This window comes from Odocoileus virginianus, chromosome 1 (genome assembly GCF_023699985.2).
Source record: "Odocoileus virginianus isolate 20LAN1187 ecotype Illinois chromosome 1, Ovbor_1.2, whole genome shotgun sequence".
Taxonomy (NCBI): domain Eukaryota; kingdom Metazoa; phylum Chordata; class Mammalia; order Artiodactyla; family Cervidae; genus Odocoileus; species Odocoileus virginianus.
Genome location: NC_069674.1, coordinates 11,803,902 through 11,948,080, shown reverse-complemented (window position 1 = coordinate 11,948,080; position 144,179 = coordinate 11,803,902). Strand labels below are relative to the sequence as shown.

Here is a 144,179-nt window from a genome sequence, read left to right as displayed (position 1 = left end):
TGGAAACCACTATAGTATTTCCTTCTTTTAAGAGTTAGACTACTTTAGATTCCTCGTACATGTGTAAGTAGACTGATATTTCTCCCATCTTAAAGAAAATCTTTCTTGATCCCATTTTTCCATCTAGCCCTGATATTTTTGTACTTGGAGAAAATCCTCAGGAAAGTTGTGTCCTTGTTGTCTGTATTTTTCCTCCTCTTATTCTTTCTTTTAAAAAATAACACTTTATTGGAAAAAAAATTGCACTTTATTGAGGTATAATTGACATGTGAAATGCTGTTTGGAGATAAGATCTTACTTATGCAAACATTTTATCATTCCTAAAATACTCCATTAATGTCATTTATAATTATTATGATGTTGAAGAGCCGCAGTCAGCGTATTTCCCAGTAGAGACCTCGAGCCGACCTTTCCCTGGCACTGAGCTTCAGCATGCCAAGTGCCCCCCGCTTGCCATTCTTTGATGCGCATAGCCCCCTGTAAGGAGGGGCAGCCGGGAAGGGGCCCAGTCCGGGCAGGCCTCCTGGGCGTGGGGGTGGTGTTCATAAGCAGCAGTGTAGTCATGCTTCAGAATTTTGGAAACAGCGCCAAGAGGCTCTTGGACATAATTTACAGGGTGGAGAAGCCCTGACCTGAAGCAAAATTTACCGGTGACAGGGTTTTGGAGTTTTATACACAACATTTTCTTTGGCTGGAGTCTGGTTTTATTTGAAGGGTTGTGTCAGCACAGGGATTGTCTGCTTGGGCCCAGGGATTCCTCAGAGTGGTGGTGCCTCTGTCCCTGCTCGGAGGGCTGGGGTGAGTTTTCTCAGACTTGAAATCATGTGGGATCTGTGTTTGAACAGAGACTGGAAATACTTACATCATCTCCACATTCCACAGCCATTTGTCACCAGATTGCAAATTGACTGGAGGGATGCCTGTTTCTAGGGAGAAAAGACACTGCTGCTTTCTGGCTTCAGCAGAGAAGAGATCAGTTAGGTTACTGAGTTTGATGAATATCTATGGCCCTAGGGAGGAAAAGTTAATTTCCCTGGGGGCTTCGCAAAATTTGGGGGTAAATTTATAGAAATAAAAGTGAAAGGAAAAGAGTAATAGAGCAAACGTCAAGTATCAAAAATAAATGAAATAATGCTAAATTAAAAAATCAAAGGCACAAAAAAAGACCAGAGCAGATCATAAACAAAACCTCAAGTTGATTGAAGATTATAAGAAGATATAAATTTCTATAATTTTCACCTAGGAAAAGTGACAAAAGATACAAACGAATTAAAAAACGAAAAGGTAGAAGCTAAAATAGATGTAGTGGAGATTAAAAATAAGAAGAAAATATTACTGAAAAGTATTTATGGTTGTAGTTGACACACGTCTAAAAATAAAAGCCTAACTGGCCCAAGAAGAAATAATAATTTTATATACAATTATGATCATTAATAACATTGAATTGCTACTGAAAACATAAGCCCTCTGCCCTTCTCACTACTCCCATGGAAAATTCTTTTACTGGTGGATTTTACCAGAGTTTCAAGGGGATATAGATATAATAATAAAAGCAAACAAAATATACTATAAAGTATATACTCCACATTGGGCTTCCCAATGGCTCAGCAGTAAAGAATCCGCCTACAATGCAGGAGCTGCAGGAGATCTGAGTTCAATCCCTGGGTCGGAAAGATCCCTGGAGAAGGCAATGGCAATCCACTCCAGTATTCTTGCCTGGAAAATTCCATGGACAGAGGAGCCTGGAGGGTTACAGTTCATAGGGCTGCAAAGAGTTGCACACAGCTGAGCATGAACACATATAATCCACAGATGTTATGTTTTTCCAGAAAATGAAAAAAGAAAAATTGCCCAACTCATTTTATGATAGTTGTATAAACTAGATTAAAATGATTCTCATTAGTATATTATGTAAAACATATAGAGTAATTTTATAGATGAAAATATATTTAAATATTATCCAGGGAAATTTAACATTTTTTTAAAAAAAAGCAGCATATTTTTAACAAGGGGCAATTTTCTCAGGAATATACAAATGATTCAATTTCAGAAAAATCTGTAAGTTCACTCTCATGTTGGTTAAGTAAAGAAAAACAAAGTTATCTCAATACACTTGAAAAAAATGATGAGAATTCTTAGGAAGCTAGAACTAGAGAACTTTTACAACCTAATAAAAACTACATATAAAAATTCTACAACAAATGTATTTAATGGAATCTAAGGCACTTCTTGTAAAGTCAGGAATAAGACTTAGCAACACAGTACTTGTAATTCTAGCCAATACAAAAGGAAAGAAAATAGTAGTTGATAAAGAGGAGGATATATTATAATTATTTGCTGATGATGTGATCAGTTACATTTAAGGTCCAAGAAAATTAATGGGCAAATGAGTCACACCAGTAGGAAAGCTCAGCAAGATTTCCTAATAACTTAGGAAAATAAATAATTTATAAAATAACTTGTAAAAATAAATAAAGTTAATCTAACCCAGAAACAATCAATTAGAAAATATAATAAAAATAAGATACGAATATAGTAGCAACACAAGTCATAAAATATGTAGGAATTAATTTAATGAAACACACAAGAGATTTATAAATAAAAACTATTAAGACTTTAGTAAAGGACAAAAAAGGAAATCTAAATAAAAGTAAGCAATTACCAAACTCATGAATGGGTAAAAATGCCACCTTTTCCAAATTTAATATTATCAAATGCATTTCTGATAAAAATAATGATAGGAATCATGTGGCAAATTAGTACATTGGTTTGAATATATATAGAAAATAACATAACTAATAAAAATGTAAGATTTTGGACTAAAGAAAAGATTAAAGACAATGAGTACCCCTTCGAATATTAAGACACACTGCAAAGCAACAATTAGGAAAACACACTGATATACATTTGTATAAGAAAAAATAGGCATTTGGTGAAGGATTGACACCTCAGAAACAGACCCAAAAATTCACATGAACCTGGTAAAAAAAAACTGGTGGATTTGACTATAGTAAAAATAAATATTTTGGTTAACAAAGGACAACCAATATAAGTAGAAACAATAGTTCAGGTAATGATACTTGTACACTGATAATAAAAAATACCTTGAGTTGGACGTGGGTTTGGGTGGACTCCGGGACTTGGTGATGGACACAGGGGTCTGGCGTGCTGTGGTTCATGGAGTCACAAAGAGTCGGACGCGACGGAGCGACTGAACTGAACTGAGTTATATAAGGAAATATCACTAATTAATTTTTTAAAAGACAAGAAGAAAAATGCAGAAAGGATATGGTTAAGCTGTTCAAGAAGAGAAATTTGAATGAATAAAAATCACTGAAGAGATTGTCAGCATTGTCTTTAGCCAGAGATAGTAACATTTCAGGGGATTTCCTTGTAGCTCAGTTGGAAAAGAATCTGCCTGCAATACAGGAGGCCTGGGTTCCATCCCTGGATCGGGAAGATCACCTGGAAAAGGAAAAACCTACTCCAGTATTCTCACCCGAGGAACCCCATGGACAGAGGAGCCTGGCTGGCTAGAGTCCCTAGCGTCATGAGAATCAGACATGACTTAGTGACTAAGCCACCCCCAATAACATTTAAATAGCCATGCTGTCCCTCTTTCATCTTTCTCCATTGTCCCTGGGTGACTTGAATGCTTGGCCTTTATTTTGTCTTCACATCAGCCTCTTAGGATCCAGTTGTCTTTTGTTAAGAAACAAAAGCAAAATTGTCCTATATCTCAAGGAATTCATATGAAAATTACCAATCAGAGCAGGTACAATGCTGAGGTAAGACATGAAGAGTGAGGAAGCTGGGTTTACATGAAGACAGCATCTCACTTGTTTATATCCATTGATTCCATGTTCTTACTAGGAGACTCCAAGCCAAGGACCTTTCATGGTAACTAGTTACCATTTGGTGGAAAATGTAACCCACTGAAGTTTTTTCCCTTATTTTTTAATTTTTTTGAGACTTAAACATATGAGATACTTTTTGAACTATTTAAAAATAGTTTAAAATAATTTTCCCACAGTTTGTGAAATAATCTATTTACCAAATATGAGTTTGAAGCTAAATCCCCAACCTCAGCCAGATGGCTTAATATGTTGAACATCACACCTGCCACTTATTAAACAAACTATTAAATGAAACAAGCAAAAATAAATGAGAAACCTATTTATAGTCATCAGATTGGCAAAAATTAAAATGCCAGATAATATAAAATACTGGTAAATTTGTGGAGAAATAGGAGCCCTCCTGTGGTGAGGGTGGAGGTATAATTTGTGCAGTTTTTATAGCGAACAGCTTAATGATATTCGTGAAGTTGCCTCATGTTCATAGTCTATGTCTTTGCATTTTCACTCCTGAGAATTTATCCCACACATACTCTTCTATAAAGAGAGGAAAAAAGATAAGTTCTCAGATGTTTACTGTCGCATAGTTGGAACCAACAAAGAGCTGGTACATGAGTGTCCACTAGTAGAGAAAGAGATAGGAAAGTGTGCTATATGCAAATAATGGAATACCATCAGGGGACTGCGCTTTCCTGGTGATTCAGTGGTAAAGAATTCACCTCTTGCAGGAAACGCAAGAGACTCAAGTTTGATCCCTGGGTCAGGAAGATCCCCTGGAGAAGGAAATGGCAACCCACTTCAGTATTCTTGCCTGGCAAATCCCATGGACAGAGGAACCTAGTGGGCTACAGTCCATGGGATTGCAAAGAGTCATATGTGACTAAGTGAGTGAGCACAGAGGCATACGCAGAGGTTATGAAGTACCGTGGTATGAAGTACCATGCAGGGGGTCAGAAGTAATGAACTAGAATTAAATATGTCTACATTAATAAATCTTAAAATATAATGAGTTAAAAACAGTAAGAAACATAAGTGTAGCATAATGCCAGGTATCTTAATTAAACACACGAGTGAGTACCTGAATAGAATAAGAATCTTAAAGAAGAACTCTGTGTGATCGATGATGCCGTTGTGCCACTAAGTGATTATGGTCAAGTTAGTTTTTTGTCTAACTCCCTGAGAAGTAGTTTTTCCCTTGATCCTCTGAAATGAGTGGGAATGGGAAAGATATACTTGTGACAGCTAATTAATATCAAATAGTGATTGATCCTTCCCTTATTATCCAGTCTTCTCATTTGAGCTCTTTGGTATCACCAGTTCATATCAGAAATTAGTGTCAACATTGTTAAATTTCTAAGATTACTTTTACCATCTATGATGATTTCTCATAATAAAGACTATGTAGTGTGGGGATGAGGGCAATATTTTCAGCCTCCTTGCAGTCACATAATTCATTTTTTACATGAAGCAATAGCATCAAACCTCATCCCTCATTTTCCTGTTCATTCATCTTCTGCTGAATTTTCAGTGACTTCAGCCCTTAAGTTGTACTAACCATACTTCCTATCATTGATTATTTCCACCCCTTTGCTTAACTAGTAGTAAAGAGATGATTGCTTCATGAATATCACCAGCACTCCTCTAAGATAACATCTACTAAACTTTCTAACTACTGCACTTGTACCCTTGTTTGTGTAGTATGACTGCCTGTGGTGTGCTTAATCTCTCAGTCATGTCTGACTCTTTGCAACCCATGGATTTTAGCCCACCAGGGACCTTTGTCCATGGGGATTCTCCAGGCAAGAATACTGTAGTGGGTTGCCATGCCCTACTCAGTATGACTGCCTACTTATCCCAATTTCACCCAATCCACTAGCCTACTTTCTTTTTTTTTTTCAATTTATTTTTTTATTGAAGGATAATTGCTTTACAGAATTTTGTTCTTTTCTGTCAAACCTCAATATGGATCAGCCATAGGTATACATATGTCCCCTCCATCTGAATCTCCCTCCCATCTCCCTCCCCATCCCACCCCTCTGGGTGGATTCGGAGCCCCTGTTTGAGTTTCCTGAGCCATACAGCATATTCCCGTTGGTTACCTATGTTACATATGGTAATGTAAGTTTCCATGCTACTCTTTCCATATATCTCACCCTCTCCTCCCCTCTCCCCATGTCCATAAGTCTATTCTCTATGTCTGTTTCTCCATTGCTGCCCTGTAAATAAATTCTTCTGTACCATTCTTCTAGATTCCATATATTTGTGTTAGAACACGATATTTATCTTTCTCTTTCTGACTCACTTCACTCTGTATAATAGGTTCTAGGCTCATCCACCTCATCAGAACTGACTCAAATGTGTTCCCTTTTATGGCTGAGTAATATTCTATTGTATATATGTACCACAACTTTATCCATTCATCTGTCGATGGACATTTAGGTTGCTTCCATGTTCTAGCTATCGTAAATAGTGCTACAGTGAACAATGGGATATCTTTGTCTTTTTCAATCCTGGTTTCCTCAGGGTATTATGCCTAAGAGTGGGATTGCTGGGTCATATGGTGGTTTTATTCCTAGTTTTTTAAGGAATCTCCATCCCATCTTCCATACTGGCTGTATCAATTTACATTCCCACCAACAGTGCAAAAGCATTCCCTTTTCTCCACATCTTCTCCAGCATTTATTGTTTGTAGACTTTTTGATGATGACCATTCTGACAGGTGTGAAGTGATATCTCATTGTAGTTTTTATTTGCATTTATTTAATAATGAGTGATGTTGAGCATCTTTTCATGTGTTTGTTAGCCATCTGTATGTCTTTGGTAGAAATGTCTGGTTAGGTCTTTTTCCCACTTTTTGATTGGGTTGTTTGTTTTTCTGGCATTGAGTTGTATGAGCTGCTTATATATTTTGGAAGTTAATCCTTTGTCTGTTGTTTCATTTGTTATTATTTTCTCCCATTCTGAGGGTTGTCTTTTCATCTTGCTTACAGTTTCCTTTGCTGTGCAAAAACTTTTAAGTTTAATCAGGTCCCACTTGTTCACTTTTGTTTTTATTTTTGTTACTCTAGGAGATGGGTCATAGAGGATCTTGCTTTATGTCATCAAGTGTTCTGCCTATGTTTTCCTCTAAGAGTTTTATAGTTTCTGGTCTTATATTTAGGTCTTTAATCCATTTTGAGTTTAATCTTTGTGTATGGTGTTAGGAAGTGTTCTAATTTTATTCTTTTACATGTAGCTGTCCAGTTTCACCAGCACTATTTATTGAAGAGGCTGTCTTTGCCTCATTGTATATTCTTGCCTCCTTTGTCAAAAATAAGGTACCCATAGGTGCATGGGTTTATTTCTGGGCTTTCTATATTGTTCCATTGGCCTATATTTCTGTTTTTGTGCCAGTACCATACTGTCTTGATGACTGTAGCTTTGTAGTATAATTTGAAGTCAGGAAGGTTGATTCCTCCAGCTCAATTCATCTTTATCAAGACTGCTTTGGCTATTTGGGGTCTTTTGTGTTTCCATATGAATTGTGAAATTTTTTGTTCTAGTTCTGTGAAAAATGCCATTGGTAATTTGATAGAGATCCCATTGAATCTGTAGATTGTGTTTGGTAGTATAGTCATTTTCACAATATTGATTCTTCCTACTCAGGAAGATGGAATATCTCTCCATCTGTTTAGGTCATCTTTGATTTCTTTCATTAGTGTCTTATAATTTTCTGTATGCAGTTCTTCTGTCTCCTTAGGTAAGTTTATTCCTAGATAGTCAATTCTTTTTGTTGCAATGGTGAATGGGATTGATACCTTAATTTCTCTTTCTGATTTTTCATTGATATTATATAGAAATGCAAGTGACTTTTGTGTATTGATTTTGTATCCTGCGACTTTGCTAAATTCACTGATTAACTCTAGTAATTTTCTGATACTATCTTTAGGGTTTTCTATGTAAAGTATCATGTCATCTGCAAACAGTGAGAGCTTTCCTTCTTTTCTGATCTGGATTCCTTTTATTTCTTTTTCTTCTCTGATTGCTATAGCTTGGACTTCTAAAACTGTTAAATAATAGTGGTGAAAGTGGACACCCTTGTCTTGTTCCTGATCTTAGGGAGAATGTTTTCAGCTTTTCACCATTGAGAATAATGTTTGCTGTAGGCTTATCATATATGGCCTTTACTATGTTGAGGTAGGTTCCTTCTATGCCCATTTTTTGAAGAGTTTTAATCATAAGTGGGTGCTGAATTTTGTCAAAGGCTTTTTCTGCATCTATTGAGATTATCATATGGTTTTTATCTTTCAATTTGTTAATATGGTGTATCACATTGATTGATTTGCATATATTGAAGAATCCTTGCATTCCTGGAATAAACCCAACTTGATCATGGTGTATGAGCTTTTTGATGTGTTGCTGAATTCTGTTTGCTAAAATTCTGTTGAGGATTTTTGCATCTATGTTCATCAGTGTATCAGGCTATAGTTTTCTTTTTTTGTGTTGTCTTTGTCTGGTTTTGGTATCAGGGTGACGGTGGCCTCTTAGAATGAGTTTGGAAGTGTTCCTTCCTCTGCAATTTTTGGAAAGAATTTTAGAAGGATAGGCATTAGTTCTTCTCTAAATGTTTGATAGAATTCTCCTGTGAAGCCATCTGGTCCTGGGCTTTTGTTTTTTGAGAGACTTTTTTTTATCACAGCTTCAATTTCAGTGCTTGTAATTGGGTTGTTCATAATTTATATTTCTTCCTGGTTCAGTCTTGGAAGGTTGAACTTTTCTAAGAAACTGTTTATTTCTTCCAAGTTATCTACTTTATTGCCATATAGTTGTTCATAATATTCTCTTATAATTCTTTGTATTTTTGCATTGTCTGTTGTAACCACTCCTTTTTCATTTCTAATTTTGTTGATTTTGATTTTTCTCTCTTTTGTTCTTACTGAGTCTGGTTAAAGGTTTGTCAATTTTGTTTATCTTCTCAAAGAACCAGCTTTTAGTTTTAGTAATCTTTACTATTGTTTCTTTCATTTCTTTTTCATTTATTTCTGCTCAGATCTTTATGATTTATTTCCTTCTACTAATTTTGGGTTTTTTTTTTTTTTTTTTTTTTTTGGTTTGTTTGTATAGCCTACTTTCTGATCAGACACCTACCAAACTTTCCCAATACCAGTGCCTGGCTAAATTTCAAGTGAATTCCTATAGATGCTTAATAATAGTCTGTTTATTCAATGATGAAGTCTCCACAGCTTCCCTGTCAACCAACCCTCTTCTGTTTAGCTTAAGCTTACTTCTGCTCACTTTATTCTTAAACTGATATTTCTTGCTGATTACTGCCATTGCTTCTCCTTCTAATTCCACCACCACTGCTAAAACAATAGCTTAGAAAAGTTCCTGGAATATAGTAAACACTCAGTAAGTGTTTGCTGCTGTTCTTACTATCCCTGTTCCTACCAACTGCTGTTCTTACTATCACCACCCCTACCAACTTATTCAGTCTCCTAGGACAACCATATGTCAAACAATTATGTATTAAACCTAGTGCCAAGTATTCTACATATGTTATCTCACTTAATACATTTTTACTGAGAACATTGAAACCATTCAAGTAAAATCTTTAGGTGTTTCAAAATTAATCTCCTTAAAATTTGAGTCTTTCACTTATTCTATCTCAGAAAAGAGGTGTAGTCTTCCTGTCCAAAGCCAACACTTCAATATATATTTCATTCCCAATCCTTGTCTTCACTCCCAAGACCATGTTTTCTTGTTTCCTGACTCTCTAGATTCTTCAGTCTCTCCCTTTCCTGTGACACACTTCTCAGCCCTCAAATATGCTCAGGTCTGCCTGAGTTGTCCTGAAACGCCCCAGTTTGAATTGATTTCTATATAAGATTCTATCATATTTTTTTCCTCATCATTGTACATGTCCTTAGGTAAGTTTTCAGTTTTTGCATCTCTTCTTGCCTGAATTCTGTGTTCCTGGAACCCACCTCTATCATTTCTGAACTAATCACATTTGATTTCCATATTACCAAAACCCTCTTCTAACCTACTCATTCTCATAGATTCTTCCAGAGAATTTGCTCTTTTGACCTTTATATCCTTGACAATCTTTGGTTTGTATGACAGGGCAGGTTTCTGATTCTCACACACATTTCTATGCACATTCCTGACCTTTCCCTGCCTCTGTAAGGCCAGATGGTGAGCATGATGAGAGGGCATCATGATGCGAGCTGTGTTGGAAACAAAGCATGCACAGAAGGTTAGGGTCGGGGCAGCGGGAGAGTCATCATTCACCTTGTCAGAGGGAAGCCAAGAGGACTCAAGAAGGCAGAGAAAGCCGCAAGGTTCGTATTCCTGGCATCAATTGATAGCTGAGATAGCTAAAGCTGTAGGTGAAATATTTATGAATGTTTGGGCATGATTGGTCAAAGGGTTTATGAAAACTGATGGAGCTGGAGCAAGGAAGGGCAGAAGGATGCATGTGGTAGCTGGGTAGGTGACAGGGAAGTAGGTTGGTTGATGGGGAGAAGACAGATGGAGAGCAGGAAGAAAAAAAAGGAATAAAGAAAGAGCCTTGGCACCTCTTACTTACCTCCTCCGGGTGAAATTAATCCTGAATTGGCCTTGCTCAGAGACCTGGGGGTAAGGATAGCGTGAAGCAGCAGGCTGAGTGATTGTGAGAGCAAGGTGAAGACCTGGGTTGGTCTGATTATTGGCAGTGGAAAGAGTGGAACCTGGCAGACATACAGTAAGCAATGTACATGGACCATCACCATCCTTCCTCTTTAGTAAAAATAGAGTAGTATTTTACTCTATTAGATCCTTCTCATAGATCCTTTGTGTATTCATTATCCAGTTCAGCAGTTATCAACATTTTGCCATTTCAGTTGAATCTGTCTTTGACCCACAATCTTTGGATATTTGTTTTAAAGCAAATCCAGAACATCCTATTATTTCACCCATAAATAATTTAGTGTGCTGCTTTATTTTGTATCTAAGCACCTGCATACACTGGTGTATTTTCTGCTTCTGTAGCTATTCATGTAGTTTCTTCACTTATGATATTTGAGTACCAGGTGAATCTTAAAAATGAGTGTAGCCTAAAAGCCCAGTGGTGGTTTAGTTGCTAAGTCAGGTCTGACTTTCTGTGACACCGTGAACCTGCTATCCGCCAGGCTCCTCTCTCCTTGGGATCTCCCAGGCAAGAGTGGCAAGATCTCGCCATGGAGTGGGTTGCCATATCCTTCTCCAGGACATTTTTTGTGCCCCAGGGATCGAACCCACGTCTCATGCATTGCAGGCAGATTCCTTACCACTGAGCCACCAGGGAACTCTGCTCAGGGAACTCTGAACTCACCCAAAACCTGGTGAGTTCTGCTGATGGATGTAATAAGGACTCTAAAAGTAGTATCTTCTCTCTCCTTTAAATTTCGTGGCTTACAAGCTCCCACTAAAAACTAGAATCTACTCCTTAAAGCAAGTTCCAACTCAATGGACATGAGTTTGAGCAAACTCTGGGAGATAGTGAAGGACAGGGAAGCCTGCCATGCTACAGTCCATGGGGTCACAAAGAGTCGGACACGATTGACTGAATATCAACAATTTATTTCTTAAGCAATCAACTTGGTCTTGAAATTTGTATTTGGGGTAAAAAAAGAAACCTTGTTACTTAAAAGTCTCTGAGCTAGTCTTGTAGGCAACCTTAGAGTCACTTATAATCAGCCTAAGTTATAAAGCAACTAACTCTGGGAGATAAATAAGTGTTGGAGATAAATGAGCCAAACTCGCAGGAGCATGAAAGAATACAAGACATAACTAAAAATATAGTACTGCATACAGTGCCTCCAATAAGCAGTACAAAACGTAAGAGTGCTCAGTAGTTATAATGAGCCAACTATATAAACCATTACATCAGTGTATGTCATTTAATAAAGGATATTTTTTAATGCGTGAATTTACTTACAATAGGAATCCCTCCAAAAAAGTCGCATTTCATGCTATGTTTGAATCATCTTTATTAAGGAGAATAAATTGTATAAACCCAGGGTCATGTAGACAATCTGAGACACGAGAGCTGAGCACTCAACAGGCTTAAGGAAGTTAGAGAAAGGTAGTGTTGAACTCAAAGGTGGGACTTGATCTTGCTTGGTCAGGAGCCAATTTAAAGGCCAGGAGGGATTCGTATAGGATACTAATGGAAGGTAAGTTCAGAAAAAGACCTGGAGGTAAGGTGGTGGATGTCATAAACTGTGTTTTGTGGAGCATTAGTGCCGAGCAGATGTTCCTAAGTTTCCATCGAAAAAAGTGTTCTTTTCAAAAGTATATTTTAAAATGCTGATTAAAAAATAGTTTCCAGTCTTGATCACACATTCAGGTTTTTAGGTAATATGCATGTAAATGGAGAAGAGATGATAGAACAGGTAGATTTCTTTCTTTACTTTTAAAAAATAAAGCATATATTATTAACATCCAAAGAGCATGTATTTCTGAACACATGGTTTGGGAAGCATCAAGTTAAGGAATGGAGAGTTACAAAAAGTTTTTTAAGGAGACAAAGTGACATGTTACCAGGATTACTCTGGTGTGGTTTTAAGATGGAGTGAAAAGGAAGAAAATGGAAACAAGGAGAAGGCTATAGTAATTGCTGAAAGGTGAAATCCTGAGGGCCTGGATTTGAGCAGTGGTGTGCGATTAGAAAAAGAAAGTTCACCTATAGGAGATAACACAAAGAATGAACCTTCATTTTCAATAGATACCCAAAGAGACTGGTGAGGGTGAGGGATAAGTCAAGAGCTATTCTGGTTTCCAGGGCAGGCAAAATTTGCAACCATTGACAGAAATTTAGGTGTACACAGAGAGAGAGAGAGAGAGCTAGTGGACTGGAAAGGATGCTGAGGTCAGAACTGGGCTCACTGAGCTGCCCGTGGCCATTCAGGTGATGAGGCACAACAGCTGCTGATGTGGGTATAAAGTCCAGGAGAGGAAGGGCAGGGCAGGACAAGGAGGCTTGGAAATTTTTGTGACTGGGTTTTGAGTGGTGGAAGGCTGATATTAAGCGTCTAGGCAGACTTTACAGGAAGTGTGGTATACTGGAAAGAATATGATGTCTGGAGTCAGAAGTCTAGTTTCTAGTTCTATCTCTGTCACTAATTCTTTACAACTTTGGACAAATTATTTATCTTCTCTGAACCTCTCAGATAGATAGATAGACAATAAAAATGCCTATCCCAAAGGACTGTTGTGAAGGTTGAATTAGATCGTATTTGTGTGGTATAAACTGTAAAGAGCTGTACCAATATTAGTTACTACTATGAGTGATAGGTCCAGAGAGTTAAAAAGCTAGATTCAGAGATTAGTTCCAGAGTAAGTGGGTAGAGACCATTATAGTTCATGTCTATACAAGTGCCAGGATCTGAGAAACAACTGGTATGGGGAAGGTACAGTAGGGTAAAAGTGGGCAAATGGTTTGTAAGAAGGAATTCTGATAACGATTATTAGAGATCTACTCATCAGGAATCTGGGGGCATGAAGGGGCTGGTCCCTGGGTGCCCTACATGAAGGAAGGAATCTAAGCAGTCAGCCTGGGGCGGAAGACAAGGACACTCATTCCCTTGGAATGCCAAGAGCAATAGCAGGAGTAAGGCTGGTAACAGCCAGAGTTTCTCTGACAGTCAGGAGCAGAGCATACTTAAGGGGGGGTCCTTCAGTAGTAAAAGTAGAACAATAATAATTGACACTCCAGCACTTACTGTGCACCAGGCACTATTATAAGCTCTCCCTCATAGTGACTGAATCACCTGGTCCTCAGACAACCCTACTTCTTGTTGTTCAGTCATGTCTGACTCTTTGCGACCCCATGGACTGCAGCATGCCAGGCTCCTCTGTCCTCCACAATCTCAGAGTTTGCTCAGATTCATGTCCATCAAGTCTCATCAAAAAATTCAGCCTCGTCACATTAACTCCAAAATACTGAGAGAAACGCTTGTCATAGACTGCTGACTTTAGAGCAACATCTTCCAGCTCCTTTCTGTGAGCTTCCTGGGAGAGCTGTCCAGCCCACAGTAGCTCTCTGAAGGCTTTTCAGCAGGGCCTTCAGTTCAGTTAAATTTCTCAATCGTGTCTGACTCTTTGAGATCCCATGGACTACAGCACACCAGGCTTCCCTGTCCCTCACCAACTCCCAGAGCTTATTGAAACTCATGTCCATAGACTCGGTGATGCCATCCAACCATCTCATCTCATCTCTGTCGCCCCTTTTCCTCTTGCCTTCAGTATTTCCCAGCATCAGGGTCTTTTCCAATGAGTCAGTTCTTTGCATCAGATGGCCAAAGTATTGGAGCTTCAGTGTCAGTCTTTCCAGTGAATATTCAGGACTGATTTCCTTTACAATTAACTGGTTTAGTCTCCTTGCAGTCCAAGGGAGTCTCAAGAGTCTTCTCCAACACCACAGTTCAAAAGCATCAATTCTTGGGCACTCAGATTCCTTTATAGTCCAACTCTCACATCCATACGTGACCACTGGAAAAACCATAGCTTTGACTATACAGACCTTTGTCAGCCAGGTAATGTCTCTGTTTTTTAATAAGGTAGGGTCCTTGGTCCTCTAGAACAGCCCCATGGGGCACACACAGGCTTCACCAGTGGTGTCTGGCAAGTCAGTCTGCAGCCCCTTGACAGCCTGTTGCATCAATCTTACCACATACCCTCCTCATCCTCAAGCTCCTGGTTAGAAATGCACTTTTTTTTTTTCAGTTGGAGTCTTACTTTTTTTAATCAAAGTTAAAAAATAATTATGTAAGACTGAAAAAAATATGTCCCCTACTTTGTCCCTGCCTATCTCTGATTCCTGCTCCTCAATCCCAACTCTTTTTATTACTTCTTCTGACAGTGTACTTAAAAAGCAATCTTAATCTATTATTGGTTAATTTTTTTTTTTTTTTTTTTAGTTTTACATATTTCTCAACTTTCTACTGTGGAAGGTGGGAATCTGACTTTCTTATACTTTCCCCCAACACAAACACACACAAGACAAACACATATACTTCCTTTCCCATAGAATAATTATGTCATTATCTTGGTATAGAACAATATTCACTTGTACATTATTGTAATTACGTTGAGAGTATTCAAGGATAAGCCATAGATTAAACTGTTAGTACCAATTATTACATTTATTTTCTTGTAAAGCTTTCATTCTGCCTACAGTTAATGATCACCCCAGTTTTGTTTGCTTAGCTTTCTACATAGCTATCACTACTTCACCCCCAGAGGACTGAGCCAAAAGTGTAAATCTCTGAGTACACTTAAACATACCAGCGATATGTCAGTTTCATCATTGTCATGGAGACGTGACCCCACCGGAGCCCCAACTCTTATGCCAGCATGGCTAGTTGGTCTGTGCTCACTGTACATTTTCCTAACATTGACCACCCTTCATCCACGTCCTGGACATTACCTTCACTTCCTTTGGGTCCCTGTTTCCTCGATGCCCAGTTTTTCTCTGTCTCCTTTTTTCTCTTGTTTGCTGGAGAATGTTCCCCTAGGGACTTCCTTAAGAAAAGGAATATGAGAAAATAAAGTTGTTGATGTCTTTAATGTCTTGATAATGTCTATTTGTCCACAAAGTGGATTCACACTTTGGGTAAGTATAACATCCTGTGCTGAAAATCATTATTTCTCAGAATTGTGAAGGAGCGTTCTATTTTTACTGCCTTCCACTGTTGCTTCTGAGAAGTGCAATCTCATTCTGATTCTCAACCCTTTTCATACAACCTGTTTCCCTTTTTCTCTCTGAAAACATTTGGTATCTTCTCTTTACTCAGAATAATCTGACATATCATGGCACTGTGCCTTTGTGAGAGTCATTTTAAAAATGAATCATGAGCGCTTTGATGGGTTCATTCAACCTTGAAACAAAGCTTTCGTTTCCAGGAATACTCATTTCTTATGTTTTAGACAACATTCTTCCCTTCACTTTCTTTCTTTCTTTATTTTTTTTTTGGAACTTCTACTCAGGTATTGAACATTCTGGACCACTCCTCTTCCATTTTTCTTGTAAAGTATGATTTTTCTCTAGTTTTTCCTCTATGTCTTTTTCTTTACTATATAAGAGAGATTTTCTTGACTATCTTCCTACACTGTTATTGAAATTTTCATTTCTACTGTCAAAGCTCTGATATTAAAGAACAGTTTATTCTCAGATGTTTCTTGTGTGATGTTCCATTTTGTTTCATTTGATAGATGCAGTCTCATTGTAATTTCTTTGGGGAGATGCATTATATACATTTTGTAATGTTTTTCTTTCTCCTGAGATTCTTTTGTGTGTGTACTTTCTCTAATATTAGAGGTTTCTAAAATGACTAGTGCTTCCTAGCTTTTTGTCATATTTATGAGTCAATAAAACTGTTTAGAAGCACAGTATGTAGAAATCTTGCTGATGAGTGGGCTTCAACTATCGAGCTGTGCCTCAGCTACTCCAGCAGGGGACCTATAAATATTAGGATCTGTAAATTTCTTCTACTGACTTACTGGTATACTCAGAAAGAAATTCACTAGTCTCTTGTCGGTATCGCATCAGTCTGGCTGCCAGCATCTAGGTGAGAAGGATTTGAGGGTGAGATGGGGAAAAAGCCTCAGTCAATGTCCCTGTTTTCAGCAGACTACCCCTGTTCTTCCCTTGTAGTTCAGCTGGTAAAGAATCCATCTGCAAGGCAGGAGACCCCAGTTCCATTCCTGGGTTGGGAAAATCCCCTGGAGAAGGGAATGACTACCCACTCCAGTATTTCAGCCTGGAGAATTCCATGGACTACATAGTCCATGTCGGAAGGAGCAGCTCATTGACTGCACGGATCTGACTGCATGGACCTGACTGCAGACCTTATGTTCTTTAGCTTTCAACTCCCAACTCTTTCCCAGTTTCAGAGACTTTCTAGTTATCTGCAGTATAATTCTAGCTTTTAGAGCTACTATATTTTCAGCTTCAGTTTCCCTTGGTCTGCTAAGCTAGTTACCATCTGTTTTGCAGACTAACATTGTGTTGCTTGTGTTTTCACCCCTCTCTTCTTGATCCTTAAAGATTTACACCTTTTGTGATCCCTCCATCATCATTTTAGTGAGATATGGGGGGAAAAAGAGTTAAAACTCTTGCATAAATGGAAGTTTCTTGAGAAGCACTTCACCATCTTCTGAAGGGCATGTGTCGTTACCAAGTATAGAAGATAGGGAAGATAGGGTTTTTTTTTTTTTCTTTTCTTCTTTCACTTATTTTCTTCTCTGACAGTAGCCAGATCATCTTAGGATTTAACTCCTTCATAGTCACATGACACTGGTCCTGCTCTCTCCTACTCAGGGGACGGGCACTTGGCCCCTGCTGAGCCAGACTGATTCTTCCTATTGAGATTTCAGTCATCAGAAGATGTAAGAAAAGTCTGAAGACATTTGCCATCCACCCATCCCTTCCATGGCATCCTAACTAGATTTCTTCTTCTATTAGACAAGTTCTTGTTTTCTTGCCTTCTAGATTTCAGAAATGACCTTTATTCCTACTGATTTCAAATTTGGTTCTATGGGTTTCCTGTCAATTTAACTAGCTTCTGATAGTACTTTAATAGTTTTACCCTGGATTTTGTCTTTACTCTGAGCTGTAAATCACCATACCTTTGATTTGGTAAGAAACTGCTTTATTCCCCAATGGTACACATTCTCAACTCACTAAATTTTTCCTGAATTCTTACAAACTGAGCAGTTCTTTCCTTAGCTCAGCTCTTTCAGACAGCGCCTTAGTGTATCTAGTAGTAGTCAGCTCATCTTGCAGCATTCTTCTACAAAACATCATTGCTTAGTGCTATAGTTCTGTTAGTGACAGTTTCTGTCTTATAAGTTATCACAAGTATGGTTTATACCAAATGTCTTACTTATACATAAAACACAGCAGCAAATTTTCAGCATCCACCAACAGTCTCTTAATAGCCTAAAGCTAATGATGTATATCCCAAGTTTTTTATGGCAATACCCTACATCTGTGTTTCAGTCAGCTATAAACAACCACAAACCTCAGTGATATATGACAAAATTATGTATTCTTCATTGAATTCCCTTTTTTTACACCATATGAAAGATAAGTTAATTATCTATTATTTTACACTGATTTATGTGTGTATCCTTTCATCAACATTACATTGTCTTGATTAATGCAGTTTTATAGCAATCCTTGTTGTGAGGCAGTCCTCCAAGTTTGTCCTTTTCAAAATTGTTTCAGCTCTTGACTGTAGCCCACCATGCTCCTCTGTCCATGTGATTTCCCAGGCAAGAATACTAGAGTGGGTAGCCATTTCCTTCTCCAGGGGATCTTCCTGACCCAGGGATCAAACCCTCATCTCCTGCATCTCCTGCATTGGCGGGTGGATTCTTTACCACTGAGCCACCTGGGAAGCCCTATTATATTGCTACTGTGTGCAATTTTTCGTTTCCATGGGTCATATATAGAATATACACAGAAACATGATTGATTTTATAATTAAGTTGAACTCACATTGGCTTTCTATCCATTGACCTTGCTAAACGTATCTTCTAGTTCTATTAGCTTCCTGGTAAGTTCTTTGAGATTTTCTCAGTATATAATTGCATCGTCTATGAAGAGAAGCATTTTTATGTCTTCCATTCCAATCTGTTTGTCTTCATGTCTTTTATTTCTATTTCATCTCTTATTGCAATGAATAGAACTTCCAGTATTATGTCAAAGAAGAGTGGTGAGAGTGAACTTCCATATCCGTGTTCCTGATCTTAGGGGCAAAACATTTGATGTTCCACCATTAACTATGATGTTAGCAGACCATTTTGTAGATGCTCTTACTTAGTTTTAAGAATTTCCCTTCTATTATTAATTACCTGAAAGGTTTTTTTTTTTTTAATGAATAGATACTGAATTCTGTCATGATTTCCTGCATCTCTTGTGATGAGCATATGATTTTTTTTCTTCTTTTGTGTACTGATGTGGTTAATTAATTCAATTAACTTTAGAATGTTCAACTATCCTTGCAAGCAAGATAAACCTCACTGCATCATGATGTCTTTTTTTAAACATACTGTTGGTTTGCAATTTGCTAGTATTTTATTGAAGAGTTTTGGATCTATGTTCATGAGGGATATTTGGTCTGTAGTTTTCCAGCAATATGTTTTTAATATCAAGTAATGCCAGCCTCATAAAATGAGTTGGGTAGCATTCCCTCCTTCTTTATATCCTAGAAAAAAATTGTGTAGAATTAGCATTATTTTTTGAAATGTTTGAGAAAATTGATGGTACCTGAAGGTCTGACCTGAAGAGCTATTCTTGGAAGATTTTAAGCCACATATTCAAATTTTAAAATGTATGTTAAGGTATTGAATCTATATATTTCTTCTTACTATTTGTTCCATCTTTATGGTTATAAATGTCTGTAGGATCTGCAGTGATGTTCCTTTCTTTGTTCCTCTAATTGGTAATTTATATCTTTTCTCTTTTTAAAAGTCTTGGTCAATATAGCTAGACATTAATAATTTTTAATTTTTTCCCCAAAGGACCAGCTCTTTGGTTCATTGATTCTTTTTTTCTCTGTCCTTCTTTTAGTGCTTTTCCTTTTTTATTTTCTTTTCTGTTGCTATTTATATTATTTCCTTGGAATTCTGGATAAATTTCCAGGAATCAATACTCTAGGTCATTGTATTTAAAATTTAAAAAAAATTGTGACATAAGAAATAGTCTTTACATTTTATCTTGATATGTGTATAAACAGCCTACACACATATAATTAAAACACACTTCCTTGTATTACAGGTGACAAATTTCTTTTTCCTCTAATTTAATTCCATTCTGTTCTAGTCTAGTTATATTCTCTTTTATTAAGAAAAACCTGTTCACAGCTTGCTAACTGTACTCACTGACCACTAACAGTTAATGATATAAATTGAGAAACTTTGCTGAAAATAATTCTGATAACAGGTCATATATACAACACTTGGTGAAACTGGTTATCAATCTATGTCACAGTTAAATAAGATAGGATATACTATTTAGTACTACAGCATATCCCTAGAAATCTATTGCCAGGTTGAAACAGAGCCATTAATGAATATACCTGTCCATTATTATTGACCTGTTCATTCAACAAACACTGAACCCAGGTGTCAATTTGGGTAATGTGGATACAGCAGTGAATAAAGCAGTCCTTTATCTATGGCATTTCTATCTTAGTGGGTAAAGTAGTTAATAAACAGAATGTATATATATGTCAAGTCATCATAAGTACAATGATGGAAAGTAAAATAGGATAAAGGAGAAAGACACGGGTGCCATGCTATTTTATTTGGCTTGGTCAGTGATTGTTTCTCTTAAAAGAGAAATGAGGAAATGAGAAGTATCTGGAAAAATGAGTATTCCAAGCAGAGAAAAGAGCATGTGCAAAGGCCCTCGGGTAGGCTCATGCTTAGAACCGCAGGGGAGAACAGTGGGGGAAGAGAGTGGTAGAGATGGGAGCCAGAGAGGTCATAGTGTCCAGGCCTTGGACTGCTTTATAGGCCTTGGCAATGACTGAGTTTTTCTGAGAAAGGTGCTTTTGTAGATGAGCTATATGACCTTACAGTTCTATAGTACAGTATTAGTTGTTCCGTTGTGTTTGATTCTTTGCAACCCTATGGACTGTAGCCCCCCACACTTGTCCATGGAATTCTCCAAGCAAGAATACTGGAGTGAGTTGCTGTTTCCTTCTCCAGGAGATCTTCCAGACCCAGGGATTGATCCCCGGTCTGCTGCATTGGCAGGTTTATTCTTTACCATCTGAGACACCAGGGATGATCGTACAGACTTACACACTAGAAGACTCAGACTGCTGTGGGAGAGTAGAACACGGGGAGGTAAGATGGGGCAGAGGAAGGTACTGCAAAGGTCCAGGCAGACGGTGGTGGGGACTTGGATTATGAAGCTAGCAGCAGAGGTGGTGAGGAATCCACTTCTATTCTGCAGGTAATGCTCTTCACATCTGCTGATAAGAATTGTATGGGTGTTCAAAAGAAAGGAAGAGGCCAACCTTTACTCCCTATCATTCCATTTTAGGTATAGTTATAACATTAGTTACCATTTATAATTGCACTATAATTTTAAAAATATTTTTAAAAAATAATTTTATTTATTTATCTTGTGTTTTGGCTGCACTGGATCTTTGTTGTTCTGCACTGGCTTCTCTAGTTGTGGCGAGCAGGGCTTAGTCTCCATTCTGGTGCTAGGTTGTGTCTGACTCGCTTGTGACCCCACAGACTGTAGCCTGCCAAGCTCCTATCTCCGTGAGATTTCCCAGGCAAGAATACTGGAGTGGGTTGCCATTTCCTCCTGCGGGGGCTCTTTCTGATCCAGGGATAAAACCTGCGTCTCCTGCCTTGGCAGGCAGATTCTTTGCCACTTGAGCAATCTGAGTGCCTATTGCTAAAGACGCTCATTACCTATTTGCTTGTATGAATAAATGAAAGGAAGGAAATTTGACACCTGTATTGAGTCTTTAATATGTTTTTTGCCTTTTCACTCTCTAATTTCACATCTAGGAGTCTATTTTGAGGAAACCTTCATAAATACAAAAGCTTATCCCCATAGATACTCATCAGAGTGACTGACTCTAATAGTGAAAAATCAATCACATTCTAACTGTTCAACAGGAGGAAAATTTGGGGCACTTCTCAAGGGTTCCAGGAAGACTTTCCCACTTGCAGGACAAGGCAGTGGATGGCAGGAAATAGCTCTCTCTCCCCGGGTTTTTAGAGCCCCACAGACCTGTGGGCAGACGACCATGCCAGCTGGAAGGCAGAGTGATGTTAGTTCACTTCAAACCATGCATTCTGATTACGACTCCAATAAATCTCGAGGGTTTAATCTTAAAAGTTTTGCTGCAGGCTTGGAACCAGTTCTTGGAGCCTCATTATTGTCAGCTGTCTTCGCCATGGGCCTGTGCAGAGGGACTTAGGGGGAGGAGAGAAGTACCTAAGGGAGGAAGGAAAAGTGCACATGATGGGAAAACCCAAGGGAAAGCAGGGGCAGAACTTTAATTAAAACCCAGCTGGGCAATTTGCATCAGTGAGTCTAAGCCCGAGAAGGAGAAGGTAGTCTTCGGAAATGCTATGGGAATATGGGCTTGCTTGGCCTCTCCTCCGTAACACTTCCCATAAGCCCATAAACCTTGCAGTAACCGCTCATGGCAGGAACTCGGGGTGCTCCTGTGGGAACTCACGCTTGTATGCTCAGACGTGACACAAACCGGCACATACAATTTTACTAATTAATGAAGCTACATTTATTCTGAGTGCTGACTGCTGGGGGAAGGAAACGAGATGTATTTATTGTCTCATGTCTGTTTTTTCTCACCAAAGAAAGAATCCTTTAAAAAAAAAAAAAACTCTGAAAAAGAAAAAATAGTAGTCAGACACAACTGACTACTCTAGCTCCAGGGTTGAGGGGAAAATATACACACTTGGCTTTTTTAGTCCATGTGCTGTGAGGAAGGACCTTGTCTTCCACGGAGACTTGGACTACTTGATAAAGACCCCAAATAGAATGAGGATCCAAATGCTGAGCAGCTAGAAAAGGGAGAAAAACACAAGAAAATCCCCATGCCTGTTTGAAATTCAATACAATTGGGTTGAGAGCAAATAGACAATCTGGATAATCACTGCAGATGGCGACTGCAGCAATGCAATTTAAAGTGCTTGCTCCTTGTAAGAAAAGCTTAGTGTATTAAAAAGCAGAGACATCACTTTGCTGACAAAGGTCTGTATAGTCAAAGCCATGGTTTTTCCAGTGGTCATGTATGGATGTAAGAATTAGACTATAACGAAGGCTGAGGGCTGAAGAATTGATGCTTTTGAACTGTGTTGTTGGAGAAGACTCTTGAGAGTCCCTTGGACAGCAAAGAAATTACATCAGTCACGCCTAAAGGAAATCAACCCTGAATGTTCATTGGAAGGACTGATGCTGAAGCTGAAACTCCAATACTTTGGCCACCTGATTCGAAGACCTGACTCATTAGAAAAGACCCTGATGCTGGAAAAGATTGAGGGCAGGAAAAGAAGGGAGCGACAGAGGATGAGGTGGTTGGATGACATCACTGATTCAACAGACAAGAATTTGAACAAACTTTGGGAAATAGTGAAGACAGGGAAGCCTGGCTGCAGTCTGCGGGGTCGCAAGGAGTCAGGCATGACTGAGAGACTGAAGAAATACAATCTGGATAAAGACTGTCTAAGGACAAACTGGAAAAACTTAGATATCCATTCTTCATCCATAGATGGTTTTTAGGTATGAACTAATAAGTCTTTTATTAATATTGTGTTTATCTTCCATACCCAAAGCTATATTGTGAAATAAGGTGGTATTATTAGGAGGACTCCCAGGTATTTTATTATTATGAAAATAATCCCTGAGCTAATTAGATATGTTTAAAAGAAAAACGCCTTTTTACACATTAGTCTCTTAAATATCAAGCATATAATAAATTTCAAATCCAACTGCATTAATAGGTGTTTTGGGTGGACATGTACACACAGTCATATTTAAATATAATAACCTACAAGGGCTTGTGAAAAATAAATAAACAAGAATAAATGAAGTGGTTTTTTTTTTTACCTAAAAAGGAAACCAATCTGGCAGTGCCTTTTAAACTAAACATGCAATTGCCATACCATCGAGCAAGTGTGTTCTTGGGTATTTATCCCAGAGAAACGAAGACTTCCTGTACATAAATGTTTATAGCAGCTCCACCCATAATACCCCGAATAGGTGACTGGTTAAACAATCTGTGCTGCATTCACACCCTGGAATACTACTCAGCATTGGACAGGAGCCAACTATTGGCACATACCAACCTGATAAATCTGCAGGGTATTATGCTGAGTGAAAAAAGCCAATCCTAACAGTTGCATACTCTAGGATTCCTTTTATATGACATTTTTGAAATGGAAAAATTTTTTGAATTTATTTTTTAATTGAAGTATAATTGCCTTACAATGCTGTGTTAGTTTCTGCTGTTCAACAATGCAAATCAGCTATATATATGCATATATCCCCTCCCTCGAGTCTCCCTCCCTTCATCACCTATCCCACCCCTCTAGGTCGTCAGAGAGCAACGAGCTGAGCTCTCTTTGCTAGACAGCAGCTGCCCACTAGCTAGCTACTTCACACATGGTAGTGTAGACATGAAATGAGAAAATTTTAGAAATGGGGAGAAGATGAGTGGTGCTAGGGTTTTGGAAATAGGGTTACAGGTGAGAGGGAGGTGAACGTGGGTATAGAAGCGACCTTTGCAGTGACAAAACTATTCAGCATCTTAAGATAATATATAGTTTTGCAAAATGTCGATCATTGGAGGAAAGTGGGTAAAGTATACATAGCATTGTCTCAATATATGTTTTATTCAAATTGCAGGTGCATCTATGATTGTCTCAATAAAAATTTCAGTTCAGTTCAGTTCAGTCGCTCAGTCGTGTCCCACTCTTTGTGACCCCATGGACTGGAGCTCGCCAGGCTTCTCTGTCCATCACCAGTTCCTGGAGTTTACTCAAGCACTCATGTCCATTGTGTTGGTGATGCCATGCAACCATCTTATCCTCTGTCGTCCCCTTTTTCTCCTGCCTTCAATCTTTTCCAGCATCAGGGTCTTTTCTAATGAGTCAGCTCTTCAAATCAGGTGGCCAAAGTATTGGAGTTTCAGCTTCAGCATCAGTCCTTCCAGTGAATATTCAGGACTGATTTCCTTTAGGATGGGCCGGTTGGATCTCCATATTTAGTTGAAAATAAAAAAGAAAATCACTCTGGTTGACCTATGGATGATGTTCTATCTAATTTCTTTCCTTTAACTTGAAAACTGCTTCATAATTTCCAGTAAAACTAAGTTTAATTTTCATTCCTCTTTTTCAAGCACATGCCAGAATTTCTCACTCCATAGTGGATTGGTCACATCTTCATCATAGAAATATTCTCTCTCATTTCATTATCTTAAAAAACAACCCTTTCTCTTTGTTATTTATCCCTCCAGTTATCACCCTCTTTCTTTGCTCCCTTACCAAGAAAAGTGTGTCAAAGTGTTTAGATTCTGGATTGTCTCATCTCCCATTCTCCTCAACCTACCCCAACTGTTTTATGACCCAGCCACCAACTACCTTGACAAGATCACCAGCTGCGTCCATAAGGACTGACCCCAGTGTTGTGTCTCCACCCTCATTTTATGTGACTTTTTTCACAAGCATTCAGCAACTTGCCCGTTGACATCTCCCCCTTTCTTTGCTATAAAAAATATTTTCTTTTCCCCAGTTCTGTGATACTGTAATAAATTTGGACTTTCTCCTTATCTCACCAAACTAGTCTTTCTCAATCTCATTTGTTTGCCTCAAAATAGTGGCTTGGGCACACCAGTGTTCTTCTTCCAAAGGAATTCAGTGTGGCCTAAAGTGCTGAATAGCATCTATATTCTAACGAGTGCTAAATTTATATTTTCAGGCTCGCCCTCTGCTCTGAAGTCTAGACTCATCTATCATACTGCCTATCTAATATCTCCTCTTAATTCTGTACTCCGAACCTCTGAAGTCTAGACGCATATATCAAACTATCTCATGTTTTCTCTTAATCTCATGCTCTCATTTCCCAATATCTCAGTTAAAGATATTATTAAAAACACTGAGGGCTCATTTGCGGCAACAAGGATGGACCTGGACTTAGAGATTTCCATATTATGTGAAATAAGTCTGAGACACATATATCATATCGCCTGTACGTGGAACTTGAAAAAAAAAAAAAAGATACAGGGTGCTCAGGGCTGGTGCACTGGGATGACCTTGAGGGAGGGGATGGGGAGGGAGGTGGGAGGGGGGCTCAGGATAGGGGATACATATTCACCCATGGCTGATTCATGGCAATGTATGGCAAAAGCACTACAATATTGTGAAGTAATTAGCCTCCAATTAAAATAAATAAATTTAAAAAAAAAGATACAAACAAACTTATTTCCAAAACAGAAAGAGACTCACAGAGATAGAAAACAAAGTCCTGGTTACCAAAGCAAAAAAGTGGGAGGAATAAATTAGAAGGTTGGGATTAATATATACACTCTGCTGCTGTGGCTGCTAAGTCGCTCAGTCGTGTCCGACTCTTAGTGACCCCATGGACTGCAGCCTACCAGGCTCCTCCGTCCATGGGATGTTCCAGGCAAGAGTACTGGAGTGGGTTGCCATTGCCTTCTCCCATATACACACTACTATATATCAAAAAGATAACCAACAAGGACCTACAGCACCACTGTGCAGGGAACTATACTCAGTACTTTGGAATGACCTACAAGGGCAAAGAGGAGCTTCCCAAGTGGCGCTAGTGGTAAAGGACCCTCCTGCCAATGCAAGAGACTTAAGAGCTGCAGGTTCAATCCTGAGTTGGGAAGATCCCCTGGAGAAGGAAATGGCAACTCACTTCAGTATTCTTGCCTGGAGAATCCCATGGACAGAGGAGCCTGGTGGGCTACAGTCCATATGACTGAGCAAACACACATAAGGGAAAAGAAACCAAACAAGGACACCTATCTATATCTATACACACACACACGCACACACATATAAATTGCTATACTGTAAGCCTGAAACTATCATGATATTGTAAATCACTGTATTCCAGTAAAAATTAAAACAAACAGAAAAAAAAAAAACCCACCACTAAGGGTTCAAGCCAAGAGCCTAGATGTCATCCTTGATCTCTCTTTACCTGTCCCCACCACGTCCACTTCATCAGCTGTCTGTTAGGTCCACCCCCAAAATATAGAGGGTCATATTTTCTGAAAAGGAGTATTTTCCCCTTGCTTTCCAGTTTGTCTGTTTCTCTTATCCAAATGCATTAGTGAAGACCTCTAAGGATACGCTGAAGGTAGAACTCAGAGGGCACGTTCTTCTTCGGCTCTTGAGTTTCATGTGAATGCTTCTCCTCTTTTTTGGAGTATAATTGCTTTACAGTGCTGTGTTATCTCCTTTTTGCTACTCCTGTGACTACTGTTATCTCCTTTTTACTGAGTACAATGCTTAGGAAACGTTTCTGCTATGTACACAGTTTCTTATAGGAAGTTTCCACTTCATGGTGCTGCAAAATGTTTACTCATGGCTGGGTTTTGAATTTTCAAGCTATTTTCTGGCATGACCATAAGGTTCTTCTCTTATAATCTGTAAATGCAGTGAACATATTACATATAGTATAATTGCATCATCCTTGCATTCTTGGGATTATCTGTTCCCCCAAGCTTGTTTCTCTGGACTTGGAGAACTCCTGTGGTCTCTTCTGCTCTGTAAAGCACTTTGCCCTGGGCAGGTTCTTGATTTTTTTTTCCTTGTGATACCGGCTCCCCACTCTAGTATTCCTGCCTAGAGAATTCCATGGACAGAGGAGCCTGGTGGGCAATAGTCCATGGGGCTGCAGAGTCCGACCCAGCTGAGCGGCTAACACGCACACACACCATCTCGCTGGATCTTTTGGGGGGAGCCCGCCTCCTGGCTTTCCAGTGCAGCTTTACAGTTTTAGAACAGACCTGTCTTTCTAGTAATCCAGGTCCAGGGACTGAAGACACTGGAGCCTGTGCTTACTCTGCCCTCTTGTGGACAGATGGGAAACGACTGTGTTATTTTGGTTGATGGTATCAAGAGATTTGGGGATCATCCTGACTTAGAAGAACGCCCTTGATCCAGCTTTTAATGACATACAGCAGGACTAGTGGAAGCGCTTATTCAGAGAAAAGAACAACCTCTCCGAAATTAATGTTGGCTGAAGTTCAAGCGAGGAGAGAAAAGAAACAGGCGTGGGAAGAAGTGAAGACAGAGACCATAAAATGTCAAGACCTAAGGAATTTACTTAAAAACTGATTATATCCCTTGAAAGTTTCCACCATAATTCCCCACAAAAATTTTGCTGAAAACATTCTCATAAGTATAGCATCTTGAATATATAAGAGGGGTGGGGAGGAGACCAATGGAAAGTTCCCACACATCCAGTCTGACCACAAATATGACCAAAATCTATGTAGACAGCTATGAGGTATAAAAAAAAAAAATAGGGGAACAGCTTAAGTCATCTTGCAGCTTCTTTCTACAATAATGGAAGAATTTCTTTGAGTTTCAGTAAATATCATAGGGCTCTATGAGACATTCAGTGGGTACAGGTGTTGGGAGTCCTTAATCAATCTTGTATGCCTTCATTGAGCCAAGAAATACTTATTCATCAAAAACTTTTGATGCATTAGGAACTGCCCTATGCCCTAGTGGTAAAGCTCTGAGAAATACAGACGTCAGTCTTGCCTTCATGAAATGTGCAGTCAGATTAAGCATGTATTAGGTGTGAGTGTGATGAGAAGTGTTGGATGAAGCTTGGGTGGTGTGACTACAGGTAAACAGTGTGTGTGGTCAGGGCACAGCTGGGCAGAGCATTTCTTCCAAAAAATGACCTTTCAACTGATACCCAAAAGAGGAGCCAAAGAATCACTGGTCAGTCTTTCTTACCAGACTCCTGTCTTTCCAAAGCTGGAAAAAAGCAAATTCTTTGTCTATACTCTGTGTCTAAGTTCAGTCACACAATTGTGTCCACCTATTTGCGACCCCATGGACTGCAGCACCCCAGGCTTTGCTGTCCATCACCAACACCCAAAGCTTGCTCAAATCCATGTCCATTGAGTCGGGGATGTCATCCAACCATCTCATCCTCTGTCGTCCCCTTCTCCTCTTGCCTTCAATCTTTCCCAGCATCAGGGTTCTTTCCAGTGAGTCAGTTCTTTGCATCAGGTGGCCAAAGTATTGGAGCGTCAGCATCAGTCCTTCCAATAAATATTCAGGATTGATTTCCTTTAGGATTGACTGGTTTGATTTCCTTGCAATCAAGAGTCTTCTCTAGAACCACAGTTCAGAGGGATCAGTTCTTTGGTGCTCAGCTTTCTTCATGGTCCAACTCTCACACCCATGCATGACTACTGGAAAAACCATAGCTTTGACAATATGGACCTTTGTTGGCAAAGGTCTAAAAGGTGCTTTTCAAAGGTATTGTGTCCAAAGGTACTTTTAAAAACAAGAATTCCTTGGTGGGCCAATGGTCAGGACTCCATGCTTTCACTGCCACGGGCCTGGGTTTGATCCCTGGTCAGGGAACTAAGAATGCACAAACCAAGTGGTGTAGAAGAAAAAAAAGACTGGAGTATATGGTTTCAAAATCTTGCAATTCTAGAGGCAAAGGCCTTGGTGACTGTGGGTTATCTTCACCATCAGTGGAAAACTGGCTTGTGTTACCACTGTCTGGACTCAGGTTGTCCTGCAGCTCACCCACTGTGAGTAGAGGAGAGAGATGTCAAACCAGGAGCTTCTATTTCAGGCAAGTCCTGTGGGAAAAGACAGCAGTCACACTGCCCCAACAGCAAGCTGAAGAGGACTTAAGAAAGGGAGAATTTTTAGTTGGATGTTTCTGATGACAGCTAATAAGAACTCAGCTCAAACTGGTAGAAACACGAGGAGAAATTAATTGATTCAAGAAACAAAAAAGTCTGGGCATTGACATGGAGCTTACAGTGATACTAGATCTAGATTCTTGAACAATGTCCTTAGGGATATGGATGTTTGTCTTGATTATCATTGTTTTCCTTTGTTTCATTGTTCAAAAGGTTTCATTGTTCTACAGGCTCTCTTTATGCAAAGATGATATTGCAAGGCAGCTCCTGACTTAAATGGCTCATAAAAACCGTGATCTCGGGGAAAAAAATCGTTCTTCCAGTAACTTTATTACTTATCAAAAAAGAACCCTGCCTGGTTCTACTTAAGTCATATGAACACCCATGATCCAGTCAGCAGGTCCAGGAGATGGCGTACTCTGGCTGTCCATGGTCTTGTGCAAACTCTTTTGATGGAAATGCTGTGTTCCCTTGATGGGCAACCCCTTCCAATCACAGAGAAGGCAGAGGCGGCTCCCAAGAGGAAGCTTCATAGAACAGGTGAAAAAAGTAACCAAGTCCACTCCAGGCACATGTATGTATTGTATTTTTCCTCTTTGAGTTTATACTTGGCTCCTGTAATTAGCGGAGGAGTCACTATGACCATATGTTCTTTCAGTTAGTTCATTGATCTGTTTTAAAGTCTTGCTCTGATGTTTGTTAGTTTTTCACTTTGAAATCTGTTTCCTCGTGTGCCAGTGAAGATTATGTGTGCACACGGTTTAGCAGTACTCCGAAATCTAAGTTTCCTGGTGTGCCGGTGAAGATTATACATGCATACAGAGTTTAGCAGTACTCCATTCAGCATGGCTGTGCAACAATATTCATCTTCCAGCCCAGAAGATTCTGACCAAAACGCAGCTACGCATGCCATGCAATGCTTTCACCAGCATGCATGAAACAAGCCAGTATTTCTTTCGTTTCTTTTGGCTTGCCTTGGTCTATCTTTCAGACACTAACATCGAATTTTCTCAGCTAACAGACTTCCAATTGTCAGGAAATTGTTTGATTATTTCCTAAAGGAGCCAGATGGGGTGTTTGGTAGGCTGTGTGGCAGCTCCCATCTGTGGAGGTGACATGGACAGGTGTGGTCCTCTATGCTACAGCAGTAATTCTAAAGAATGCTGTGACGTATAAACCAGTACCTTCTTCCCCATGCATATGGATTATATCACATTAGAGCTTTAATTTTGGGGAGCACTTTCTCCTGCTTGGGACAGGGTCTGTGATAGTACCTAACTCATAGGGTCACTGCAATCAGGAAATGACCTGGTGCAGTTAAAGCACTTATTGGCTAGCACATAGTGAGTAGCTGTTATTATTCATTTTAACAAGTATCTGTTGACCAACCACCCTGTGTTCAAACCATGCAGATCAAAGATGTTTGTGAAATACATGAAAGGATTTTAGGATAAAGAGAAAGGTGCTCTAAAGGGATTCAGAGAAAGACATTCCTGGGGTTAGGTCTTTGGGACTGAGCAGCTCTGGTCATGCAATAAACCAAATGTAAAACACTCAAAAAATCAGGAAAAAAAATCTCTTACGATTAAAAAATAAAACTAGAGAAAACATTGTTGAGTTATACATAGTACTAATTTTGAAAACCACTGTCTAACTTAATCTCTATCTAGCAAAAGAATTAGGATAGTCTGAACAAGATTAAGAAAAAAAATAAAGCTGAAATTTGGGTGGATTACATGAGGATTAGGTTTGTTGCACCCAGTGATCTGTTTCACAGAGGGCATTTCTATAGTTCTCCACTCCTTTCTATAAGGTGTAGATTATTTCGTGGGGTTTTCTTCTCACTCAGGCAGACAGGCCAGGCTGGAAGCCACTTCCAGACAGGCCAGCCCCAGGCCTCAAAGGACGGAGCCAGATTCTTCTGCACCTTTTCAGAGAACTTCCTCACCCACAGGTTCATCTTGCCAAGGTTGTCACTGGGGATGTCAGAGAGGGTCTGATACTCAGCAAAGAGCTGGGTGAACGGCTGACACACAAAGGCCTCCTGGAGCTGGAAAAGGAGGAAGGGGCAGAATGAGATGTATAGTCTACAAAAGCCACCCTCTCACTTACACACATACAATTACATGTAATGCTTCTGTGTGTGTGTGTGTGTGTGTGTGTGTGTGTGCCTGCTCAATCCTTTCAGTTGTGTCAGACTCTTTGTGACCCTATAGACTGTAGCCCGCCAGGCTCCTCTGTCCGTGGGATTTCCCAGGCAAGAATAAGAACACTAGAGTGGGTTGTCATGCCTTCCTCCAGAGGATCTTCCCGACCCAGGGATTGATCTCAAGACTCCTGCATTGTAGGCAGATTCTTTACCACTGAGTCACCGGGAAAGCCATTAGTCTACAAAAGCACCCCCTCATATGCACACAGAAAGTTACATGTAGCGCTTAGTTATAAGCTACATTTTAACATTGATTTAGTTCTTATTAGCGGCTCTCTTCTTCTCCATTCCCTTGACAGGTGTCATAGCTCATTATGCCTAACTCCAGTCTGAGATGGAGTCTGTGCTTGCACTTTCGTTGGTCTATAATGGGTTCTCAGTAAGTGGTAGTTATTTCAGTATTATTATTTCTCTTACTCCTAAACTTAGTGGTAGATAAAGATGTTAATTTGACAAAAATGAGGATCGTCTTGTGTAGCTGAAAAATGAAAGCCTTCCCTTTGAAAACACACAACTGTCCAGACTTAATGATATTTTTATTCTGTATTGAAGATTCAACTGTTGGCAAATCTGCTACATCATCTTATGGACATGGGCAGGTGTGTAACAGGAATGCCTTCTTTCTGGGTAGAGTTAGGAAGAAGGGGCTTCCCAGTTGATGCTAGTGGTAAAGAACACATCTGCCAATGCAGAAGATGTAAGAGATGCAGGTTTGATCCCTGGGGTTCAGGAAGATCCCCTGGAGGAGGGCATGGCAACCCACTCCAGTATTTTTGCCTGGAGAATCCCATGGACAGAGGAGCCTGGCGGGCTACAGTTCATGGGGTCACAAAGAGTGATAACTAAGCAGAGCACAGAGCTAGGATGAACTCGGACACAGGGAGAAATGAGTGCTCAGAGACAGTTCCTGGAAGGCCCTTGAAATGGATACTCAAGACTGTGGAACTATAGAGCTAGAACGGATAGGATCTTGGTCCATCATTTAGGAATGTAAGACCCTGGAGGAACAGTGCCTTGAAGGCAAGTTAAAGGAGTATCTCAACCAGCACCACTATCATTCCTTCATTATTGCCCAGTTGCGATCACAGACTGAGGCATTAGGAGATATCACTAATTATCATCCGCTTATTAAATTAAATTCCGTTAAAACTGAAATTAGTTAAATTGACTTTAACTAACTGACAACCTGGGGTCATTCAAACACAAATACAACAGGCAGAGTGAATAAATAATATCTCAGAGGAATGTATCTGGGGAAGTCTTCCTGCAGAAGGTGACGACGATCTGATTTTGAAAGATGAACAGTTTTTCTGCTCTATAAAGAAGGCAAAACTATTTCAGGGAAAAGGAGCAATATTTGTAAATGTACAGAGATATATATCATGTATGCACAGTCTGGATTTGCTGGAGAATGAGTGAGAAGGCAAGAGCCTGGGCATTGAGGCAGGGGGAGAAGACACAGCCAGTTATGAAGAGTCTGGCATTCTCTGGGATCCCACCTATCATGGTCTTTCAGCTTTATCTTCCACTTTCCTCAGTGAGGACTCTGGTTTCCTTGGGAGATGTGAACACTGCCTGTGATTTTTTTGTCTCTTATTTGGTAGAATCCCATTTTCCTCTTCCCTTCCCTCTCTTTCACCAACTCCCATTACAAAAAATTTTAAATTACTCAAAGGCAGGTGAAAACGTGTGTTTATTCTGTGAATAGAGCCTTTTACAGAGAAGGCCCTGGCTGGCGGCAGGGCTAGAGAAGTGAAACATGGTTTTGGTGCATTTTGAAGTCTGTTTGTGAGCAGGGACTTGTTTGAGAGGCGTGCTCTACTGACTGCTCAGCCTAACTCAACACTATCTTCTTCCAGTTTCCAAGGATGCTGAAGTGAGGAGAAATCTTATCACTTTGAGAAGCCAGGAGGCTTGGCAAAATGTTTCCATTTTAGCACCAGCCCAGACTGTGGATTATTGCAGTTGATCGGTTTTCAAAGTTAAAAGGTCTCGTGTCCATCTGCAAGTCTGAGGAAAACCAGGAGCTCTCTGTGGGATCCATAAGTGCCTGGATCTCAGATGAGTGAATATCCTCCCCAGTAGGTGTGTCCTGTGGTCAGTTAGGAATGAGATGGCCACAGATAAATGCAGAAGTCCTTTTATATGGATGAAGCAATCAACTGTTTTTTAAATTGAAGTAATACTGTTCAGGTGGGCAACAAAGTGATCCAGTTATATATATATATAATATGCACATATTATATATATAATTTCAGGTCATTTTGCATTATCGGTTATTATAAGACATTGAATATAGTTCCATGTGTTATATAGTAAATCCTTGTTGCTTATTTATTGTATGTATAGTAGTTTGTGTGGATCACAACAAACTGTGGAAAATTCTTAAAGAGTTGGGAGTACCAGACCACCTTACCTGTGTCCTGAGACAGCTGTATGTGGATCAAGAAGCAACAGTTAGAATCGGACGTGGAACAACTGACCGGTTCACAGTTGAGAAAGGAGTATGTCAAGGCTGTCTATTGTCACCCTGCTTATTTAACTCACATGCAGAGGACATCACACAAAATGCCAGGCTGGATGAAGCGCAAGCTGGAATCAAGATTGCCGGGAGAAATACTAACAACCTCAGATATGCAGATGACACCACTCTAATGGCGGAAAGTGAAGAGGAAATAAAGAACTAATTGTTGAAAGTGAAAGAAGAGAGTGAAAAAACTGGCTTAAAACTCAACATTCAAAAAATGAAGATCATGGTATCTGGTCCCATCACTTCATGGCAAATAGAAGGGGGAAAAGTGAAAGCAGTGACAGAATTTATTTACCTGGGCTTCAAAACCACTGAGGATGGTGACTGCTGCCATAAAAATAAAAGACAGAAGAAAAGCTACGGCAAACCTAGACAGTGTACTAAAAAACAAAGACATCACTTTGTTGACAAAGGTCCATCTAGTCAAGGCTGTGGTTTTTCCAATAGTCATGTATGGATGTGAGAGCTGGACTATAAAGAAGGTTGAATGCCAAAGAATTGATGCTTCTGAACTGTTGTGTTGGAGAAGACTCTTGGAGAGTCCCTTGTACTGAAAGGTGATCAAATGAGTCAATCCTAAAGGAAAAGAAAAGAAAGTGAAAGTCGCTCAGTCATGTCCGACTCTTTGTGACTGCATGAACTATAATATATAGTCCATGGAATTCTCTAGGCCAGAATACTGGGGTGAGTAGCCTTTCCCATCCCCACGGGATCTTCCCAAACCAGGGATTGAATCCAGGTCTCCCGCATTGCAGGCAGATTGTCTACCACCTGGGCCACAGGGAAAGCCCATCTTAAAGGAAATCAACCCAGAATATCCACTGGAAGGACTGATGCAGAAGCTGAAGCTCCAATATTTTGGCCATATGATTGACTCACTGGAAAACATCTTGATGCTGGGAAGGATTGAGAGCATGAGGAGAAGGGGAAGGCAGAGGATGAGGTGGTTAGATGGCGTCACCAACTCAATGGACATGAGTTTGAGTGAACTCTAGGAGATCGTGAAGGACAGGGAAGCCTGACGTGCTTCAGTCCACGGGGTCGCAAAGAGTTTTGCACAACTTAGTGACTGAACAAAAACAAATCAAAAGATACCCTAAACCTATTGTGTAGCACAGGAAACTCTGTCCAATGTTCTGTGGCAGCCTGGATAGGAGGTGGGGTTTGGGGGAGAATGGGTAGATGTATATGTATGGCTGAGTCCATTCAGTGTTCACCTGAAGCTAACACAACACTGTTAATCAGCTATACCCCAGTACAAAATTAACAGTTTAAAGTTTGGAAAAAAAAAAAAAAGATACCCTAAGAAGGGCAACCTGGAGTGGGAGAAGCTATCAGCTACATAAATATTAATAGCTGACCAGAGTTATCCGACAGAAGAATGCATGAGAATAAAATGGGCACTTCAAAGCAAAAACAAAAAACCAAAATCTAAATGTCCAGTTAATACATGCCAAGCTGTTCAGCCTCACTGGAAACCTCTGTGCTGGATCTCTGAACATGTGAGATGTTGTACGAGCTTTTAAAGCAGCCCCTGTTTCCTACAGCCTTCTGGCTCTCCTGTACACAAGCCCTGCTGGCCTAAAAGCCAGTGGGAGGTCACTAATTTATGCAGGTCCCCAGGAATTAGGCTGGAGAAGCCTGACCAAATCTTGGATGGGCTACCTCTAGTTATAAGGCTACTAACCTTTGCATTATTATATATATTAATACTTCTTTCTTAGAAGAGAAAGTGTGATAGAAAGGTAATGTTTGCTTTCGGAGGATATTTCTCTGTGGTCTAGAATATCTAGATATCTCTAGGGCCCCAACGGTGGTGTTGGAGAAGACTCTTGAGAGTCCCTTGGGCAGCAAGGAGATCCAACCAGTCCATCCTAAAGGAAATCAGTCCCGAATATTCATTGGAAGGACTGATGCTGAAGCTGAAACTCCACCTGATTCGAAGAACTGACTCATTGGAAAAGACCCTGATGCTGGGAAAGAATGAAGGTGGGAGGAGAAGGGGATGACAGAGGGTGAGATGGTTGGATGGCATCACCGACTCTATGCACATGAGTTTGAGTAAGCTCCGGGAGTTGGTGATGGACAGGGAAGCCTGGTGTGCTGCAATCCATGGGGTCGCAAAGAGTCAGACATGACTGAGCAACTGAATTGGACTGAGTGACTGAATTGAACTAAGGGCCCCAAAGGTATATTTTGAGAAGGACCTTGGGCTTGCTCTAATAATCATTTATTTTATGAAAGTCACAAATTTAATGTGTTAACTAAAACTTCATATGTATAATTGATAAAGGCAATAACTCTTCTGTATGCCAAGAATCTAAATCAATTTTAATAACATTGTGAGCTAAACAGTAGATGAATTTGCTTCCATTCAAGCAACCTGACTTGGGTGAGTTTTTTTATGGGTATTAAAAGTGAAGACCATATTGATCAATCTGTCCCTACATGGGAAAAGTCACACAAATATGTGTCCTAAATTAAAACTAAGACAGAAACTGAGTTTGCCTCCATCGGAATAATTTCACTGTAATAGTTAATGGTCAGGAGGTGCATAGCTCAGTTGGTAAAGAATCCACCTGCAATGCAGGAGACCCCGGTTTGATCCCTGGGTCAGGAAGATCCCCTGGAGAAGGGATAGGCTACCCACTCCAGTATCCTTGGGCTTTCCTTGTGGCTCAACTGGTAAAGAATCCGCCTGCAATGTGGGAGACCTGGGTTCCATCCCTGGGTTGGGACGATCCCCTGGAGAAGGGAACGGCCACCCACTCCAGTATTCTGGCCTGAAGAATTCCATGGACTGTATAGTCCATGGGGTCAGAAATGGTCAGACAGGACTGAGCGGCTTTCACTTTCACAGGAGGTGCAAGGTTTTCTAGGTGGCCACAAGGGGGAGACAAAGAGTGAGCAGAGAATCAGATTTATTCAAGATAGGAATCACTTTAATTCCTGTTAGCATTTCTAATTATTTCATTTCAACAATATTCACCACAAGGATGAGGTTTTATGGTTCCATTTAGTGTGACCAATCACTAATTCTTTAAATTTTTGGGGGGAATTAACCACCCATCCTTCTAATCTGTTGGCCATATTATGCTTGTGGCGTAAGATAGAGGCATTGTCCTTTTTATCCTACTTTCTTTAATAATCCTACAGTGATCTGTTTCCTTTGTAAGTTATCCAATTTGCTAGAAATTTGGATATTTCAGATATTGGATCTAATAACCTATAGGACCTTGGGCTTTGTGCTTTGTCCAAGAACTCTCAGAAATGAGGATGGAAGTTCGGGTATCCTTAAGAGTGAGCAAAGGTCACTTCAATAAAAGCTCTGAGTTTAAGACAAGCCTCCTCCTAGGACACCACCAAGTTGTTACATGAAGCATGGCTCTTTAGAACCCTCCAGGCTAGGTAGGGCAGGGTCTTGATCTTGAGGGCGGTGTGGCTTGGATGAATGACCCTGTGTGCATGTGTGCTCAGTCGCTTCAGTCAGGTCCAACTCTGTGCAACCCTATGGGATGTAGCCTGCCAGGCTCCTCTGTCCATGGGATTCTCCAGGCAAGAATACTGGAATGGGTTGCCATGCCTACCTCCAGGGGATCTTCCCGATCCAGGGATCGAAACTATCTCTTATATCCCTGCATTGGCAAGCAGATTCTTTACCACTAGTGCCCCTTGGGAAGCCCCGGAATGACCCTTATGGGTAAACAATTCCTATTTGAGTAACTAGAAATAACCTGTTTGGATTTTGGTAGTGTTTTTTTTTTAAAAATTATTTTTCATTGGAAGATAATTGCTTTATAATATTGTGTTGGTTTCTGCCATTCATCAGCATGAATCACCCACAGGCATACATATGTTCCCTCCCTCTTGAACCTCCCTCCCACCCCATCCTGCCCCCCGAGATTGTCACAGCACCAGGCTGAGCTCCCGTGTTGTAGAGTAACTTCACATTAGCTATCTATTTCACACGTGGTGATGCATTTCATTGCTGCTCTCTCAGTTCGCCCCACCCTCTCCTGCCCCTGCTGTGGCCATGTGTCTGTTCTCTACGTCTGAGTTTAATTCCTGCCCAGCAAATAGGGAGTTTTGGTAGTTTTCATCTGGGCATGTGGGGATTCAGTAGCCATACAGATAGTTCCACGCAAGCAGAACTGGAGGTTGTGGCAGACCCAGTAATATCGTTCAGTATGCTTGCTAAAAACATGGGTCCTGAGTGCAACTTTCGGGGGGAAATGTGGTTTCTGTATCTCTGCTTCCTTCCCTGAAAAATGGAGACAGCCATAGTACTTATTCTGTTGGACTGTTGTGAGCATACACAAACAAAAAGTACTTAGAACAGTTCCCAGCAAATGGCATTTATCGGCAATTCACCAGAACTGCATTGACATCCTTGAGAGCAAGCGTGCTCTGGAGGACAGAATACTCGGAGTGTCGCAGTTACACACAATGAATTCTGAACTTAGAAACGGCAGCAGAGATACAGTCTTCCTGTAGGAAGGAGAAGGGTGCTAGATTCCACTCCAGAGAAGCTGGGGGAAAGTCAGATTTTATCTGTGTCTCTATGGCAGCCTCTTCAACCCAGCTTTATCCACTCCTTTACTCATCCTTAACGTCACGGCTAAGAACACCCATTCTGGAGTTGAATTGCCTGGGTTCAGATCCTTTCTCTCTCTATAGGGAGGCTAATCACATTCTGGGACAACTGGAAGATTAGGTAGCGACACATTTTTGGAGGCTAAATTTGATATTTAATAAAAATTCAATAGTGAGCATGGATAAGTCCAAACCTTGTTGAGCTTCCATTTTTCTAGGTGAATTTTTTTTCAAAATGGAAGATTATCCATGGAAAAAAGCTCCACTTGTTTGTCATTGCTATGGGCTTCAGTCAAGGCCTGACCCTTCCTCTTACTGGCTTTGTGACTTCAGAAGTTATTTAACATCCCTAACGGTTCCCTTTCTCATCTATGAAGTGGGGTAATGATATTACCAACCTAAAGAGGTCTGTGGTGAAAATTATACAAGATAACTCATAGGAAATGCCTCTCACCAAGCCTGGGGCATAAAGACTGTTCATTATGTATCAGATGCCATTACTGTTCCTTCAATGAACAAATATTTATTGATTTATTCTCCCATTTCATTTTTTAACTGGAGGAAAATTGCTTTATAGGGTTGTGCTGGTTTCGGAAATACAACAATGCAAATCAGCCATAATTATGCATGCATCACCTCCCCCATCTCCCTCCATCCTGCCCCTCTAGGTCATCACAGGGCGCTGAACTCAGCTCCTTGCGTTCTATAGGAACTTCTCCCCAGCTATCTATTTTACACCTGATAGTGTACATACGTGGGTGCTACTTTCTCCATTTGTTCACCTCTTTCCTTCCCCTAGTGTCCACAAATCCGTTCTCTAGTCTGTGTCAACATTGCCTCCCTGCAATAAGTTCACTAATACCATTTTCTAGATTCCACAAATATGTGTTAATATACAATATTGGTTTTATTCTCTTTCTGACTTCACTCTGTATGATAGAACAAATATTTATTGAGCCTTTTTTCTGTCAGAAATGCGCCTGACGGAGGACTCGAGTGAAATAAAAGGAAATTATCCTCGAACTGGGAGAAGGATGTGCTGAGGGGCTTCAGAGAAAGACATTCCCCAGGCCCGTTTGCCTGACGGGCCACTGTGTCCTCAGCAAAACTCAGGGAGTGATACCGAGAACAGAACTGCGGTTTAAAAACCAAGCTTGAGGAAAATGGCTCAGTGTACAAGCCGCTAATCCTGGAGGCGGATCTCTAACCGGAACTCCACCCAGCCAGAGAGCCGGGAGGGACTGGAATGAGACGATGAGAAGGCTCGGGGGACGCTGGCCTGCGGGGCGGTCAGTGAGTGTGGTTAACTCGGTCTGCACACTCGGGGTCCTGTTCCACTGGGGCCCTCTCAGCACTGCTGCTGAGGATTCTGCCTTGATTCCATGGTGACCAGAGGAGCCAGCTCCTGTTCTGTGCCAAGAACCAACAGGCTGGTGGACTTGGTAGGGCTGAATTTTTACCTTTGGCTGGAGCAAAAGGACTCGAAGATGAAACTAAGCAAGAAAACCAAACCCTAACAGTGTTGTAACCTCCAGCTTGAGTTCACACCATCTCATTTGAGTTTACACCATTCCTGGGGTGAAGTTACACCCCAGCATCCTTCCAGAGGCAGGAGAAAGGACATATAGGATGGGCTAGGATCTTGAAGACTATCACTGATACCACGTCTGGGCACAACACTCATGTTCACTAAATACTCTCACTCAAGGACGGAATGCAAATCTCAGGGAGGTAGACTCTGAAGGGAGATTCAGTTTGCAGGTTGTCCACTCCAAACTGGGCAGACAGGTCACTGTCAGGCCTGGTGATAGCTGAAGAACTCCCTTATGTGCACCCAGGTGGTGTTCAAACATGTTCAGTCAGTTCAGTTCAGTTCAGCCGCTCATTAATGTCCGACTCTTCGCGACCCCATGAACTGCAGCATGCCAGACCTCCCTGTCCATCACCAACTCCAGCAGTTAACCATCATCAAACAACAGATTTTTATCCCCATGTTGCGAATAAGAATCCACACGCACAGACTGTTGAGTGACTTTCCATAAAACCAAAGCTGGTTCATAGCCATCTCCATCAGAGCAGCCTGTCTCTCTTACAACCAGAAGGCCAGCTGGGGTGAGGGAGTGATATCAGATTATAATGCAATCCAGAGTCTTTAAAATTATTGGTCATAAACAGAAGCCAAGAGCTTGTGGAAACTCAAGGAAACATCCTCTGCAGGAGGGCGAGGATGGTGAAGCAAGTCTCTGGGTGGCAGCGAGCGTAACGGCAGAGATACAAGAAAAGAAGAACAGCGGTGTTTTCCTGAGAAAGCTGGTTTTGTTTTGTCTTAGCACCTTAAGGGACTTCCCGAGGACAGGCAGCAAAGGAGGATTCAGGCTCAGGGCACAAACACAGGCAAGAAACACAGGGCGGTGGAGTGGGCAAGTGATCACCCCCACCCTTTGTGGTCACCCCTGTTCCAAACACACACTGCTGGGTGCCCGCTGTTTACATCTCAGTCTAGATGTACGCCCTCATGGGGTTTCCTTCCCACTCAGGAAGACAGGCCAGGCTGGAAGCCACCTCCTTCTCAACAGGCCAGCCCCAGGCCTCGAAGAATGGAGCCAGATTCTTCTGCACCTTCTCAGAGAACTTCCTCACCCACAGGTTCATCTTGCCAGGGTTGTCACTGGGGATGTCAGAGAGGGTCTGGTACTCAGCAAAGAGCTGGGTGAACGGCTCCCACCCAAAGGCCTCCTGGAGCTGGAAAAGGAGGAAGGGGCAGAATGAGGTATAAGTCTGTGAAAGACTGCAGCATACATGTTCACGAGTGTATCTCATTTCCTATGATTTCTGTGTGTGTGCTAAGTCGCTTCAGTTGTGTCCAACTCCCTGCCATCCCATGGACTGTAGCCCACCAGCCTCCCCTGTCCCTGGGATTTTCCAGGCAACAATACTGGAGTGGGTTGCCATTTCCTTCTCCAGGGGATCTTCCTGAACCCAGGGATCGGACTCACATCTCTTACATCTCTCGCATTAGCAATGGGTTCTTTACCACCAGCGCCACCCTGTCTCCCGATCTTACTTCTGATCATAAACATGATCATGTGATCATGTTGGCTCATTCCACTTCTTGGTCACAAACCCTGTACTCTTTGAATCTAGTAGGGGGCTACACAAGGAACCTAATTGCTGAAAAGAGGTAAATCCTCAACAAATGAGTTATCTCCATTATCTGTAATTTCTTTAATTAAAAAAAAAAACAGTACTCTCAGTTCCTAAGTGTTTTCTTGATTTAGGCATCAGACAGGTTTGAGCTTGACTGAGATGGAAATCGGTCCCCAAATCTGGGAACTTACAACATTTTTCAGACATAATAAAATCTTTTTTTTTTTTTTCAGCCATCTCAGACCTGTGACTATTTTGAAAGCTACTGTTTTTCTCTATAGGACACTGCCTGTGGAGCAAAACAAGAAAGAAGCAGGTATGTCACAAGCGGTCCGACATGCAAGTGATTCGTACTTCATAGGGAAGAACCAACCTGAACGCCATGGGTGGGAAACTCTTATTTGCTAATATTATAGAAATTTTTGATTCCCTGGTGGCTCAGATGGTAGAGTCTGCCCTCAATGTGGGAGACCCGAGTTCGATCCCTGGGTTGGGAAGATCCCCTGGAGAAGGAAATGGCAACCCACTCCAGTACTCTTGTCTGGGAAATCCCATGGATGGAGGAGCCTGGTGGACTACAGTCCATGGGGTCGCAAAGAGTCAGACATGACTGAACGACTTCACTTTCACTTTTCATAGAAATTTAGATCTTGGGGTTTCCAAGATCTCCCTTTTTTGTGGAGGAGACTCCTCTGAGTCTGGGGTATGAACCCGCAAGGACAGGTGCACTTTGATCAGCTTCCCTGTGATCTCACGGCTGTGTCCTCACTGACGTGGCCTTGTGAGTCCTCCTGCTCATCTCTGTTAACATATCACCACATTGAACATATTATTACACATATAACATTATGAAACATCTGCAGTGTGTCGGGTACTGTGCTAGGCAAAAATGATTAAGGGCTCTTGTCCTTCTGGAGGTCACTGGTCAACCGGAGAGACAGATGTGTAAGCGAACGAATCACAAAAGAAGTGGGCTTGTCCAGATGATGTCAGGAGAAGAGGACAGGAGAGCTGAGCTGGGACAGGTGACGTGACAGGAAACAGACAAGATGTTCAGTCTCAGGAGAGGAAGCATGGGGAGACACAGAAGCGGAATTGGCAGATGCGTTCCTAGCGGGGAGCAGCTCCATAAACTGCAGGATAAACAAGGAGGTGGGAAACTGGGAGCTGGAGGTGTTGGTGAAAGTCTGATGATGAAGGGCCTGCGACACCCATCTAAGCATCCCCCTTTCTTCTGAATGTGAAGGAGCACACTTGAGGGACTTAAACATGGAATATTCAGATTATTCTGGAGCTGGTATGGAAGGTGGATTGAAGGTGCCTGAAGCAAGATGGGGGAAAAACTTAAGAGGCTTTCGGAGCAGAGAGGAGGATGCTGAGGATCTGTGCTAAGGCAGCAGCAGGAGGAAAGACGGGGAGAAGACCTCCCGCAGGTCGAGCAAACAGAAGGTGCCCATCTGTCCTGAGACCAAGTCTTGGACTTCAGGACGAGAGGTCTCCCCAGAGCTTTTGCAGAATGAGACTCATGGTGAGTGGGTCAGCAGGTAGAGCGGAATAAGGACTTTGCCTTACGCTTCAGCAGCAACTACCATGTGGGTTCTGTTTCCCTGCAACCCTCTGATTGGCTCTGGAAGACTCCAGATCTGATGCAATGCAGTTTTGTCATTGACTGGGGCTGTCTCTCACTCAGATCTTCAGAAAATGAATGAAAAAAGAAAAATCAAAGCGAGAGTTTGGAAGTGCAAAAGCCTGGGCTTGTCACTGACTCCTGACCGCAGGTTCTGGGCCCATCATTTAAATGTGTGATGTTGGTCAGGATGCTTAGACTCTAACTCAGCGTGGCTGTGAAATGTGAGCCATGACCATTATTTAGAGCGTCATGGTAGACAGAACAGGAGATCTGACTGGGGAGTGGCTTTCACAGCTTGAAAATAGTGAACTTCAAAGCAGTATGGGAGAGGGGAAAGGGATTTCTGCTTATTTCACAGGAAATCAACTCACTTCGAGACTTTGGTGTTCTTCTGTTGGGTTGGTTATTTGCTTATTCATTTCGAAGACACTATGGCTTCAAGTGGGTGGAGGAAACCTGACAATTTCGGGGACAGAGTTACCTCCTGAGAGGTCTTCTTGTGATGCAGTTGCCCCTAACACTATGAAGGGATGCAACACTCACTTGCTGAGGGAAAGCAAAGCAAGACAATCACCATTTACAAGGCACTCATTAGGGGACAAAGGACAAGCCAGTGAGTGGGAGAGACATGACTCAGTCTCAGGGGTGTCTTACTCAGAGCGTCTGCTCTTGACCAATATACCCACAGACTGTATGTCTAATTTTTTTTTTCTGATAATAGCTGTCATTTTCTCTTACATATACAAAAGCGCAGGAGGTGAGTGGGGGAGGTATCATTATCTGCATTTTAGATATTTGACCTGAGAGGCACCACCATGCAGCCAGGGGAGGTGGTGGGCAGGCTGGTGGGGGTGCAAAGGACTTGGCGAGCTCCTGGGATCTGGGATGCCCCATGATGGAGGGACTGGGGGCCCCAATCTCCCTGACTTTCTGCTCAGTACCTGCAGATATGTTTCCAGAGCTGTCCATACTTCCCAGCTGCACAGAGGGGCTCCGTTTTCCAGGTGTGTTTTGATCCTATTCTCCCGTTTTGGAGGGCTCAGCGCTGGGTGGGCCTGAGCCCTGGGGATGCCCAGGACCGTCTCGTGCACATAGACCGACCACAGGTTGCAGGTGGCCTCGGTGGTGTGGGGGGGGAGCTCCCACTCCTTCCGCTGCTGGTTGTGGCCCAGCTCATGCACGGGGCCCCAGAGCCCTTGGCTTCTCATGGCCTTCTCATTGATGAGCTCTGGCACGGACTCCAGGTGGCACATGATGGGGTAGCCCGAGTGCATCCAGCCTGGGAACGCAAAGGGAGAATGAAGCATGGGGGAGGGTCCACCCAAACCCATCTCCCTCCGTTCCTCTCCACTGGGTGACATTTCCTCACCATCCTGCCTGCACCTGATAATTTCAGAATCTCCCTGCTGACTTAGAAAGCTTGGTCCAAAGAGTGCCCAGCCTCCTTCCCAGACTTCCACTCTGGAGTTACGCCTCCCGCTTTCTCTGGCCCCGAAGAATATTAATTCTTTACATAGCCATTCTCATTACAATTCAGTGGTTCCTTTCATGTGAGTTTCCTTTGCATGCCAGTCTGCAACATTAGGTCTTGTGTCCGAATCTGAGATCCTTGAGGCTAGGCAGTGTTATTCCTTCTCTTGTAGAAACCACTGTTGTCCAAATTCATGCTTTTTAACAATGAAAATCTTGCCCTTTGTTCAAAGATTACAAAATAGGGCCAAATGAATTTTTTGCATCCCCCTCTTTTTTAAACAAGAGATGTTCTTCTTTTCTCTAAACCTAAATACTTAGTATAAATCTTTTTACCCCCTCTTCTCATTGCCAATCTGAATTATGGTTGAAGGAGATATCTCAGAGGTTTTAACCTCTCCTTGAAACAACCCTTACCAGCGTCTTGAAGTCTTAGTACCAGTTTTTCTGAGGCTGTTCCACCCTTCTATGAACTCTCACCCTGTAGGTGAACAGTATTTACCTTTTTTGCATGTAAACATCATTTCATCTCCATGTCTTCAATGTATTTTTCTCCCCTCACTTTACCGGTAAAATTCTGCCTTACACATATTGGATATTTGAAAAGGCAAAATAAAAGAAGGGAAGAAATAACAAGGACCAGGCAGAAAATAACTAAAATAGAGAGTCAAAAAACAATGTCAACAGAAGGGAAGAAATAACAAGGACCAGGCAGAAAATAACTAAAATAGAGAGTCAAAAAACAATGGAAAAGATCAATAAAGCCAAGAGCTGGTTTTTTCGAAAGGACAGTCAGACAAACTCTGGCCAGGCTCACAAGAAAAGCAAGTGGACCCAAGTCAACAAAGTAACAAATGAAAGAGGACAAATACCACAGAGATACAAAAAATCCTAAGAGAATACTATGAACAGTTACATGCCAACAAACTGGACAAGAAGAAATGGGTGAGTTTCTTGGAGGAGTTTCTAGAAACACACAGCCTGTGCAAACTGCATCAAAAAGGAACAGATAATTTGAACAGACCACTCACTAGAAGTGAAACAGAATCGATATATAGAAAAATACCTCTGTACAAACAAAAAGTCCAGGACTGGATGGCTTCACTGAGGAACTCTACCCAACAAACACAGTAGAATTTATACCGATCCTTCTCAAACTCTCCGAAAAGACCGAAGCGGACAGAATCCACCCAAAGCCATTCTAGGAAGCTGTCATCACTCTGATACCAAAACCAGACAAGGACACTACAGAAAGGAAGGAAGAAAGAATGAAAGAAAGAAAATGACAGGCTCAAAGAAATGCAAAATAGTAAAGAAATGGTGTCCACCCGCTAGGAGCATCCCTCTGGAGTACCTACCGGCTGAAATCTGCACATCAGCAACAATCCTCTCTGGACGGCGGAAAGGGAAGGGCTGGGCCGCCAGCCTGGCTATAGCCTCCATCATCTCGTCCCAGAGGCGGAGCAAGGGCTCCGGGTCCTCCAGGGCCCGGAGGTCCGCAGTTGGCACCGTCAAGATGATGTTGTCTGTCGCCAGCTCTCCCCAGGGAGCCGGGCTCTCCTGAATACAGCTCCTCCACGCGTCCAGGGATGTCTCACCTGGGAATAAACATCATGGAACCTGTCACCCACTTCCTCCACCTCCCTTGAGCTGAAAAACACAACTGCAACCCTAGGAGGAGGACACTGAAATACGGAACGATTACGATGCACGTCTACATGCTGCTCAGAGAAGGACGGGCCCCCAGACGCTCCCCTCTGTTCTGCCCTGAAGTCTCCATGGACACAGGGATTTCTCACTCCTGCACCCACTGCCATCTCCAGCAGTCCCTTCTTCTTCTGTCCACCAATCCTTTCGCCTCTGCTCCTTGGCAACCAGCCCCTAACTACACAGCATCCCTGCTCTCCTGCTCCCCGCCACGTGCAGTCCACTCACCCAGCTTGTAATACGGGGCAGGCACAGCCTTCTTGATGGTGATGGACACGGGCCCCAGGTTACAGCCCGTGGGCACGATGACATAGAGAAGGCCGCCCCAGAGGTTGGAGACCGACTGCTTGGTCCTGTCCATATAGCACTGGTGAGTCACCACAGGGGCTCGAAACAGCTTGCTGGCACTCATCAAGTCGTCGGTGTGGCAGCCAATCTGTAACTGGAAAGGCAAGTGCACCATGCGTGGGCGGAGCTGGTTCCCTGGGCCGTGGGTGCGGGGTTGTGTGTGGGGCTGTGTGATGGAAGGTACTGAGCAAACTCCAGCCTCCCCTTTCTGTAAGTGGTGCATGCAGACCATGAGATGGTAGCACTCTAAAAGTCATATGCACTGAACGGTACGTAGAATCATATTTCTAGGGATTGAAACAGCTCCACAGTGGACTGGCTTCCCTGGTAGTTCAGTTGGTAAAGAAACTGCCTGCAGGGCAGGAGACCCAGGTTCGATCCCTGGGTTGGGAAGATCCCCTGGAGAAGGAAATGGCAAACCACTCTAGTATTGTTGCCTGGAAAATCCCATGGACAGAGGAGCCTAGGGGGCTACAGTCTATGGGACTGCAAAAGTCGGACACGACTTAGCAACTAAATCACCACCACCACCAGCACAGTGGACCACCATCAGGCAGACCAGACATAACCCTGAGGCTGATACTGACTAGTGTCTCACGGTGCCTCTGTACTACACAGAACATGAGCTCCTGCACCAGGGATCAAGCCCCTGAGGTGGTTCTGATGCCGGGGATAAGGAGGGAATCCTTGGCTGCCCTTCGTGCACAGACAGGAGGCTCATTCAGACACAGTGGGATGCAGGATGAGGGCTCATCCCGGCCTCCCTTCCGGCTCAAACAGATTGAGTGCCTCTCGTCTGGAGGCCTTGGGACCGCTTTTCTCAGGGATACTGCAAGTGAGCGCGAGAGGGGAGACTAACAAGGTAGGAAGTGACCCTCAGAATTGAGGCAGGAGCAACTTTAATTTGGCATCATGGTCTATTTTTGTGAGTGACGGGGTTATGCACACCCTTTAGGGACGAAGGTAAAGACGTAAAACCCAGAAAGGCCATGCCGGGGAAATGCCTGAGGCTCAGAATATGTCAGGTGTCCTTTCCCCCACATTCCCATCGGAAGGTGGAGCGCTGAGGGCTTGTCTTAGAGGACTGGGTCTGATGTGAGGAGCTCTACACAAGCGCTCAGTTGTGTCCCCCTCTCTGCGACCTCATGGACTGCAGCTCGCCAGGCTCCTCTGTGTCCATGGGATTTTTCCAGGCCAGACTACTGGGAGTGGGTAACCATTCCCTTCCCCAGGGAGTCACTCCCTTAGGCACCCAGAAACTTAGCTGCTTCATCTGTAATGTGGGTAGGACAATGCGTTCCTGCATTCTGGTAGAAAAGCAGTGAGCTAGATGAGAATGAAAGCGTGAGGCAGTGGCGGGGGTCCAAGCCTTACCTTCAGGCCAGCGCAAGCTGCAGCTTCACACAAGGAGACTTCTGTAAGCTGTCCATTTGCGAGGCAGAGCCCTGTACTCACCCAGGCATCACCGTCACCTGACAAAAGGCACAGCAAAGGCTGAGTTCTCCTCCCACTTGGTGTTTCCCAGCACCTGCTAGACGTACGGCCCTGCCCTGCACACCTCAGCTCATCCATGATTCCTGCCTGAAACCCATCTAAGCTCTGAGCAGAACCCCAGTCCCATCTCCCTGAAAGTGCCTGATGCAGAAAGGAACTGGCCCACCGAACCTTCAGCCCCTGCAAGACCCCACGGAGTCCACAATTCCCCTGCCTGCCCCGCCCCGGTCCCTGGTGGCCTACCTGGGTTGCGTGCATCGATCTCCACTGTGTGTTCCGATGGGCACAGGTTGGAGCCGCAGGACCAGGCTCCAAGCGCCTGTGCCAGCTCGGAGCAGTCAGTGCCAGAGCGCGCCAGCTCCGAGGCCAAGCAGAGCACCACCGCCTCACAGGAGTCGCCGGCCACCGGGTTCTCCCTGCTCACAGCTGGGAACCCCGAAAGACGCAGCCGCTTCCTCAGGAGCCGGTGCAGGGAGGCATAGGCAGGGACCCCCTCTGCGGGAATCTGGAGGAAGGCAGCTCCATCCACTCTCAGTTTCGCCAGCCAGTTCTTCTCCAAGTTGCCACCCTTGAGGTTCAAGGTAGCCTGGAATTCAGACAGCGCCTTGCGGAAGTGGTAGTTCAGGCTGTCGGTGGAAGGGACTGGGAAACAGCCCGGGTCCATGGTCCAAGCTAGGACGCTGAGGCCAAAGCTGTTCAGTATGACGTTACCGGGGAAATCAGCCAACACGGAGCGGCCGGGGTTCTGGGAGGCCCACCACCAGGCGTGGCCCCCGATCAGCAAGCCCCCGCCCTCAGCCACAAACTCCTGCAGCTGCTTAGCCTCCCTGTCGCTGTAAGCGGTACAGCAGTAGACGCACACGTCACTCGTCAGGTGGGGCTCAAGACTGCACTCCAGTCCGTGCTCCAAGAGCAGGGCGTGCAGTTTTTCTAGACTGGTATTCACCCCAACTTTGCCCGTCTGGCCTTTGGCCAGCCAGCGCACAGCATTGAGTAAAAAGGTTCCCATACTGGGAGCAGAGAGTATGCCCTCATGGGCAGCCAGGACCACCCGGCCCTGGCCATAGCGGGCAGCTGCCAGGAAGCAGCGCAGAGAGGCATCTAAGCCCAGGGGGAAGGCCAGGGCCCCGTGCACCAGCAGCTGCGAGGGGAGTCCCTTGGTCCCGATGTCGAGCTCCGAGATCCCTTCCAGGAGCTGCTGCTGATCCTGTCTGAGGTCCTCCCCACACCTGGAAAAGGAGCAGAGGGGCTGCAGTCAAACGGGGAACCACTGAGACCAGCTCACTGAATACAGAAATCTGGAGGGGCACAGAGGTTACACACTGCACACCAATTTTCTCACTCTCACTAGTAACACTGGAGATTTGAGTCACTTGTGTGACTCGCTTTATTGCAGTGGTCTGGAACTGAACTCACAGTATCTCTGAGGTATACCTATTATTGAACATAGAAATGAATGAAGCTAAAAAATAGATCTATTCTTCAAAGTAACATTTCTGTAAAGAAGGCAGTATAGAACATCAAATCCCCCTCTCCACATGCTAGCTCTGATCTAGGAATGTGTTACAAGTAAACTTCATACTACGCTTGAAGATTTATACACTCCTTTTAAAGGGCTTCCCAGGTGGTGCTAGTGGTAGAGAACCCACCTGCCAATGCAGGAGACATGGGAGATAGGGGTTCAATCCTTGGGTCGAGATCCTGCCATGCCTGCAGGAGGGCACGGACCCACTCCAGTATTCTTACCTGAAGAATCCCATGGACAGAGGAGCCTGGCGGGCTATAGTTCATGGATCACAAAGAGCCAGACACGACTGATGTGACTTAGCACACGCTCTTTTTAAAAAGTGTCACTTAAATGTGATGACTGCATTTACTACTTGGTACTGAGAAAAAGAAAGCTGAGCGCTGAAGAATTGCTGCTTTTGAACTGTGGTGTTGGAGAAGACTCTTGAGACTCCCTTGAACTGCAAGGAGATCCAACCAGTCAATCCTAAAGGAAATCAGTCCTGAATATTCATTGGAAGGACTGATGCTGAAGCTCCAATACTTTGGCCACCCGATGCAAAGAACTGAGTCATTGGAAAAGACCCTGATGCTGGGAAAGATGGACTGCAGGAGGAGAAGGGGATGACAGAGGATGAGATTGTTGGATGGCATCATCGACTCTATGGACATGAGTCTGAGCAAGCTCCAGGAGTTGGTGATGGACAGGGAAGCCTGGCGTGGCTGCAGTCCATGGGGTCGCAAAGAGTTGGACACAATTGAGTGACTGAACTGAACTAAACACACACGGGGCTGACTCACATGCCATAGTTTGCCAATCTCTGATGTAAAATCTAGGTCAAACTTCTAATTTATAAGAAATATAGGGAACAAAGTAATTTATTCAACTTCACCACAGGGATTCAGTCAGCAAAACACAGACTGTTTTGAAGGAAACACATTCTATACTATGGGGAAACTATTCAGGACAAAGTACCTAGTTTCCTTAAGAAAAAAAACAGCAAGAGAGAAACAGAATTGGAAAGGAAACTCAATATTATATGAGACATAGAAGTCATATAAAGCTATCAAAATATTTGGGTTTTAATAAAAGATCAATTCAAAAAACTGAAAAAAGAAGACAAATTATGGAAATGGAAAATGACATTAAGAAATTATTACTTCTTTTAGATGTGATAATGGTTATGTTTTCAAAACATAAACAAAACAAAAGATACTTCAGATTCCGTGGCAGAGATGAAAAATGTAGGCGTAGATGAAGAAAAACAAGAAAACAGGTTTAGTTTGCTGGATAGGAATCCTTTGGAACTATTAAGAGGAATTAGTTGGTGAGATTTACCTGTTTGTCCCTCAGACTTAAGGAGAAGTTGGAATGAATCAGATCCACCCTGGTTTTCTGAATAACTCCTCACCTCCCAACCCTTCCAGAGGGAACCAAGTCTAAGTGTGCCAGGCCTTGGGGCTGAGGACACTGCTAGCTGCTTTCTAAATATGTGTCTGCCCTTCCTTGACTGGCCTGATCTCCAGTCAAGATCAAACAAGTCATTCCTAAACAAGTCAACCCTGAATATTTCTTGGAAGGACTGATGCTGAGCTTCAATACTTTGGCCACCTGATGCGAAGAGTCAACTCATTGGAAGAGACCCTGATGCTGGGAAAGATTGAAGGCAAAAGGACAAGGGGGTGGCAGAAGATGAGATGGCTAGATAGCATCATTGACTCAATAGACATGAATCTGAGCAAACTCCAGGAGATTGTGGAGGACAGAGGGGCCGTGTGTGCTGCAGTCCATGGGGTTGCAAAGAGTCAGACACAACTTAGCAACTGAACAACACGCCCTTCCTTACAGCAGCATCTTGACTTCTTCAGAGGTGCCAGTGCCCACTTAAAAATATTCAGCCCTTCAGGCCCTCTAGGAGCGAGAGTTGGCCAGGTGAGCTAACTTTGGCCACTGAAACATTACAGAGGTCTGATGGTCAGAGCTCCCAGAAAACATATTACTATCTGCATTAAAAGAGTCATATGCAGCAGGTATATTCATCTAGCTTATTGTTGCCAAGGTGTAATTATATTGCCAAAAATAACAGTAGCAATCTTGTAGTCATAACGATGAAAGTGAAGCATCATCACAGGGAGGGGTGTGGGTCATGGAAGTGGTCAAGGGGAAGAGAGAAAGAGAGGGAGATTGGGAGGGAGAGAGAAAGAGGGAGCAAGAGAGGGAATGAATGAGTATGCATGAATGAACCTGCGTCATCATGAAGCAGGGAGTTAATGCCACAGTCCTGGTTATCTGCCTGGACTTCGTTACACGAGAGAAATAAACTACAAGAACAATCCACTACAGCAAGGCTTCTGTTACCTGTGGCCACGCACAGTGAGTCACTGATTTAACGAGTTACACAAAACCACAAACATCCAAAGCTTCTGACCTCCTCTAATCTTTCCTTTCCTAGTCCTGCAGAGCTCCCTAAGTGGCAACACCTGTCCTTCAAAGTATCTGATCACGGAAATCTTGACTGCTGTCTTCTCTCCCCACTCCAGTTCAGCCCACCAGCCAAGCCTGGAGGCAGGAAGGAGCCAAGGTACCCATCTCCCTCAAGCTGCGCCTCTGGCCATCACTGTGTCTTCTCTGAGGTTCCATTTCCCATCAGACATCCCTCCGTCTGTTCCCCTAGCCCTCCTGCTCAACAGGCCTAGCATAGCTCCAGCCTGAGCCACCCGGGAAGCCCCCGCCACCAACCCAGGCACCAGACAGACTGAAGAATAAGACAAGCACTGCTAACAGACTGATTGTTGCTCTGGCCACAGACAGCAGGAAAAGTGAGAACTCAGCCCTTCCTGGGCCTCACTGCATTGCCGCTGTCTCTTCCTTTCTTTGTCATGGTTCTGAAAAGCAGTAGAAAATCACGTGTATTAAAGTGGAAGCTGAATGAAGAGGAGGATCAGATTTACTGTGAACATGCATCAGACTCCCAGTAGGGAAACACCACTCACCTGACATGGAGAGGGATCTTGGGCACCTTCTTGGAGACCTTGAAGCAGCCTTTGTCCCCATAGGTGTCAGTGAAGTACACTCCGGCCACACTGGTCACCTGGTTCCCTGGGAACCTGGACAGCACCTTGTCACTACCGTGCTGACTGGCCCAGTACCAGGCCTGGCCCCCGATGAGCAAGCCCCCGCCACGTTTCACAAACTGGATCAGCTTGGCAGCCATGGTGTCACTGTAGGCACTGATGCAGTAAACCTCCAGGTGTTCTGCTGGTTCTGGGTGAACCTGTGCCTCCACCCCGGAGCCCCCCAGGATGTCTGCCAGGGGTGCCAGGGACGGGTGCACACCAACAGGCACCCCAGCAGAGGGAGAGAGCCAGCGCACCGCATTGAGAAGAAACGGGGCCAGGCCGGCACCCAGCAGATAGCCCTCGTGGGACACCACCACCAGGCGGCCTCGGCCATAGAAGGAGGCCGCGATGAGGACCTGGCCTTTGTCGTTCACCATCACTGGGAAGGCGGCCTCTCCAGTGAGAAGGAGTTCACTGGGAACAGGGTCTTTGGGTACCTCCCAGCTTGTCACTCCATCCATGAGGGCCTCAAAGGCAGCTGCAGGAGCTGTCGCCATGGTTCAATGAGCTGTAGGAGAAGAAAGCAAAGACTCAGCTTGGTCAGAACAAAGGAAGAAACGTGTGGGGGAAACAAAAGAAAGAAAACTAAATGCATTCAGGCACTTCCTTGGTATTCCAGTGGTTAAGAATCTGCCTTGCAATACAAGGAACACAGGTTTGATCCCTGGTCCGGGAACTAAGATCCCACATGCAGCAGGGCCACAAGCCACCCTTGAGCCCCAACAGTGAGCTGGTAGAGTGGATCCTACATGCCACAACTAAGACCTTATGCAGCCATAAATAAATACATAAATAATGCATTCAGATGAAAACCACTTGTTAGATTCCCTGAGTGGTGGAAGGCCTGGGGATTCAGCAGGGAACACAGCAGACAAGGTCCCTGCTTTCACAAATCTAATACTTGAGTAGGGGAAGGAAAATAGTTAGGTAGACAAGCAGATAAAAGGCAGCCATTAATAATATTGTTAGATGAAAATAAAACACAGTGATGTGATATCCAGCAACCAGAAAATTACTTTAGATGGGGTCACAGTAAAGGCCCACAGGAGAGAGTGACATTGAAGCTGAGACCTGAGATTTAAGTTGAGACCTGAAATGCTGCAAGCGAGCACTTTTTTTTTTTTTTAAACTTTTTATTTTGCATTGTATTGTGGTATAGTCGATTAACAGTGTTGTGATAAGTTTCAGGTGAACAGTGATGGGAACATAACTCAAGCATCCGCAAACACATATCCATTCTCTGCCAAACTCCCCGCCCCTCCAGGCTGCCACATAACATTGAGCAGAGTTCTGTGACATACAGTAGCTGTTTATCCATTTTAAATATGCAGTGTGGACACATCCATTTGAAACTTCCAAACTATCCCTTCCCCGTGTCCTTCCCTCTGGGAGCATTTTAACAGAGAGAAGGCCCATGGGGGCTGGAGGAGCAGAACCTGAGTGGTGTGAGGGTGGGGCTGGATTCCACAGGAGCAAGAAAGAAGATCAAAGTGAGAGTTAACCTGAGATGACTCAGTACATTATTTCTCTGGACAAAAAGGTCAGTTGACCTTTCAGAAACTAAATTTGTTCTGGGAGCTTTGACTAAATGAATTGGGAAACACCTCCCAGTTTATTAGGTCTGCCCTCACTAGGGAGTTCTCCACCACTACTTGGGGAGCATTCTAAGGTTTACCAGGACTTTGAAAATTTGGTGTGCCTAAAACTGAGTTCATTTTTCCCTTCAGAGCAGCTCCTCTTGGATAAATTATTTATACACCGGTCTTCCCATTTGTGTAAAGAGAATAGTACATCCCTTGGAGGATTCTTTTGGAAGATGAAGAGAATGCAGATAAAAATGTCCAGTCTCAGGTATGCAAGGAAAACAGAAATCATGAGTGTCTGTCCCTCTGCTGTGCTTTCTGGCCTCTCCAAGTGACAAGAGCCAGGTAGCAGGTGCGCTGTGTGCCCCAGACTACCTCCATCCAGCAACTGCCCTGGAGGACTCTCCTGGGCACTGGGAGACCTTCTCACCTGGGCAAGTGTCCAGGGCCAGCCCTGAAGTGGCGGCAAGCTGATACGGGGCAAGTTTCCCATGGGGCAGAGCCATCCTAGGTGTATTCTGGAGCCCCTCGCGGAGCTACCCCAGGAATCCGGCTCCAGCTGCCCACAGTGGTAAACAGCTCAGAAAGAGGCCCTTCCTTGCTGGAACAGGGTCCTTCCGGGTTTCCTCCTCTCCACGTCCTCACTATGCAGTTCTGGGCTCACTTCCCAAGTAAACTGCCTGTGCTCAGGTCCTTCTATTAGGCTTGGCTTTGGGGAATCACCAAAATTGACAAACACCAAACCCTTCCCTTCCAAGGTATCTCCTCCCTCCTGTTTCCATATACTGTCAGCCACCTCCATTTGCCCTTGTTTTTCCCACTTATCAAATACCCCTCCCTTCAATTTACATTCCTATCCAGAGGATACCAAGCTGGTTTCTGTCCCCAAGATGCATTCTGCAGTCTCATCCACACTTTTCCCCAAGCCTACTCACATCTCTTCCTCATCAGTTTCATCCACTCCCCCGGGTAAAGCTGAGTACCTCCCCCTGGATTTTAAGCCTGCAGAGTCTGGGCTTTCCACAGTTTTCTAGACTTTTTTTCCTTTCACTTTCTCCACCAATTCTCTAAAAGCCTTGGCTCCTTAAGCATGCCCAGTATTCCCCATAAAACTCCAGCTCCTTTTCTTTCTTTTTTAACTATCCTTCCCATCTGAGGGGCTCCCCTGGTGGTGCAGATTGTAAAGAGTCTGCCTGCAATGTGGGAGACCTGGGTTGGAGCCCTGGATCAGGGAGATCCCCTGGAGAAGGGTATAGCAACTCACTCCAGTATTATTATTATTTTTTCATTTATTTTTATTAGTTGGAGGCTAATTACTTTACAATATTGTAGTGGGTTTTGTCATACATTGACATGAATCAGCCATGGATTTACATGTATTCCCCATCCCGATCCCCTCTCCCAGACTTTTGGACTCTGTGGGAGAAGGCAAGGGTGGGATGTTTCGAGAGAACAGCATCGAAACATGTATATTATCTATAGTGAAACAGATCACCAGCCCAGGTTGGATGCATGAGACAAGTGCTCGGGCCTGGTGCACTGGGAAGACCCAGAGAGATCACTCCAGTATTCTTGCCTGGGAAATCTCATGGACAGAGAAGCCTGGTGGGCTACAGTCCATGGGGTTGCAAAAGGTCGGACACGACTGAGTGACTAAACAACTCATCTATTGCCTTATTCTGAATACTGCCCGCAGGAGAGTGAATTCACAAAAAAGTACCAGTCCCCAGCTGGAGTATGAAGCCAGAGGGTGAATGATTTCAGTATGTGGGTTTGGGGTGGAAAAGCGCAGCAAGAGATCAGGAAGTCTGAGGTCAAGCCTCTGACAAGACAAGGGAGCTCACTCATGAATCCGAGCCTCCCTAGTTTTACAGGAAAAGCACCAAAAAGGGAAAGGGGAAAAAAAAAAAAAAACCCCAGGAGATGAGGAAAAAAGACGTTCTCAGAACCCTGACTACAACTGTCACTACGTTCGCATGCATGCACACGCATCCACAAACACACCCCCATACAACAGCACATCTTCTTTCAAATTCTTGACCCAGAAATGCAAAGAGGCGAGAGGAAAGCGTTTCGAGACGAATGAAAATAGGGAAAGGAACGGCGAGAGGAAACCAGAACGTGAACCTAACGAGACCAGAGACACCGCGACTGCCCACCGTCTGGAACGATCTCCGGCCTGCATCTGGCACCTGGGGGCGCACCGGTCTCCCCAGGTCCTCGGCCCCCCCCCCCCCCGAAGCCACCCACCCCACCCAACTGACGCGCTTCAACCCGCGAACTCACGCTACGGCGGCGCGGGGTGCGGAGGGTTAACTGCAGCGCAGGTACCGAGGCGGAGGCCCTTCCAGTGCGCAGACTTGTAGGCCGGGGAGGGGGCGGGTCCCGGGGGGGGCGGGTCCCTCCGGGAGGCTCCGCCCCGCGGCCCCGCCCCGCCCGCCGCACCCCGGGAGGTGCCCTGGGGGATGGGCAACCCTGATCGTGGACACCGCTGGGGGTCAGAACCCCCGCTTCCCCAGACCCTACGAGGGATCCTGCTGTGTGCGAGGGAGCTGCGCAAAGTTGCTGTCACGTTTGATGAGGAAAGCACACGCCAAGTCTCCAATAAGCCAGACTCGGGGCGAACAAGCCAACAACACCGTGACCCACGACCCGGGGTCGGCGCTCGCCCCGTGTGGATCAGGGTCCCTTCCCCTCCAGTCCCGGGTGCGGCGCCGGAGAACCGAGGCTTCCGCGTTGCCCCCACCGGGTTGCTCCTGCGTTGAGGGCCTGTCCCCTGGTGGTCAGTCTCCGGCGGTGCACCGCGCGCCGGGAGGGATTCGCGGGGATCCAGCGAACGCCATCAGAACCGTCTGGGACTGTAGACAGGAATGTTGCCCAGGGATGTGCTTGCTGGCAAGGAACCGTGCCTGTTAACTACACCAGACACGTCCACTCCAGCTGAAGTGATAGAGGGGCTGCGGCTTGAATTTGAAGAGTGAGAAGGTCAAAATCAAGGTTAAAGAGGCCCAGATTTGCTGGGAATCTGATTTTGCAGTTTTGCGCAGTCCATACACTATTTTTACTTCTAAGGATTTTTTGCTGTTTGTTTGTTTTGTCTTGTTTGTAGAAGGAGAGAGTGACGGTAGGGATGGGGCAACGCGGGCGTAGTTGAGGGTGATTGTTAAGATGTGGACCTTAGATCCCTATTTTATAACCTGTCTCTCCTTCGGGGCTAACACTGGTTATACATGTAAATCATTGCTCTGTTTATGGAGTTACTGGATATGTCTGTTTTTCTTAAAGGATCATGACTGTTTACAAAAATTACTTAAAAGCATCCATTAATGTCACATCCTCATTGAATTTTCACATGTACTTGACACTTCACTCATATTCTCTTCTGTCTCAGGGCCATTGTCTTTACCAGATCTCAAGTCTTTGTAAAACAGGTGGTACCTTCTCCAGTATCTTCCTATGCAGTTCAATTTTTTGTATTTCATTTTTAAAATTTATTTCTAACTTCTTCTTTGATAAAGATACACTTGGGTAGACTCCATTTCTTTAAAAAAAAATTTTGGGGTTTTCTTTTAGGGTATAGCCTATTAACAGACAATGTTGTGATAGTTTAAGGTGAACAGGCAAGGGACTCAGCCATACGTATGATGTATCCATTCTCCCCCAAACTCCCTTCCCATCCAGGCTGCCACATAACCCTGAGCAGAGTTCCATGTGCAATACCGTAGGTCCCTGTTCGTTTTCCATTTTAAACATAGCAGTGTGTACATGTCCATCCCAAACTCCCTAACTATCCCCCACCATCCTACCCCTATCCTTTCCCACCCCTGCAACCTCTGTCTTGTAAGCAAGTTCATTTGTATCATTCTTTTTAGATTCAACATGTAAGAGATGTCATAAGATATTTCTCCTTCTCTGACTTACTTCACTCATGACACTCTAGGTCCAATCATGTTGTCACAAATGGCATTGTTTCATTCCTTTTAATGGCTGAGTAATATTCCATGGTGTATGTGCACCACATCTTCTGTATCCATTCCTCTTAAACTCTGTTTCTTGCCTCTCTGTATAGAACATGTCATTTCTTCACTGCAGGTCACCCTCTCCTTTGCCAAAAATGAGGTTCAAACTTTGAAATCCAGCTTCTGATTCTACCACTTTGTTTCTTTCCCAAGGTCACCAGTGGACCCCTTTTCAAATCTAGTCTCCATCCCTGCCTCCTGGCCTTTAGTATACACTGGGTAAGTAAGTGCTGACTGACTTCATTTTCACTCTTTGCTCTTTAACATCGAGGGAGGAAACAGACAGAACAGCTCCATTTGAAAGCAGGACTCCATCTTGGGCCGGACTGTGGACTTCGAGCTCTATGCCCAGTATCTATGGAAACGACATACCAGCTGGAAAACCAGACCCCCCGGATGGAAGAGCCCCAGGGCTTGTACATAGACTCTCTGTTGCCTAAAAGAATACCCTGATTATCTGTGTAACCGAATAGAATCCTAAATTTTATTATGCTTGCTGGGGTATGACCACAGGCCTGTTTATAAGTGTCCACTGTTAACTACCTAGGCTTAAGGCATATGAATCATGGGTTAACTTTGATTGTATCTTTCTTTTCCTTTGTTCAGACTAGTTTCAGGGAATTTGGGGAGGTGGGTTTGGACACGTACACTTAGGGTATATAAGGTTTTCAGAAAAACTGGTCGGGGTCCTTGGTTAAGAGGAGACTCTGCCTTGGGCCTGCTGGTATAATAAACTGCACTCCACGATCTGATTGTCCTTCTGAATGAGTTTGTTTCCCGGAACGCATGGCTACAACAACATAATGCTGTACTATTTGTCTATTTCTCTTTGGATCTCTACCAAAATATACTATCAGCATTTTAAAGCAGTTTTTTTTTTTTTTTCTTAAATTCTTTGAGAGTTGGGGCAAACAGGAATGAAGTGTTGATACTTATTTTAGTATGTTGTGAAATGCTTCTTGTTTGGGGCTGGATTGTGTCTCCCCAAAATTCCATGTTGAAGTCTCAATTCTCTGTACCTCAGAATGTAACTGTATATGGAGGGAAGATCTTTAAAGAGGTAACTGAATTGAAATGAGGCCAGTGAAGTGGAACCCTAATCTAGTATGACTGGTTGCAGTCCCCATGAGAAGAGGATGAGACATTAGGAATGCTCTCACAGGGAGGACAAACCGTGTGAGCTCATGGCGAGAAAGTGAGGGCCCTAAGCTGCAGAGAGAGGACTTCTACTCTCCAGAACCACGAGAAGTAAATTCCTGTTCTTAAAGCAAAAGGCAACTCAGAATTACCTAATCAGTAAGTTCTGTCAGTAAGTTAGTTGTTGAATTAGTCTACATCATACAACGTGTTGACTAAAAATGATGCACACCACGAGAATTTTCAGTTAGTTTTTATTTGGAGCAATATGAGAACTGCAGCCCAGGAGAAGGCACCTCAGATAGCTCTGAGAAACTGTTCCGAAGAGGTAGAGGGGAAGGACAGAATATGTGATTCTGTTAAAGGGTAAGTACATGCAGTCAAGCACATAATTTTTGTAGAAAGCTTCTGCTGCTCTCGTGAAGCTTCTGCTAGTCACAAGAAACAAGCATCATCACAAAGGATTTTAGTGCTTTTCTAGAGATGAGGCAATACAAGAATTGGGCTCATAAAATCGGCTCCTGAAAATATCTCTCTATCTAAAGACCTGTCCTGTCAGTTTTCCACGAGCACAGAGTGCCTCATATCTGCTCTCCACTCTGAACTCCTTGAGGGGGTGTTGAAAATCAGCAGCTATAGCAGCACATGATTTAATCCTTGAAGAGGTAGATGACAAGAGCTCATGGCAAGTGCCAATCTGTAATTGCCGAGTGGAACACTTTCCTACTGTTAAAAGAAATGGAGTAAATCTGCAAGTCCTAGTATGAAAACGTTGAGAAGTGCCGGGAGCCAGCACATGAGATCCCGCCCATGACAAGGTCGTGAGGAGAAGACCTGACAAGCAAGGCAGATCAGGACTTCAGGGATTTCAAAAAGCTGCCCCGGGCCTCACCTTAAAGATGATCTCTGTCTTTCTGATGCTTGCTATATTAGACTACTCCCTAATTTCTGTGACACAGGTAAAAGGCCTTCCCCAATCTCTCTCCAAACAGAAATCTCTCTCCAAACAGAATCAACTTAGAACTTTAATCAACATGTCCCCAAAGGACAGCGGTATCCTATAATATTATCCAGGATGAAAGGAGTGTTTCAATTTAGACCCCTTTGCTGGCATTCTAGCCTGCTTGGCAAATGTGTACTAATGCACATGACTGCTCACAACACCTTAATCATAAACAGCATAAAGAACCTGATCACACAAAAAGCCCTAATAGGCACAGAGCCCTTCGGGGAGTGAGGAAGCCCTATTAGAGAACACAAAAAATATTATTCTAAAACTGGTTAGAGTTAAAGATTTAGAAAAATAAGAGTTTAGAATTGTTCATCTTAACCAGGAATGCTAAACAGGGGCTGCCTCACCGGAGCTGCAGAGTCTTTGTGTGGTAAACCTTTTAGATAAATTTAACTGATAACTTCTGCAAAAGGACTGACCTTTGTGTTCATTAAAGAATAGATTACAGAAAACAGCTTTGCATTCACCTAGGTCATAAAATGTCAATAGGCCCCAAGGCCAGAAGAAAATGTATAAGACTCTCACAAAGAAGTTGCAGAAAACACCCTGGTTTCATGAAGGATAAGCTGATGTAATATTAAACTATCTTCCCTTTAAAAAATGTACTAACTTAGAATATAAAAGCTACGGTAAAAAAATAAAGATTTGCCAGACTCTACTACACACCCCCAGTCTGGTCTCTCTCTCTCCCTTTCTCTCTCTATTTCTCGCCGACGCCGTTCATCCTGAGGGTACCCCTAGCTCTTGCTGAGGCTGGACCCCAACACGTGGAGTCACGAACAGGGAACCCGAAGGTAATCCCCCACCATTGTTCAGTCTTCGGGACGGCTAGGACCCCACTAGGGCGCTGCAGGCCCCCCTGCATAAGATAGGTAGGGTGAGGAAAGTGGGTAGGCTTCAGGTTTCTTCTTTAGGACCCCACTAGGGCGCTACAGGCCCCCCTGCATAAGAAAGGTAGGGTAAGGAAGGTGGGTAGGTTTAAGGTTCCTTCTTTTCTAAGATTATGATCCTCTCCTTTTTCTTCTTTTAATTAGTAACAAAAATGGGTAACTGAGTTAAAGGAAAGACAGCTTTTTATTGGGGTTATATTGCAGCTATTAAATAAAAGAAGTATTAAAGTAAAAAAGGCTGGTGTTCAATCATTTTTCACATTTGTACAGGAGCAATGTCCTTGTTTTCCAGAAGAGAGCAGTTCTCCTGGGCTCCCTTCCCCTCCTGCCCTCCACCCGGGTGCTCTTTCCAGTGAGATCTCTTGCTCTGTCAGCACATGTGTCTCCTCGGACAGTCATTTATAAGAGCCCAGTTACGGGCCCTGGAAGGGGTCCCCCTTCCTGCAACTGGTGGGGACTCTTCTCCGCTGAGACTGACATCCTGACCACTCGGGGTACTCAGAGGCCAGCTTGCCTGCCAATGGACCAGGCCCAGCGGCCGCAACTGGGACCCTTTTGTCCCTGGTCTCCTCCTGACACAGACAACTGGCCAGAGTGCCCCGACTAGTAAGGAACAAGAGACTTTATTGACCTCTCTCCCCTTCCCTCTCTCTTTCCTCTCCTTAGCCCTTCCTATCCTTCCCGTTTTTCTAGTCCCTGGGTCCTGGACGCAGGAATTTGGTCGAAGGGCCTCAGCTTGAGCTGAGGATTGGTGACTGATCACCTCCTCTTGGCAGAGAACTCGAATTCCGGCATGGCCGGGTTCCAGTCCTCCCTTCTCTGGAAGCCCAGGGGAAAGTCCCGTAACGCCTGTGTGTCTGCAGGTGGCAGGAGACGTTGTAAGGCCACCCCTTTTGCCCTCCTTTCCTGCCTCCTCCTCCTTCTTCTTTTCCTTTCCTCCTCTTAAAATCTTTGAAGACATCTGAAGTTCTATGTCTCTAGAGAAGGTTTTCTGAGAGACTCTATTCTTGTATTTAAGGGAGTGTCTGATGAGGGCTGCCAGGTTTATATGTGTGTGTTTTAACTCTGTCTTCTGTGTTGTGATTTTTGATGGCCATTTTGCTTTTTGTTAGAACTTCATTTTCTTTCCCTGTGCCTTTGAGACCAGCCAGGGATCTCAGGAACACTTATCTAGACCATCTCTAACTCCTGAGACTGAGGGAAAAGGGAAAAAGCCTTTAAAAATTTTTATTTATTTCAACTTTTTTGTCAACTAGTAAATTTTATATTGTAATATCTAGACCAAACTTTAAAAATGAAGCTAGATATTGCACTGTGTCTGTCTAAATATGTCTTGGTATGTCTTTGTCTCTGGGTAATATTTTTTAGGTTAATTTGTAAAAGAGGTCTAATTAATCGGCTTTTTAAAAAAAAGGTAAGCGCTTACAAATCAAATAATTCTAAATTAAACAATAAATTTCAGGTTCAGGTAAACTGGAAGATATTCAGTATTAAGTACCTGATATTAATATTTTTCATTCACCTATATAATATAGACATGTCTTAGAATAATTAACATCAAGTAAAATATTTTCATTCTGCCTAGGTTTATTATAAATTAAATATTGTTATATTGTAACATCTGTTACAAGTTTGTCAGCAAGGAAAGTACCTCAAGTATAGAAACTTCAAACAAAATGTAAATGAGATAGGAACTTTTGGATAAACTATTAAAAATCATCATACTTTAGAAATGTCTCTCTAAAGCAGTCCCTTTAGATTGTGGTAACCTGAATTTCTAGGGTTGTGCTAAATTAAGTGACTGATTTATTGAATAGCTAGATCATTTAAAAAATAATAATAATAAGATTCTGAAACATTCATTACTGAACCACTAATTTCCTCTTACAGAGAAACTAGAGATTTTGGACTATTAATGAATAATGTTGGATGCCATCCTGAGATATTTGCTAAAATGTTTTAAAAAATTGGCACTGGTATTTATGTTCACCAATCTGTAGATTGATAATATAAAGGTCAATTCTTGGTTGCTTAAGGAAAGTAAGATGTGTGTGTTCAGTAAAGAAGGTATGAGGATTGAAGTTTTATTTTATATTAAAAAAAAAGTAAGTATGTCTGACTTACAGGTGGCTGTTTCAGGATGAGAGAACAAAGTAATGGGTACAGAAAGTGATAAAAAGGTTTTATAGAAACTAGACCCCAAGGAAAGAGTTTTGTGTATAAATAAAAGTTTTCTTGAGATGTTGAACTGCCTTTGATAATGGATTTTAAGTTTCTTTACCTCTGAAGTGATCTGTTCTATGTTTACCTTTAAAATATTCTTTTTTACTTTGGCTAAGTAAATATATTATTTCACAGTGATCTATATGATTCTACCTGACAGAGTACTATAAACCCTTTTGATATTTATTGACAAAACTGCCTAAATAGCTTGACTTCTAGCTGACTTTGGGATGCTTCAGAGGGCCCCTAAGACATCCCAAAGAACTATTAAACTACCTGAGTTCATTTGACATGTTAAATTGCATGGGAAATATTGTTGGAGGAGTGATAAATCTTCTCAGGTTATATTGTATGGTTGATGTTACTTATATAGATATCCTAGAAAATATGTGAAATTCATAAAAATCTGATATGTCCTGGTAAAATGTTGTCAGTTATAATTTTTAGTTGTCATGTTAAAGTGTTACAAGTCACAGCAATGACCAGGCTACTTTGTTAAGTACAATTTAATTAGATTTTAATTAAAACATGCCTTATATGGTTTCACACTTATGCCTTTAAAAAAATACTGCTAGTTCTTCAAGATTTATAAAAAAGACTTTTCTAAGATTAACTGATAAATTTCGATTGTTTGCTATCTGGTAAATTGGTAACAGACTAGAATTTAGTCTACTCTCTATGTTAAGAAAACAAGGTTTTCTTAAAGTAAATCTTTCAATAACAGATTATAAAGTTCTTTGCCTTTAAGTGATTTATATTTGTTTTCAAAATCTTGTTACTTTAGTAAAGTAAATAAGTGCTATTTAAGATCATGGTATGTGTAAAAGCTCATTTTGCTTCTACAAAAAATAACCTCTCACTGTTAGACTTGTGCTATCCTAATGTCTTAAAACATGGCAACCGTCTACCCCTAAATCGAAAACTTAAAAATGGGTGAACAATAACTGAAAATCAAAGAGTCAGGGCTATGGAAAATCCAAGATGGCCACTTGGCTTTTCCCAGCTCCCTGACAAATCTCATTTTTATTTGATGGGTTAAAGCCTTCCCTGGCTACAGGGTTAATGTATAAAAAAAAAAAAAATCACTGAATATTAAGTTTTGTTAATTGCTAAACTAAGTTTCTAGTTTTGTTATTTAAGGTTTAGTGTTTACTAAGACTCACTTCTGAGATAGTTCCTTGTTATGTTATATTGCTAACAGATTTAATTAAGTTATTTAAAAAAAACACTCTACGTTTGTTTCTAAAGCTTATCTCAGTGATCTATCTTTGGATGAAGATCAGATGCCTCATGACCTGCAGCCAAGACATCCTGCGCAGGCAACTCAACATGCCTCCATACCCACATGGGGACAAATTAAGTCTCTTTGCCATCAAGCAAATAGCTTCTCTACAGGGATCTCTCAGCCTCCCCTAAAAGGTTTTTATAGCTATGCTTGCTTCACTTTCTTGCCAGGTAAATGCCATCTCTTCTACATCAGAAAAATACTGGGCATATTTCCCTGACCCCCCACCTTCCAAGTAGTTACTTGGAACAATGACCCTATACGGGTCAACACAAGCCAGCCTCATCTCTTGGGAGGATCCTACACTTCCTATGATAAAGATCCCTATCCCATTAATATTAACTGTACTTTTAGGGGATTAACAGATGATCTTCCCCTTTGCCTTAACTTCCCAAGAAATCTTATCACTCCCTCCCCTCCAGAAAGCAATTTTGACAGATTCTCCAACATCAAAATTTTCAGATAAAACAGGAGATCGGCTGGTGTGGATATTACAGGCCCGTATGCCCAGGGTCCTTGACCCCTGTAAATCCTTGTTCCTCAACGCTCCATCAAAATATCCCAATTGTGTTGATGTTGCTCCTTCAGACGTCATATGGAAAACTACAGACAACCGCCTTGGATACCCGGTATGGAAATCCTGTACTTATAATTCAAAAATAGATTATAGAATGCCGGGAGGCGGAAACTATTTGGTACAAGACTGGAGCAATCCAAACCCAAGTCAGGATCCAGGATCTGTTCCTGACTATGTCAATAGGTTTAGCAATTGGAAAGATGATTCCGTCCCTTGGCCGCTGGCAGCCAGCAGATGGCATCATAAACAATTTGTCCCCCCCACCCCCACCCCCCCCCCCCCCCCAATGTTGTCTTATACAACTAAGGGCAAAACCATTTGGCAACCGGAAATTCGGAGAGCCCTCGCTGACATCTCCCTTGTTACTCTATCTCGGCCAGAGAACGATTCCACCGATTCTGTGCTGGCTTGTTTACCCTCCCCTTACGTTTTTTTGTTCACTATAACTCTAAAAAGCTTCATATACAGATGAACTATTCAGGTGGACCTAATACAGTCTACTGTGAACAATGCATGCTCTCGTCCTGCCTAACCTCTCAATGTAATATTTGTTCCTTTGTGGTGCTGCGACGCCCACCTTACCTTATGGTGCCCGTCGCAGTGAATACCTATTGGTACGACAATTACGGTCTAGCGGTTCTGCAACAACTGCAAGATTTAATGTGATCCCGACGGTTTGTAGGACTACTTATCTTAGGGATTTCAGCTTTAATAACTGCAATTACCTGTCACTGTGGCAGCGATATCATTGACTCAACAGGTACATACTGCTCAATATGTCAAAAAATGTTTCTTTAGCTCTAGCTACGCGAGAGATTATAGATAGGAAATTAGAATTAAAAGTAGACGCCCTAGAAGAAGCGGTCATGCATATTGGAACTGAATTACAGGCCTTAAAAGTAAAGTTAGCATTATCCTGTCACGCCGACTATCAGTGGATTGTGTAACACCCCTAAAAGCAAATGATAGAGATTATAATTGGGAAAAGATTAAAAATAATATTTCAGGTGTATGGAATAGCTCCAGCATTAGTTTAGATCTTGGAAAGCTTCACGGTCAGATAAACACCTTAGAATATTCCCGTCTGGACTTTACTGCTGCAGGGGCTGCTAATGATTTTTTTCATACCTTTTCTAACTTTATTACTGGAAAAAATATCCTATCAACTATCCTCAGTTTCGCTACTGTGGCAGCCCAAATCCTACTTCTCATTATAATCCTTCCTTGTATTGTCAGAACTCTCCGGCAGAACACTCAGAAGCTCACGACTGAGATCCATCTGGCTGTCTTAAAAAAAAAAAAGGGGGAGATGCTGGGAGTCAGCACATGAGATCCCACCCATGACAAGGTGGTGAGGAGAAGACCTGACAAGCAAGGCAGATCAGGACTTCAGGGATTTCGAAAAGCTGCCCCAGCGCTCACCTTAAAGATGATCTCTGTCTTTCTGATGCTTGCTGTATTAGACTACTCCCTAATTTCTGTGACACAGGTAGAAGGCCTTCCCCGATCTCTCTCCAAACAGAATCAACTTAGAACTTTAATCAATATGTCCCCAAAGGATGGCGGTATCCTATAAGATTATCCAGGATGAAAGGAGCTACTGTAAAAAAAAAAAAAGATTGGCCAGACTCTACTACACACCCCCAGTCTGGTCTCTCTCCCTCTCTCTTTCTCGCTGACACCGTTCATCCTGAGGGTACCCCTGGATCCTGCTGAGGCTGGACCCCAGCAGAAAAGCTTAATGTTTAAAATATTTTGGTTATGGGACTTGCCTGGCGATCCAGTGGTTCAGACTCCACTTTCCAATATAGGGGGTGGGAGTTCCATTCCTGGTTGGGGAACTAAGACCTCTCATGACTCACAGTCAAAAAACCCAAAACATATGACAGAAGTAACAAATTCAATAAAAGACTTTAAAAATGGTCCTCATAAAAGAAACTTAAAAAAATAAAATGTGTTGGTTAGTGTGTGTAATATTATCTTGTTCATATGTTATTAGAAAAAGATTTTATATAGATAACGCAGCTGTTGCTTCTTCGGGGTGTGTGTGTGTGTGTGTGTGTGTGTGTGTGTGTGTGTGTGTGTGTGAAGAACTTGATAACCGTGATTACCTCTAGGGTGTTTGGGAATGGAGCATACCCTTTATCTACTGTGGTTCTTTTTTTAAATATAGTTTTTATTTTTCTTTTGCTTTTATTGAGATATAACTGACATACAGCGGTATGTAAGTTTAGGGTGTACAGCATAATGATTTGATTTATATATGTCATCAAATGATTACCACAGTAAATTCACTAAATCATCTCATCATTTCATATAGATGCAAAATTAAAGAAATAGAAAAAAATTTTTTCTGTGTGATGAGAACGGTTAGGATTTACTCTATGAACAACCTTCATGTATAAGGTATAGCATGTTTATTATCTTTATCATATTGTACATTATATCTCTAGAACTTACTTGTGTTATAACTAGAAATTTGTACCTTGTGACTGCCTTCATCCAATTTGCCCTCTTCTCATACCTGGCCTCTGGTAACCACAAATCTGATCTCTTTTTCTATGAGTTTGTTTTTGAAGTATAAGTGATCTATAATATTATGGTAGTTTTCTGTTATATAACATAGTGGTTTGAAGAAAAACTAGAGTGTTTAGTGGGGGAGCTTGCCACCTAGCTTCCCAGGTGGTGCTAGCCTTAAAGAACCCACCTGCCAATGCAGGAGACTAAAGAGATGTGGGTTTGATCCCTGGGTCAGGAAGATCATCTGGCGGAGGGCATGGTAACCCACTCCAGAACTCTTGTGTGGAGAATTCCATGGACAGAGGAGCTGGGTGGGATACAGTCCACAGGGCTGCAAAGAGTTGGACATGACTGAAGCCACTTATCACGCACATACGCCTACATTTAAAATAATCACCTTGATAAATCTAGTTGTCATCTGTTACTGTACAAAGATATTACATAATTATTGACTATATTCCTCATGCTGTACATTTCATACCTGTGACTCATTTATTTTGTAACTAAAAGTTTGTATCTCTCAATATCCCTCACCTATTCCCCCACATACACCCCTCTCCCCTCTGGCAACCACTTGTTTGTTCTCTGTATCTATGACTCTTTTTTGGTTATATTTGTTTATTTGTTTTGTTTTTTAAATTTCTCATGTAAGTGAAATCATACAATATTTGCCTTTCTTGTCTACTTTATTTTAGTTAGTATAATACCCTCTAGGTCCATCCATGTTGTTGAAAGTGACAAGATTTCATTCTACTTTATGGCTGAGTAAGGGAATGGCTACCCACTCTAGTATTCTTGCCTGGAGAATCCCATGGGCAGAGGAGCCTGGCAGGCTACAGTCCATGGGGTCACGAAGAGTCGGACACGACTGAGCGATTGAACTGAGTGTGCAAAATTCCCTCCTACCAAAGTGCAGTCTCCTTCTTGTAGAAAATGACTCTTCTTTTCTTATCTTAGTTTGGTCATCACTTCCTTAGAAAAGACTTTCCTAATCTCCAGACTCTACTAAATCCTACTCCTGATACACCTATACTAAATACCTGTGCTTCTTAGATCTTATCCAGGTTGTAATTTTACATCCATTTGTATAATCATTTCATTTACATTATTCTTTCTCATAGGTTTGTATGCTCTGAGTGTAAAGTCTGTCTCCTTTTTGCCCACCATTGAGTCTGCTTCATTTCTGGCATGTAGTATCTTAATGAATACATAAGTGTATGTTGAATAAACACATATATAGTGAATGTTCAAGAAATGTCTGTTGAATTAGTGAGTAAATAAGTCTTTTGTCACTAGTATAAACCTATTTGGCAGAGAACCAAATGCAATCGGGTTTCAGAAAGAAAGAACATGCAGAAGCCTATACCAGGAAGACAATGAGATAAGACAGATGGGAATTTCTGAATACTTCAGAGGGGAAACCAGATGTAAAGTGGGCTTAGTTGAGTTCTTGATCTCATACCAGGAAGCAACTAAGCTTTGGGAAGCCAAGTGGGAAATGGACGCTGAGGGTGGTCAGGCAAGTTTCATGTCAGTGCTGAGTTCAAGGTCTCTTTTGTGAGTTTGTTCTCTTAAGTTTTAACTAATTTCTACTTATAGCAATCTCAGTCTTTATGGTGAAGTACTATACTTATTAATATTTTTGCCGTATTTTTCTTAAGGACTAATGAGAATATTTTGGTGTTGATCTAACAGAAGGGTTTCAAACAAAGGTGGTTTTCTAGGGTCAGAAAGCAGAAGCAGCCCCACCATCACCAGTGTATCTACCATTCCCGAGCAAGGTTGCCTGAAGAATGGAAACGAAGAAGAACATAAGGGTCCATTTAAAAAACTGGGAAATGAAAGATGGTGACCAGCATGGGTCCAACTAAGTCATGTGAAGGTGAGGACCCTCAGGCCTTTCCTCCCACCCAGGAGAACACAGAAACTGGCCTATGAAAGTCAGAATATTCTCACTTGGTACATAGTTTGTGACACACTCTAGGAGATGGAGATGATACTGTCGTCAGTAAGTCTAGGGAGGGGAGAAGACAGGAAACTATAGTATCATATGGATTTATCTAGGTGCTGAGTTGGCTGCAAATTAAGTGCAAGGGAACAGAAAGAATAAGCAATTATTTCTAATCCGGGTATCAGAAAAGAACTTGCAGAGGTAACACTAAAACTTAGCTTTGGAAAAATGTGCATTGCAATGTGAAGCTGTCATAATCCACAGCATGAAGGCGTGAGTGTGGAAGGCTTAGTCTGAGAAAGAGAAGATGTTCATTGTGAGGGAAGCTTGTTAACAAGACATATCCATAGTGGTAGCTCTACAGAGCAGGGCTAGGTTTTAAGTGATTTTGGCTGGTATGATAATGAGTTTGGATTGTAGTCTCCAGTTTGCAGGAAAAGGTTTTTAAGAAATGTCATGTAGGAAACACTGAGGTTTCCTCCTCAACGTCTATTTGCTGCCCCACCTCCCTTGTCCTTTCTAACCCAATTCCAATTTTATTCAGATAATCCACCTCTGCCCTACGAGATTCAGGGGGGTATGAAGCTAGTTTCAGTTCCAAGGTTAGATATGAATTAAGCTAAGCATGCTAATACATACCCTTTGCGCCGCAATGACTTTTTTGTCAATTGTGTCATTTGTGGGTTATAAATAATATAATACTTCATTGTCTAGCATATGCAATAATCATACACAAGTCAGCATTGTCATTATTACTAGTGGCATGTCAGTCCATTTCTGTCAAATGGAGGAAAAAAATATCTGCAGTAATTCCAGTTTCCCACATGAACCTGTATGCAGGTGAGGAAGCAACAGTTAGAACTGGACATGGAACAACAGACTGGTTCCAAATAGGAAAAGGAGTACGTCAAGGCTGTATATTGTCACCCTGCTTATTTAACTTATATGCAGAGTACATCATGAGAAACGCTGGACTGGAGGAAGCACAAGCTGGAATCAAGATTGCTGGGAGAAATATCAATAACCTCAGATATGCAGATGACACCACCCTTATGGCAGAAAGTGAAGAAGAACTAAAGAGTCTCTTGATGAAAGTGAAAGAGGAGAGTGAAAAAGTTGGCTTAAAGCTCAACATCCAGAAAACAAAGATCATGGCATCTGGTCCCATCACTTCATGGCAAATAGATGGGGAAACAGTGGAAACCGTGGCTGACTTTATTTTTGGGGACTCTAAAATCACTTCAGATGGTGATTGCAGCCATGAAATTAAAAGACGCTTACTCCTTGGAAGGAAAGTTATGACCAACCTAGACAGCATATTAAAAAGCAGAGACATTACTTTGTCAACAGAGGTCCATCTAGTCAAGGCTATGGTTTTTCCAGTAGTCATGTGTGGATGTGAGAGTTGGATTATAAAGTAAGCTGAGTGCCAAAAAATTGATGCTTTTGGACTGTGGTGTTGGAGAAGACTCTTGAGCGTCCCTGAACTGCAAGTAGATCCAACCAGTCCATCCTAAAGGAAATCAGTCCTGGGTGTTCATTGGAAGGACTGATGCTGAAGCTGAAACTCCAATACTTTGGCCACCTGATATGAATAGCTGACTCATTTGAAAAGACCCTGATGCTGGGAAAGATTGAGGGCAGGAGGAGAAGGGGATGACAGAGGATGAAATGTTTGGATGGCATCACCAACTCAATGGACATGGGTTTGGGTAAACTCTAGGAGTTGGTGATGGACAGGGAGGCCTGGAGTGCTGCGGTTCACGGGGTCGCAGAGTCGGACACGACTGAGTGACTGAACTGAACTGAACACGTACTTTCCAACTATGGGCTAGCATTAATAGTCACTGGCCTCCTGCTTCGATTATTTTCGGTTATGAGTTAAACTTAATGTGGTCCCATGTATTCTTTCCCTGCAGGGCCTCAAGGATTTGGAAAGGATTAGGCATACTCTAATTTAGGAAGAAAGATGGATGAATCCACCTATGTGCATTTACTGGCATGAGTCACTGGGAAGGTTAATCAAGTCAATGAAATGAGCCAGAACAGGTGTCTACGGCTGTTTTAAGAACAAGTGCTTTGATGGCCATAAAAACGCATGGCTCAGCTCTCCAACTGCAGGGAGCGGGTATGCAGTTGACAGACGGCCCCAGCTGATGTGTTCCAGAATCCTCGGCGCCAAGGTCACACTGCCCAGGAGCTTCTGCTGGCCAGTGATTTAATTATGGTGGGGATACTAAGGAGGGGGGCTTCCCAGGTGGCTCAGGGTAAAAAACCTGCCTGATACAACTTAGCAGCTGAGTGTGCACATTGAGGAGGCGTGGGGTATTATTTGGTGGTGACTTTCGCTCAAGGACTCTCCAGAGGCCTTGACAAAACTTTCTGAGACCTGCACTGCAATGTAAGTCATTCCTTCTTTCACTCTCTACTTCACTGAGGTTGCAATGACATCACAGTCTGATGGCCCTTCCTTCTCCTCTGGCTCCCTCTCTATTTTCTCTCACAAGTGTTCCCATGAATAAGCCTTAATGAACCTCCAGCATACCTGACCTTATCTGGCTTTTGCCTCTTGGAGGACCCAGGCTAATAGAAGTGGTTGTATCTCCTAACATTAAAATGTTCAAATGTATTTATTAAAATTGTGTTGTATTCTGAGTAAAGGGCAAAGTCATCAGCTTGAGAGTATTTATGAAACATGTAGGATAAATTCTATTCAAATTATGGGGCTTCCCTGGTGGCTCAAAGGTAAAGAATCTGCCTGCCAATGCAGGAGACTCACATTCGATCCCTGATCGAGAAGATCTCCTAGGGGAGGAAATGGCTACCCACTCTGATATTCTTGCTTGGAAAATCCCATGGACAGAGGAGCCTGGTGGGTTATAGTCCACAGGACTACAGTCCATAGGGTTGCTCAGATTGAGGGACTTAAGTATGCATGCATTCAAATTATAGCATGGTCTATTTCCAAGGGCAAGTTTCTTCCTGCATATTTATTTAAAGCAATGAAACTGGAGTTTGCTGGCAATCTTGACAGGTGGCCAGCCTGAACTCAGAGTTGTAAAGGTTTTCATATTCTCTTTTGGTCTACTTGTGAAATTAATATGGGCTTATATTGACTCCTGTTTAAATCACAGAGACTTCACAGATAACAGGAGTGGGCATAGGTACAGGCTGCTATATTGTTGATGAGGAGAGGAGGGTCTTCTCTATATTTCTTTGGGTCCTCTTTTTTTTTTCCATTTATTTTTATTAGTTGGAGGCTAATTACTTTGCAATATTGTAGTGGGTTTTGCCATACATTGACATGAATCAGCCATGGAGTTACATGTATTCCCCATCCCGATCCCCCCTCCCACAGACCTAGAGGGATCGGGTAAAGTGGGTCCTCTTCTTAACTTGAATGTTTTTATACTGCAACCTTGATCATTTTGCCTTCCTTCCCACCCTGTCAGCACTGTCTCAGTTCTCAAATTATTCTAAATGATTTTGGCAATCTGTGAAAGTGCATCTTATGTCCAAATTTAGGCAGTTCATGCAAGGAAATGTTTAATACCTTCAAGAACATATTTCTTACATGATTATATGAGTTCCTATATAGTGCAGATGAATGGAATTAACTTTCTGATAGCCCTCAGGTGTATATACTTGTATTAACACAATCCTTAGCTGCTGACACTGTCATCACTGGTCAGTGCATACCTTATTTGTATTGCACTCATTTATTTATTTCTGATATAATGAGACCTATGAAGCCAACCACCTAACATGACACTAGAACATTGGAAATAACTTATACTGCCTAAGCTTTCCTTTCAAAGAAATGCTTCTCTTTATGGCATTTAAATCACAAGAATCCAAATAAGTAACATTTCTATAACTCTCTGGAATTAGAAGTGGAATTGTGTTTGTGTAGCTAGATGTCTGAGAAGTTGAGGATCAGCCTACCCGTTCTCAACAGCACTTGGAAGACCGACTCCAATCATGTGGGTCAGTGAAAGAAATGTTTCAAAACGGAAGCCAAGCAGGGGTCCAAAACCTTTGGAGGAGTAAAGAACATAGGCGTGAACGAGTCCTGAAGGTGTTACTTTTGTCTGCAAGGTGGCGTACTGGTAAAGAATCCATCTGCCAAGGCAGGAGACGTAAGATTTGATCCCTGGGTCTAGGAGATTCCCTGGAGGGGGCATGGCAACCCGCTCCAGTATTCTTTCCTGGAGAATCCCGTGGACAGAGGAGCCTGGCGGGCTATATAGTCCACAGGGTCGCAAAGAGTCAGACACGACTGAAGGGACAGCACGCACTCATGGCAGTATTTGATTACTTACTGGCATGTTAAGTATGTACATTACAGAGGTTGTGACCTTGGGTGGGGACATTGGTTTAGGGACTAGGTAGATCAGAGAGTGATAGTATTAAGAGGAAATATGAATAAGAAGGATTTCCAACACATGCAGCTCCTGAAGACTGGCAGTAAGGTCAGTACTCATTAGCGTGCTCCAGTTGGCCTCGGAAGGTGGACGGTAGAAGAAAGTAAATGATGTAGAAGGAAGACCACCAAGAGGCTAGGCGTAGCAGTAGACAGAAACCTGGGAGCCCGAAGATGTCCACTGGATGGCTGACTGTTTCTCTCAACTGCAGGGATCCAGTCATCACGTATGGATATAAGAGTTGGACCATAAAGAAAGCTGAATGCTTTTGAACTGTGGTGTTGGAGAAGACTCTTGAGAGTCCCTTGGAATGCAAGGAGATCTAACCAGTCCATCCTAAAGGAGATCAGTCCTGGGTGTTCATTGGAAGGACTGATGCTGATGCTAAAAGCTCCAATACTTTGGCCACCTGATTCGAAGAGCTGACTCATTTGAAAAGACCCTGATGCTGGGAAAGATTGGAGGCGGGAGGACAAGGGGACGAAAGAAGATGAAATGGTTAGATGGTATCACCGACTCAATGGAACTGAGTTTGAGTAAACTCCGGGAGTTGGTGATGGACAAGGAAGCCTGGCGTGCTGCAGTCTATGGGAGTGACTGAACTGAACTGAACAGGGAAAAAACAGGTGAAAGTCAATTGTAATGTTGAGGCAACAAGGCAAAGAACATGCCAAAGAGACTGACAGATGCATAGAAATCCTGATATAATCTGGTCTCATATACAACTAAAACTTATCAAAACTATCAAATGATAGCTCAGGAAAGCTTACATCATGGTCTTGAAATGCTCCCAGATTAAGAGACAAACATCATGTACCTTCTTGGGAAAGAACACTTGTTGGCGATTCTCATGAACACCCTGTTGAACAGTCATTCACTTAACAGATAACTTAATCAGCAGACACATGGTGAGTCAGAGACAAACTTTGTTTTCTGTGGAACACCTGTAGAAACAGGGAAGGGGAAGTGTGTCTGAACAGTTGGAGCGTATTTAGTGTGGTTAGAACTAGAGAGTGATGGGCAGGTATGATGAGCCTGGACACCTTGGGTGGATCCAGGTACTTGAGGACCTTATAAACCATTTTAAGGGTTTTGATTGGATTGTATCTTAGTCTATATGTAGCCATGGAAGGATTTTTATTTGAGTTTATTAAAAATTTCTCAGAGTAATACATGCACAAGGTAAAAAATTAAATAGTACAGAAGGACTTAAAATGAAAAACACAGTTTCCCACTCCACCCTTTTAATACTAGTCCCATACCCTAGAGGTGATGCATGTAACAATTTCTATTTTTAGATATTCTGTTAACTAACTTCCTAACATTAAATAATATGTTTGAACAATAATTTCTTGACTTATTAACTTTAGACAATCTTTAATAATTCCCCATTACAAAAGATAAGGATTTAACTTACACTATTCCCACCTTTCATCTGCCTATCCTTTCCCCATTTTTTGATAGATGTCACTTTTAATGCTTCTATTGGTTTAATTTATAGTTTTGAACAGTAACTAATCCTTTAGTCCTTGTCCCATTAACTGTAGACTTTTCACCCCCATTTGAACAGACAAGTAATTCTACTCTTCTCTCCACCACTCTTCCCTCAATGAATTCTCAACTTCTTTCTGCTTTCTTTTTCCTTTTATAAGATAGGTTACTTTCAGTTTCATTTCTGGATAAAAGATTAGGCCTGATTAGAAAGATTAGGCTGATCAGAACACTGAATACCAATAAACAGTATTTACATTATTTTGGCTTTGTAAATACTGATTACTGAGAGTTGGCGGCTCAGCAGTAAAGAATCCGCCTGCCAAAGGAGGAGACCTGGGTTTGATCCCAGGGTTGGGAAGATCCCCTGGAGAAGGAAATGGAAATCCTCTCCAATATTCTTGCCTGGGAAATCCCATGGACAGAGGGGCCTGGTGGGCTACAGTCCATGGGGTCACAAAGAGTTGGCCATGACTTATCGACTAAACAACAACAAAGTAGAAGCTACGATATTTTCTTCCAAACATATTCAATGTCATGATTCCTATGTCACTTGAAATGAAATATACCTACCGCCAATGACAAATCCAGTCTCTTCTTACATTCCGTGAGTAATTTTTGTTATCATTATCTCATAACTGGACTTGAATTTGATATATTTTTGCTTTGTTTTCCTTTGTGTTTATTAAAGAATGCATCTCCTCCATTTTTCAAACATTCCAACTTCTCAAGGATAATGTCTATGGCATAGAATCAGAGAATCTGAGACCACGTACTCTCATCTGAAATGGGTCTCCTGGATGACGGTCACTCTGGAGTGAGCCTTCCTGTTGGATAGTGGTCACTCTGGAGTGACATCTTGGGTGAGGTTCACTGTCTTCTGGTTTCCATTTCTTCCTCTTTCCTGATTTTCATCTTCATTTTGCTGCAGAATTTCCTTAGCAGGTGAGAGAGAACTTCCTTTCCAAGTGCAAAGAAGGTAGATGTTCTGAAAACTTGCATGCCAGAAAATTTCCTTCATTCGACTTGCTATGGAATTTTGGGTACAGAGATTTTCCATGTGTGAAGACATTCCTCTATTGGCCTATATCATTGTGTTGCTGGTGAAAAATCTCCCAATCTATTTCTTATCCCTTTTTAGTTGAGCTAATCTTGATGATCTAACTTTATCTTTTCTCTTGGCACTTCTAATATCTTTGCTTCATCCTTAATATTCCAAAATTTCACAAGATTGTGTCTAGATATAGGTTGTATGGGGGTCTTCTCAATTTGGCAATTTAAGTTATTTCTGTTCAATTGTTTTTCTTTTTCTTCACAACATTTTCTGTGTTCTCTTCTAGAAACTCCTAACAGATACTGATTGTCTATCTCTCCCCACTGCCCTTTATATTTCCTATTTCTTTTTGCTCCACATCTGGGAAGATTCCCTCAATCTTGTCTTAGAGTCTGTCTACTAAATATTTTTGGCAGCCTTATTTCAGTTTAAGGGTTCTTATTTTCAAGGTTTTCCCTTTCTTTGTAGCATCCTGTTTTTAATCTTACAGATGCACCTCACATCTCTCCAAAGATACAGATATTTTAAGTCATTTTTCCCATGCTAACTCTGTTTCCCCCAGAATTTGTTATATTTTTCAAATCTCTTGAATCCATGCTGCTTTCCTGGTCCCTTCCCCAAACACTCCCCCTAAGGCTCAATGTCTTGGGAATTCTGAGCTGACCATTTTCACTGAAGAATCAATATGAGTTTTTTATATAGTTGCTTGGGCTCCCTGTGGTCTGTCTGCTTCTGCAGGATGTCTTTCTGTGAGTGAAAGCACTTGGTTACTTGAGTAAGGATCTTGGCTGTCAGCAGAGAATTAGCTAATAGGCTAGGGGCTCGTTTATTTCCATAAAAGAGAAATTTACTTTGGGGCACCGACTCCTACCTCTCCTCAAGCAGTTTATCTGATTCCTTTACACAAACACCACCAACAGAATAATAACAACAGACTTGAAACCAATGGTAGGTTGCCTGTGTTCTGGGCACAGGGGTTAGGGTAGAATGGGAGGGGAATCAATTTCACAACTGACATAATTCTTTAGTAAATAGACTTTTCAGGTACCCAAGTCTCTTGGGGTTTTGTGTCCAGATCAGCTTATATTCTGCCTGCAAGGAGCTGTACTCTTTCATTATTGTGTCTTCCACTTTCTCTCTTTCAGGAATGTGTTGAGATCTTCTTCACTTACAACCAAATTCCTTCAGTTTTCTTTGCTGAGATGAGTCAATTCTCTTTTATGTTTCTTGACTTCAGTTTCAGTGGGGCCTGGGGAGGGAGGGAAGTAAACTTACATGTTCAGTTCATCATCTTAAATTCAAAGTCCCGCCAGAAGCTTTTAGACGGGGCGGTGACATGGACAATGTGACATTTGTAAAAGGTCCCCGGGGCTATACCACTGAGACTGGATTAAAGAGGGTAAGAATCAACATAAAAATAATTCTAAATGACTGAGCACCTAATTTTCTTTCTGAGAACATAGCAAGGTCTGGGACACTTGGGAGTCAAGATGCTTTCCCACAATAGCCTGTCGATGAAAATCCAATAAGCTAGCACAACACTTTCATGGTGCCCTAGGGAGGACCGAAACCCGACGACCCCAGAACCCAGATGACTGGGCTGATACTAAAGGGATCGTCCCAGCACTGTCCACTGGGAAGCACTCCATTGGGAGCCGACCTCAGTCTTCCCTTGGACTCACATTTGGGGTTTAAAAAAAAAAAAAGGACTCTCTGTTCTGATAAAATTAGATGGGGGGTAAGTACAGGCACCCAAAGTGCTGGCAAGTAAGGACATAAAGGTCCTTCTATTTGCTGCTTCATTTCTTCATTTACTCATTTATTTGCTTGTTCAAAGCACTGTAGTTATTAACCCTCATTCTGTAATCAGAATGCCTGGGTTCAAATCCCAAATCTATCACTTAACTCGCAATAAAGGCTTAGGCAATTTACTCAATCTCCATGAAGTTCAGTTCACTCATTTGTAAAATGGGAGCTGTGAGTTTCCATTCCATAAGATTACTGTGAGGATTAAATGAAGCCACCTGTCCTTGGCACATACACAACAACCCACTATTTAACAGCAGTTATTTTAAATGCTGAATGAATATTCAGCATCTGTGTTTGAAGAACCTACATGATAGATATTTGAGAAGTAAGGGAAAACAATTCTGGCATTGAGAAATGACACAATGAAAGAATCCAAAGAAAAATACTGTCTACGTCAAATTCTATTGTCTATGCCTCCACCCAAATCCTAATAAAGCAAATAAAACAGTGTCTTAAAGCAACTAAATCAAAAGACATAGGAAGGAAAACTGGCTGGAAGCACACAGCTTTTATCCTGGAGCCCCAGCTCTACCTGAAACTACAAAGAATTTGGAGGTTCTCCATAAAGATTGGAAGAAAAGTTAAGACAATCTCTGAATGCACTTAACTAAATAAAATCTGGGTCAGCCACATCCAGTTATCTTGTTCCAGAGTAAAGATTTCTATTTGTGCACAGACTTTGTCTGGTAAACAGTGACAGGAATCTGTGTCACTACAGAAACACAAACACTGCTCCTTGTTTGCTAAGCACAAACATCCTCATGGTCTCGTTCTGGCTTTTCAAGTGATTTCCACGCTTAATCAAAGAAGGGATTGTACCGGAGAGATGGAATTGAAGGAGACCGAACCCCAAGCAGCTTCGAAAAACCCCATCGTGAATACAGAGGCCTGCCTTTACAGCACAGGGCAGTGTACCAGAATCCTTTCGTCTGCGTAGAGGGCAGGGTGGGACAGGATTAATTCACTGCATTGTAAACATGCCATCGCAAAGTGCAGCCCTGGTCTAAACTGATGGGAGCTAATTCGATATGAACAGTGGCCGCTCGCATTGTCTCAGCACCTACTAACTGCCAGGTACTGTCACTTTCAGAGGTACTAAAATTTAATCCTCACAATAGTCCTATGAAATAGATCCCACTTTGTAAAAAAGGAAATTGAGTTACAGAGAAGTTGAGGAGCTTGCCCAAAGTCATATAACTGACTGGTCAAAGTCCCAGGACTCGGGTGCAGCGGGTCAACTGTGAGAGACGATGACCTTAACTCCTGGGCTGCGGGCAGAGGGCGGGCCAGCACGGAAGAAAAGCACCCCGCAGGGCATGCCTGGTGTCCACGCTCCTCAGAACTACCAGCCTAGGTCTTCACTGCAACCCCGTGAGGCAGGGATCTTCACCCTCACCCCACACACAACGAAACGGGAGTTGAGAGACAAAACGACTTCCCAAGAGCTAACCCTTGTTAGGCGGGCTCTTCAAATGGCGCTCGATGGCTTTTCAAAGCTTCTGGAAAACTACCCATGACACAAAACATGAGTTCTCAGGGAGCTGTCTGAATGTCATGATCAATTAGTGTTTCCATTGAGTTCTATGGACAGGTTTGGGGGAAAATTATAGAAAAAAATCAAGCCCCAGGGAGTCCTCAGGGTGAATGCCTATAGCCTGTGATAGTGACCCGCAGGAGCAGAGGCCAAATCTCTCAGCACTGGTCAAGCACAGGGTCAGGAGGGACTCTGATAGCCATGAGCAGAGGAGTGAGCTCATAAATGGAAGGCCATGCTCCTGAGGATTTCTGATTCCACTTTATGTTCTTAACCCACCCCCGGAGATGCTACTAGGGTCCAGGGGCAATGAGCTGAGACGGCAAGGCTAGAACTAAGAGACAGAGGTCGAGGAGTGAATCCCCATCTCTGCCTACCTCCCCAAACCTCTCTACCTGCCACCTCGCTGGGCACTCCTTACATCTGTGTGAGGAGGTACAATTTCATTATATTTTCCTTCCATTCAGGCAGATAGGCCAGGCTGGTTGCCACTTCCTTCTGGATCGGCCAGGCCCAGGCCTCAAAGAACGGAGCCAGATTCTTCTGCACTTGGTGGGAGAACATTTTCACCCACAGATTCATCTTGTCGACGTTGTCTGTGGGCAAGTTGGTCTGGTTCCTGTACTCGGAGAAGAGACGGATGAACGGCTCCCACCCAAAGGCCTCCTGGAGCTGGAAAGACAAGGAGCAAGCAGGTTGAGACATCTGATGGGTAAAAGACCCATTGAACACTCAATGAATGAATGAATGAATGCGTTTAACCCCTTAAATCTCAGCTTCATACCTATCACTGACCCTATCCTCTTTTACCTGCTCGCCTCGTGGGCTACTTTCATATTCTGATGATGAGAAGAGCCTCTGAGCCAGTATAGGGCTCAACACAAAGCAGACCCTCAATGAATAGATGGTCCAGTGGTCAAAACTGCACTGATTAACATCAGGATTTACTACCAATATCATTATTCAGCTGTCTCACTAGACTATGACAGTACTAATAGGATATTACATGAAGATTTAAAATTGGCTGAAGAGCAAAAATCCATTGTCTCTCACGGCTGTAAAGTTAAACCCCCACAACCTGGGAACTGCCACGTCGACCCTGACATAATCTGCATTAGCAGGAGGTCTCTATCAATTTGCAAGGTGACCAAAATGGTCTTTAGGAAAAAAAGGGAGTCCAGAAAAAGCAAGGGCAATATATAGTCTGTGTGTGCCCTGTGATCAGTTGTGTCTGACTCTTTGTGACCCCAGGGACTGCAGCCCGCCAGGCTCCTCTGTCCATGGGATTTCCCAGGCAAGAATACTTGGAGTGGGTTTCCATTTCCTCCTCCAGGGCATCTTCCCCATTCAAGGAGCAAACCCACATCTCCTGGGTCTCCTGCCCTGCAGGTGGATCCTTTACCTGCTGGGCCATCTATCGTCTAGGTGGCCAGAGTTAAGAGTAAGACAGAATTTTAGGAAAAGACAGCCATCTTGGTGCCATTGGAAACAGCCCACAGTAGGTTGGGGTATAGAGCTCGGGAACTCAGAGGGACATTAGCAGTTCCAACCTCAACTCGACTTCACCGAGGAGGAAGTTCTGTCCCAACACAGGGTTACAGCAGTCTCTTGGCAGTCTCCCTGTCATTTTCGTGGTGAAGGGAACCAACAGTGAGAACTCGAGCAGGTGGAGGGACTAGAAGAGGGTGGGGTTGGCCTGAGGCTGAGTTCCAGGACCCAAGGTGATAAAACCCTCCACAGTGAGCTGGGAACGGATCCAGGGACTGGGGGGCTGGAACTGGGTGCTGGGTGATAACTGAAAGGCAGGGGCCGCCCCCACGTCCAGTCCAGTTAGGAATCATGGCTTGCTTATAACATGGAAACTGAGGCACAGACAAGTCATAATGAGAAGACTGTTTACTCACCTAGGGGAAAAAAACAGCTCCTATCCCACACACTGTGTCTGTGTGTGTGTGCCCATGAAAGTGTGACTGGCTTTAGCGAGCTGCCTAGACAGCAGTTTGGCTTCGGTCTCAGGTATGCCTGGGTTTAAAAGCCGTGACAGTAGCTATATTTGTAGTATTACCTTTGCCTCTACCACTTTTAAGCTTTCTTACTGCTTTCTGATTTTGTTCAGTCGCTCAGTCATGTCCGACTCTTTGCGACCCCATGGGCTGCAGCACGCCAGGCTTCCCTGACCTTCACTATCTCCCAGAGCTTTCTATCTACTCTCATAAATCTCTTCAAAATCCCAGGGTGAATGGCGGGGTTGATGCAATTACATCCGCTTTCGGGTACTGCAAAGGGATGCTGAGGGTTATCATCCACTAGGACCTTCACTCCTGGACTTTGTCAGAGCCTCCCGCAGCCCAGGGTGAGCTGCAGATTAGTGAGAGGTGACCCCCGGTCACCACGATACTGTCTGCCCAGGGTCCCCCGCAGTGGGGCTCCCGCTGAAACCCCCCCTCCACGCTGGCCCAGTACCTGTAAGTACGTCTCCAGGGCCGTCCAGGCATTCCAGTTTTTCACATTGGGACCCTTGCCCAGGTAAATGCGGACCCTCTTCTCCCGAACCGGGGGCCACAGAGCAATGTTGGCTCGTCCTCGAGGGATGCCCAGGACCGTCTCGTGCACGTAGACACACCACAGGTTGCAGGTGGCCTCGGTGGTGTGCGGGGGGAACTCCCATTCCTGCCGCTGCTGGTTGCGGCCCAGCTCGTGCACGGGGCCCCAGAGACCCTTGGTTCTGATGAGTTTCTCACTGATGAGCTCCTGCACCGACTCCAGGTGGCACATGATGGGGTAGCCTGCGTGCATCCAGCCTGGGAAAGGCAGGAGCGGGAGAGAGGGTTAGGGCGCTCCCCACCCGCCTAATTCTTCTGTCTACTGTATCTCCCCAAACACCCAGAATGTTCAGAAAGGCAAAGCCAGGCCCTTCCCAGCTTTCCTCCTTATCTTCTCATTCTGTAAGAATGCCTTCATCCTCACTCTGACCGGCCATAGGTACTGAGGCAGGTTTTGGATCACTGTCTACATTACTATTCCATTTTTTTTCTGTTTCTCTGGGAGTGCTCTGTCCACGTGGTCCCGTCATTATACTCTTTTCCTCAAAATTGAGAACCTGTGGTCCCCTCCTCATTATGGAGCTGTCCACGCTGGCACTTCTTTACGGTGATCATCTGAGTACGCCAAGGACAACATGGTCCAGAGGGAATTTCCATGGCTCTTTAATTTTCACACACTCTTCATTTTTCAGGCTTCCTGACCCACTGGCAACGAGCCCTTTATTCAGTGCTTTCTCCCAACCCCTGTGACCCAGGAAGAGGCCCTCTGCTATCTTTCTCCACTCCCTAAAGTCCCCTGACAAATGTCTATGAAAGCCAGCCCTTACTGTCTGCACCATTTCCACTGTTGGATAACATCTCCTGACATGCTGACTAAAACTGTTACATATTTTAACATACTGCGTACATATAGTTGTTTGCTGCTCAGTCACTCAGTCATGTCTGACTCTTTGCAACCTCATGGACTGCAGCACACCAGGCTTCCCGTCTTTCACCATCTCCTGGAGTTTGCTCAAACTCGTGTACGTATGGTTCTAGGGCCTGCTTTTTATGTGTCACATAACGCTTCCCTGGTGGCTCAGCTGGTAAAGGATCCTCCTGCAACACGGGAGACCTGGGTTCGATCCCTGGGTTGGGAAGATCCCCTGGAGAAGGGAAGGGTTACCCACTCCAGTATTCTTGCCTGGAGAATCCCATGGACAGAGGAGCCTGGTAGGCTACAGACCACAGAGTCACAAAGAGTTGAATACAACTGAGCAACTTTCACTAATTAATCTCATTATGTTTTCCTATGCCATCAAAATCTCTCTTTACATGTCTTCCTAACATCCATCGAAAGTACATTAATTAACCCTCCTGTGACTGTTGGACACTTAGGTAGTTTCTGATGTTTTGCTGGGGGCGACAGCCCAGTCTCCTTTTTAATGTATTTTCTCCCTTTCCATTTAAATGGCAAGGATTACATTGCATGTGCTAAGTCACTTCCATTGTGTCTGACTCTTTGTGACCCCATAGACTGTAGCCCACCAGGCTCTTCTGTCCATGGAATTTTCCAGGCAAGAATACTGGAGCAGATTGCCTTTTCCTCCTCCAGGGGAATCTTCCCAACCCAGGGATCAAACCCGCGTCTCTCGTGTCTCCTGCATTGGCAGGCTAGTTCTTTCCCACTAGTGCCATCTGATAAAGCAAGGCCCTGAGGGGGGCAGCATGCACAGAGGTTTGCCCTGGGCACCCACCAACTGAGATCTGCACATCGGCAACGATCCTCTGAGGCAGACGCAGCGGGAAGGGCTCGGCCCCCAGCCGGGCCACGGCCTGCATCACCTCGTCCCAGAGGCGAAGCAGCGGCTCGGGGTTCTCCAGGGTGCGGAGGTTCGCGGTTGGCACTGTCAGGATGATGTTGTCCGTGGCCAGCTCTCCCCAGGGACCTGGGTTCTCCTGGATCTGCCGCTTCCACTCCTCCTGGGTTGTCTCCCCTGGAAGACAGGGCACAGGGCTTGAAACTCACTTTCCCAAGTCCCTCCCATTAAGACATACCACCTGAACCCCCCCAGTAGGAGAACACCAAGGACGTCAACAACCACATACCCCTCTAACCTTCTTCTACAAAGGTTCCAGGGAAGTGATGTGGTTTGGTCTTTATCTCCTTGGCCTCAAATTTAAGGAAGCAGACCTCCCTTCCCTCTGCCAGTCCGAACCTCTCTTTCTTCCTACACCAGGCAGCCCCAGAGGGCCTCCTCACCGCCCCTTCTCCATGTGCCTCGGGGTTCACTCCAAGGTGTCCACTCACCGAGCTTGTAGTAGGGAGCATGCACAGCTCCCTTAACCGTGACGGGCACGGTGCCCAGCTTGCTGCTCTGAGGCACGATGATGTACAGGAGGCCCCCCCAGAGGCACGTGATGGACTTGGTGGGCTTGTCCAGGCAGCAGCGGTTAATCACCAGGGGGCCTCGGAACAGCTTGCTGGCCCTGGTCAGGTCATCGGTGTGGCAGCCAATCTGTATCTGGAGCAGAGAGATCCCCGAGCAGTGTGACCCTGGGGCGCGTGTGGGCAGAAGGGGACAGTGCCCGGGACAGGGGGACAGGAAGGGTCATGGGTCCAGGAACCTCAGGTAGGTCCAGGCATCCCACCACTTGTAAGCCCTGTGTTCGAAACCCATGGAAGTGTACCCCCCAAGGTCGTATGGAACAGACCCTGTAAATCTACTCTCACGGGGTCAAACTGCTCTACGAAGGGTCCTGCTGAGACGCACGCCGGAGGGGCACCAGGTGTGACGCAGACGCTAATTCTGGGCAGAGCCACTCTCACCCAGAGTCCCTGGGTGTCTCTGTAACAAAGAATCCCAGGCTGCCTGTTCCATGGTGGTGAATCTGGCTTTGGGAAGTTCCGGGCAGAGGGCATCCTGCCTTCTGACCAGAGAGAAGGCCCAGGAGGAAGCAGTGTGACCGGCTGATGCAGGGAAGGATTGATTCAGTTCTTCCTGTTCTCCAAGGCCCCTGTTCCTGGGCCAGTGGAGTGACCCCTGTCCTCAGTGGTGTCCTGGGACTGTTTTCCGGAGTTTATGGCTAAACAAGTTCCAGAACAGATACAGGCACAAAAAAACAAAATGGATGCTAGCCATCACAATGACCCTCAAGGGGGACAGAGCAGGACGGTATCTGAATTTTGCAAACAGGGTGTGTGTGTGTGTGTGGGTGTATGTATGTGTGAAAGTGACAGAGCTGGAGTGGACTGGGCAAGTGTGTGACGTCATAGGGAAGAAGCCTGAATGTGTAGCACCTCGTGCTTCTGTGTGAGATGTACATGGGATGAAATGTGAACTGAGATTTACTGGATGCCACTGTATTCTAGGGCACCAGCCATCTGGTATCTTTCTTCTCCCCACCCATGACATTTAAGCTAAAAACACAACACTTCGGCCAGAAGTTGGTCAGGGTTGAGCCCTTGGGCTCTGAAATGTATCAAATCCATACATTTAAGTCAATCAGTTAGATGTTCTGCCCCTTAGCTGTTTCATCCTAAGCAACCAAAGGGCAGAAATACATGCTCTGTGTTGCCAACTGGAGAGGAAAATGCAACCCACTCCAGTCATCTTTCTGGAAAATTCCATGGACAGAAGCAGTCCTGTCCATGGTGGGCTACAGTCCATGGGGCTGCAAAGAGTCGGACACAACTGAGAGACTTAACACGACTTAACAACAACATTGCCAGTAGGGTGTGTAGGAGGATTGAAGAAGATGCCGACTATGAAAGCAGGAGCATCTGGCTTCTGTGTTATGCGGGGAGATGGGGCATGCCTTACCTTCAGGTCAGCAGAGGCAGCGGCTTCAGGCAGGGAGACCTCAATAATTTGCCTTCCGGGTATGTAGAGCCCGGTACTCATCCAGCAGTACCTGGTGCCTGCCAAGAGTCAGGGAAGAGCAGGCGTTATCCTCCCCCACACAATTCCATCTGCACCCAGCTTCCAAAGACCCTCCAGGGGCTCTGCCTCCCTGCCGCCCCGGCTCTCATCTTCCAAGCATTCCCTAAAACCCCAACCTCCACCTCATTGAGATTGCATGGCAGAGGTTGGAGATGGCCCCGGAGGTGACCAGACCTCAGCTGAGCTGCGGAAGTCATCCCCCCACGTTCCTACCCGCCGGGCTCCCATCCATCCTCACCCGGATTGTTGCAGTTGACCTCCACGGTGATGGGCGATTCCGAGGGGCGCAGATAGGGGCTGCTGTACATGTCTTCAATTTCGGGGACTAACAGAGAGAGGTCGCTTCCGGAGTGAGCGAGCCCGGTGGCCAGGGACAGCATGGCACCCCGGCAGCAGTCGTTGATGACGGGGTTCTCACGGGTCGCCACTGGGAGCCGATAGCGACTCAGCAGCTTCCTTAGGAGCCGGTGCACCGACATGTAGGCGGGGATCTCCTCGGCGGGGATTTGCAGAAAAGCCGCGCCGTCGGGGCCCAGCTTGGCCAACCAGCCCTTCTCCACGTTCCCTCTCTTCCTGCCCATGATAACCTGGAACTCAGCCAGGGTGGAACGGAAGTGGTAGGTCCTTATCCCCGCCTTGGGGGTACGAAAGGGCCCCGGGTTGAGGCTTTGGCTGGTGATGCTAATGCCAAAGGGGTTGAGGAGGAGGTTTCCCGGGAACCGCGCCAAAGGGGACACGCCTGGGTTCTTGAAGGCCCACCACCAGGCCTGGGCTCCGACAAACAGGCCCCCGCCCTCGGCGACGAACTCCTGCAGCTCCTTAACTCCGACATCGCTCACGGGCTCAAAGCAATAGACGCTGGCGTCGCTGGTCAGATTGGGCTCGATGCTGGTGTCTATGCCCCCCACGGCGAGCAGCCCACTCAGAGTCCTCAGTTCTGTCTGCACCACGATCTTGCCTCTGCGGCCCGCGTCCAGCCAGCGGACGGCGTTGAGCAAGAAGGGGCCCAGTTTACTCACGGTGAATAGGACCTTGTGGCCGGTCACGACCACCCGGCCCCGGCCGTAGCGGGCAGCCGCTATGACACAGCCGTGGTAGGAATCTAGGCCCAGGGGAAAGGCTAAGGCCCCGTGCACTAGCAGCTGGGATGGGAAACAGTCCGAATTGGTGATGTCCAGCTCGGAAATCCCGTGCAGGAGCTCATCTCTGTCCTCAGAGAGATCATCCTCACAGCTGCAAAAGACACACATATTCTCTGTTACAAAGTGCTCAGCACAGCACCCAGCACGTAGCAAGCGTCCGACTTAGGAATCTCATCTTTAGCTCTTAGGAGAGAATTAGGACAGACCTGAGCTCACTGAGTGTGGAGACTTGTTGGAGGGAAGACAGAGCGCCTCGACATTGATTCTGCTCTGTCATTCTCTGTGTATTAACCCTCCAAAGGAAATCTTGAAAGAAGTCCTGCTGGGTTTACTCAACACAGTATCTTAAATAGTCTGGATTTAAGTGTCCAGCCTTTTAAGCCCCATATAAAGAACTGAAGGAGAAATCGTGGTTTCATTCTAAGGGGGCTTGTTTATAATTTCATGCCACTAACTTTCTGCAAATAAAGCCAACACAGAGCTGAGTGAGTTAGGGGCTCGAGTGAAGAACCACTATAATCTCAAAGATGGGGCAGGGAGCTGGGCCTCAACTCTTGCGAGACCCTCCTGTTACTTGAACCCAAGAGGACTGAGTGTCTACACCCAGAATTCCATACATTCACGTCCGGCCCAACAGGAGGGATGTATATCCATGCTATAAGGCTTTTCTCATCACAACTATTTCCGTCTCTGTGTGTGAGCATGCGCAGTTGTGTTTGACTCTTCGCAACCCTTTGGATGGAGCCCTCCAGGCTCCTCTGTCCGTGGGATTCTCCAGCCAAGAATACTGCAGTGGGTTGCCGCTTCCTCCGCCAGGGGATGTTTCTGACCCAGGGATCGAACTTGCGTCTCCTGCACTGCAGGCAGATTCTGAACCATCGGGGAAGCTCAAGTGGTCCTTCTAAGGGTAACAAACTCCCATAAGGCTTTGGGACACCTATAACCCCAAAATGGGGATTCAGCCCCCGACAGTGGGATCATGAAGGGAATGAGGTAGAGTGATCTCTCTCTCTAAGCCTGAGATCCCAGAGCTGGTTAAGCCCTTCTCATTAACTCTGAGTGACTGTATGGTCAGAGGGAGCTGTAAGGAAACACTGAAAAATGGGGGTCAGGTAGCAGCATGTCTGGAGTATTTGTGTTGGACCCTCTGTGTTGGCAGAGCTGTAATTAACTGATGGGGAAACTCCAGTCCTCTCAGCAGGCCCAAACCTTTCCTGAAGATAAAGGCATCACCCTGTAAGATGGCTCTCCAGCTCCTTGAAGCACTAGCATTAAAACCACTCATTCAGCTGTTTTTGCTCTGATTGCAAAATCACCAGACAACCTTGTGATTACAATGTTGCTTCCAGTGATCATTTGCCTAAAGAAAGAAGTCATTCTTTCTTTATAGAGCAGCCAGAGTGTTCTATTTTTTGTGACATTTATATTTCTCCAGCAACATCTTAGTATATCTTTAATTTTCTGATTTTATTATATATATTAATATTATTATATATAAATAATTGCATTGTATATATTTGCATATATAACATACAATATACAAAATAAATATATAATAAAATGTATAATTGTATTGTATATAATATTGTATATTATACATAAAAATTATTATTGTATATAATTAATAATAATGTGTGCTTAGTCACTCAGCTGTGTCTGACTCTTTGTGACTCCATGGACTGTAGCCCGCCAGTCTCCTCTGTCCATGGGCATTCTCCAGGCAAGGATACTGGAGTGGGTTGCCATGCCCTCCTCCAGGGGATCTTCCCAACCCAGGGATTGAGCCCAGGTCTCCCGCATTGCAGGCGGATTCTTTACCATCTGAGCCACCAGGGAAGCCCAGTCAATATTGATATATATATTAATAATATATACAATAAAAATCAGCAAATTAAACATACACAAAGATTATGTATACAAAATTAAATAAAAAATGTTTTAGTTCTTATAATGAGTTCTGTTCATAAATTTCATGCAATTAATTGTCTTACAAGTGCAGTCAGTAAAGAGGTGATCTACCTTGGCATTAAGGTTTATACACTAGCCTGTTAAAACAAAATGAGAAACACTGAATGTGTCAAGTCAAGACCCAGGCACTGTGTCAATAGTAGGGCTTCATCAGCAGGATCCTAGGTGAGGTCCTGCTCACTGATGAGGCTGGGACATCATCAGAGTTTTGTCTGTTATTTCCAACAGCCACGACTTATGTGCAGGGGAAGACAAACGATTGTTTTCATTAAAAAACCTTAAGTGGATTTTTACTTTTCCTGTCCCTCTCTGTTCTGAAATGAAATAAAAAGTTACATAAAAAAGAATAAAACCATGATAGTACTAAATTTCAAGAAGAGTGCAATCAGCAAACAGGGACAGGAGGAATTAATAGGAAATATAAACCAAATTGATCAGAAATCCATGAGAAAAGAAGAATCTGGAACTGCACATAAGTGAAAGAAGATCAAGAAAACAAAAACAACAGGGGTTATCATTTGTCCTGAGAAAATGTACTTCAGTAACCAATAATGACCAATCTAGAAATTCAGTGCCATTTAACACTTGAACAGAAATAAAAAATAATTGATGAAAATTAATAGCATGAAATATAAGCAACTAAACTAAATATAAGCAACAAACTAAACAAAGGGAAAACCAACTCCCTCCAAAATAAGTGATACCTGGAGAAGGTCCTAAATAAATATTGTATATCATTGGAGAGTTTTTAGATATATTATCTCTCTGCAGGAAAAAAAAAAGAGACAGGCTACTATAAAAAGTTAATAATCAGAATAAAAATATAACTGCCAAATAGATAATCCTATTTAATACAAGGGCAGAAAAATAAGTATTGATGTAGCTGAAGACTATGAATAAACCAACAGACAGGTTGAGTGAAGTGATTCATTAAGAGAAAATGAATGATAGATAAGAAGACTAATGGCTATCAAGCAGTTCTAAAAGCAAAGAACAAAGAAGAAATAAACACTTAATTTTATGAAAATTTCTTTGTGCTGAAAAAAAAGATCTGAGTTTTTAGAATGAAATGACATTACTGACTCGATGGACATGAGTTAGAGAAGGCTCTGGGAGTTGATGATGGACAGGGAAGCCTGGAATGCTGCAGTCCACGGGGTCGCAAAGAGTTGGACACGACTGAGCAACTGAACTGAACTGACTATATGAATGCAAACCAGTATAAATGAAATAGAGAAGGTCTGGTCAATTCATAGCAAGTTTATGAGCTTTAGAGTACAAAGAAAAGCGAAAACCAAATTACTTTCAATGAAAAAAGTGAAATCAGTGCCCTAAAAATAGTATCTCAGTGCAATGAAAATATTTCTGTATGACACATAGCTTCAGTAAGACTCTTCACTGCATAGAGAATACTGAAAGTGTCAAAAGGACTTATGAAATTCACCACTCACTAAAGTTTTTCAGAGAAGTTACTTGAGGTTACGCTGTAGGTCTAGAAAAACAAAAATAAATACAATATAGGAACAGATTGTCTACACGAAGCAGTGGTGGGCAAAAGTGCCAATGTGTTGTATAACTAATGCTGAAAAACTGCTGATAAAGTTCTTGTGACATTTGATGTAATTGGCAAGAAATCATTCTGAATTAATATGAGCCACAGTGTTAAAAACAAAGTGAACAAAGAAACAAAGCTAAGGTAAAACCAAATTACAACCAGAAAACCAGATGATTTCAAAACAACTTGGGCAGTAAGGAGTGAACACAGAAAACTGCAAGGATGGAAGAAACGGAATTCTTGTTTTGAGTGAAAAGGTAGATTATAAAAACAAGTTAATTCTGGAGCCCATTATACAGAGCGAAGTAAGCCAGAAAGATAAAGACCATTACAGTATACTAACACATATATATGGAATTTAGAAAGATGGTAACGATAACCCTATATGCAAAAAAAGAAAAAGAGACTCAGATGTATAGAACAGACTTGTGGACTCTATGGGAGAACGCGGGGGTGGGATGTTTCAAGAGAACAGCATCGAAACATGTATATCTAGGGTGAAACAGATCACCAGCCCAGGTTGGATGCATGAGACAAGTGCTCAGGCCTGGTGCACTGGGAAGACCCAGAGGGATGGGGTGGAGAGGGAGGTGGGAGGGGGGACCGGGATGGGGAATACATGTAAATCCATGGCTAATTCAATGTATGACAAAAACCACTGCAATGCTGTAAAGTAATTAGCCTCCAACTAATAAAAATAAACGGAAAAAACAAAAAAAACAAAAAACAAACAAACAAACAAAAAAAACAAGTTAATTCTCAACTCAGAAAAATGTACATTTGTTAAAAAATTAAAGGCAACACGGTGAACATGGGTACTACTGTATAATAAAAGGTGGCATTTTATATTACTGGGAAAAGATGAACTGGACCCAGATGTCACACAAATACACAGAAAAATTTTCAACTGTATCAGAGATATAAATTTTAAAAATGAAACCACACATGCACTGGAAGAAACTAAGAGTGGAATCTTTCATTATTTTTGCTATTCATTGTTCAGTCGCTCAGTCGTGTCCAGCTCTTTGCAACTCCATGGACTGCAGCACACCGGGCTTCCCTGTCCTTTTACTATCTAGATGTGACGAAAGCATTCTAATTATGACCTCGAATCAGAGGTGATAATAGAAAAGACTGACAACTATTATACAGTGTTTTGATCACTTTAGCTTTCTTGTAAGTTTGGAAATTTCCTTAGTTTCATTTGCATCTAAATTTAGAACCAGTCTGAACTTTGGTTGGGATTGCACTGAATGTATAGATAATTTGGGGAAAAACTGACATCTTAAAAATATTGAGTGTCCTGATCCATCAACATAGTGTATTTCACTATTTCTTTAGGTTTTATTTAATTTCTCACAGTGATGTTTTGTGGTTTTCAGCATACATGTTGTGTGACACATTTTATTAAATTTATTTGCTAGTATTTCATGATTTGGGGCCTTGTCTTAACAGATACTGTATTTTTAATTTCAATGACCAATTACTAGTATATAAAAATATATTTTTGTATATTGACTTTGTATCCTGAAATTTTGCTAAACTCATTATAGTAACTTTTTTTGCAGAGTTTTAAGAATATTTTATATAGATAATCATGTTTTCTGCAAACAAACATAGGTGTGTTTCTTAATTTTAATCTCTATGCCTTCCTATTTGTCTTACTGCACTAGCTAGAAACTTAAGTACAATGTTAAATACAATAAAAATATCCTTCCTGGCCTTGTTCTCAATCTCAGGGTATTTCACTAGAAAGTATATTCTTGGCTATTGGATTTTCAAGAAGGACTCATCACATTGAGAAGTTCCTTTTTATTTCTGGTTTGTGGAAATTTTATTATGATTTGATATTGAATTTTGTCAGTTTTTTTTTCTGTGTGCATCTATTGAATTATATGATGTTTCTCATTTATTTTGTATTAAGAAAATAATTAAACTGTTAATTAATTTGATATCTGAATGTTAAACCAGCCATGCATTCCTAGAATAAGCCTTGTCATGATGTATTATCCTTTTTACATATCATAATCTATTTACAATATTTTATTAAGAATTTTTGCATTTATGTTCATGAGGGACATTGTTTTGAGTTTTCTTATCTTGCAATGTCTTTCTTTGGCTTTAGTATCAGAGAAACACTGGTTTAATAAATCAAGTTACAAAAACTTTCCTATCCTCTTATTTCTGAAAGAATTCATACAGAGTTAGTATCAAAAAAGACAGTGCAAACTGTAGGCAGTGATTACCTCTGGGCAGAAGAAGAATTCATAAGGGCAGAGGTGGGGGACGAAAGTCATTCACTTTTTACTCTGCATCCTTTGGGACTATTTCCCTTTTTCCCAGTAAGCATATATTTTGAAATTGAAGAAGGGAAAATGTTTATAAAAAGGAAAAGAAAACTGAATTGTGATTTAGCAATTTCTCTTCTAAAGTGGCACATCTTCCCACTTGAATTCACTCTCTAAAAACTTCTAGTTTATTTTGTGAGAACCAGTTAATACAATTTTATTATATATGGCTAGGAATGTAGTAAGAAGCACAGGGTTTGGTAGGTATGTACATTCACCCCACCTCACTGGGTCATGACCCTGACTTAACATCGGCAGTTAGCATTCTATCTATCCTAGTAATGACTTCCAAGGACTTGTGGATCCTTGTTACAAATTAGTTTATTAATATCTGTTCAGATATTATATCTGCCTGCAATGCAGGAGACCTGAGTTCAGTTGTTTTCAGAACTACCTGGGAAGTCATATTCATGTTATCTTCAGTAATTTGGCAGGCTTCTTGTTTCATTTGTACTACTTATTTCACATAGATAGTCAATTTTCAAAATTCTGGTATCTTCATAATCTAGAATTCAAAAGACTGTTTTATATATAATATCCCTTGACTATCTTTCAAAATGAAGTGGAGATTATCTATCTATCTATCTATGACATCAATTTCTAATGTCTGCCAATTCAGGTTTCACAGGAGTGTTTTCAAGCCAAGGAATTTGGAGCATGTGGACATTTCAAAGCATGACTGTTGTTCTACATTCTTTTCTCTGCATCCCTGATGATTATGAATACACACAGATCCCTGAAGACTGAAAACCAGCCTCAATGGAGTAATAGCTGAAATGAGGGCAAGGACCTTCTACTATACTCAAGCACTTTCCATTTAAAGGTAGAAAGACAGTGGAAAGCACACTGGCACGGTGTGCAGCTGCTAGCAGCAACCTAAGGTTTCTGAGTTCTTCTGAGCCCAGATATCACAGCCCTCTTCCTACAACAGGGACTTGTTTTTTTTTGTATCTCCTCCAAGCCTGGTTATTGGAGATGTTTCTGCACTTCTGATTCTCAGATCTTTGGAAATCATTTTCTTGAAATAAGAAATAATGCCTGAGATTATAGCATATACTCAACAAAAACGCTGCCCTAAATGAATGAATGAATGAACAAACACAGAATAAGAACTCTAACAGAAGTCCGAGATTTGTGTCAAAATGGGACAAGGGCCTTCTTATTAAAAAAATAGAGCAAACCATTGTGGTTGAGTCTCCCGAAACCTCCCTTAGACTGATTACCTAATGATATGTTTTAGTCAGTGTCAAGTCCCGTTTTTGGTAAAGCCAATCCCGTGTCTAGTCCTTGCTTGATTAAATGCATAAAGAGGATAAAACAAGGCAGCTGGTCCTGCTGCTGCTGCCTCAGTTTGATGGAGGAAATATGAAAAGCATCAGTTAAGATATCAATAGCTTAAACAACTGGAGCAGAACATATGACTTGGGGCAAAGCAGCATAACGATGGATGCCAGGTACATCTCAATGGTTGGAAATGATATTCATGACCTCATATGCTTATATACCATAACATGAAGGCTGATGTCAAAACAACTAAAGTGTTTTAGGTACTCTGATCATGTTTCTTCATTCACTGAATTCTTACAACCACCCTTAAAGGTAGTCATTATTAATCCTACTTTAAAGATGAGGCTTATCTGTGGCTCTAGGTTTTAGAGCAAGCAACAGACATTATTTAGGAACTTATTAAGGTTGGCCTCCACTAAAATGGTGCTTTTCCCAGTATCCGGAGTCTTGAAATGAGGCTGTGTTTATGACAGTGGATCCAGTATTTGTTCAAATGAATACTTAATAGAAAGAAGGTGGTTCTGCACACAAATACAACAGCCATTGCCCTCAGACCTGCAGGTACAGCGGAGGCCAGTGAGGATAAGTGGAAGGAAGAGGAGACATCGCTCAGGGAACAGAGCACCGGTGGTGTGGTCACACAGACAACACGGCGGCTTCAGCTCAGCTCAGTCGCTCAGTCGTGTCCGACTCTTTGCAACCCCACGGACCGCAGCACGCCAGGCTTCCCTGTCCATCACCAACTCCCAGAACTTGCTCAAACTCACGCCCATCGAGCTGGTGATGCCATCCAACCATCTCATCCTCTGTCATCCCCTTCTCCTCCTGCCACATGGTGGCTAGTCCTCTACAAGGAGACCATGGTGCTTTCCATGCAGGAAGTAAGGGCAGTGACTCTGAGGCTTGTGCCCTGACATCTGTGGGTGTTCTTACCAGGCTAAAAGTGGATCATCTGGTTTTGTCACTTAGGGTTTTATTTTTATGATCATAAAAGTAGTAATTTCTCCTGATGAAAATTTGATTCATTTTGATAAGACCTGTGGACGGTTTACTCTTAGAAAATTTATCTCAAGATCTTATTTAGTATGTAATTTAGTAAGAAATGTGCAAGTGACAAAGTCAAAGATATCTTAATTCACACTTGCATGTTCAAATGTGGGTTTAAAAACAAATAACAAGACATCTGGGCAGAGTAACTAAACCCACAGGGACTTTTAATGTGAACTTGAACTTGCCAGTGATGGAAATAACCTCTGTTCTTCAATTCTAATAGAAGCATGTTGGTATCTAGTGTTGTCTGATACTTCTAAAATGAACTGACGATATGTAATACAGTATTATATAATTACAAGATGGCTGAAGAAAGATCCAAATCTTCAATGATTAAATAAATGAGGTATATATTAGCATTCACATAAATGCCAATTTTAAAGATTACACAGCATGTAATAATATATAATTATTTTTATATTTTTAAAGATTACATAAAGTGTAATCTTTCTATTTTATAATTTTAATAATTTTAAAGATCACACAGAATGAAAAATGTGTATGAGCAGAATTCAAAACAGCATGTATATTAAGATGACAAGGGTGTAAAATTATGAATGAATAGGAAAGATAATGTACAGAGATGAAAAGAGTTACATTGTGGGGTTATGATTTAATAATTTTAAAATAAAAATTAGAAAACAAGGGATCTAGCAATATTGAAAAAGTAGTTTAAAAGAGTATGCCATGAAGAATCATCATCATTCAAAAATATAGCTGGCCTTTGAACAACATAGGTTTGAAATGTGCGGATCCACTCCTATGCACACACATGCATGATTTAACCATAAAGAAAAAAAATTCAGATTCAGAGAGATATAGGCATAACCAAAGAAAAAACAGGTATGGTTTTGATAGAGAAACACATCTTTTAAGGAAATGAACTCAACTAAAGGGGATTATGCTGTTAGTGGAATTCGGCTCAGGTTTTACCTTGCTGTTCCTTAGAACGGAGATCTTTGTAAGTGGAAGTTTGATCAACCCTGTGTCTCTGAACAACTCTTTTCTCACTGCACATTGGGTATGGAGCTGTGGGGTGCTCCAGGAGTGCCATGCCAAGGAGAGGCCACAGCTCTTCCCCGAAGTCTCTACACTAACCCTGGTGTGCCCGCCTCACCCAGTCCAACCTCACCTTGCTCTGCTCCCGTCAGTCAGAAATACCTATGCTTTTTGCTCCAAGCATGCTGAGAGTCTTCATGTACAATATAGGGTAGGGCCTGGTGTGATTTTTCTACTGCTAGGACTATTCCAGCTTCTCATCTCTTTCTTCACCCATCCAACACATGTTTACTGAGCACCTGCTAACCACGTTCAACACTGTATGAGGTGCTGGAGGACAATGTGAATGGAACAGGTTGGGTGATGCCCTCAAAGAACTTTCCATGGAGCCTGTCTCAGCATCCATCACCTGCCTCCTTCATTCTCCATCATCATGTGTTTTACTCCCAGAGATAAAATCATCTCTAAGATTTAAGATTAGCATATATGACTTGTGCCACCTTTCTGGTATCTCAGCTTTTGGATTCTCTAGCTCTTACTTCCATCCTAATCCCATCTGGCTGGATGTTTCAAAACCTTTCCCACAGCTCTCTAGACTTTGTCTGTTTTCCTTTTCCTTACATTTCCTTTGCAAGCAACCTTGACCTATGACCTTCCTGGATCAGTCATGCCAACCCCGAGATTCAGCAATATATACATTTTATTAGGTCTTCCCTATAGCTCAAATGGTAAAGAATCTGCCTGCAACGCAGGGGACCCGTGTTCGATCCCAGGGTCAGGAAGATCCTCCGGAGAAGGGAATGGCAACCCACTCCAGTATTCTTGCCTGGAGAACCCCATGGACAGAGGAGCCTGGCGGGCTACAGCCTGTGGGATTGCAGAGAGTCGGACACGACTGAGCGGCTAACACTACTACAGTACACTATACATTTTACTAAGCTAGATGCTGGGGGACAGAATGGTTACTAAGAAGTTTCTCCGATCCAAGCGCTAAATCACCTGGTCTGAAAAGGTAGCAGCAACAAGGGACCCTGCCCTTCCTGTGTCTCAGGGTATTTTAACACTCCAGTTGATTTATGATGAATCTATGCTTGAATGCCAAATTCTCTTCTGTTAGCCTGGGAGTAGCCTGAAGACAGGAGCCATCTGTCTGCTTTTTAACCTGGGACCAGCGTCCCACTGGGCTAATGCACTCACCTCACCAAGACTGGGATCTTGGGCATCTTCTTAGAGACTTTAAAGAAACTCGTGTCCCCTTTGTTGTCGGTGAAGTACACACCGGCCACGCTGGTCACGAGGTTCCCCGGGAACGTGAACAGAACCCTCTCATCATCGCCCTGGTTAGCCCAATCCCAGGCCTGGCCTCCAATGAGCAAGCCTCCTCCACGTTTCACGAACTTGACCAGCTTCTCAGTCATGGTTTCATTGTAGGCATCAATGCAGTAAACCCCCAGGGAGTCTTTCACTTCCGGCTCAACCTTTGCCTCCACTCCAGAGCCCTCCAGGATTTTGGCCAGGGGTGCCAGGGAGGGGTGTACACCCACGGGCGCCCCGGGGGAAGAGCAAAGCCAACCCACTGCGTTGAGGAGAAAGGGGGTGAGCTGGGCCTCCACCAAGTAGTCCTCGTGGGACGCGACCACCAGGCGCCCTCGGCCATAGGAGGAGGCTGCGATGAGGACCTGGCCCATGTCATTCACCATCACCGGGAAGGAGGCTTCTCCAATAAGGAGCAGTTCACACGGGACGGCGTCTTCGGGGACATCCCAGCTCGTCACTCCATTCATAAGGGCCTCAAAGGCAGCGGACGGAGTCGCCATGGCTGGACCAGCTTCTGCAGAGAGGAAAGCAAAGACTCAGCCTGCTGAAGAATGGGTGAACAGACAAGCGAGCCAAGCGGTTCACTCATCCCTAGCTGGGGCAGCGCTTCCCACTGAGCAGATGAGACCGACGCTGTGAACAGACTCAAGCACTCACCGGAGATGTCAGTGTCTCCAACCCAAGAGACCTTGTTGGGCCCTGTCCGTTAACACTCTTACTGTCAAACTAAACAAGCTCCACGCTTTTCCGTCACAGAAGGAAACAAACAGAAGTGAAGAACAAAAGCAGAACTGTGCCTCCAAAGACATACGTTCAAGAACTAACTCCCAGTACCCGTATGACCTCATTTGGAAATAGAGTCTTTGCAGATGTAACCACGTTACGGTGTGGCCATAGCGGGTTGGAGTGGGTTCTAATCTAATGACTGGGCTTCCCTGATGTCTCCACAGGCAAAGAATTCACATGCAATGCAGGAGATAGGAGATGCTGGTTTGATCCCTGAGTCATGAAAATACCCTGGAGAAGGAAATGGTGACCCACTCTGGTATTCGTGCCTGAAAAGTCCCATGAGAAATCCGTGGTGGGCTACAGTCCAAAGGGTCGCAAAGAGTCAGACACGACTGAGCGACTAAGCATACAATTTAATAACTGGAGCCTTTAAAAGAAGTGGGAATTGGGACACAGGTGCCCAGGGGAGAGACACACAGGCTATGAGAACATGAAGGCAGGCATCAGGGTCTCTGTGGTGTCTCTATGAGCCAAGGAATGCCAAAGATTGCTGGCGAACACCAGAGGTAGGCGAGACGCGTGAAACATTCTCCTTCAGAACTTCCAGAGAGAACCACACTTGTCAACACTTGGATTTCAAACATCTAAGCCTCCAGAACTGCTACAGAGTACATTCCTGTTGTTTTAAGCTACTCAGTTTGTGGTGCTTCATTGTAGCAAACACACAGTGGTGCAGCACGCTGTCTGCCCACCCTGCTCCATCCCACTCAGCACTCACACTGATCATACTAACCTCAGCGTGGGGCCAGAAAACCAAAAGCAGAAAGTAACACATTATGAATTTATAGCAGATTATTACTCACACCCGGACATAGCAGAAAAAGGTGTATATGTCGATGGATGTACAGTCACAAAACCCTCTGCTTCTTCACCTTGAGCCTCCTGCTTAAAGTCACTCTGCAGTCTGACCTCCTCTATGTGCTCGTTACTGAAGCACTTCCCTCATGGGCAGACGTGTTTAACAGTCAGGACAATCAGCCCTCACCATCCTCACTGACCACTCAGTGGCTCTGGACAATGCCGTTCCCTGGTCCCCAAGGCTCTGACCACCTCTAACCTTATAGCCAACCTCATTGTCTGCAACCTCAAACCACTTCCTTCCTGGCCTTCCCTCTCCTCTTCTGAAAATGCAGAGATTCCTTAGGTGTTTATCTTTGGCCCTTACCACTTTTTCCTTGTGAGAGACTATGCTCACTCAAGGTATTATGGCAAAGCAATTATTAATACAAGCTCAGGCTCTGAGTTAGGCTGTCTGGGTTTGAATCTCAGCTCTGCTGTTTACTGAGATCAGGCAACCTTTCTCAGACTTGGGCTCTTTATTCATTAAGTAGGAAAAATAGCATCTACCACACAGGATTGTTTTGAAGATGAAAGGAATAGCATTGGTTAAGTGCCCTTCCATTATTTATTTTATATATATATAAATATTGCCCAAAATTAGTTGATCTAGAGTATATTTTACATATATATGTGTGTGTATATATATATACAGATATATGTGTATATATATCTTTGCTTAAAATTACTAGATTAAGAATAATTTTACACACACACACACACACACACACACACACACACATTGTGTGGGCTCCAGTTCATGGGGTTGCAAAACAGTCAGATGTAACTTAGCAACTAAACAACAAACTACTATATATATGTGTGTGTGTGTGTGTATATATATATATATATATATATATATATAAATATACATAAAATGCATATAAATGCACACATGTGTGCTTAGTCACCCAGACTCTTTGCGACCCCATGGATGGTAGCTCCCCCGGCTCCTCTGTCCACGAGATTCTCCAGGCCAGAATACTGGAGTGGGTAGCCATTCCCTTCTCCAGGGGAATCTTCCCAACCCAGGGATCAAACCTGCGTCTCTTGCATTGCAGGCAGATTCTTTACAGTCTGAGCCACCAGGGAAGTCCATATATATATGTGTGTATATATATATCTATATCTAATATCAATTATTTATTATACATACATATATGTGTGTGTGTGTATATATATATATATACACACACACAAGTATATATATATGTATATATATATTCTTTGCTTAAAATTACTTAAGAGTAAGCTATTTAAGTATGCATATAATAAGGAATTTTTATAAAGTGAAAAATATCTAATGTCAGATTTTTACCAACACTGGATTAAGTGTTTATTGACTCTGATTTTTACAGGTTTCATATTTTAGAGCCAATACTAACACTAATGATTATATTTAGTGAAGTATTTCGACGGGTTCTTGAAAAAATCCTTGGCATAGCCCTTGTCTGTGCCTTCCCTAAGCCATGGATTCAAAGGCTCTGGTCCTGACATAATTAATAAACACAAGACCTCTACTGAAAGCACATTCTGCCATTTGTAACTGTCTCTAAAACTACAAAGTCTTAACTTTTTCCCCTCCAAATTAGCTCCTCTTGGGTAAATTCCATAAGCTTGAGGTCGAGGTCCCTAGTTGTTAAAGAGTAATCTGCACCCCACAGAGAAGATACAATCAGCAGACAGTTAATAAGGGCTGGTCCTGCCCCTGCTCCTCCTGGGGTCCAGAAATAGCTGGGACAGCAAACCGCAAGGAGTCACGGTTGTGTCTCCTCTCCCTCCTGCTCCACATCCAGCTGGCCACAACGTTGTCCGTCGTGGTTTCCAACACACACTGTCGCTAACCTAGTTTAGGTCCTCAGTAATTCATTCCTGGACAAAACGGATCCGGATTCTACATCATCAGTATCTGTCCTCACCTTTATCCTTCTACAGCCACGGATTGTATTATTTCCCAGGAAAGAAGACCCAGAGCTTCACCTCTGCCCACAGGGGAATCTGAGCGTCCTCCTGGGGTTGAAGGCCTCCAGGGCTGGTTGCCCCTTACTTTCCGGCGCGTCTCCAGTGGCATCCGGGATACTTGGCCTTCCTGGGCCTGCCCTTCTTTAACTTGAGATTCTCTTTCCATCCTCTTTCTTCCTGTTCCTGCTCCCACATCTTTCAAGCCACTGAAATCCTCCCCTTCTAAGAGAAGCTGGTCACAGAAGAGGAATCTTAAATAGCCAATTAGTCTGTGGAAATATGCTCAATCCACAGGAAATTAAAATAACATATATGTTTTCCATAAGCTTATATGAAAAGAAGTGGGGTAGGGGGCAAAGAAGAAGGAGGAAGAGGAGGAGGAGATGAAGATAATTGACACCCAATGTCCCAGAGGCTTTGGAAACACCAGCAGTGTGTGAAAGGCCTGAGCATCTGAAAGCAGCCTGATAGGCGCGACTCAGTTTCAAAGGTGAGCCCATCCTGAGACCAGCAAACCTAACGGCCTTTCTCACAACAATCAGAGCAGCAGTGCTAAAGACAGATGCACAAGGCTGCTCACCACTACACAAAACTACAAATGGAGATGGGTACATGAAAAACCCAGACGGGGAGACAGACAGATGACAAGGAAGGTTTCCCAGAACCATTGTTGACTCCCAAGGGTGCAGGATCGCTGATCCAACTTCCCCGTATCCCCCAGAGAGGCCATGGTACCCACCGTGAGACCCTGGGGTGTAGCCCCCCACCCACCACACATACACACGCTGTAACAGCTGCCGTACTGTCGGTAGTGTGGATACTCCGAACTCACCCAGAGCAGGGGACTCGTAATTTTCTCTCTCTTGCTGGCTTCCGTTGTAGCTCAGCTGGTAAAGAATCCACCTGCGATGTGGGAAACCTGGGTTCTATCCCTGTTTGGGAAGATCCCCTGGAGAAGAGAAAGGCTACCCACTCCAGTATTCTGGCCTAGAGAATTCCATGGAATAGTCCATGGCGTCGCAAAGAGCAGGACACGACTGAGCGACTTTCACTTTCACTGAGCTGGCTCATGGGAGAAGTATCTGTGGAGAAGTGACAAAGGGGATGGACAGGTGGCCTGGAGATTTGAACAGGAGGCAACAAGGGAGAAGAGGGGTGATTTCCTGCTGAGCTGGTTCCTGGGCTAGAGGGGTGGTGGCCTGAGGGGAGTGGGGTTTGGGCAGAAACGCCGGAGCACCCCCTCTCTGTCAGTTTTCCCCTTTCCTGCACTGTTTGTGAGGCTATCGTATCAGACCTGATCTGAGAGCAATGCTATGAATGTGGCAAGACAAGTTTTGAGAGGGAGAAATGTTCGAGAAAAGTATGATCATCTGTATTACAAAGCTATTACAAAGAATAGAGTTAAATCTAGTTTTCATCTACCTAGAAGAATGTCCTAGATACATCTGAAGTGAAAATTTCAAATCGCTGCAATATGTAGGACACAAACCCAGTTTCGAATGGATAAAGATACAAATAATAGTAATACTAGTAATTTTAGTAGTTGTAACGATATAGTGCTTACCAGGGTCCAAGCAGCATTATAAATGCTTTATATACATTATTTAATTCTGACAATAAACCACTGAGGTATGTGCTATCACTATTCTAATTTTTAAAATAGCCAAAACCAAACAACAAAGAAAACAAAAAACTTGATGGCCAGAGGATTTGTTATTTGCTTAAGTCACAAAGGTGGTAAGAGATCGATTTTTCATTGAAACCCAGGAAGTCTAGTACTGCAGTCCATGTTCTTAAGTACCAGAAACACATAAGTCTGTTACTAGGATTTTATTGTGGTTGCACAGTTGCTCAGTCATGTCTGACTCTTTGAGACCCCATGGACTGCAGCTCACCAGGCTTCCCTGTCCTTCACTGTATTCTGAGTTGCTCATACTTGTGTCCATTGAGTTGATGATGCCATCCAACTTACACAAGCCTGTTGTTGTTCAGTCACTAAGTTGTGCTTGACTCTTTGCGACCCCATGGACTGCAGCTCACCAGGCTCCTCTGTCCTCCACTATCTGCTGTAGTTTTTTGAAAATTAACTTATTTATTTTAATTGGAAGATAATTACTTTACAATGTTGTGGTGGTTTTGGCCATACCTCAAAAACAATCAGCCATGGGTACACATGTCCTCCCCAATTCCTGAACCCTCTCCCACATCCCTCCCTACCCCATCCCTCTGGGTTGTCCTAGAGCACCGGCTTTGTATCTCCTGGAGTTTACTCAGACTCATGTCCCTTGAGTCAGTGATGCCATATAACCATCTCATCCTCTGCCGCCCCCTTCTTTTGCCTTCAATCTTTCCCTGCATCAGGGTCTTTTCCAGTGAGTCAGTTCTTTGCATCAGGTGGCCAAAGTATTGGAGCTTCAGCATCAGTCCTTCCAATGAATGTTGATTTCCTTTAGAACTGACTGGTTTGATCTCCTTGCTGTGCAAGGGACTATCAAGAGTCGTCTCCAGCACCACAATTTGAAAGCATCAATTCTTTACCACTCAGCCTTCTTTATGGTCCAATTCTTAAATCGGTACATGATTACTGGAAAAACGATAGCTTTGACTACATGGACCTTTGTCAACAAAGTGATGCCTCTGCTTTTTTAACACGCTGTCTAGGTTTGTCATAGCTTTTCTTCCAAGAAGCAAGCGTCTACCTGCTTTGAATTGTTGTATATATTACTATTATAATTAAAAATAGAATGTACATGCATGCTAAGTCAGTTCAGTCATGTCCAACTCTTTGCAACCCTATGGACCACAGCCCACCAGGCTGCTCCGTCCATGGCATTCCCCAGGCAAGACTACTGGAGTGGGTTGCCATGCGCTCCCCCAGGGGAATCTTCAAACTCAGGGATCAAATCTGAGTCTCATTATGTTTCCTGCACTGGCAGGTAGGTTCTTTATCACTAGTGCCACCTGGAAAGCCCCAAAACAGCACAGATAATATAAATTCAATTAAGTAAACCCATTAAACAATTGAATATATAAATGATTAGATTCATCAACTGATTCTATTTCACTCATCCTAAAACATCTTTCTTCATCTCCCAACAAGTTATGCATTTGTCCACCAATAAATCTGATTTCCTCCTCTGTGGAGGTTCCTTAAACTCTGCAGCTGATTCTACCCCTACTTTAACCAGCTAACAGTGACCCCAACACTTGATTTTTAAACCAAAAGCTTCTTCCTTGTGTTTGAATCCCTGTTTGCCCTCCTAGCTTGCTGAGCACAGATGGACACAGCCTGGGGGCATCCTTATTTCTCCCCTTGAGTTCTTCATCTTTGGATCTCCTTATGGATCCTGCTTTCTCTGCTTTCTCCAGGCCCACTAGCTAACGAAACCCAAGGCACTTCGAAAGCAGAAAGCACCTCAGACACAACTTGCAACTCAGGGGAAAGAGCTTAATAAGTCCCCTGCCCCTACCACAAAGAGGCCCCAGGGTACCTGCACAGGGTCTCCTTTTAAGAGCTGTTTCTGTAAGGGAGAGAAGGTAGAGGGCTTGCTTTGGATACTGTACCACACCTGCATCATAGCCTGATTTCAAATCCCCAAAGCAGAGTAACTATGCGAGGTCAGGGGACAAGTTTTATATATTTGGATTCCCCCCAGGAATGAACAGGCACCCCGCGGATGAATGACTGTATAACGGATGTGGGTATTAAGGGCAAACCTGGGATCACTTCTACAGCATATAGCTACTCTGGCCCTGAAAAATGATTCATATCACAGACACCAACTCTACAGGTCTTGCTCCATTTTTACCATCAACCTCTTTGTTTCTTTTTATGTCCACCATCTTCTGCTAATAGTAGCCATAATTAGGGTGGGTTCAACACCTTTCACATTCTGTTTTAGATATTACCAACTCAATCTATTGATTTGATTTTCACTTAAAATGCTTTAATCCATACATTTAAAAGAATATGTAATGCACATATAGGGCTTCCCAGATGGCATTAGTGGTAAAGAATCTGCTTGCCAGGGCAGGAGATGCAGGAGACATGGGTTTGATCACTGCGTCACGAAGATCCGCTGGAGAAGGGAATGGCAACCCATTTCAATATTCTTGCCTGAAAACCCCAGGGACAGAGAAGCCTGTCCGGCTATCATTAGAAGGGTCGCAAAGAGTCTGACACCACTGAACACACACACACACTAATGCACATGGAAGAATATGGATGTTAAAATAATCATAAAACAATACACAAACTTCCATACACCAATCACCTAGCCTAAAAGACAGACCATTACTATTATCTTTCAAGGCACTCCTGTGGCCTTCCAGAATCAGTTCCTTCCCCATCTCCATAGATGTAGTCATTCAAGACTTTACTTTTCTGTTCCCCTCGTTCAACCTTAATGCACTCTCTTCTAAATCTCCAAGATCCCTCCGGCGGCTCTCTGTCTTTCTCTCATTCGTATTTGCTCACTTTTCTCACTCGGTAATTCCCGGGAAAATCGAGTAATGGAGGAGTGTGGGCCCAGGAATGAGACCTGAGTTTTTTGTTTTTAAATCCACCAGCCGCTTCTTACTGTTGACCAGCCTGCTTTCCAGGGTGTCTATCACTTGGACAGTGTGGGAGAGGGCAGTCCTCATCTCTGCGGCAGTCGGCGATAAGTTCTGGTGTGGGATCCCCCTCCCACCTTCCCCTTCCAGGATCTAGGTCGGCTAGATTTTCTTCCCCAGGCCCGGAGCCAATCTGCAAAGAGCATGTCGGTGACGTCAGAGGAGTGGGGAGGGGGCTGAGATGGGGGAAGCAGGAGGCGGAGGGGTGAGGGGAGGGGAGACCGCGGAAAAGCTCGCGTGCATTGCCATGGAATTCTCCTGGCCTGCTGGCAGGGAGCTCAGGGTGGGTTGGAGGGGCACAGATCATCCGCCCCTGTTAAGACAGACACACACACACCCCGACCAGTCTCGGGGGGAGGGGGCAATGGGAGTGGGGGAGGGGGCAATGGGAGTGGGCGAGGGATCTCAGACCCTGAGACGGTGTTTGCAAAGATCAAAGGGCAGGAGGACAGAAGTGATGTTCCATCCCCAGTTCCCGGCGTGTTCCTGAACAAGCCCTGCCACCACCCAGGGGCTACGGCAGGCTCAGCGATAAAGCTGCGGAGGAGAGGCTGTTTCTCTAAGGCCAGGCCTGCGCGTAACTCGACCACACAAAGCAATTAAACAAACATCAGATGTCAGAACCCGGAGAGGTGAAGCAATGCGGCAGGAGGGACGCAGAGCCGGAGAGCCGAGAACACTCACAGGAAGGCGGACGCAACAGCGAGGGGTTCCGCCCCTCTTTCTAGGCACCCGCAATCTCTTCCCCTGCATTGCCCGAGCCCCTCGGCCTCCAGCGCCTGCCTCCCCCTACCCGATCTCAAAGCACGGCCACTCGCCCCTGGTCCGGCCTGCGGGACGTTAGGAGAGGGCCACTCACCAGGTCGCCCCTGCAGCTTCCACGGAGGCAGCTGGAGGAAGCAGGGTTGCGTGCACAGAAGGGCCCTGGGTTCTGCGGGGAAGGGGCGTCCTCGTAAGCAGCTCTAGGCTAGCGAGCTGGGCGGAGCCCGAGGGGGAGGAGGGGAGGGGCTCCCGACCAGTCTCCTCCCGCCCCCCGCTTCCTTCTGGGCGGGGCCGCGAGCCGAGGGGCGACGCTTGGCAGGGGACAGCACTTCTTTGTGTCGCCGGCCCACTGGGCTGGGCATTGCGGTGGCCCCCATCCGGACAGTAGGGGTGGCCGCTTTAATAAAGACATATACTTCTCTGACTATTCATTAGTAAAGGAAAAGGCTGAACAAACCATAGGATACAGTCTACAGAATTATTATTCAATTCTTATGAAGAGCTTAGATCTCCAGTTTGTAGGAGGAATGTACTGGACATATTGCCTAGGGAAAAATAAAAATGGTAGAAATTGTTGAATAGGCTCTCGTTTTTATAATAAAAAGCAGTCGCGTATATTTGTATTATGGTGCATGAAAGGACGGATTCATCTCTCCTTGCTAATATTTAATCTGAGGAATATTGAAGGGCAACTTTTACATACTTCTGCATCATATGCACGGTTATATGTTACTTTTGTAAATTAAAAATAAGAATATATTATCTATCAAGCTACCAAAATTGGCTGAAATTTATTCTGTGTACTTTTCAAATCCTTTTTCCTGAAGTCCTTTCTGATGACCAGCTGACAGTTGCTTTTCCCTTCTCAGAATTACAAGTTCCTACTTTGTGTGGTGACTTCGCTGAGCTCAGGTGTTACTATACAATGGTTATGAACTCAGACTGTCACCAGATGATCTGGAATCCATCTTAGTGCTATAGTTTACGTGCTAGGTGACTTTGCACAAGTTACTTAATTCTCTGTGCCTCAGTGTCATGACCTATAAAATGGGGATGATAAAATTGGTACCTATGTCACAATCCAAGGCTTAAATCTCTGAGTGAATACCTACAAAGTTCTTAGATCAATGTCTGGCAAACAGTAAGACTATGTATACTTGTTAAATAAAATAAATATTCTGGTCATCCTAACATTTAATAGCATACAATGTTTCAGGAAAATGCATACCTTTTAACCTTGAGTAAGATTTTGGTCCAAATCCAAGTCATTTTTTCTCTCCCCTTCTCCCTTCAACCCCCTTTTCCAAAGTTGAATTGTATGAACAATATTCAATAGGAGTATGTGTGTAGGTGAGCTCACTGGCAGGATTTACATAGCGGTAACACCAGGAACAGAAGTAAGGGATCTCAAATTCAGGATCCTGCTCAGTGGAGGAGAGATGGCAAGGAAGTCTTTTATCTTCTCCAGGGGCCAGGGTTCTTAGCTAAACAGGGAGGGCTGTTTGGCTGACTTGTTTGCTAAGACCCTTTTGGGTCTGAAATACCAAGATTAGTAACACCAAGATAGAACCCCAAAACACCGAGTTTCATGAAAAATTTAAAATTCAAAACAAGAATGCATATATTGCTTACATACAAATAAATAATAGAAAGACAAAACTATACATGGGAGGGATACAACCTAACTTACCTCTGAGGATGGCAGTGTGACAGTTGGTGGGGAAAAGGCTTAAATGTCAGATTGTTTCTTAAGAAGAGATACAGGCAGGGAGCGAGGGAGTGACGTTGGGAGGGAAAGAGGGAGCTGAAGGAAGGGTGATCTGATAAATCTGTTGTGTTGTTTTCTGTGCTTATCTGTCATTTTGAAAGATTCTATTATGAAAAATGTTTGGAAAGGGCAAGAATTCATTAGACTCTTGATGGCTGCCTTTCTGGACGAGAAATACAGCACTAAAGAAATAAGAGCCAGAGTGGTAGGAGGAAAAAAAAAAAAAGCAGAGCCAGAAACAGACACGGAGAAACCTCAGGGAATCCTCTTTGAAAGATGTCTGGCTTTTTAGGCCCAAGTGGTCTCAGGCCGAAAACCCGATCGCTTTCTCAGCCCCGCTGGACTCACTCCCACCGCGACCCCGGCCCAGCCCAGCCGCAGGGACCTCCGTCTGTGCTCCGTGCCCAGAAGCCTTATCTGTACAAGACTCACCCGTTGTCCAGCAATATCCACACCCGCTACTTCAGAGGGGGAAGGGGCTCCTCTGCAGAGGTGTGACACGGAGAAGCGGCACCCAGTCCGGATTTGATAACTGGGGGAGACGGTGGTGGAACCTGCGGGTGAAGGTGGGCCGCGGTGGGGATGGAGAGGGAGGAGGAGGCCGTCCCGGTAGCTGATTGGCGGACGCAACGGTGGGGGCGGAGCCTGGCCGACTTCCCCGCCCAAACCGCACAGGCCCCGCTGTGTGTCAGCGTCCGTGCGAAGGTGCCCCCGCAGGTCCAGGATGGAGACCCTTGCCCCAGCCCTGGCAGGGAAGCAGGGCAGTTTGTCAAAAAATAAACCTATGAGACTGTTTACCAGCCAGCGAGTTGGTTAATAAATAACGATAGATCTTTACATAAAATAATACAGCTGTTTCAGTGAAACATTAATGATCCTACTTTTGTATGTTTCTGTTTTTCTAACAGGAAAAATAAGGATATATTTGGCTACCTTAGGAAGTGGGAAGGGTTGACAGGTAGTTTTTTTTCTCTAGAAATTTTGTATTTTTTAAACGTTAAAAAAATACTTTGAAGTTAAAAAAAAATAACACTGTTTAGTAAAACCACCCTTAACCTATATGCCCAGCAGAAATGCATACATATGTCACCAAAAGCCATGTACTAGAATGTTCAAAGTAGCACCATCCTTAATAGTCTGAAAGCTACCCAAAACCTACCCTCACTGCTTTCTCATCCCTATCACAACTCTGTCACTGTCTTCTATTATAAGAGCCTTAAATATGTTTTCAGACCAACAAATATTGAGAATTTATCATCAAAAGGTCTGCTTTAAAAGAAATTCTAAAGGATATATCTCAAGAAGTAGTAAAATAATCTTAGATAAATAATCTGAGATGTAAGACAAAATGGTGAGAGACTTTCAGTTCTATCATTGAGAAAATTCCTTGTTTGGAACAAACTTTTCATGAAAAACAGCAATAAAGTTGGGTAAAATATAGGAAACAAAGGAAGACTTTGAAGAGCAAACAATATAAACAAAACTTGAGAAGCTACAATCCTGAAGGAAGGAAAACAGGATATGAACTGTACATTCACTATGGCTTTTTCTTTTAGAGCATTTTCCAGTTCACAATGAAAGATAATTAAGGCCAAGCAGGAAATGTCAGTCTTACTGGTTCAAGATTACCAAATGAACTGGAACTCACAGGGTGAAATTTCAGACAAGAAGAAACCTCAGAGAAGTGAATCTAAAAATCTATGTACAAATTTCCCTCAAGTCACTGACTGATTTCTAAGCTGTGCATGCACAGGGAGAGACCCAAAAAACTTGCAGAAAATAGTGGCTAAAATGCCAGTCAACTGAGCAGTTCATTTCAGTAGTTCTAGACTTATGGAAATATGGAGGTCAAGCCCCACCAAAGTAAATGATTCTTACCAACACTCTCTGCTTTCAGTTGAGACAAGAGAAAAACCATGGCATATGAATAAGAACAATGCGTAAGACATAAGGTCTATGCTCTTGGGTAGAAGAAAAATCTGAAATGGATCTGTTCTAAGAAAGCATAAAGCTAACCTTTGATACTATCAAGTAATCTTCTGTTACTTTATCTGTCTCCCACCTCAAAAAAAAAAAAACAAAAACCCTCTTTGGAAAAAAATTACATCAACTACAACTTCCTGATTTTTCATTCATGATGTCTCTGTCTAATCCAAAATTTAGAAGCAGGCTAAAAATAAGGATGAATTGTGAAGAATTCAAGAGAAACAACAAAACATAGAAACATAGTTACAAGTGGTTCAGATATTTGAGTTCTTAAACAGGAACTGACTTTAAAATAACTGTGATTAATGTAATGTCTTCAAAAATAAGAGAAACAGGCTGGAGAATTCCAGTATAGAATTAAAACTCATAAAATGTTAAAATAGAAATTTTAGAAATAAAAATAATCATTGAAATCAGTAATTCAATAGTTAGCTGTAATAGCATATTAAATACACGTGACCAAAGAATTGGTGGACTGCAACAGGAATCAGTAGAAACTATTCAAAAATAACACAGAGAAAGAAAAGATGATGCATAAGGAGATGAAAACATATAGAAAGAATATAATAAGAATTATAAGACAAAGTAAAAGGTAATGATGTGTAATTAGGCTCCCAGAAGAAAAGGAGGAAGAATGAAACAGAAGCAATATACTGATAATTAATGGCAGAAAGTTCCCCAAAGGGCTGAAAAACATCAAAACTCAGATTAAAAAAACTCTCCTCATTCCAGAAGCAGGATAAATAAAAAGAAAACTACACCTAGGCAGATTATAATCAAATGCTAAAAACCAATCTTAGAGAGGAAATCTGTAAGTTAGTGAGAAATAAAGGATGTTTTCCATTTAGAGCAACAATAATGCATATGGCTTCTCAAATGAAATGATAGAAACCAGAACACAGTGGCATTGCTTAAAAAAAAAAAAAGGTGATCTGCCAACCTAAAACTCTACGCATAGCAAGAATATCCCTCAAAAAGTGAAGGCAAAATAAAGATAATTTTACATAAACAAAAGCTGAGAGAATTTGCTAGCAATACAATATAAAAAGTAGTTCTTCAAGATTAAGAAAAATGACCCCAGATGGAAGTACATAACAATAGGAAGGAATCAAGAATCCTGGAAAGAGTAAATAGATGGGCAAATATAAGTCAATATTAACTATTTAAATAAACAAAAGCATTTTATGGGATATAAAAGCATAAAAATATATAATAACAATAGCACAACTACAAGATAAACTGTTTGGAAGTTATTGCATTGAGCCTTACACATACCCTGATACCAAAAGTCAGACAAGACTACAAGAAAGCAATATTATAGGCCGACATCCTTGATGAATATAGATGCAAAAATCCTCAATAAAACATTACCATAGTGAATCCAACAGTATATTAAAAAAATCATACACCATAAAAAGTTGGGATTTAGTACAGTGATGCAAAGATGTTTCAACATCTGGAAATCAACTTCATTTCAGCTAACAAAATGAAGTATAAAATCATCTCAGCAGATGAAGAAAGAGCATTTGACTTTGTCACCCAGGCAGAGGGCTACAGCCCTCCTTGACAAAAATTGTGAAAAAACTGGATATAGAAGGAATATACATCGACATAATAAAGCCCATATATAACAAGCCTATAGTTATCATACTCAAGAGTAAAAGATTGAAAGTTTCTCCTCCAGGATCAGGGACAAGATAAGAGGTCCCTCTCTCATTTTTTCCCCAGTATAGCACTCAAAGTTCTAGCCAGAGCAACAAGGTAAGAAAAACATATGCCATCCAAAATGGAAAAATTATTTTTGTCTATAGATATGTCTGTTTGCAGATGACTAAATTCATTTACTAAGTTTTCTATATATAAATTTGCAATCAGAGACAATTCAGCATTATTAATTCTTCCAATCCATAAACAGAATATCTTTTTATCTGTGTCTTCAATTACTTTCATCAGCATTTTATAGTTTTCAGTGTATAGAGCTTTTACCTTCTTGGTTAAATTGTTGTTGCTGGGTGTGTGCTCAACCATGTCTGACTGTGAGACCCCCATGGACTGTAGCCCACCAGGCTCCTCTATCCATGGAATTTTCCAAGCAAGAGTACTGAAGTGGGTTGTCATTTTCTACTCCAGGGGATCTTCCCTACCCAGGGATCAAACTTGTGTCTCCTGCATCCCCTGCATTGGCAGGCAGATTCTTTATCACTGAGCCACCTACTTGCCTTTGGTTAAACTGGTTCCCAAATATTTACTGATTTGATGCTGTTATAAATGGGATTCTTTTTAAAATTTCCCTTTCAGGAAATTGCTAAATCGCTGTTAGTGCAGAGAAACAAAACCGATTTTTGTAAGTTGATTTTGTATCCTGTAACCATACAGTCAACTGACCTTCAACAAATGTGCAAAGCACACATGATGTGGAAAAGATAGTCTCTGCAATAAATGGTGTTGGAATAATTGGATATTCACATGCAGAAAAACAAAGTTGAATGCTTCCCTCACACCAAATACAAAAAGCAACTCAAAATACATTACAGACTCAAACACAAGATCCCAAACTGTAAAGTTAATAGGAAAAAACATAGGAAAAAGCTTAACAATGGGCTGCACAATAAATTTTTGGATATGACTCCAAAAGCACAGGCAATAAAAGCAAAAATAAACAAGTGGGACTATGTCAAGCTAAAAAGTGTCTGTACAGGGTAGGATGCAACAGTATAGAGGGAAAACAAACAGAATAGGAGAAAATATTTACAAACCACATATCCAATAAGGAGTTAATAATATCCAAAATACATAAGGAATTCAAACAGTTAAATGGCAGGAAAACAAGTAGTTCAATTAAAAATAAATGAAGGACCTGCATAGACATTTCTCAAAAGAAGATATACAAATGGCCAGCAGATAAATGGAAAAGTACTTAAATCCACTAATCATCATGGAGGTATAAATCTAAACCACAGGATATCACTTCACACCTGTTAGAAGCATTACTATCAAAAAGACAAGAGATGACAAGGGTCGGTGTGGATGAGGAGGAAAGGGAAAGCTTGTGCATTGTTGATGTGAATGTAATTGGTTCAGTAATTGTGCAAAACAGTATAGAGACTTGTCAAAAAATGAAAAATAGAATTACCATATTATCTAACAATCCTAGTTCTGGGTGTATATTCAAAGGAAAATAAAACTGATATCTGGAAATAATATCTGTACTGCCACATTCATTGTAGCTTTATTCACAGTAGCCAAGATATGGAAACAACTTTATTCATTAATCCATCTGATAAGTGTCTTATCAGATGGATTAATGAATAGAGAAACTGTGGTATATATACACAATGGAATTTATTTAGCTATTTTAAAAAAGGAAATCTTGCTATCTGTGACAACATGGATGAACCTTGAAGGCATCATGCTAAATTTTGAAATAATGCAGACACAGAAAGACAAATACAGTACCAACTTCATTTATATGTGGAATATAAAACAGTTGAACTTACAGAAGCAGAGAGTAGCATGGTGATTACTAGGAACTGGGGAGAGGTTGGAAATGAGGCAATATTGATTAAAGATTGCAAAATTTCAGATATTCAGGTTGAGTAAGTTCTGGAGATCAAATGTATAGCACAATGACTATTAGTTAACAATATTGTATTACATACTTGAAATTTGCTAAGATGGTAGATCTTAATTGTTCTCACCAAAAGAAAATGGTAAACTATACAAGGTGGTCGATATGTTAATTAGCTTGATTGCTGCAATCATTTCACAATGTATACGCCTATGTAAACATCACACTGTAAACCTTAATATGTGTGTGTGTATGACTGTGTGCTAATTCGCTTCAGTTGTGTCTGACTCTTTGCGACGGCGTGGACTGTAACGCTTCAGACTTCTCTGTCCATGGGATTTTCCAGGCTAGAATACTGGAGTGGGCTGCAGTGCCCTCCTCCCCCAGGAGGTCTTCCTAACCCACGAATCAAACCCATGTCTCTTGTGTCTCCTGCATTGGCAGGCAGTTTCTTTACCACTAGTGCTACCTGGGAAGCCCTCCCAAAACCTTAACATATGCAAGCTTTATTTGTCAACTATACTTCAATAAATGTCATGAGTTAAGTACGCTATACAATTAGAGTTACTACTAAAACATTTGACCTAAAACTTTAGAACATGTAACTTAAAAATAAGAGAAGGAGTAAAATAGTGGGAAATGAAGGAGAATAAAAGAAAGAACGGTAAGAAATGAAAGAGATAAACCAGACAAAATTAAAATAATAAGATGGTAAAAATAAGTCTAATTCTATTACTAATTACAATAAATATAACTGGATTAAATTATTCAATGTTAAATTATAAATTGTCAAACATTTTAAAAACTTAGGCTTTAAAAATACATGTATGTTTATGATATATATACTTTTTAATGTATTGGTATCTCGTTATGGTTTTTATTTTTTTATTTTTACTTGTTTAAATTTTACTTTATATTTGACTATAGTTGGTGTACAATGGCATGTTAGTTTCAGGTCTACAGTAAAGTGATTCAGTTATACATATACACATATCTATTATTTTTCAAACTCTTTTCCCATTTGGGAAATATTACAAAATACTGAGTACAGTTTCCTGTACTATACAGTAGATCCTTGTTGGTTATCTATTTTAAATATAGTAGTGTGTATATGTCAATCCCAAACTCCCAATTTATCTCTCTTCTCTACATTTCTCCTTTGGTAACCATGTTTGTTTTCTAAGGCTGTTTCTGTTTTGTAAATAAGTTCATTTGTATCATTTTTTTTGGATTCCACATATAAGTGATATCATATGATATTAGTATTTCTGTCTGACTTACTTAGTATGATAATCTCCAGATCTTTATGATGCTGCCAGTGGCGTTGTTTCATTCTTTTTAATGGCTGAGTAATAGTCCATTGTACATGTGTATCACATCTTTATACATTCATCTGTCAATGGACATTTAGGTTGCTTCTATTCCTTGACTGTAAAAAGCACTGCAATGAACACTGGGGTGCCTTTATCCTCTCAAACCACGGTTTTCTCTGGATATATGCCCAGGAGTGTGACGGCTGGATCATATGGTGCCTCTATTTTTAGCTTTTTAAGGAACCACCATACTGTTCTCAGTAGTGGCTATACCAATTTACATTCCCACCAGCAGTGTAGAAGGGTTCCATTTTCTCCACACCTTCTCCATCATTTATTGTTTGTGGACTTTTTGATTATGGCCATTCTGACTGGTGTTAGGTGGTATCTCATTGTATCTTTGATTTGAATTTCTCTAATAATTAGTGATGTTGAGGTTCTTTTCATGTGCCTGTTGGTCACCTGTATGTCTTCTTTGGAGAAACATCTATTTAGCTCTTCTGTCCATTTTTTGATTAGATTGTTTTTTTATATTAAGCTGAATGAGCTGTTTGTATATTTTGGAAAGTAATCCCTTTTTGGTAGCATGTTTTGCAAATATTTTCTCTCATTCTGTGGGTTTGTTTTTCATTCTATTTATGGTTTCCTATGCTGTGAAAGAACTTTTGATAAACAGATCTACAATGAGAAATTTTAAAATCCACCATAGCAGTGAAATATTTTAACGTACCTATTTTTGTAATTGATAATTCAGGCAGATAAAAAATTGGTGACGGTATGGCACATATGGATTGCATAATTAACACACTTGTTTTAAAGGAATATGTAGGACATTATATAATTAGAGATCACACATTATTTTCAAGCAAATAAAACTGACAATTTGCTAGGTTATAAAGCTAACTTCAATAGTCCAAAGGAATTGGTGTCATAATTCTCTGAATTAATTATAAATTAGCTAGACAACATTACTAGAAGATGATAAAATATTCTTTATGAAGAGACTGTAAGTTAAAATACATATTTTAAAAAATTCATGGGCCAAACAAGAAACCATAATGGGAATGATAAATATTTAAAGCATGATAGCAAAATATTCATATCAAATCTTGTGAGATAGAGCTAAAGAGCAGTGACACAAATTTATAGCCTGAAGAGCTTATGTAAGAGCAACAGCTCAAAATTAATGAGCTAAGCATACACCTTAAAAGCTCAGAAAAGAAATAACAGAGAAATTCAAAGAAAGCAGGAAGAAGTAATAAAATAAATAATAATGCAGAGAACAGACAGGGTTTATTATTTTTGGATGTGTATGTGAACAAAGTACTCCAAGTTCTGGCAAAATTAATCTAACCAAAAAGAGAAAGGAAATATATAAACACTAGTAATGAAAAGGCAGTCATAAAAATAGAAAATATTTAAGTAGATAATGAGAGAAAATGTGAACAAATCTTTTGCATTAGTTTTGGTTAAATATTTTGGAAAATACAACTCATGAAAACTGACTCCATAAGAAAACCTAAATAGTGTTATAAAGCCTTCAAGTAATTGGACCAACAAGTTTAATGTCCTCTGACAAACTAAATTCCAAACCTTGAGTGTTTCGCTGGTGATTTGAAGCAATATTTGGCCAGATAATTCTAATCTTGCACAAATTCTCCCAGAGAACAGTAACCGTGAGAATACTACTCATCTTATTTTATGAAAAGATATTGACAACAGGTAAGGTTAGTACCAGAAAGAATATTTACAGGCTAATCTCAATTCACACATATAGATGCAAATATCCAATGTTTATCATTATATCTATATATAAAAGTTATCACATATTTATCATAGTTTATTGCAGGAATGTAAAGTTGATTTAATATTAAACATTGAATACTGAACCTCACTAAAATAACATACTTAAAGAAAAAGTCATAAGAGAAAATCAATTGCCATAGTAGAAGCATTCAACAAAACATTTACTCACAATAAAAGTGCTTACCAAAAGAAAAACTGAACTTTCCTATCATTGGACAGAGCATTTATGAAATAACCATCCTGAATGCAATATTTAAAGCTGATATAGTGACATCTTTTACTTTATTATCTTAAGGATAAAACAAGATACCCCTCCCTACTTTTATTTAACATTACATTGGAGGTCCTAGCCAATGTAATAGGACAGGAAAAAGAAACTGAAAATATAAGGATTAGAAAAGAAGAAACAAAACTGTTATTGTTTTCAGAAGATATGACTGCCTTTGTAGCAAACGTGATGCTATAGGTAAATTTAGAGTTATTAATGCAGGTTATCATGTTTGATACATAAACACTATATAAAAGGCAACTGGATTTCTATACACCAGTAGCAAACAATGAACTACAAAATATAATCTTTATAAAACAAAACATTTATAATAGCACTGAGAATATAATGTACTTAGAAATAAAGTTAACAGAAGTGAGCAAAAGGGAACAATGAAAAGTATTACAAAACATTACAAAACACTAAAAAAACTAGTGGTAAGCTAGTTTGGCATTTTATATATATATGTATGTAATGGTATTATATACCAAGTTCATAGATGGAAAACTTCACCTTGAAGAGACCATTTCTCCCCAAATTGATACATAGAATTAATGCAATATCAATAAAAATTCCAACAAGTTTGTTTCCTTGCTTGTCTGTTTCCTGTTTTGAAGAACATGACAAGTTTGTTTAAATATTTATATGGAAGGTCAAAGCTCCAATAACTGATTTTTTAAAAATCCTTGAACCAGAAGAAAGATGTAGGAGAATATTTCCTACCAGATTTAAAGATTTATTATAAAACTACTGCAGTTAAAAGCAATTTTGTATTGGTAGAGTTAGACAAATAGATAAAGAGAGTAGGCAGTTTCAAAGAAACTCATGCATATATGAAAAATGTGATTCATATAGATCACTGGTGCTGGGACAGTTGATTGTTCATATGGAGTAAATAGTAATACAAGAAACTTCCAGGTGGATTACGACATTACCAAATTCATAACTTTAATAAAAGTTTTTAGAGGAAAATAAAGTAAAATTGAAATTAAAATTCAAACTTAATTCACCGGCAGAGATAGAAAGACATACAAAGAAAGATAAGCTAAGCGCCAACTAAAAGCAGATATTTGCAGCATATACAGTTAACTAGGTATTGATTAGCATCCAGATTGTATAAAGAAAGCATTCCAATAAGACAATAAGAAAAAGACAAGCAATCCTATATAAAAATGAATAAAAGGCAGGAGGCAGAATTTCCCAGAGAGAAAGCACAATAGCTCATCATTATATGAAAATATGGTCAGTTTCATTAGTTATCAGAGAAATGCTCATTAAAATCAAAATAGAACGCTATTTCATGCCTACTAGACTGGCTTAAAATGAAATTTGATAATGCCAAATTGTGACAAGTATGCGTAAACAGAGGAACGCTCATCTGTTGCTGGAGAGTGCAAGCTGGCCTAACACTTTGGAAACAGTTTATCAATCACCTATTAAAGTTGAATATAAAGAAATCTTATAACCCAGTAGTATAACCTAGGTGTACACCCTAGGGAACAAGAGTGAACCAGAAGGCACGTACAAGATAGTTGCTGCTGCTGCTAAGTCACTTCAGTCGTGTCCAACTCTGTGCAACCCCATAGACGGCAGCCCACCAGGCTCCCCCATCCCTGGGATTCTCCAGGCAAGAACACTGGAGTGGGTTGCCAATGCCTTCTCCAATGCATGAAAGTGAAAAGTGAAAGTGAAGTTGCTCAGTCGTGTCCGACTCTTAGCGACCCCATGGACTCTAGCCTACCAGACTCCTCCCTCCATGGGATTTTCCAGGCAAGAGTACTGGAGTGGGGTGCCATTGCCTTCTCCAGTGTGTATATGCTAGTTGCTCAGTTGTGTCCGACTCTTTGCAACCCCATGGACAGTAGCCCACCAGGCTCTTCTGTCCACAGGGTTTCCCAGAAAAGAATACTAGAATGGGTTGCCATTTCCTTCTCCAGGGATCTTGTCGACCCAGGGATTGAGCCCCAGTCTCCTGCACTGAAAGTAGATGCTTTACTCTCTGAGCCACCATGGAAAATGAGCCCCAACAATCCCTGCCTCCAGATATTCATGGTCTTGTGTAATCCTCTCATTTTGAGTTTGGGCTGGAACTAGTGACTCACTTCTAATGAAAAGAAGCTGAGAAAAATGATGAGATGTCACTTTTGAATTTAGATTACAAAAAGACTCTGTCTTTTGTCTTTGTCTCTGGAAGCCTTCACAATGGTGGAAGCAAGCTGCCATGGTATGACTAGGTCTTATCCAGAGACCCATGTGGCAAAGGACTGATGTGTCCAACCAAAGCCAGTGAGGCCAAGAGTTCTGCCAACACTCATATTAGGTGAGCTTGAAAGGGATTTCCTTCAGCCAGCTTTGAGATGACTATAGCCCCAGCCAATACCTTGCTTATAGCTAGTGAGAGACAATGAGTCAGACTCCTAGCAAAGCTCCTCCTGAATTCTTGACCCATTGAAACTGTGAGATATAACCTTTCTGTTTATTTGTTTTGCTGTTTTAAGCTGCTAAGTGTTGATGTAATTTGTTACATAGCAATAGATAGTATTAATAATACAAATCCCAAATGAGCAACAACCAATAAATATAGAATGGATAAAGTATGTTGTTGTTCATTTGCCAAGTTGTGTCCAACTCTTTGCAACCCTGTGGACTGTAGCATGCCAGGCTTCCCTGTCCTTCACTATTTCCCAGAGTTTGCTCAAATTTATGTCCACTGAGCTGGTGATGCTACTCAAACTATAAGCAGTGAAAATGAAGAAATTATCCCCAGGGGTGAACCTCAAAAACCCAAGAATACATATAGTATAATGCCATTAATATGAAAGTAAAAAATAGGGAAAGCCAACACACACACACACATATATATATATATGGTTTTGGAATATATTAGACACTTCCCTTGTGGCTCAGCAGTAAAGATCTGCCTGTCAATGCAGGAGATGTGGGTTTGATCCTTGAGTTGGGAAGATCCCATGGAGAAGGAAATGGCAACCCACTCCAGTCTCCTTGCCTGGGGAATCCCATGAACAAAAGAGCCTGGTGGGGTACAGCCCATGAGAAAAAGAGTCGGACACAACTTAAGCGACTAAAAAACAATAAAGGAAAGCAAGGACATGATTAATACAAAAGTCAGGATAGATATTATATCTCAGGGAGGAGAGAAGGATGGGCATGACTGAGGATACAAGAGTTCTATTTCTTGACCTAGGAGAAGGTCAGGCATTCACTTTGTATGTTTTATATACTTTTTATTTGGAGAAAGAAATGGCAACCCACTCCAGTGTTCTTGCCTGAAGAATCCCATGGACAGAGGAACTTGAAGGGCTACAGTTCATGGGGTCACAAAGAGTTGGGCATGACTGAAGCGACTTAGCAAGCAAGCACACCTGTTATTAATGTTTTAAAAAACCAAGCCGAAGAAAAAAAGAAAGCAAAGTATTAAATTTAAGTCAATTCACAAAGAAATATTTTGAGGAATGGAAGGATGGATGGGTGGATGGTCAGCTAGACAGATTCATTCTGCTCTTTTATGTCTCGTTGGACTGACACATCTTCTAAAAAGTTTCCAAGATCATCTGATTCATGAATCTTTTTCTCCCATACGAAAGGCCTCTCCATTGCAGGATGAGCCAACTCAGTGGCCAGCTGGGGGATGTTTACCTGGGAACCGTTGAATTCAGCATTGACTGCCTCAGGCCCAACGCATTGCAGGCTAAGCTGTCCACCCGCTTCCCCGCACCCACTCTCTCGCACCTCGCCCTTTCCTCTGCCGCAGACACACTCTGCGCCGGATGGCGCCTAGAGCACTTGGGGAGGAGAGGACTTTCACCTTGGGTTTCTGCAGAAGCCAGCTACCCACCCCCCTCCCCCAAAGAATTCAAGAGCAAGTCCCCAGAAGGTGAAATGCATGGCCTCCAAGGTTCCTTTCGGTTCAGATTTCCATGGCTCCCTGCGGGAGCTCAAAAAATGCACAAGAAAAACAGGGGGTCCCTCACCTCCAGACAAGCAAGGGTGAAAAACAATGCAGCAAGAAGGGAACTGAGATGGAGCCTTTGGGATTCACCATGGCAGGGGCCGAGGGGTAAACAGCAAGGAACCCCCGGTGGACTTGTCCGCTGCCCTCCCCTCGAGAACCGCAGGGGCCCCGTGGCAGTCCCCACGCCTCCCGGACCGCACACAAACGCTCGTCCCGAGCATCCCCCCACGTCGCCCCGTCTCCCCGCGCGGCCACCCGCGCTGTGGCCCGTGTCACCGCCAGGCCTCTCTTGTCCAGAACCCATCGCGGGCCCACACTCACCCTTAGCCCCGCTATTCCCTGCAGTGCGGGTTGGGGGCAGAGGGCCCGGCTAGGAGGGGGCGGCCGCAGTCCCCAGGGGGCAACAGCGCTTCAGGCGAAAAGGGACTGCGCGGCTGACCGAGTTCAGGGACGTGGAACGGCCAGGGCGGGACGAAAAGGAGGCCGTCCCGGGAGCTGATTGGCGGCCGCGGTGGTGGGGGCGGAGCCTGGCCTGCAGCCCGAAATCGCAGAGGTCCCGCTTTGTGTCAGTTTCTGCTGAAAGACGCAGCCTCACATCCAGGATGGAGATCCCAGCCCCGCCCTGGGAGTGCAGCAGGGCAATTTGCTGTAAATCCGTTAGACTATGAACTAGTAAGCGGTTGAAAATGATAATGTATTTTCATAGAGTATAATGCACAATTATTTCCAAGGACAAGTTAAGTCTATGAGTCCTAGGCACATTTTTAATTAAAAGAATAAAGTTGCATTAAAATGGAGGGTATAGTTACACTGTTCCAAAAATAGAAATCAAATCTCACGCTGTTTTCACGGAGAGAAGGGATAAGAACGAGGAAGTTGGCTATTGATACTTATCTTCATAACCACTTAATTGTTTTAAAATATCACGTGTTGTCTTATAAAGCAAATAAAAGGGAAGGTATGAAACATTTTTGCTAACCAACAGATAGCTGACAGATGCTGGGCGTGAGGGAGAGAAAGAAAGACATGGTTGTTGAAAACCTGGACTCTGAAATGCCTGCCTCATATTCTACTATCCGGGCGCGCATTCCATTCCTGTGGATGCCTTAACAAGTGACCACAAACTCAGTGCCTTGAAACAACACGTTTGTTATCTTGCAGCTCTGTAGGTCAGAAGCCCAGAGAGTGAGCAAGCGTCTGGCTAGGTACATCAAGGTGTAGGCAGGGCTCATTGTTCCTTCTGGAGCCTCTAGAGGACTATCCATTTTCTTGCCTTTTCCAGCTTTGAGAGGCTGCCCAAATTCTTTGGCTTGGAGCCCCTTGCTCCATCAGCCAACAATCTCATCCCCTGGATCTCTGTTTCTGTCGTCACATCCCCTTCTCTGTTTCTCCTCTTCTATTTATTTCTGAGCAAGTTTGACCTGTTAGTTCCTTTGTGCCCTGGATCCAATAGGCCTCCCTCAGTTCTAAATTCTACTGCCTTTTTTATGCTCATTTCCCTTCGGTCTTTCTGTTCATCTCCTCCCTTTTGCATTGTTCATCTTTGTCCCCCAGATAATTTTTTTTTTTTTAATGTAGGAAGTGTTGTTGTTAGAACACTTTATCAAAACACTTGCCTTGTTCTCTTACTTCCACTCAAAACTGCTGCTACTCGGAGCTCAGAGTTGTTGACATACATGTGACATTTGTGAGAAAGGACGTCCTAAACTCCTAGGGGCAGTGAGAGTAAGATCCCAGTCTTCTTGAGCTCCCCTGCCCTCCTTTCCTCCCCAGGCCCAGAGCCAGTCAGCAAAAATCATGCTGGTGACGTCACAGGAGGAGGGGTGAGGGGCCCAGGGTGAGGGGCAGCCGCAGGGGGAGGAGAGGAACGGAGCAGAATAGCCTGGTCCCCATTGGCCAGGAATTTGCTGGCTGAAATCTGTGTAGTCTGCTTGTGTTTGCAGGCTGGAGGAGGTTCCCAGGCTGCCCTGGCCTTGTTTCCTGCCAGCCCCCCAAACACACACACACACACACACACCTCCTAGTTTCCTGCCAGCACGCCCCCACCCCCAAACACACACATCCTAAAACCTGGAGGGCCAGTGCAGGCTAGAGGATGTTCACAGGCTACCCTGGCCTTGTTTCCTGCCAGCCCCCCAAACACACACACACACACACACACACACACACACATCCTAAAGCCTGAAGGGCCAGTGCAGGCTAGAGGAGGTTCACAGGCTGCCCTGGCCTTGTTTCCTGCTAGCCCCCCAAAACACACACACACACACACACACACACACACACACACACACGCACACACGCACGCATGCATGCACGCACACATCCTAAAGCCTGGAGGGCCAGTGATCTTGGCCTCAGGGATTTTGTACTGAAACCCTGTGGTCATACTACGTTGTCCCCACCCGTACTCACCCTTTCTGCTGCCTGTGTCTCAGTATTCCTTTTTTTTTTTTTTTTAAATAAAGGTGGAAATTGCATGATATATTTTAGCTCTGAAACTCTGTGACCAATCGCACAGCAAAAACAACCCCAGCTGAAAGTGATGGACTCTGTAGGTGTGTCTGGGAAGAGTACAGGTGAGCAGACATGTTGCCTCTGTGCTGCCCATTTTTGAGAGGAGGAGGGATATGGCAAGAGAGAAATGCAGCTGTCTTGGCAGAGAGAAGGAGAGAGAAAACTCAAGGCCAAGTCTGCAGTCTCTCAACACCCATCTGCATCCACCAGGGCCCCCAGCAGCCCCGCCTCTCAGCTGCACATACCTGCCCAGACATTTGCTTTTCCTTTTACCCTCAAAGGACTCTGTAGTCAGAAACTACCTCTTTGGGTCTGGGTGACAGGTTGCTCACTTCTGGAAACCTCTGAGAAGTCATCCCCCCTTGTCTGCCTTTCAATGCCAGAGCAGACTTTGGCAGGGAAGTGCCAAAGTCTTGCCTGTTTTCAGTAAAAGAGGCAAAGGGGAAGGGAGCAGAGGTTGTTAATGTAAACACAAAGGTTGACCTTGCCCTGAGTCAGGGGAATTCTTCCTGCCTTCAAACTGGGATGTGTGGCTTTTTGTCCTGCCTGTAAACTCCAGTTGAAACGTGGGCTCTTCCTGAGTGTTGTGCCTGTTGACTTTCAAACTGGAATTAACCATTAACTCTCCTGGCCTCCAGCGTCCAGACTCACCCGGCAGACTTTTAGGCTTGCCAGCCTCCGTAATTATGAGAGCAATTCCTAACGTTAAATAAATCTTCATCTCTGTATCTATGTGTCTATCTATCCATCTATCCATCCATTCATCTGTCTATCCTGTTGGTCTGTTTCTCTGGAGACCCCCCCTCCCCTGAGTTACTCATCTGGAACTTGCTGTCCAGTACTATGTACCCTCCTCAACTGCTTCCAGCCTCCACATAGCTCTGCTGCTGGACTCCTGAATGCAAGCCCCTCACAGGGGCTTCTCTTTATATAAGTAAGAGTGAACTCAAGACAGGTCTTACTCCCGGTGTTTCCTTGTGCTGCCTTCCCTTTCACCACCCTTAGAGATCTGTGTTGTATAGCAGAAGGGGAGATTTCAGTACACTGATTGTAACTCTTCACTCTAGTCGGGGATAAAACTCATAAATAAGTCTACTCCTGCAGAGTCTTTATGGTTGCTTCCTTCTCTCCCCATTTTCTTCCTTATCTGCTCATATGACCTTCCCTATGAACTTTCATAGGGACTGAAATAGATGTTTAAAATGGAATTATTACAAACACCAGTGAAGAGAAAAGTTAAAGTTTATGCTCGGGATATTTTGTGGTTTGAAATCAGGTTTTCTCAGTCTTAAGAAAGAACTTCACTGAGAAATAAATGTAATTAAATTAGGAACAGTGGGAGGATGGGAGAAAACTGGAAGATGACTGATTAAACTGGAGAATTATTTTTTAAAAAAGAAATATTAAGTACCATCTCTTTTTTAGGAAAATGACTTCCTTATTTTTATGAAAGCAATGCATTGCATAAAGAGATGGGTATAAAGGAAAAATAATAAAGAGGATCACATTGTACACTGTATTTTTAATGTAAAAGGTATTGGTCTTAGATTGGGCTGCTATAACAAAGATCGACTGGGTGAATCAAGCAAGATGTTTATTTCTGGGAAAGACCGAAGGCAAAAGGAGAAGAGGGTAGCAGAGGACGAGGTGGTTAGATAGCATCACCAACGCAATGGACATGAATCTGAGCAAACTCTGGGAGACAGTGAAGGACAGGGAAGCCTGAAGTGCTGCAGCCCACCAGGTTGCAAAGAGTCGGACGCTATTTGCCAACAGAATGACAATGTCTCATAGTTCCGGAGGCTGGGCAATCTGAGATCAAGGTGCCAGTAGGTTTGGTGTCTGGTGATAACCCTCATCCTGGTTCATAGACAGTGTCTTCTTGACGTCCTCACATGGCAGGGAAAGCTCAGATTTCTTCATCCCCTTCCTAGGGCAATAATCCCATTCTTGAGGGCTCCACCCTCATGACCTAATGACCTCCCAAAGGCCCCACCTCCTAATACCTACACATTAGGGTTTAAGATTTCAACATATGAATTCTGGGGGACACAAACATTCATTCCCTAATGGTGTTACTTTTAAGCTAAACTGAATTCAACAAAGAAGCTGAAGAACTGCTCAGGTAAATGTTTCACCACAACAAGAACATCTGAATATCACTAAGTGTTCTGGCCCAGGGTTTCCTCCCCTGGGTTCAGCGTGTCCTCTCCTCAGAGCATGACACGCTTGAACCCTGGAAGGCCTAGAGTGCTACAAGTTTCCTTGTTCTTTGCCAAGACCATGGTGGAGGTAGAGAGAAGTTTCCACCGCTCAGAGTGTACTCTGACTTTTTCCCAGGCTACTCTCATGTCATCCCACAGACTCAGAACTAGATAATATCAGTGGGAATACTTAGCATTTGGTACACTCACCTTCTTTCCTTAGTACAATTTCTCAGTGATGGGGTTGTTGGAAATGTGAGTGAAAGCAGTGTTTAAGCATCATTCCAGAATGAATCAGAATATAACTTTTTGTAGAGGCAGGATCTAGAACCTGGCTTCAAATACCAATTTTTATGTAAGATGTGACTTGAAGAGAGCCTGGTATACAGCAAGGGCCATGCATTTATTATTAAATTATGTTCACTTTCAGAAGTTTATGAAATGAGGTTGTGCTCCTTTTCTTCTTTGCTGTATGTTAAGAAATATTTCTTTTGTGCTCTTACACTTTTTCTTAAGTTAATTTCATTAGATATTGATGGAAGGGAATTTTGGGACCTGGCCTACTTCTGCTATTTTTACTTGGAAATTCCTCTAGTTACCATCTAACAGAAGTGAGCATTTATGTGAACCAGCACACTTCTGGAAAACATCTGTTTTCTTTTATAAAATTCTCAAGTGATCATACTTTTTACTTTAACTTTAAAAGTCTTATGAGTCATTTTTCTCCTAGTCACTCAAATATATAGTCTGCAGTCTCTTTTCTCTTGCTGTCTCTCTCTCTCTCTAAATCCCATTTGGAAATTCAAGTAAAGTGGTTTGGAGAAAGAAAAAATGACCTAGCATCCTTCTAAGGGAAGAAAAGTGACCCATTTTAAAGCAGAATCAAAAAAAAAAAGTTGACACTCTTTTGGTCAAAGTTCAGGCTGGGACACTCCTGGGGAGCCATTCTCGGACATTTCCTGGCTTATGGAAGTTACTGATGATGGTACTACCAGAGGCTGGGAGTGTGGGAACCTCCAGATCCACTCAGTCTCTTGTAGCTAGGTTTCTGCCAGGTACCGATTCCCTCAGATTCAAGGCCTAGATTTCAGGCAAGTAACCCTCGGCAAGGACTAATGCTAAAGCTAAAGCTCCAGTACTTCAGCCACCAGATGCGAAGAGCCGACTCTTGGGAAAAGACCCTGATGCTGGGAAAGACTGAAGCAAAGGAGAGGGGGCGGCAAGGGGATGAGATGGTTAGATACCGTCACTGATTCAACGGACATGAGTTTGAGCAAACTCCAGGAGATAGTGAAGGACAGACGAGCCTAGCATGCTGCAGCTCATGGGGTTGCAGAGTCAGATACGACTTAGTGACTGAACAGAAACAACAAATACTAAAATATGTAAAATCCGGAATGAGTGAGGCATGTTATTCAATTTCTTCTGTTTTTTCTAATTGATCCAGTAGATTTCCAGATTTTAACTTCTTACGTTTGTGGAATATATGTCCTTTGTTATAGTAAATTCTATTTTCAATAAGCTGTTATACATTTGTTAAGCTGTTTATATTTATTTAAAATGAAACTTTTATTTCTGGTATACCTATTAAAATGTGTGGGACAGAGTTCTGTGGAATAATAATTGAGGACAAACTGGTCTATGGATTGCTTTTCTTGTTTTAAGTTTGCCAGGTTTAGTACGAGAGCTGTGTTAACTTTCTAGAATCTGGACATGAATAAAACTTTGTCAATATTTTGGTTTATTATATTAACATATATTTCATGATTATAAAACTATCCTGTTCATTACAGAAAATTGGGAAAATATAAAAGATCAGAGAACAAAAGTATTTAAATCACCTAAATATATTCCCAGTACTAACGATAACTGTTGTTAACATTCTAATCACTTTTAATTTATCTATATCTGTATAGGTATCTTTCTTGGATTTATATATGTTCAGATACTTATGAAACAAATTATTATGTGTGTTGTATGCAGTTCTATGTTGTATTCTTTTCACCACGGTTTCCCCATGACATTTCCCCATGACATTAAACGTTCTTTAACTATATTTTTGATAACTGTATAACAGTTCCGCTCACTGAAATTATACTTAGTTATTTTCCATTTTGAAATTAGGTTACTCCAGAAATTTGCTAGTCAAAATAATCTTGTTAAAAGCATCTGTTTTACTTACATCTTGATCTGCGTTTCTGATTATAGGATGGATTCCTTGAAGTAGAAGTAAGGAGCCAAAAGACATAGCATTTAGAAGATTTTTGATACATAGTGCCAATTTATCCTCTAGAAATATACTCTCAACAGCCCAGTGTAAATGTATTCTTCTGGATTTCCAGTGGACTATCTTATTTCCTAAACCTTATATAAGCTTTCCACATATTACCAGAGACCCCTTTTGGTACATATAGAAACATGTGTGGCCTAAAGGGCTTTCCTTTCCTTTCTTCCGAGTCCAACACACATAGAGCCTAAAATGAGAGAAAGGCATATTTTCTAGTATAAACCAGGTTATGGGGCAGTTATGAAGATTTACTAGCTTAAAATCAGATTTGCACTTCACATATTAGGTTAGCCAAAAATTTCGCTGGGTTTTAAGTAAAAATAAAAGACACATTTTTCATTTTAACCAAGACCATTATTGAACAAGTATTCCTTAACTGAATGAACTTTTTGGCCAACCCAACACCCGCTGCACAAGGCTCCAGATGGCGGTGCCAGCGCAGGCAGTCCCGGCCCACGGCCCCTGGCGCCATCTTGGACTGCAGTGTTGGGAGCGGCCTCTTTGCACACGGTCCCCAGCTGCCATCTTGGATTGCCGTGCCGCGTGAAGTGCTTCTGCACGCTGCCAGAGCTGAGCTGATGGCGGCAGCCATTCCACACGAGCAACTCTGGTCTGAAGAACCGAGTATAAGACCTTTACATGTGGCCCCCTGTGAGCATGTGAAACTGGACTAAGCACAAAAGGAAAAAAAGGTTAGGCTTTATCTTATTACCCAAATTCTATTTTTCTGCCTGAAAATTGTTAATGGGCTGTACCAGTGACCCTTGTGGGGCAGAACTCTGGTTAAAAATGGCCCAGATACTTCAAGGGGGTGTTTGTGAGGCTGTGTAGTGAGCTGTGGGGAGGGCTGCAGCCGGCGCCTCTGTCTCCCCAGAGATGCTCTGTGGAAGCAAAGTCGTCTTACGGGGCTTTGGATTCGGACCTCAGTTTTCTCAGAGGAGAGGGTGGCGAGGGCAGGTCTCCGGGAGCAGATCTGCCTCTTGTTTGCTCTGCTGCCAGGATCCTGGTAGGAGAATGAAGTGAATGGAGATCGCAGCCACACACTGGTATTAATATTTTCTGTGTCTGATGTGTCCTGTTGCTGCTTCTGCTCTGTTCTGCCGTGAGATCTTGGCTTTGTGTCTCCCAGCCCTCCAGCTGGGTTGAAAATGAAGGTCACTCTTCCTCGTTCCCTTGCCCTCCAGCTTGCCCCTTTGGGATGGGTTCTCTGCAGTCTCCCCATGGGCCTGGTCTTCTGCCTAAAGCAGGGATTTGTCCAGAGAGGCATCAAAGTTTACTCAGCCGTGTGTGTGTGTGTGTGTGTGTGTCACTCAGTCCTGTCAGATTCTGCCACCCCATGGACTATAGCCCTCTAGGCTCCTCTGTCCATGGAATTTTTCAGGCAAGAATACTGGAGTGGGGTGCCATTTCCTCCTCCAGGGGATCGTCCCTCCCTAGGGATTGAACCCACCATGTCGCCTGTGTCTCCTGCATTGGGAGGTGGATTCTCGACCACTAGCACCACCAGGGAACACACTCAATCCTTTCCTTGTCTTTTCCTTCCTGGCGAGGGTTTTTTTGGCTCCCTCTTCTGTTGTCACCTTTCCAGTTTAGGATACATCCCCTCCCTCACTGTCATTGTCCTAATCTCAGGACTAGAAAGAAAACCAGTAGAAAAATCAGAAAATGGCATTAACCTGTACAGAAATGCCCTTGGTTTTCAGGGAGTTGAGGGTTTGACAAGAACCATGGATACTCGCATGCAATGGAAGTGACCAAATGTCCTAATTTTATTGGATTAATTCTAACTTCCTTCTGACCTTGATCCCCCCTACCCCGAAACTTTATTCTGAGACTCTAGGTAGGTAGGTAGCTTTCTTGGCTTCTAGTGGGGATAATGAGATCTTACCTGAAGTCAGGGGCAGGACCATGGTCTCTGAAGTCCCCTCAGTACTGAGATGTACGATTCTATGAATACTCCTTTAAATTCCCAGAAACAAAGTCACAATCCAACAAAATTTCAGTATTCCCACTCTTCACCGAAGTGTTCTGAGATAAGAAATGCCAAAGAAATGAGATGGTATGTGAGTCAGAATACAGATCTCTAAAATCAGAAGGACTGAGAAATTGTATATGCAGATTTCTGACTATCAGTGAATGGGCAAAAAATTCTAATTATGAAATGAAATTATACCGAATCTTCTGTAAGGCAATCATAAAGGCCCTAAAAATGTAGCCTGATTCAGCCAAGGCACAGACAGGAGGCATTTAGAGTCAAACACAACTGAATGACTTGCTGGCATAACCAGCCTGGAAGCCATTTGGGGTTCTTTTTGCTGATGTATAATTGAAGTGAAAGAGGAGGAAGCCAAAGCCAGGGAGAAATATGAGACTCAGGATAGAGTGGCTGAGGCTGCATCTTGGACCCAAGGTGAACTTTCAGAGTTTGATGGCAGTCTGTCTGAAGCTGACAGACTGACAGCTTGAACTGATGGTGGCTCTTTGCTTCTAAAGGCAGAGAGGACTGAGAGAGCAAGACACACCACTTGGGCCAGGAGAGGATGCAGGTAGAGAGGACATCTCAACTTTTATTATTCATGAAGGCTGGATGGGCATGAGATCATAGACTTTACTCTCCTGGGCAGAATTCACAGGAAGTTAAACAAAGGGTCTTAATAGTCCATTGGATGATTTTGCTAAATAAAATTTGTTGTTGTTCAGTTGCTAAGTTTTCTCCAACTCTTTACGAGCCCCTGGACTGTAGCACACCAGGTGTACCTGTCCTTCACTGTCTCCTGGAGTTAGCTCAAACTCATGTCTCTTGAGTCGGTGATACCATCCAACCACCTCATCCTCTGTTGCCCCCTTCTCCTCCTGCCTTCAATCTTTCCCAGCATCAGGCTCTTTTCCACTGAGTCAGCTCTTTGCCTCAGTTAGCCGGAGTGTTGGAGCTTAAGCTTCAGCATCAGTCCTTTCAATGAATATTCAGGGTTAATTTCCTTTAGGATTTACTGGTTTGATCTCCTTGCAGTCCAAGGGACTCTCAAGAGCCATTCTCTTCTGCAGGGAATCTTCCCAACTCAGGGATTGAACCTGAGTCTCCTGCATTGCAGGCAGATTCTTTATTGTCTGAGCACCAGGGAAGCCCAAATAGAGGTTGGGCATTAGACTGAGAGTCCTGCCCAATTCACTATTGATCAGCCAGCCTTCCTGACCCTTGGGGATTCCATTATCTCCTCTGAAGGATTTGGCAGTACTTAATTTTTTAAAGTGAGATTACCTGCAATATGTGGCTAGAAATGGTTTTGCATGCATCTTGATGACAAAATGAAATGTATCCCTGTCTCTCTGTGTAAATCTACCTGTATTAGGTCCTATAAAGCACTTGGTTGTTGCTTTACAAGAAAATATGGGAATTTCTGAGTTTTTCTTGTTATGAACACTTGCTTCATTTATGATCAATTTATTCTCCACACCGTCACTTAAATGTTATTCTATATAAACAAAAACTTCATTTCAATTACAATTTTTACTGAAAGTTAAATTTCAGGGCAATATCTCTGAAGAAAAATGTAACTAAATTAGACTCTAAATTAAATTTAAAATTCACCTTCTCATGTTACTATATATGTGAAAAACTCAACAAAGATGTCAAGGTGATTAAGGCCTGTGTTTCAGATGTGTAAATTTACACTCCTCTGCTTAGAAGATGGTAGTTTCTTTTGATATTGGATCCTTTAAATTGTGAAAAAAAAGCTATCATTTTATTAAAAATATAAAGGAATATATAAAATGGTAGCAGGCATTGCTTTTAATTGTCACTATCTCTTTAGTCTTCTTCAGTCTAGAAGAATTCTTCAGTCTCTCACATTATGACCTTGAAAGTTTTGAAGACTTTATCAAGAATTTTATATATCTTCAATTTGCTTTTCTCTGCTATTTCTTTGTGATAGTTTCAGGCAAATGCATCACCTGAAACTATCACAAAGAAATAGCAGAGAAAAGCAAATTGAAGATAAATAAAATTCTTCATTCTATTGGATGTTCCATGATTTCAGTTTTTCCTTTTACTAATGATGTTTATGTTCATTACTTGATTAAGGTGATGTCTGCTAAGCAGTTGAGAAGTTGTTTCTTTAGCAAAAATCCACTTGGTTCTCTTGCAATACCATCCTCCAATGCTATTTTAGTTTAGTGCACTGCACCTTATATGGTGGCAATGACATATCTAAGGTTGCTGACCTAGCTGTAATTGTATTTACACAGTTTTGAGGTCCTGTTAGCTTTCTTTATTTGATTATTTAGAACACTTTTCTCTCCTTTTTTTCTTGGTATACGGTATCACTTCTCTCTAACTTATATGTAGGAACATTGTACATTGGTTTCCAAAATCTCACTTTGAACATACACATTAATGAACAGAAAGTATATTCCTTCAAGTTTACACAACCCATTATAGGGAAGAATAATTAGAAAAATCCTTTTAGTCTTTATAAAAACAAAATAGAATTTATGTATTAGAACTATTTGTCTAAAATAGGTTGCTAGGAAATCATATATAAAATGCAATTTTAATTCTCAAAGGAGATGAAGAAGTTGATGGGAGAGCAGGAAGAAAGTGGGATGGCCATAGTAGACAAGGGGGGAAAGCTGTGTCCACATCTGCCATCCTGAGTGGAGGCTGAGCCTGGGTCTGGATGCCACGGGTATGAGTGCTGGGTGGTGACCACCATCTCCAGTCCCTCCAACAGGTATAACCGGGGGGTGAGAGTACTCAGATCCAGAGGTTGTGAAGTAGAAAGACCAGATAGAAGGTAGCGACCTTGGGAACTCCCGCCTGTGCTCTATCCTTAATACCTATGTGATGCTGTCTGTTTTCTTTTCTTGACCTCAGTTTTCATGCTGTGGAGAAAAAAGGGATGATTTCAGGACTGGGAAATTCTGAGATGAGAAATAAGGCACAAGAGTAACACAAAGGGAGTAAAACAGAAACAGATAATCAAGAAAACTTTTGCCTGCTTTGGGCTCAGTCTTTAAGCCATGGACACACATTCCTGCGTCCCACGCGTTCACAAAGATCTGAGATTCCAACCATAGCAATGCTTTGTCTGCCTTCCTTCCTGCCCTCAACCCAAAGAGCTGTCCATCTGTCCTCTCATTCTTGTTAAACTTGCTGTTTTCCTGAAACTCTCAGAGGTAAACGTTTCAGTCTATGCTTCTGTTCCTGCTCAGAATGTGCTTAGAAGGAGAATCACTGTCAGAGAGGCAATGAGGAGACAGATAATAAGTATGGGGTTTAAGAAGTAGGAAAAGAGAGTTAAAAAGGAGAATTATTGCCATAGAAACCTTTTTCATTCCTGCCTGGCTTCACTGAGGCCTGAGGAGCTGGCACTTTGCTGTGGAGACACTTCTGATTCAAGATTTATAGACGTAGCTCATGAGGCCCTTATGCTTTAAAAACTCAGAGCTGGGTGAAAAGAAATTACAGAACTATTAGAAAACATTTTAGTCTTGTTAAAATGTGTTTTTTTTCTTTTAAAGGATCAAGTCTGACATAGCTTTCTCACTGAGGTACTATAAGAGACAGTCTGCACAGTTGGAGGTGATGAGTTTTTTTTTTTTTTTTTCTGTGAAACAAACTTTATTCTTAAGTGTGATTTTTCCCAGAGGTACAAGATACAGGTGCTTAGAAAGATGGACTTTCCTTTAGGGACTTCCCTGGTACAAGATACAGGTGCTTAAAAAAAAAATGGACTTTGCTTTAGGGACTTTCCTGGTGGTCCACTGGTTAAGAATCTGCCTTCTAGTGCAGGGAATGCAGGTTCAATCCCTGGTCGGGGAACTAAGATCCCACATGCCAGAGTAACTAAGCCTACACACCACAACTACTGAACCTGTGGTGATGGGTTTTAACAGGCTTTTGAAAATTATCACAAGGGGCTTTCAGGTAGAGGAGCATAGAGGAGAAGGAAGAGGTGGTTTTGCACTAAAATACATAAATAAGTACAATTACAAAATTGAGCTGCCTTCTAAGAATGGTAAGACTTAGTCATGGGCATGGGCTTCCCAATGGCATTAGGAACGCCATGCGCCTACCTGCCCACAGAACTCTGTTTCAGCGGGTGGGGCAAGGAGAAAATATTTCCTTTAGGCATACTAACACAAAATCAAACCTGTTCTTGCAATGAGCTTCAAATGCCAGTAAGATAATTTGATGACTGCAGTGGCAGAAGGCAGGAAAGCTGTTGGAAAAAGGCTGTCTAAAGAGACTATAATTAGCAGTTTCCCTAATTATCCACATGGTTCATCATGTTCCATGGATGGGCTCTCAGGTTAGTGCAGTTTGGGGCTCAGCTTAGGGCTGGGGGTGAGGGAGGGTTGATATCTTTAAATTTCAAAGATTATTAAAGGCTTCCTTCTGTGGCAGGAAACTCAAAGTCTTTCTAAAGGAAAAATACAGTATGAACCCCAAATTAGAGCCCAAAGTGAAATATTTCCATTAAGAGTTTAACCAGATAGGTAGAAAGATAAAAAGAAATCTTCCCACATTATGAAATCCAAAGAAAACTACTCTTAACATTAAAATTTTTATTCCTTCTCCTCTTTTTAAAAACATATTTGCAAATTGCACCTAGTTAATCAATTATTAAAAATAAGTTTTGGAAATAATTGTAGATTCACAGGAAGTTGTAAAAAAATTTACAGAGAGTTTCTGTGTATTCTTCACCTAGTTCTCCCTAATGGTAACATCTTATGTAACTGTAGTACAATATCACAGCCAGGAAACAGACATTGGTACAATCCACAGAGCTTATTCCAACTTCACCAGTTCTGTATTCACTCATTTGTGTGTATGTATATATAATTCTATGCTGTTTTTATTGCAGGTGTATATTCATGTAACCACCACAATCAAGATACAGAACTGCTCCATCACCACAAAGCTTCCACATGCCACCTCTTTACAGTCACATACACCCTAGCAACATACAATTTTAATTTTTGCATTCTTTCACTGTTATGGCCCTAGGAAAATATTACTGAACAAGCAAAAATCCCTGCTCTATTGAGAAAATACACAAATTTTCACAATGAATACAGGTGTATCTTGGGGATATTGCATGTTCAGTTTCAGACCACCACAGTAAAGTGAATCTTGAAATAAAAAATAAGCAACACATGAATTTTTTGGTTTCCCAGTACACATAAAAGTTATGTTTACCTTATACTGTGGTCTATTAAGTGTGCAATAGCATTATGTCTTAAAAAAAGTGTGTGTGTGTGTGTGTGTGTGTGTGTGCACGCCCACGTGCTCAATTGTATCCAACTCTTTGAGACACCATAGACTATAGCCCACCAGGCTCCTCTGTCCATGGAATTTTTCAGGCAGGAATACTGGAGTGGGTTTCCATTTTCTACTCCAGGGGATCTTCCCAACTCCAGGATTGAACCTGCATCTCCTGTACTGGCAGGAGGATTCTTTACCACTGAATCACTTGGGAAGACCAAGAAGAAAGGCTTTCCCACCCTTGATTAAAATATTTTATTGCTTAAAAGATGTTAACCACCATCTGAGTTTTCAGGGACTCAGTCTTTTTGCAGTAGTAACATCAAAGAGCACTGATCACAGATGAAACATAATAATAATGAAAATTTTGAAATATTGCAAAGACTAGTGAAATGTGACACAGAGACACAACATGAGCAACTGCTGTTGGAAAAATGGTGCCAATAGATTTGCTTGATGCAAGGTTGCCACAAAACTTAAATTTATTTAAAAAATGCATATCTGGGAGGCTCAGTAAAATGAAATATGCCTGTAGAAAAAATATTAAGAGGACAGGGAAGCCTGGTGTGCTGCAGTTCATGGGATTGCAAAGAGTCAGACATGACTGAGTGAACAACAGCTGGTAAGAACTACTCACGGGTGTTTTTGTGATTTTAGGAAAGGCATGTCTCTACAAATCTAAGAAGCTATCTTCTGGGTTTCAGGCAGATGGGACAAAAAGACTGAGGAGATTGAGAGTGAGAAATACTAAAGATTTTTTCAGATAATGAAGGCAGATAGAAAAGCAAACCAAATAGCAAACCAAAACCAATTCCACTTAGCTGTTGGTGCTTAAGCTAGGAAATTCACTCTGTTAGGGACAGAAGGCAGGTGTTGAAAAATATCAGAGAGGCAACTGCTGACAGATAGCTTGAAGTACTTTTCCTGATTATCTGTGTGAGTTATCCTTTTATAGGTCAAAGTTATGCTCATGTTGGTGCATTCAGGTCAGGGCAGGACAGTGACCTGAGACTGAAGCTTTGAAGTTCCATGGGTTAACCTTTTTGACATTCTTTGAGGGTCTCCTCCCTGTGGTTATAGTCTGGACACAAGCTTTTTAAAGAAAAATCAAATAGAAAAGGAAATTCTTTTTTTTTTTTTTCTTTCTTCTCGTATAGCATTTTAACATAAAACTGGAAAGAAGAAAAAAACCAGTCATTATAGCACCCCTGTTGTTTACCAAGTTTCCACATATCATATTCATCCAGTGTTGATAGTTGAAATTGTGTGCATGCTTAGTCACTCAATCGTGTCTGACTCTTTGCAACCCCATGGACTGTAGCCCACCAGGCTCCTCTGTTCATGGGATTTTTCAGGCAAGAATATGGGAGTGGGGTGCCATTTCCTCCTCCAGGGAAATCTTCTTGACCCAGGGATCTGATCTGCGTCTCCCATGCCTCCTGCATTGCAGGCAGATGATTTCCTGCTGAGCCACAGGGGAGGCCAAGCAATAGATGGAAACTTCCGCTAATTAAAGCTGAAAATGCATCTATTAAGGGGTACAAAATAGCTCATAGAGTCTCTGAGAAGCAGGCTTGGAGTTGAGCCATGTCATGCAGAAGGGTCAAAACTCATTCTGCAGAACTGGTCTGGTGAGGACACCACACCAAAGTCTTCCCTGAGCCTTGACGGTGTATTGTGTGTTGCAGATACCCCTAGGGCAGTGTCTTCACTACTGATTCTAGAAACTGGACTCGCTACAGCTTCTAGTGCCAGCCTTTGTTGTTCAGTCCCTAAGGTGTGTCCAACTCTTTGTGACCCCCATGGACTGCAGCACTCCAGGTTTCCTTGTTCTTCACTGTCTCTTGGAGCTTGCTTAAATTCATTTCCACTGAGTCAGTGATGCCATCCAACCATCTCATTCTCTGTCACCCCCTGCTCCTCCTGCCCTCAATCTTTCAGCGTCAGGGTCTTTTCCAATAAATCAACTCTTCCCATCAGGTGGCCAAAAGTATTGGAGCTTCAGCTTCAGCATTTGTCCTTCCAATGAATATTGAGGGTTGATTTCCTTTAAGATCAATTGGTTTGATCTTGCAATCTAAGGAGCCCTCGAGTCTTCTCCAAGATGGCGGAGGAATAGGACGGGGAGACCACTTTCTCCCCTACAAATTCATCGAAAGAACATTTGAACGCTGAGCAACTTTCACAAAACAACTTCTGATCGCTAGCAGAGGACATCAGGCGCCCAGAAAAGCAGCCCATTGTCTTCGAAGGGAGGTAGGACAAAATATAAAAGATAAAAAGGGAGTCAAAAGAGCTACAGACGGAGACCCGTCCCGGGAAGGGAGTCTTAACAGAGGAAGTTTCCAATCACCAGGAAACCCTCGCACTGGCGGGTCTGGGGGAAGTTTTCAGCAATCTAACTGGGAGGAAAAATTAAACAAGGCCCACAGATTACGTGCCTAAAAGCAACTCCCAGCAGAAAAGTACCCCAGACGCTTGTACCCGCCAGCAACAAGCAGGGGCGGAACGGAGAGGAGCGGGTGGCATTGCTTAGGGTAAGGACTGGGCCCGAAGACCCTGAGAGCAATTGGAGGGAGCTTTTTTAAACTGTGGGATAGCAAGGTACAAAATTAACCGGCCTGAACACACTGCCTGCGGTTCGCAAAACAAAGGGACTGAGAATCTCCAGAGAAGAGCTGGCCCATCCCCGCTGGAGGTAGGAGGCAGGGGGGAAGGGGAAAAGGGCAAACTCAGCCCCTGAGAAGCCACCCCCTCCCACACTGCAAACAGGCCCCCGGTTCCTATCTAAAGACTTCCTGAGACCCGACTGGCGGCGCGCGCTGGGGCTGCGGAGGGAAAAAGCGCGCCGTACCCGGGGAGATTGCGCCCAAGCATCTGGCTGCCTGAGCTGCTCCCTGCGGAGGGAAAAGGCGCACCGCATCCTGGGAGAGGGAGCCCAAGGCTCTGGCTGCCTGAACCGCTCCGGCCGGGGAAGGCACAAAACGCAGGCGCAACTGAATCCGCGCTTTTGTGGAGTACCCGAAAACTGGAACCGCACTCAACGCAGGGCCCGCTCCATATAGAGCAGCCGGGACCCTGAGCAGTGTAGACGGCGAAAGCACAGACACCCGTGAGCGGGGCAAACCCAGTGTGGCCGGAACACGGTGAGTGCTACCCACACAGAGCGGTATCTGTCTGCAGCGCCCCGCCCTCCCCGTAGCAGGACTGAACTGAACTAGCGAACCTAAATAAGAGATCACCTCCAACCGCCTGTGTCAGGGCGGAAATTAGACACCGAAGAGATGGCAAACACAAGCCAAAGAAACAAAGGGAACCGCTTCAGAAAGGACCAGTGCAACAGATTAAAATCCTTGAAGGTAACACCGACTACACGGGAAGGGGCCTACAGATATCGAGAAGTGTAAGCCAGAAAGAGGAGCTATCTGAAATTGAACTGAACCTACACTGACCGCAACAACTCCAGAGAAATTCCTAGATATATATATGTATATATATATTTTTAATTAAAAAAATTTTTTTTCTTTTTTATTTTTTCTCTTTTATTTTCTTTTAAAATTCCCTATTACTCCCCCATTACTCCTCAACTTTCATTTTCATATATTTTTACGATTTTTTTAATTAGGGAAAAAAAATTTTTTTTCTTTTTTTTCTTGTTTTTCTCTCCTATTTCCTTTTAAAGTCCTCTAATACTCCTCTATTATTCCTTAATTTTCATTTTCATTTCACTATAACCTTGCCAAAAAAAAAAAAGAGAGAGAGAGACTCTATTTTTAAACCAAACTTCATATACATTTCTAAATTTTTTTTGTGTTTTTGTTTTTGTTTTTAAATATTGTATTTCAAAAAGTCTAACCTCTACACTAGATTTTTAATCTTTGTTTTTCAGTATGTGATATAAATTTTGGACATTTAAGAATCCAATATTCAGTCCCCATTTCTATTCAGGAGTGTGGTGATTACTCTCCCACTTTTGACTCTCTGTTTTCTACCTCAGAACACCTCTATTTCTTCCTTTCCCCTTCTCTTCCCAATCCAACTGTGTGAATCTTTGTGGGTGTCGGGGCTACGGAGAACACTTTGGGAACAGGTAACTGCATAGATCTGTCTCTCTCCTCTTGAGTCCCCCTTTTCTCCTCCTGCTCACCTCTATCTCCTTCCTCCCTCTCCTATTCTTCATGTAACTCTGTGAACCTCTCTGGTTGTCTCTCACGGTGGAGAATCTTTTCACCATTAACCTAGAAGTTTTATTATCAGTGCTGTATAGTTGGAGAAGTCTTGAGACTATTGGAAGAATAAAACTGAAATCCAGAGGCAGGAGACTTAAGCCCAAATCCTGAGAAAACCAGAAAACTCCTGACTACATGGAACATTAAGGAATAAGAGACCATCCAAAAGCCTCCATACCTACACCAAAACCAACCACCACCCAAGAACCAATAAGCTCCAGTACAAGACATACCATGCAAATTCTTTAGCAACGCAGGAACATAGACTTGAGTGTCAACATACAGGCTGTCCAAAGTCACACCTAACACATAGACCCATCGCAAAACTCATTACTGGACACTCCATTGCACTCCAGAGAGAAGAAATCCAACTCCATGCACCAGAACGCTGACACAAGCTTCCCTAACCAGGAAACCTTGACAAACCAATCGTCCAACCCCACCCACTGGGTGAAACCTCCACAATAAAAGGAACCTCAAACCACAAGAATACAGAAAGCCCACTCCAGACACAGCAATCTAAACAAGATGAAAAGGCAGAGAAATACCCAACAAGTAAAGGAACATGAAAAAAGCCCACCAAGTCAAACAAAAGAGGAGGAAATAGGGAATCTACCTGAAAAAGAATTTAGAATAATGATAATAAAAATGATCCAAAATCTTGAAAACAAAATGGAGTTACAAATAAATAGCCTGGAGACAAAGATTGAGAAGATGCAAGAAATGTTTAACAAGGACATAGAGGAAATTAGAAAAAGTCAATTAAAAATGAATAATGCAATAAATGAGATCAAAAACACTCTGGAGGGAACCATGAGTAGAATAACAGAGACAGAAGATAGGATAAGTGAGTCAGAAGATAAAATGGTGGAAATAAATGAAGCAGAGAGGAAAAAAGAAAAAAGAATCAAAAGAAATGAGGACAACCTCAGGGACCTCTGGGACAATGTGAAACGCCCCAACATTCGAATCATAGGAGTCCGAGAAGAAGAAGACAAAAAGAAAGGCCATGAGAAGTTACTCGAGGAGTAAATAATAGCTGAAAACTTCCCTAAAATGGGGAAGGAAATAGCCACCCAAGTCCAAGAAACCCAGAGAGTCCCAAACAGGATAAACCCAAGGCGAAACACCCCAAGACACATATTAATCAAATTAACAAAGATCAAACACAAAGAACAAATATTAAAAGCAGCAAGGGAGAAACAACAAATAACACACAAAGGGATTCCCATAAGGATAACAGCTGATCTATCAATAGAAACCCTTCAGGCCAGAAGGGAATGGCAGGACATACTTAGAGTAATGAAAGAGAATAACCTACAACCTAGATTACTCTACCCAGCAAGGATCTCATTCAGATATGAAGGAGAACTCAAAAGCTTTACAGACAAGCAAAAGCTGAGAGAACTCAGCACCTCCAAACCAGCTCTTCAACAAATACTAAAGGATCTTCTCTAGACAGGAAACACAGAAAGGTGGTATAAACGTGAACCCCAAACAACAAAATAAATGGTAACAGGACCATACCTATCAATAATTACCTTAAATGTAAATGGGTTGAATGCCCCAACCAAAAGACAAAGGCTGGCTGAATGGATACGAAAGCAAGACCCCTATATATGCTGTCTACAAGAGACCCACCTCAAAACAAGGGACACATACAGACTAAAAGTGAAGGGCTGGAAAAAAATACTTCATGCAAACGGAGACCAAAAGAAAGCAGGAGTCGCAATACTCATATCAGATAAAATAGACTTTCAAATAAAGGCTGTGAAAAGAGACAAAGAAGAACGATACATAATGATCAAAGGATCAATCTAAGAAGAAGATATAACAATTATAAATATATATGCACCCAACATAAGAGCACCACAATATGTAAGGCAAACGCTAACGAGTATGAAAGAGGAAATTAATAGTAACAATAATAGTAGGACACTTTAATACCCCACTCACAACTATGGATAGATCAACTAAACAGAAAATGAACAAGGAAACACAAACTTTAAAGGACACAATGGGCCAGCTAGACCTAATTGACATCTATAGGACGTTTCAGCCCAAAACAATCAACTTCACCTTTTTCTCAAGTGCACATGGAACCTTCTCCAGAATAGATCACATCCTGGGCCATAAGTCTAGTCTTGGTAAATTCAAAAAAATTGAAATCATTCCAGTCATCTTCTCTGACCACAGTGCAGTAAGATTAGATCTCAATTACAGGAAAAAAATTATTAAAAATTCAAACATATGGAGGCTAAACAACACTCTTCTGAATAACCAGCAAATCATAGAAGAAATCAAAATATGCATAGAAATGAATGAAAATGAAAACACAACAACCCAAAACCTATGGGACACTGTAAAAGCTGTGCTAAGGGGAAGATTCATAGCATTACAGGCCTACCTCAAGAAACAAGAAGAAAGTCAAAGAAATAACCTAACTCTACACCTAAAGCAACTAGAAGAGGAAGAAATGAAGAACCCCAGGGTTAGTAGAAGGAAAGAAATCTTAAAAATTAGGGCAGAAATAAATGCAAAAGAAACTAAAGAGACCATAGCAAAAATCATCAAAGCTAAAAGCTGGTTTCTTGAAAAAATAAATAAAATTGACAAACCATTAGCAAGACTCATTAAGAAACAAAGGGAGAAGAACCAAATTAACAAAATTAGAAATGAAAATGGAGAGATCACAACAGACAACACTGAAATACAAAGGATCATAAGAGACTACTACCAGCAGCTCTATGCCAATAAAATGGAGAACTTGGAAGAAATGGACAAGTTCTTAGAGAAGTATAACTTTCCAAAACTGAACCAGGAAGAAATAGAAGATCTTAACAAACCCATCACAAGCAAGGAAGTCAAAACTGTAATCAGAAATCTTCCAGCAAACAAAAGCCCAGGACTAGATGGCTTCACAGCTGAATTCTACCAAAAATTTAGAGAAGAGCTAACACCTATCTTACACAAACTGTTCCAGAAAATTGCAGAAGAAGGTAAACTTCCAAACTCATTCTATGAGGCCACCATCACCCTAATTCCAAAACCAGATAAAGATGCCACAAAAAAAGAAAACTACAGGCCAATATCACTGATGAACATAGATGCAAAAATCCTTAACAAAATTCTAGCAAACAGAATCCAACAACATATTAAAAAAAATCATACACCATGACCAAGTGGGCTTTATCCCAGGAATGCAAGGATTCTTTAATATCTGCAAATCAATCAACGTAATACACCACATTAACAAATTGAAAGATAAAAACCATATGATTATCTCAATAGATGCAGAAAAAGCCTTTGACAAAATTCAACACCCATTTATGATTAAAACT

At 42.5% G+C, this 144,179-nt stretch overlaps 2 protein-coding genes and 1 long non-coding RNA gene across 8 annotated transcripts; 1 reads left to right on the top strand and 2 right to left on the bottom strand.

Moving 5' to 3' along the window:
- Positions 1–39,131: 39,131 nt before the first annotated feature.
- Positions 39,132–57,021, bottom strand: LOC110139589 (TRPM8 channel-associated factor 2). Of its 2 annotated transcripts, none has more exons than XM_020897560.2 (8): positions 56,920–57,021; positions 52,925–53,558; positions 48,668–49,653; positions 48,305–48,402; positions 46,811–47,024; positions 46,234–46,473; positions 44,347–44,684; positions 39,132–41,370 (listed from the first exon to the last, which is right to left on the bottom strand). In XM_020897560.2, exons 2-8 carry the CDS (start codon positions 53,545–53,547, stop codon positions 41,128–41,130), a joined length of 2,742 nt encoding a protein of 913 aa, XP_020753219.2. In that variant the 5' UTR covers positions 53,548–53,558; positions 56,920–57,021; the 3' UTR covers positions 39,132–41,127. The 2 variants fall into 2 exon arrangements, 1 of the variants encoding a protein (XP_020753219.2); XR_011485759.1 differs by lacking the exon at positions 39,132–41,370 and adding an exon at positions 45,942–46,120 and having other exon boundaries at positions 44,597–44,684.
- Positions 57,022–75,802: 18,781 nt separating this feature from the next.
- Positions 75,803–122,803, bottom strand: TCAF1 (TRPM8 channel associated factor 1). Of its 5 annotated transcripts, none has more exons than XM_070461755.1 (9): positions 122,659–122,803; positions 98,572–99,205; positions 87,264–88,258; positions 86,906–87,003; positions 85,393–85,606; positions 84,839–85,078; positions 83,023–83,360; positions 80,937–81,231; positions 75,803–78,465 (listed from the first exon to the last, which is right to left on the bottom strand). In XM_070461755.1, the coding sequence occupies exons 2-8, from the start codon at positions 99,189–99,191 to the stop codon at positions 80,977–80,979; spliced, it is 2,760 nt and encodes a 919-aa protein (XP_070317856.1). In that variant the 5' UTR covers positions 99,192–99,205; positions 122,659–122,803; the 3' UTR covers positions 75,803–78,465; positions 80,937–80,976. The 5 variants fall into 5 exon arrangements, with proteins under 5 accessions (XP_070317856.1, XP_070317823.1, XP_020726671.2 ...); XM_070461722.1 differs by having other exon boundaries at positions 80,955–81,231; XM_020871012.2 differs by having other exon boundaries at positions 80,981–81,231; positions 122,659–122,802.
- Positions 122,804–129,873: 7,070 nt separating this feature from the next.
- LOC110123250 (uncharacterized) lies at positions 129,874–136,497 on the top strand. The gene is made up of 3 exons (XR_002309479.2): positions 129,874–130,034; positions 134,863–134,923; positions 136,209–136,497. It is a non-coding gene; the product is annotated as an uncharacterized lncRNA (long non-coding RNA).
- The last annotated feature ends 7,682 nt before the right edge of the window (positions 136,498–144,179 follow it).

Excerpts from the sequence above, each read along its gene's own strand:
- LOC110139589 (XM_020897560.2), bottom strand. The coding sequence starts at position 53,547 with ATGGCGACAGCTCCTGCAGCTGCCTTTGAGGCCCTCATGGATGGAGTG. Across the intron at positions 47,025-48,304 it reads CAGCTTGCGCTGGCCTGAAG|TTACAGATTGGCTGCCACAC; the intron begins GTAAGGCTTGGA and ends TTGCCTTTCCAG. Across the intron at positions 44,685-46,233 it reads TGATGTGCAGATTTCAGCCG|GCTGGATGCACTCGGGCTAC; the intron begins GTAGGTACTCCA and ends TTGCGTTCCCAG.
- TCAF1 (XM_020871012.2), bottom strand. The coding sequence starts at position 99,191 with ATGGCGACTCCGTCCGCTGCCTTTGAGGCCCTTATGAATGGAGTGACG. Across the intron at positions 85,079-85,392 it reads TGCTCCCTACTACAAGCTCG|GGGAGACAACCCAGGAGGAG; the intron begins GTGAGTGGACAC and ends CCTGTCTTCCAG. Across the intron at positions 81,232-83,022 it reads CCCTGGAGACGTACTTACAG|CTCCAGGAGGCCTTTGGGTG; the intron begins GTACTGGGCCAG and ends TTGTCTTTCCAG.